At 49.7% G+C, this 140,000-nt stretch overlaps 1 protein-coding gene across 7 annotated transcripts; it reads left to right on the top strand.

Annotated features, from left to right (window-relative positions):
• The first annotated feature begins 10,064 nt into the window (after positions 1–10,064).
• On the top strand, positions 10,065–79,957 carry LOC144609044 (transducin-like enhancer protein 3). Of its 7 annotated transcripts, none has more exons than XM_078427380.1 (21): positions 10,065–11,098; positions 11,540–11,637; positions 11,996–12,059; positions 12,601–12,645; positions 35,611–35,673; positions 38,589–38,693; positions 51,386–51,415; positions 53,418–53,619; positions 55,184–55,200; positions 61,723–61,842; positions 62,765–62,815; positions 63,933–64,085; positions 65,412–65,544; positions 66,512–66,684; positions 66,799–66,875; positions 68,826–69,075; positions 70,801–71,048; positions 72,492–72,639; positions 75,237–75,387; positions 76,196–76,272; positions 77,380–79,957. In XM_078427380.1, the coding sequence occupies exons 1-21, from the start codon at positions 11,075–11,077 to the stop codon at positions 77,485–77,487; spliced, it is 2,337 nt and encodes a 778-aa protein (XP_078283506.1). In that variant the 5' UTR covers positions 10,065–11,074; the 3' UTR covers positions 77,488–79,957. The 7 variants fall into 7 exon arrangements, with proteins under 7 accessions (XP_078283506.1, XP_078283508.1, XP_078283507.1 ...); XM_078427382.1 differs by having other exon boundaries at positions 66,512–66,669; XM_078427381.1 differs by having other exon boundaries at positions 51,389–51,415.
• The last annotated feature ends 60,043 nt before the right edge of the window (positions 79,958–140,000 follow it).

The raw sequence follows: 140,000 nt of genomic DNA on the forward strand, positions 1-140,000 counted from the left end.
CAACACCAGTGACCCAAGCTTTGTACGTAGAAACATTGCCAGTCTAAACCCACTTGGTAATGTTAGAACAAAGCAGAGCGACTGATCAATAAATGATGAAGTGTATGCATTTATTTCAATCAGTTATGCTAAAATAAAATCAATGGATGCCGAGACCAAGTTTTATAGCCTTTTAAGAGGAGAATTCTTGATTACTGTGTTGGGCCATTTACTGAACCTTGTCCGAATTGTTAGTGATGTACATTCTTTGTAAGCTGCCATATGTGGAGTCAGGGCAGCCGTCTGTCTGGTACAGTCACTGCCGGAGATGGGACTGAGTGGCACCAAACACAACAACATAACGGTCATCCACAAAGCTATTGCCCAGGTGGGCACATCCTCTAGTTCCCCAGTCCAGCCCATGGCGGCACGGTGGACGCAGCAGTACAGTTGCTGCCTTACAGCGCCAGAAACCCATGGTTCGATCTTGACTCCGGGTGCTGCCTGTACGGAGTTTGTACCTTCTCCCCGTAACCGCGTGGGTTTTCCCCGGGTGCTCCGGTTTCCTCCCACATTCCAAAGACGTGCAGGCTTGTAGGCTAATTGGCTTCAGTATAATAGTAAATTGTCTCTAGTGTGTGTAGCATAGCGTTAGTGTGCGGGGTGATCGCTGGTCGGCGCCGAGTCGGTGGGCCGAAGGGCCTGTTTTCGTGCTGTATCTCTAATCTAAACCAAACTAGACTAAAGCTTTGCTCAGACCTTTGCCCCAGAGCTTTGAGCCCCCAGGAACTAGTTCAAAACTCCCACTTCCACCAGCTAGGCAATGCTTCACTGCGATGGTATCTTTCAAAGTGGGGTAAGTTGGGGACATGCCTGCTGTATTCTTTGGATGGGAGTGACTCCACAGCAACTATTTTAAAGAGAGCTCGTGGTTTGACAGAGGTAGCATCTATTTCTCGATCAAATCATTGTTAAAAAATGACCCTGACTGTTATTTCATTGCTGTTAGAGCGAGCTTGCTGAGTGTGAACTGATTATCACATTACATAGAGACGTACACACATGGAAACAGCCCCATCGGCTCACCAAGTCCGCACCAGCCTTCAAACATTAATTTTACACTAATCCCATTTTATTCTCCCCACATTCCCATCACCTCCCCCTGGATTCTACCACGCGCCTTTACACTGGGAGCAATTTACACAGGGAACAGGTTGCACTGGTCAGTTTTCACAAAATGCTGGAGTAACTCAGCGGGTCAGGCAGCATCTAGGAGAGAAGGAATGGGTGACGTTTCGGGCCGAGACCCTTCTTCAGACTGATGTCAGGGGGGCGGGACAAAGAAAGGATATAGGTGGAGACAGGAAGACAGTGGGAGAACTGGGAAGGGGGAGGGGAAGGGAGGGACAGAGGAACTATCTAAAGTTAGAGGTCAATGTTCATACCACTGGGCTGCAAGCTGCCCAAGCGAAATATGAGGTGCTGTTCCTCCAATTTCCGGTGGGCCTCATTATGGCACTGGAGGAGGTCCATGACAGAAAGGTCAGACTGGGAGTGGGAGGGGAAGTTGAAGTGCTCAGCCACCGGGAGATCAGGTTGGTTAAGGCGAACTGAGCGAAGGTGTTGAGCGAAACGATCGGCGAGCCTGCGTTTGGTCTCGCCGATGTAGAGAAGTTGACACCTGGAACAGCGGATACAATAGACAAGGTTTCCTGCATTGGTCAGTTAATCACAGGGAGAACATGACCAGCAGCCGAGGGCAGGATCAAGCCTGGGTCTGTGGAACCACGAGGCAGAAACTCCACTCTTCCCGTTTAACAACGGTGATGACACTTCAATGAAAGTGCTTCATGAGTTGCTAGCTGCTTTGGAATGGCTTGAAAGGCACCACATAAACATGATATTCTTTCAGACCATCTTGTGTCAACAATAAATACTGCCACGTCACCACCATAAAGAACACTGAACAAATAAGAAAGAGCAGTTTAGGGAAATCAGCTCTACAACCTACAGGTATGTAGGTTAATTGGCTGGGTAAATGTAAAAATTGTCCCTAGTGGGTATAGGATAGTGTTAATGTACGGGGATCGCTGGGCGGCACGGACTTGGAGGGCCGAAAAGGCCTGTTTCCGGCTGTATATATATGATATGATATGAACACGTAATCAACGGACTCTGCAGTTTGATGAAAGTTCAACAACCTGGAACATTAACCGTTCTCTCCCCACAGTTGCTGCCCGACCTGAGTGCTTGCCACATTTGCTGAGTGCTTGCCACATTTTCTATCTTTATTTCACATCTCCAATATTTAGCTTCCACCAGAATCAGACTCTACTGGACTTACCTCGCACTAAATGCTATGCCCTTTATCCTGTAACTGTACTGAGGATGGCTTGATTGTAATCATGAAAAGTCATTTCGCTGATAGGAGAGAATGCAACAAAAAGCTTTACATTGTACCTTGGTAAACGCAACAATAATAAACTCAACTAAACTAAGCATGTCAGTAGATTGTTTTTGCCTTACAGGAGACCAATGCAGCCGGTGAGAAACAACTATAATTGTGCATTGCAATGTCGGCAGTGGGTAATTATGTCAGGGTGGCAATGATGAATGATATCTCGTTCATGCAGCTGGTTTGAACAGTGCGTTGTGCATTCCGTGGTCTATCGCTGATGGCACTGTCACACACCGCAGAGCCTTTGATTTGTACATCATGAATACATCTGCCGTGTCTGTGCACATGGCCAGACCTTCAGACAAGATGTAGTGTTATAGCTCCCACCAGCTGATACCTTGAGAGGAGACTGACACTGGTGCACTTAACCCTTCAGTGGATTTGGAGGGTTTGTTCCAAAACATCATTGGTGGCTTCTTTCTGGTCCTTTGAGGTGCTTGCTTGATGTCGTCTCAGGTCCATGAGCTTTTCCAAAATCTATCAGAGCCTGGAAGGGAAGGGTAGAGAAGGGGATGTGTTCACCATTCTATCTTTCCCTGCCAAACCCCATTCTCCTGCCTTCTCCCCAGAACACCTGACATGTGTGTTGAGGTGATTCCTAACCACATTCCAGATCCTAGTTCTATTTATTATCTTTTCCTCCAATTGATACTCCTTCATCTAAACCCCTCTCTTGTCCTACCTCCCCTTCAATGTATCTACACTACTCACTTTGACATTCCCTGTGGGAGTGGGTCCCACATTCCCACCACTCCCTGGATAAAGAGGTTTATTTTGAATCCCCCACTGGATTTATTGGTGACCGTCTTGTACTGACAGCCACTGACTGTGCCCTTCCTCACATTTGGAAACATCGCTTCCTCTCTGCACCCACTCCAACCTTTCATCGTGTTGGAGGTAAGGTCCCTTCTGTTCCCAAGGGCAACGCAACCCAACCTGTTCATCAGGGAGCAGGCTCACTCTTTGAAGATTAGCAGGCAGAGCCCAGAGCAGTTGGTTAGAGTGGAGTTGCTTCGCTCTTTGTCATTGCCGATGGTCACCTGAAGGATGCCTTTGAAAATCCATGGTTCAGGGGATAGACAGCTGAAGTCAAGGCCCTCGATGTCTACTAGGGATGCACAAGAGAGCAGAATCATTGGGCTGCAGAGAGGATTGTAGGTTGAGGAGAGCAATAGAAGATACAAGGACAGGATTAAGCCTGAATGATACTGCAGCGTTCAGTAAGCAAGACTGATCTGATCTGATCTCAGGTTCACTCTACCGCTTTCTCCCCAAAACGTGCCTCCCATTTGGTTTAAACATCCCTCCTTCCTCAACTTCTATAACGGTGCAAAACGGAACAGGCTGGCAGGTCAATGTGGGCGCTTTGCAGACTGAGAGAGGAGATGTCATGTTGGGGCAATAAGGAAATAGCAGAGTAATTAAACACATTTTGTTAATGGCTTTCACAGAGGTTGATGGTGGGGTTGTCATAGGAGGAGAGATTAAACCAGTACTAGCATTTAGGAGAACAAGAGGCGATCTTATTGAAACATCTTCTGGGGCTTGACAATATGGATGCAGGGATGGCACATCTACAACTGGAATATCTACAACTGTACGTCACAAACTCAAAGTAAGAGAGCAGCCGATCATCGATTATAAAAGAGCAACTGGGAGCAGGATTAGGCTATCTGGCTCTTCCAGTTTGATCTGACTTTCATCACGATCTAGCCTGTTAACCCGAGAGCCCTTTATTCCCATTGTTTGCATTCTGTCTCATGGCCAAAGCTCAGCCATGAACATCTTCTTTCGACGAAACCAAGCGCAGGCTCGGCGATCGCTTCGCTCAACACCTGCGCTCGGTCCGCGTTGGCCAAACTGATCTCCTGGTGGCCGAGCACTTCAACTCCCCCTCCCATTCCCAGTCTGACCTTTCTGTCATGGGCCTCCTCCAGTGCCATAGTGAGGCCCACCGGAAATTTGAGGAACAGCACCTCATATTTCGCCTGGGCAGCTTGCAGCCCAGTGGTATGAACATCGACTTCTCCAACTTTAGATAATTCCTCTGTCCCTCTCTCCCCCTCCTCCTTCCCAGATCTCGCTCTATCTTCCTGTCTCCACCTATATCCTTCCTTTGACCCGCCCCCCTGACATCAGTCTGAAGAAGGGTCTCGAACCGAAACGTCACCCATTCCTTCTCTCCTGAGATGCTGCCTGACCTGCTGAGTTACTCCAGCATTTTGAGAATAAATATCTTCTTTAAACCTTCTCCCTCTATATAGGAAAGGTTTAGAGGGATATGGGCCAAATGTGGGTAGGTTGGACTAGTGTAGATGGGGGGCATCAAGGTTGGCATAGGAACTTTGAGTCAATGGCGCTGTTTCATGCTGTATGACTCTAAGGGTCTCACTGTTAACCTATGCCCTCTGGTATTTGGCTGTTCAACCCAGGCAATAAAAAAACTTTGGCTATCTATCCTATCTATGCCTCTCACCATTTTGTATACTTCTATCAGATCTCCCTCCCTACCTCCAACATTCAGGTCTCCCCCCCTACCTCCAACGTTCCAGAGAAAACAATCCAAGTATGTCCTACCTCACCTTACAGCTCACACCCTCCAACCCAGGCAGCATTCTGGTAAGATGTGTAACATACCTTGAGGAGAATTCACAGTGGAGCGGCAAGATGTCTGAAGAAGGGTCTTGATCCGAAACGTCACCCATTCCTTCTCTCCAGAGATGCTGCCTGACCCACTGAGTTACTCCAGCATTTTGCGTCTCCCAGCATTCTGGTAAACCTCTTTTGCAAAGCCCCCACATCCTTCCTGTAATGCAAACCAGAGCAGCACACAATGCTCCAAATCACTTGTTCTCTAACCTTGTTGGCCAATTTCCTGGGCGAGACTTTATCAAAGGCCTTGTGAAAATCTAAATGCACCGCATCCACGAGTTCCCCTTTATCTTTTTGATGAGTCACATCCTCAAAAATGAGCTATAGATTCCATCTTCTGCATGACAATACTAAACCTAAACATTGTCTCTCAAAAGAAGTTCAATAGATTGGTCCACCACGCGACCCCCTTCATAAAGGGAAGAGATGTGAGGAGGTTTCTTCACCCAAAGGGCAGTGAATCCTTGGAATTCTCTACCAAGGAAGGCTGTCGAGGCACAGTCAGCAAATATATGCAAGACAATTTGATGGGTTTCTAGATGCTACAACCAATGTACTCCAACCACGGAATATGGAGATAGTGCAGGAAAGTGGAGATCAATTGCAGATCATATTGAATAACAGAGCACACACAAAGGGTGAATGGTCAACTTCTGCCTCTTTTTCTTCTGCTCATGTTATAGTGGATGTGTTCTAATCACTCAGCATGCTTAACTCTATAATTCTACCTTGCCCGCTTAGAGTTGTACGTACAACAGCATCAACTGCCAGGCTAGCTCAGTCGGTAGAGCATAGGACTCTTAATCCCACGGTTTTGGATTCGAGCCCCCCGTTGCATGTCAGTTTGTGGGTGGCACGGTGGCACAGCGGTAGAGTTGCTACCTTACAGCGCCAGAGACCCGGATTCGATCCTAACTACGGGTGCTGTCTGTACGGAATTTGTACATTCTCCCCGTGATCTGCGTAGGTTTTCTCCAGGATCTCCAGTTTCCTCCCACGCTCCAAAGATATACAGATTTGTCGGTTAATTGGCTTGGCATAGGCACGGACTCGGTGGGCTGAAAGGCCTGTTTCCGTGCTGTATCTCTAAACTAAACTCAACTCAACTAACTGCATCTCATACGATAAACCTACCCTCTCAGGAATGATGTAAAGAAGCTTCAATAGATATGAACACGTTGAATGAGCGGATAAGAACATGGCTGGTGAATATAGCGTGGAAAATGTAGAGAAGTCCACTAATTCCAAACCTCATGAGAAGAAATGTTTTCACTCAGTGGGTAGTCAGTATCTGGAATGAGCTGCCAGAGGAAACGAGAGAAGCAGATATAATTACAATTTCCAGAAGGCAGATACATGGATGGAGAGGGTTTAGAGAGTTATAGAGCAAATGGGACTAGTCCAGTATGGCACCATAGTCAGTTTGGACAAAGTGGGCCGAAGGCCTCGTTTCCATGCTGCATAGCTCTATGACAACATCTTTCCTCATTTCAACATTAAATGGGCAATTATTTAACTTGGGACAATAGCCCTGAATGAATTGAAGATTCCATCAAGATGAAAACCATCCATCTGAAGAAGGGTCTCGACCCGAAACGTCACCCATTCCTTCTCTCCTGAGATGCTGCCTGACCCGTTGAGTTACTCCAGCATCTTGTGTCTACCATCAAGATGAAACGTCTTTGCAGTATCTATGCTGAGAAAGGGAGGGGCAAAGTCCACTGAGATTTGAAGAGCAAGGTGGCATTTCATGGAAATCTAGAGTCATGTAAATGTTACAGAACAGAAGGGCAGCCATTCGGCCCATTGCCAGGTTATACTAGAGCAAACCCACCACTTTCACTCCCCCACCCTTTTCGCATAGTACTGCAAATAATCTACGCTCAAGTTACTTATGAAGATACTCCTTGCAGGCATTGATGGTTCTGCTGCCTCAGCTCCAGCAACCCAGGTTCAATCCTGGGCTTGGGTGGTGCCCCGTGTTTTTGGGTGGTGCCTCGTGAATTTACTTCCTTCGACCGTGTGGGATTCCTCCAGTTTCCTCCTGCATCCCAAAAGCTATGCAGATTGGTAGTTTAATTGGCCATTGTTAATTATCCCAGGTGTGGATGGCAGGAGAATCAGGTGGAGGTAATGTCACAGGGAAAATAAATGGAGGATGGCATTTGATGGGACTGTTCTGAGAACAGGGGTAGACCTGGGATAGAGGCCATTCAATGGACCGAATGGCCTCAAACTCCAACGTAAGAGCAGCACAAAAGACTGCAGATGATGGAATCTGGAGCACAAATCAAAGTGCGGGTCAGGCTGCATCTGTGGAGGGAGATGTCTGTGTTTTGGGTCGAGACCCTTCATCTGGACTGGAGGGATATGATCCTATTTTCACCACATTTACAGGCAGTGAATTTCAAATTGTAACAGGATTCTTGTGTGAAAGCAAGTGCCCCTTATGTTTTTTGCCTTAATATTAAGCCCGTGTCTGCTGCTCCTTGGGTCATCTGTCAATGGGAACACTAGATCTCTGTGAATTCACTCTGTGGCAAATTGTTTCACGCAAACCAACCTCCCTTCTATTGACTCCATCTACACCTCACGCTGCCTCAGCAAGGACAGCAGCACAATCAAGGACCAGTCGCACCCTGGCCACTCCCTCCTCTCCCCTGTCCCATCGGGTAAGAGGTATAGAAGTGTGAAAACGCACACCTCCAGATTCAGGGACAGTTTCTTCCCAGCTGTTATCAGGCAACTGGACCATCCCACCACAACCAGAGAGCAGCGCTGAACTACTATCGACCCCTTTGGTGATATCCTTGTGTAAGAAAATAACTGCAGATGCTGGTAGAAATCGAAGGTGTTTATTCACAAAATGCTGGAGTAACTCAGCAGGTCAGGCAGCATCTCAGGAGGGAAGGAATGGGTGATGTTTCGGGTCGAGAGTCTCGACCCGAAACATCACCCATTCCTTCTCTCCTGAGATGCTGCCTGACCTGCTGAGTTACTCCAGCATTTTGCGAATAAATACCTCGGAATATCCTTGATCGGACTATGCTGGCTTTACCTTGCACTGAACGTTATTCCCTTATCGTGTCTCTGTACACTGTAAAGGGCTCGATTGTAATCAGGGTGTTGTCTTTCTGCTGCAACACAACAGAGGCTTTTCACTGTACCTCTCTGTACACGTGACAGTAGATGAAACTAGACCGAACTGAACTGAACTGTGTTCAGATGAGGGGGTTTCTGCTCCAGCAGAGCTGTGAACTCCATCCCTGGGTTTCTCTCCGCCCGTCATGTTTCAGCCAAGCTGTTGCCAGTCAGTCTCAGTCCCACGTGGGATGTTTCCAGCGTTCTCAATTAACCGGCCAATGAAAACTAATCTTTCAGTAGCAAATGACCCTGACACTTCATGTAATATAAACAGTTGAAACGTATCCAATTAGGACTCGAACAGACATTGAACACTTTAAAAATAATTGTCAAGCGCTTGAGATTTATACACTAAGGTCATAATTTATAGGATGGAACAGATCGCGACAAGATGCAAAACAAAATAAGATATTCTTCTTTGTTTTGCTTAAGAACGCACTTGCAGTGACAGAGGAGTTTGCAGTGAAATTGAACAATCTCAGGAGAAGGGGGAAGCGGTTTACTGGAGCAAAGCGGACCGTTCGGCCTAAACAGAGAGCACTGGCTCTTATACTTCTTCCTTTCCTCCTGTCTTGCTCGATAAATATAACCCTCCACTCTTTTAGACTTGGCCTTCCTTAAATGCCCCAATTCCCCCCACTGGGACAAGAGGTGCCTTCTGAAATTCCTGCTGGATTTGTCTGGTGGCTGGTTCTGGATCCCCACCCTTCCGATTTGAAGCAGCTCTTACAGAACAAAACATATTTGTTGCAAATTATCCTACCCACCCCTACACCCCCCCCCAAAAAAAACGTGTTTAATATTTTTTTCCGGTTTTATTTTGTTTCAATAAATAATTTTATTTTTTCCAAGTCAAGTCAAGTTTATTTGTCACATACACATACATGCACGATGTGCAGTGAAATAAAATTGGCAATGCCTGCGGATTGTGCAAACAAAAAGAATTACAAATATTCAAAATAAATAGAATAATTGCACGGTAATTTTAGATAAAAGCTGGCCCAAGTTGGCTGGTTGTCGTTAAGGAATAATTTATTTAGGTTTGGATATTATGGAAGGGGCGGAGTACTTAAGTTACCAAAATATGTAAATATATAAATATTAAATTCGAAGAATAGATATCAACTTCAAAAAACAATTAACGTGGGGAAAATACCAGTTCACATCCTCATGTAGGCGAGTGTTTAAATTGGTTATGCTCCTTTTAAAAGACATCTTATGATTAACATTTGCTAAGTATGGAGTGCCACCAGAGTTGATGGGATTTGAAGTGATGTGATCATCAGTTTTTATTAATGCTTATTTTTTTTTAAATGTGGCTGCTTCGGCTTTTCTGCTTTTATCCCTCTTCTTTTTTTTTGCACACAGATCCTTTTACCACACGGTACTGACAGATTGTTTGAGCTGCTCGGCAAAAGACATTCAAAACTAATTAAGCAGCATTCCAGTGGTTATTTGCAAGCACTTGGTGGAATCGAAGGCATTTGTCAGCGCTCCAGGCCCCTCGTGGGTTTGATTGACGGCGCCGGGTGACCCCGCCCCCCTCCCCCCGCGTGATTGACAGTCGTCGGCGCCGCGGACCAATCGCGTCCGAGATGACGCTGGGGAGAGCGCCGATTGGCCGGCGGAGTCCACCAATGGCGTCACCCGCGTTCACGCCCCACGTGGGGTTCCCGGCTCGCCCATTGGCCGGGAGGCCCGGCGGAGCCTTGGTTACTTTCCACCCAAATATGGTCAGGCTCCAGCGCCAGCCTGGGAGGGGGGGGGGAGCACAGCCGGAGCCGGAGCGGGAGTGGGAGCGGAGCAGAGTCGCGGCCGGTGCGGAGGGGGAGCGAAACTGAAACAGACACACACACAAGAGGAGGAGGGGGGAGAGAGAGAGAGAGAGCAAGCAAGCAAGCCGCGTGGAGCGTCTCTGTGTGTGGCATTCTCGCTGCGATCGCCTGCATTATTTTGTAGCAACACCTTCCCAACAAAAACAACGCTCGATCATTGCAAATATATCGGGGAGGCGGAGAGAGGATCGGATGCAAACGCCGCCTTGGTGGTGAACTTGGTCGAAGATTAGTGCAATTGCACACACACACACACACATATATATATATATTCCGGTTGTTGTTGTTGTTGTTGTTGGTCCAGTGTCGTCTGGGAGGAAGAGCCCGATCTGCGACCACTGCCTGGCTTTGGCAGAATGTGTGCGTGTGGGGTGTTTGCTGCTGCTGCTGCTGCTGCTGCTGCTGCTGCCGTTGCCGCTGTTGTTGTTGCCGCTTTGGGACCTGGAGACACTCGCCCTCGCTACTGAACGCTCTCCCCGGGACCGGCCGACGTCCCCAACCCCCCCGGACCCACCCGCTCTCTGGGTTCCACACCCCGGGGCAACAACGTTCCCAACTCCACTCTTGTTTATCTTTCTGCACAGAGAGAGAGAGAGAGAGAGAGAGAGAGCACAAACTGTAAAGCTACTTTTCTTGCAATACGTGAGGTTTCCCCCCCCCCCCCCCACCACCACCCTCTACAACCACCACCACCACCCCTCCCTTTATTATTCCAAGGGCCCCGTGAGGCCGAGCGAGACTGTGTGATGATCATTTGCGAGCCGGAGCGTGGAGCGCTGTCCGCACAAAGGGACTTGTAAAACCTCGCCTCCGCCGGAGAGAGAGAGAGAGAGAGAGGTCTTATTGCTTTGTTCTGTAGCACTGGGAGTGGTTCCGATCCGGAGCGGCGTGGCGGTGGACTTCTTTACAGCTCTGTGTGTGTGCGTTGTTTTATGTGATATCGCTGCATTTAGCCCACGACTTATCCACCTCGAGTGTCCCAGGTCGGGGATACATTGTTCAAGAGATGTATCCACAAAGCAGGCACCCGGTAAGTGTGTTTCAATCTGTTGTAGCGACCGCAGCCTTTTTAACTTTGAATGTCGTGAGTTTGTTGTTTCATGTTCAAAGCAGCGATGATCATGGGCTGTCACTAACTAGCCGTGTGTGTGTTTTGTATGTGTGTGTGTGTGTGTGTGTGTGTGTGTGTTTTGTTTGTGTTTGTGTGTCTGTGTATATGTGTTTTGTGTCTGAGTTTTGTCTGTGTTTTGTATGTGTGTTTTGTGTGTGTGTGTATATGTGTTTTGTTTTTGTGTGTGTGTGTGTGTGTGTGTCTGTCTGTGTGTGTCTGTGTGTGTGTGTCTGTGTGTGTGTGTGTGTGTGTGTGTGTCTGTGTGTGTGTGTGTGTTTTGTATGTGTGTGTTTTGTGTGTCTGTGTGAGAGAGCGATGTGTTTGCCACCCTTCTGTTTTGAAATTCCGCTTGTGTTTCAGGCCCCGCACCAACCCTCTCAGCCGTTTAAATTCACCGTGGCCGAATCGTGCGACCGGATCAAAGAGGAGTTTCAGTTTTTACAAGCACAATATCACAGGTGGGGAAAGCGAGTGGGCGCCCGGCGCTGCTCTGATTCCGGCTCAGGAGTTTGCAAGGGGGATCGAACCCCTGGCACCAGTTCGTCTGCCCCCCTTTCACCTCCCCATGTCGGCCTTCCCATCGCGTGTGCTCCCAATCCATCAGATAATACGACTGTGTATTTAAAGTGATAATATTGAGCAATCAGCCATTAATTTGCCTTGTGTAGTAGGCTAGTACATTCCATGTAAACAGTCTTTGAATTATTCAGGCTGTGTGATGTAAGCTCATTGTTTGGATAATGTGTTGACATAGTCTCGGTTCCCCGACCACCACCTCTCATCGGTAACTGACACCTTTTCCATTCCTCTTTTCAGTTTAAAGATGGAATGCGATAAACTCGCGAACGAGAAAACGGAGATGCAGCGTCACTATGTGATGGTGAGTGCGTGTGTCTTCTCTCTTCATGCTATTTCGAACAATCCATATTCACATTGTTTCACTTCATTTAGCCCGTTGCTGTGAGGAGTCGATTAAAAATGGGGCATGACGTGGATATTGTCACACGCACCAACTCCTGTGAAGAATTTCTAGAGACTCTGAAACAGTTTATACGCTAGCTGCCATTAAAAGTTAATGTACATGTTTGTAAATGCATTAAGTTTCAATGTGGTGGCTAATAAGTTGATTTTCGTTCTGGTGGCTGTACTGGCTAATCGTTGCTAATAATCAGCACCCTTTTTTCCCCTCTGTGGGTGGCGACCAGTATTTGGATCAATATTTCATAAAGTAATTTCAGAGAGTAAACAGTTTGTATATGGGGATTGGGGATTATCGTGCAACTCTCAGAGGGCGAGTTGGAAAGCAGACAGCGGGAACACATTGTATTGATTTGGGCAACGTTATTGCAGGGCGACTTTGTTATTGAATTTTAAAAAAAGAAACGCAGAATGTACATTAATGCATCTGCTTTATATTTCAGTATTACGAGATGTCTTATGGGCTGAACATTGAAATGCACAAGCAGGTAAGGATGCAGTGGGAGGGGTGGGGGGGTACACCTGATTCTTTACTGCCGCGTGTTTTAAAGGGATGTTGCCGCTAAAAGTCCCAACAAATCCAAAGTCTTTTCGCAGGCTGGGGATGTATGTGTAAGTAGTTCTAGTTGTGCATGATGGTCGGAGGCACTACTGTGTGATGCCACTAGTTGGCACTGCTGCCTCTGCCTTGAAGTGCTGGCAGTGTTGCCTCCACTGCTCCTGTTCAAACATCTGCCAGAGTCCTGTTCCCAGATATCTGTGTTACTAATTAGAGGTAATGTGAAACTTGGGTTATCTAATGTCAGCAGCTTAAAGGGACAGGGCTCCTTTTGTTGTCTCTCACGAGCAGGCTTTCGAACGGATCCGCCCTACTCCCTGCGCACTTTTCCCCTTCACTAAAGGACCAGACCTCCTCCTGAGGTAAAAGGAATTTAAAATTAATGAGTGGCTGTTCCCTGGATAGTAGGATAAATAAGTCCTATTTTTTTTAAAGCAACGATCGTCGTTCTCCCCGAAAAAGGAAAAACGTATAGTTTGTGCGTGTTGAATGTTTTAATAAAACATGGTTTCAATGGCTGTGCCCGAGGAGAGCAGTTCCTTCTCTCCTGAGATGCTGCCTGACCTGCTGAGTTACTCCAGCATTTTGAAAATAAATACCTTCGATTTGTACCAGCATCTGCAGTTAATTTCTTACAGTTCAGGAGTGCTGGGAGACACGAACTGCTGGAGTGACTCAGAGGACAGGCAGCATCTCTGGAGAGAAGGAATGGGTGACGTTTCAGGTCGACCTGAAACGTCACCCATTCCTTCTCTCCAGAGATGCTGCCTGTCCCGCTGAGGCACTCCAGCATTTTGTGTCGATCTTCGGTTCAAACCAGCACCTGCAGTTCCTTCCTACTCGAGAGTGTTGGTGGGAGGATGAGGGGGCAGCGAGTATGTTGGCTGCAGGATGCAAGGGAGGAGATGTTGAGACAAATGTGTGTGGGCTCGCTCGACCTCTGGTGAGGCAGAGTTGAGTGGAAACGGGGCGACACTTGTCCTGTTTCACAGGAGGGTAGTTGGACTGAGGTTGCCGATGTTGGCGTGCCGAGAGCACAGCCGACTGACGGGCTCGGCTGGCGACTGCACCAGGCGGTGAAACAGGCCACGCTGGAGCTGTGGTGTAGACCAGTCTGGACAGGGACGGCAGGTCTGTCTGTCCTTCCCAACCCGTCGCTCAGCCAGGCATGGTTTAATGGCCACACTGAGCACCAACATTAGTTATTCAGTCCAGGGTTACTTGGTTAATTAACTGAACCTAAATTCCTCTGCTGCTGTTGCCGTTTACATTTATATTAATCTCATTTTATAGACACACAAAGCTGGAGTAACTCAGTGGGACAGGCAACATCTCTGGAGAGAAGGAATGGGTGACGTTTTGGTTCCAAAACATCCCTCTCCTGAGATGCTCCCTGTATCGCTGAGTTACTGCAGCGTTTTTGTGTCTGTCTTCAGTTTAAACCAACGTCTGCAGTTCCTTCCTGCACAATCTCATTTTATATTTGGGAAAGGAACGGGTGGGTGGGGGGAAAGGAAAGCAAGCATCAATAGCAGCATCGGTGAAGCTGGTGCATCGTTGTAAGACCCCCATCCGTTGACCCTTGGGAAGGAGAGCCTTGCCTTGGCCGGCCGACACCAGACCCCTTGTCGGAGTCGACCCTAACCCTCCGGCTCTGTTCAAGGGTGGACGGTCAATGTTGGCCTCGCCAGTCCTGTGGACCGACCAGGGAGGTGAGGCGTTGTGTGTGCTGTGGACATTTGGCCAAGGAGCAGAACCATAATTCAGCGGGTCTGGAGAAAAGGAATGGGTGACGTTTCGGGTCATGTTCCTTTCTAGTGCAGCGGGTAATTGTAAAGGGAGTGGGGGTGGGTTGCAGGAACACGGCTCTGGTGAGTGTGAAAGAGAACGGCAGATGTGACCTGAACTAGATGCTGACTGATGGGGATTTTGGAGTTGTCAGACTGTGGATTGTTGGAGGTTTGCTATATGTGGCGCACGCCCATCCAGAACAATTGCCTGTGTTTGCTGGGGCATGTTGGTCCGATTTACTGCAGAGCTGTGCCCAGGATGTACCGAGCCAACAGGGAGTGGGTGAGGATTGGTTCCAAGGCAGAGGAGCTGAAGAAATGGCAAATCCTCGGGTGCAAGTTGTTTCTGAATCAGTTCTGCCGCTGGAAGGATTTGATGGCCTTTCTGTTCGCAATGCTGACGGCCTCGACTTAACCCGCTGTCGGCAGCTTGTGGCTGTGATCCTCGTGCTGCGCTCCTGAAGGTTTGCCTGCGGCCGCACAGTGACTCTAGGAGGCCCAGACACCCCGCTTTATGTGGCCACGCAAAAACACTGCAGGTGCTGAGAGCCTGCAAACTCTGGAAACACCCAGCGGGTCGGGCAGCATCTGTGGAGAGAGAAGCAAAGTTAGGCTTTTGGGTCAAACATTTGTTTCTTTCTTTACTTCCATGGGTGTTGAATATTAGTTTAGTTTAGAGATACAGTGTGGGAGCAGGCCCTTCGGCCTACCAAGTCCAAATCGACCATCGGTCACCCGTTGGCACCAGTTCTGTTATCCCACCTTCTCACCCACTCCACACACGCTAGGAGCAGTTTAGAGGCCGATTAACCTACAAATCCTTTGGGATATAGGAGGAAACCCGCATGGTCAACGGGAGAATGTGCAAACTCCACACAGACAGACACACGAGGTCAGGTTTGAACCCGGGTCCCTGGCGATAAGAGGCGGCGGCTCTACCAGCTGTATCGCTGCGATGCCCATTCCTTTATTGTGGTGTTCGTGCAGTGTTACCTCAATGTCCAGCTGTTTGTGTGTTGTACCAGTAAGGTGTTAATGATGTGAAGTTGTCATCGCACCATGGGAAATCTACAGGCACAGAGCACAGGAAGCTCCCAGAGGCAACAATCATGATCAAAGCATGGCAGCCATTTTGTGGAGTCATTGTCGGGTAGTGTCATACCCCTTGTACGAGGTGCTGTGGCTGTGGCACAGTAGCCGTTGTGCAGTCCACATTGTGCTAGGACAGCATATGGTGCAGTGGTGGAGTAGCTACCGAAAGGCTTGCATGGCCTGGGTTCAATCCTGACCTGGGCTGCTGACTATGTGAAGTTTGCACGTTCTCCCTGTGACTGCATGGGTTTCCTGGAGGTCTCCGGTTTCCCCCCGCATCCCAGAAATGTGTGTGCGGGTGGGTGAACAGGCAGCTGTAAATGCGCCTCATGTTTTGCTGAGCAGTGGAGATTGGGGAGAGGTGGTGAGCATGCAGGGAGACTAAAATAGGACTAATGTAACTAGGGGCCTATCTTGCTGTTGTGCGACTCTGACGTATCTTGCACTAAACGTTATTCTCTTTACCCTGTATCTGTACACTGGACGGATTGATTGTAATCATGTATAGCTTTTCTGCTGACTGGTTAACATGCAATAAAAAGCTTTTCGCTGTACCTTGATGCACGTGACAAACTAAGGCAAACACATGCTGGTGAGAGCAGACATGTACTTGAGTTGAATGTCACAAGCTGCCTGGGTTTGGTACTTGGCTTGGTCTGACACTCGATTGTCAGGCAGGGTTTATTTCCACGCTAAGTTTGTCGGTCTGGGACTTAAACCCATGACCTTCTCATTCAAAGGTAGGAGGCTGCAGTCGGCGATTTCAAGCGATGGCAGTCGATCTCGGCTCCTGCCCCTTCTGCTCTTGTCGCCAGTGCTGCCTGACCGATGTGGAGATTACGTTGTTCTCTCTGGCCCATTGAGCTGTGTTGAGCTGTTTGGGTAAAGTCGTGTTAAGTGGAGGGGTGGCCGATGGACTTGGCGGGGCTGTGCCTTGCGACCAGCGGCTGCTCGCGTGTTGGGCGGAGTGTGGACTGGGCACGATGTGAGAGAGTGCTGCACGGCCTCAGGTGCTGCTTAACCGCTCCCAGGCTGAGCCACGACCTCCCTGCCCTGGTGGGCTGATGTAGGTCCACTGGCAATTGATTGTAGCCTGTCCACCAGTCATTCCATGTCCAACATTGATACAAAGGGCCAAGTTATCGTGGTGCTGGTTTTTACTGATCTCAGCTGCCGATTTCACCGTCTGACTCGAGTGTTCATAAATAGGCTCAGTAATAGGCCATTCGGCCCATCAAGTCTACTCATGGCTGATCTATCTTTCCCTCTTAACCCCATTCTCCTGCCTTCTCCCCATAACCCCTGACACCCGTACTAATCAAGAATCTATCTATCTCTGCCTTAAAAATATCCACTGACTTGTCCAGTCACTTTAGTGTGTGTGTGTGTGTGTGTGACTGATTGTAGAATATGAGACGTCTGCTTCAGTGAGCATTCTGGGAGGGGTCAAGGGTGGTGGAGATCAGCTCTTGCCCTTCCCCTGACTGGGCATTCCCTGGGTAGGGCCAGTGCTTTACGAGCACAGTGACAACACCAGCTTCTGTCGGATTGCTTTCAGAATGGATCAATCCATTAAACTCTTATACCTGTTCAAATTGAGGCTGGATTGGTCTGGTGTTGCATTGTGAATTGGGAAGTTATGTTAGGGCATTGCTGTGTGCCCTAGGTTCGATCCTGACTCTGGGCTCTGTCTGTGTGGAGTTTGCAGGCTCCCCCTGTGGTCGGGCGAGTTCCCTCCGGGTGTTCTGATTTCCTCCCACATCCCAAAGACATTCGGGTTTGTAGCTTAATTGACTTCTGTAAAGTGTCCCTAGTGTGTGGGATAGAACTAGTGTACAGGAGATCGTTGGTCAGCGTGGGCCGCAGGGCCTATATCCATGCTGTATCTCTAAGCTCAATGGTAGTTATTGTATCCTCTACCATGGAGGCTGTGAAGCGTCCGGTTGTTCTGCTTTACACTGAGCTTTGAGGTGAGCAGCTGTTGTCTGCTTGGGCGCGAGTCGGTCACGTTAGAGACGTAACGCGACGCGCCTGCCATGAGGTGTCTTGGCCCTTCACTGACTGTCACAGTTCAGTGTCACAAGCACCAAGGCTAGGAGGATGTTTTCAAGTTTTCTTCCAATCTCTCTATGGCCCCTGCCTTCCCGGTCTGTACTGCTGCCCCTGTGCTCTAACCAGGGGGCGTGCGTGTGGTCCATCGCACTGGTGTAAACATTTCTATGATCTTGAGAAATGCCTTGGGATGTGTTGCAATGTAAAGGCTGGTTATATAAACAGACTGAAGTCGGTATTAGTTTTCCTTCCTACCCTGAGACGAGTAGTGTCCCTGCTGTTCCTTAAAAGTTTGGTAGAAGTGTTATGGAGAGTTTAGTTTTGGAGTCAGTTCACTGAAGCTGGTGAGAGGCAGAGTATGTGCGTTTGTCTAGTCTAAGCATTACAATGGGAGCCTTCTTCCTAAAGGAAAGGAAGCAATAATACAACTTTAATGACTCTCTTGCCATTCTTGTGTCGGCCTTTACTGCAGGGAGTTGGAGGGTTTCCTTCTGCACATCAATCAAAGTTGTACAGTATTTTGACGCTTACAAGGGGCCCTCTTTGGAGCAATATCCTGCACTAGTGAGCAGAATAACAGAGCTAAATCAGCCGCCGATCTGACTGCGTCCCCCCTACCTCTGGCCTGCCTTGTTTATGCAGCGCGGCGTCGCCATGGTTACGTAAGGAGTGCCTCTCGTTGGTGCCATGCGTAGCAGCGTATTGACGAGCAGGGTCGGGCAGACGTGATACCCCCGCCACTGTTTGCACCGGCACTCTGGCCTGGGTGCCCTGGGCCAGGGAAGGGGCCACAGACTCTGAACGCGACGGCTGTCCATTGGAGCCTGGCCCAGTCCAGATACTGGGAAAGAACAAAGTTGCTCGCTGCCTTCTGACGTGTCAAAGCCCCACCGCACTGGGAGTTGGCAGAGATTTTCCCAGTCTGTTTAAATGCATCTGAAGTGCAGTCACTGACGTGTGAAAGTCGACAGTGCGGGAGCCAGTTTGTGCACAGCAAACTCCCAATGATGCCAGTGATGATCCCCAAGGACACTGTGGAAACGTCGTGGCCCATCAGCATTCTACTGCAGGAGCTTTGCATCCACCTGAGTGGATAGGTGGGATTTTATATTGACGTCCCTTCTGTGACGGTGCCTCCCAACGATGGCGCACTTCCTCAGCAGCCCGCTCCCAGCCCAGCGGAGGTCTCCATCTCTGGTCTCTGGAGCTTCGAGATGCAGCGAGGGAACTGGCCCTTCCACCCACCGTCGACCATCGATCTCCTGTGCAGTAGTTCCACGTTACCCCACTTTCACATCCTGAGCACTGGGGAGAATTTGCCGGAGCCCGTTAACCTTCAAACTTGCGCGTCTTTGGATGGTGGGAGGAAATCGGAGAACCCAGCGGTCACAGGGAGAACGTACAAACTCCACTCGGACAGCGGCCGTAGTCGGGGTCAAACGCGGGTGTCTGGCGCTGTCAGGCAGCGGCTCGACTGCTGCACCACCACGTCGCCCTGAACTTGAAACTTGGAAGCGTGAAAGTAGCAGCCAGGGCCCAATCTAACGTAAATAACATGAAGAGGTATGAACTGATGAAACTGCCGACTGCAGTAATCATTTTGGAGTGGGGTTCAGCTTTGTAAATGTTGCGCACTTTCCTTAGATTGGTTCTCACAAAGTGATTTAATTAACAGCGAGTTTCGGGAGATGCGGCAGTCAGCTTTTCCGCAGAGGGATGTTGCCACCAACTGGGCTTATCGAGGGGAAGGTATAATTTGGACTTGAATTGGCTTCATTTCAGAGTAAATCTTCAAATTATACTCTTGTGCCTCCACCAATCCTCGGATCGAGGAGCTTCTCTTCAGAGTTTGTGCTCTCCAAGGTGTCGCTGTGAGCGTTTGTGGACGTCTTGAGGGAGAGCAGGTTGCTAGGCAACCGTTCCAAGAATGCTCCTGCAGACCTCTAACACGGAAAAAGACCCTTCGGCCCAACTGGACCAAGATGCCGCCATCGAAGCTCGTCTCATTTGGCCCGTATCCCTCTACATCGTTCCTATACATGTATCTTTTAAATGCTGTCATTGTGTTTGCCTCAGCTACCTCGTGCAGCGGCAGTAGTAGAGAGCCGAGCCTCGAGCTTCAGATGCCAGCCCATGGGACATGATGCTGAGACATGATGCCCTGGGTGGTTGTGATTTGCGCAGGGCTCTTGTGTGGAATTACTTGGTGATGGGATGCGGGCAGAGCTGGCGATGCTGCTGTTTATTAGTGACAACGTCCTCCACCAGCCTGCCAATGCATCCAGTGACAGAGCTCTATGGCTCCTGTCTCTTCCTGGCCCCCTCTTTGACGGCTCTCCAGATGTGCCACAGATGTTTAGGCGCCGCCTGTAGTTTGGTGGCCTCGTCTTCACTTTCCCTCGGATGCCCTTTTTTGCCGGGGCTCGTGGATAGGTGACAATTCCGGTTTGCACCCTTCTTCAGACTGATTGTGGTTTTGGGGGGGGGTGGGGGTGTTTGGTGATAAAGCTGCAAGAAAGGAGGGGCAAGACAAAGCCTGTTGAGTAATTAGTGATTACACATGACCAAGGTATCCACTTATCACTTGCCAGGTTTTATCAGCCCTTCCTCCCCACAACGCCCCTAACGAAGCCAGTCTGAAGAAGGTTCCCGACACGAAACATCACCTTTCCGTGTTCTCCATAGATGCTGCCTAACCCGCTGAGCTACTCCAGCACTTTGTCCTTTTTCGTTAATCAATATTTGTAGTTCCCTGTGTCTCCCACTTTTATCACTGGTCTGTAAAGGTGTTGGCTCTGGCACCAGGTACACGGCAGACTCATCCCCGCTCTCCACTGGGACAGGGACAGGTAGATGGTGCTCATATCCTCTCCGCTGGCCTGGGTTTGGGCAGGATGTTTCTGAGGCAGGTGACGTGTTGTCATTTCCCAGTACCACAGGCATGTGGCTCTCACACATGATGTTGGCCTCAGTGCTGTTGTGTGTGTGTGTGTGTGTGTGTGTCGTTGTTCAGGCTTTAGTGACGCTCTTACTTGTGTCCCGGGCTCTGTGCTCCACCGTGCTGGCAGCATGTGGAGCTCACAGCATTTTGTAGAGCGTGGTCCTCTCTGTGACGGCCGGCTTCAATACCATGACGCCTGCTTTGGTGCAGTTGCACATCAGTCCAATTTTCCAGCTGAATGTATTGTGTTGGGTTGTTTATTTTGCCTGGTCTTCCAGAGGTGAGGAGAGGATGTGATGCCTCTCAGCAGGTTCTACACATACTTTACCAGTGGACGGTAGCTTTGATGGGGAATTTTTAGATTTAGATTTAGAGATACAGCGCGGAAAGAGGCCCTTCGGCCCACCGAGTCCACGCCGCCCAGCGATCCCCGCACATTAACACTATCCTACACACACTAGGGACAATTTTTACATTTACCCAGTCAATTAACCTACATACCTGCATGTCATTGGAGTGTGGGAGGAAACCGAAGATCTCGGAGAAAACCCACTCAGGTCACGGGGAGAACGTACAAACTCCGTACAGACGCGCCTGTAGTCAGGATCGAACCTGAGTCTCCGGCACTGCATTCGCTGTAAGGCAGCAACTCTACCGCTGCGCCACCATGCCAGGGTTGAAGAAAACCCACATCTTTGCTACAGTTGTGACTTCTGCACTAAATGTGCTGTGATCATCCCTGCAGGTAAACTACAGCTGCAGCTTCTGTTGATTATACAGAGTGAGTTGACACGGCTACAGAACTGCACCTGCCAGGGCTGTCAATTACATTCTTAAGTTTGCGAAGTTTCAATAATAGACAATAGGTGCAGGAGGAGGCCATTCAGCCCTTCGAGCCAGCACTGCCATTCAATGTGATCATGGCTGATCATTCTCAATCAGTACCCCGTTCCTGCCTTCTCCCCATACCCCCTGACTCCGCTATCCTTAAGAGCTCTATCTAGCTCTCTCTTGAATGCATTCAGAGAATTGGCCTCCACTGCCTTCTGAGGCAGAGAATTCCACAGATTCACAACTCTCTGACTGAAAAAGTTTTCCCTCATTTCAGTTCTAAATGGCCTACCCCTTATTCTTAAACTGTGGCCCCTTGTTCTGGACTCCCCCAACATTGGGAACATGTTTCCTGCCTCTAACGTGTCCAACCCCTTTCTTATTTTAAAAAAAAACTTGAAGTCTGAAGAAGGATCCCCACCTGAAACGTTGCCTTTCTGTATTTTCCAGAGATACTGCCTAACCCGCTGAGTTACTCCAGCACTTTGTCTTTTTCTTTTTGTGGTAAACCAGCATCTGCAGTTCCTTGTGGTCAAAGTTTCTTGTCAAATTGTCCTTGACGTTCTGAAAACCGGATGATTGAATTTCATAAAGATTCTGGACTTTGGATCAACACTGCTTCCAGGAAACTGGTGTGCTCATTCTGAGAACAGTTGACTGTCTCTGATAAACACTCCCTCGTGATCTGACAGCACGCCCTTGCTTGCCACAGACAAGTGCAATACCACAGTGGGTATTGTAGTCGGGGAGTTCTGCTTTGCAGAGTTGCTCCACTCATCCAGTACTCACCGACTCCCAGGATAGGCTAACGGTAACGCCAGCAGATTCAATCGGACGGGCCGGTCCAAAGGCGGATCCCCCGATGCATTATTCACGCTCGCTCTACCTTGCTCCTCTCAGCTTGGGGGTTGGATTGTTCCAAAGAGCGGGTGGGATTTGCAACAGAGGCGAGCACATTGTTTTTCATTCAATCCTGTGGATTGGAGGCAAAGTGAGTGGATCACCAATGCATCGAGCAGAGTCGGTGTTGCAACCCTTGGCGATGACTGTGAACGGAGCTGTGTTGGGTTGCCGTGTGGGTGACAAGGGGCAGCTTGTCTACCTGGTTCAACACCTGCCCTCTCCAAGTTTATTTTTATTGTAATTATTATAAATTTAAAAAAACGCACAACAATCTGGATTTAAAAAAAATGCTGCTTGGGGATGAAATACTGCAAGTGTGGCGATGTGGTGAATGTATTTGATAATGTTCCATTAGAGCACATGGTATTGGGGGTAGGGTATTGCCATGGATAGAGAACTGGTTGGCAGACAGGAAGCAAAGAGTAGGAATTAACGGGTCCTTTTCAGAATGGTAGGCAGTGACTAGTGGGGTGCCGCAAGGCTCGGTGCTGGGACCCCAGATTTTTTTTACAATATATATTACCAATTTAGACAAGGAATTTAAGTGTAATATCTCTAAGTTTGTGGATGACACAAAGCTGGGTGGCAGTGTGAGCTGCAAGAAGGAGGCCATGAGGCTGCAGGGTGACTTGGATAGGTTGGGCGACTGGGCAGATGCAGTATAATGTGGATAAATGTGAGGTTATCCACTTTGGTGGCAAGAACAGGAAGGCAGATTATTTTCTGAAAGGTGTCATATTAGGAGAAGGGGAGGTGCAACGAGACCTGGGTGTGCTCGTACATCAGTCACTGAAAGTAAGCATGCAGGTACAGCAGGCAGTGAAGAAAGCCAATGGCATGTTGGCCTTCATTACGAGAGGATTTGAGTTTAGGAGCATGGAGGTCCTACTGCAGTTGTACAGGGCCCAGGTGAGACCTGGAGTATTGTGTGCAAATTTGGTCTCCTAATTTGAGGAAGGAAGGGAGCCACCCCCTCCCCTGACATCAGTCCGAAGGGTCTCGACCCGCAACGTCGCCCATTCCTTCTCTCTGGAGATGCTGCCTGACCTGCTGAGTTACTGCAGCAATTTGTGTCTACCTTCGATTTAAACCAGCATCTGCAGTTATTTTCCTGTACAAGTTTGACCATGTCAGCTTGGCTTCCCAGCATGCTCAACGACTGTTTGATCTCATGAGTAGTGTCTGTATTACCCTGACCTGTGAAGCCATGCCTCTACATCGTGGATTGCCTCTCCATTTGCAATGGTCAACGTTTGAGCTGTGTGGCTGAGCGATCATGTATGAAGCTTGAAATGATTGCCCTTGAATTCTCCGTCGATGCTGTGTTGTGTGGAAGGTGCCCTGTTGTGTATTGACCAGCGTCTGCAGTTCTTTGCTTCTACTGACTAACTGTGGCATTGGGTTGGGGCTTTGACACTGAGTAAACTAGTGGAGTGGGGACACCACGCCTGACTCTATGACATGGAACGCACTTGAGTGGGGAGGGAGGGGCTGAACAAACTCGGGCAGCAATGTGTTCATGAAATAGTCATAGGACTGCTCGAGTAATTTGTTATTCACATGCCTGATGTTTTCAGTGTGAATGGATATCTTTATTGAGCAATTAAGGCTTGGATTGAAAGTGCTTTTTATACATTAATTTGCGGAATATTGGCATCGCTAGCAAAGCTAATTGCCCCTTGAACTGAGTGGCTTCATCATCGAATCAACCTCTGTTATGAGAGTGGACACGTGAGGATGGCTGCTTTGGGCTTGTTGGTCGTTTGTGAACTGGACGGGTGGTTATACTGAATTATACCGAGTTATAATTTACCGAATTATAAAAGGCTTGGATAGAGTGGATGTGGAGAGGATGTTTCCACTAGTGGGAGAGTCTAGGACCAGAGTCTAGAGCCTTGGAATAAAAGGATGTACCTTTAGAAAAGAGATGAGGAGGAATTTCTTTGGCCAGAGGGTGGTGAGTCTGTGGAATTCATTGCCACAGACGACTGAGGTGGCCATTGATGGATATTTTTAAGGTGGAGATTGACAAATTCTTGATTAGTACGGGTGTCAAGGGTTATGGAGAGAAGGCAGGAGAATGGGGTTGGGAGGGAAAAATAGATCAGCCATGATTGAATGGCGGAGTAGACTTGATGGGTCGAGTGGCCTAATTCTGTCTATAACATATGAACCTTTGACAATTTGGTAGCTTCACGGATACTGTTACTGATGCTGGTTTTAAAATTCTGCCATTTAAGTGGATTTAAATTCTTTTTGCGTCTGTACTGGGATTGGAATGTCATACCTGCTGTGTTCCTTCCCCGTAACCCCTTTCACTCGTGCACCTCCTCCAGCGTCACCCCTGCATTCGGGAGCTGTTCACGTGCGTGGGGGGCTGTGCTTTCGCCAAACGTCTGCTCCCTCCCCCTCCCACCCACTCTCCTCTCCCTGCCGTACCACCGACGGAGCCTGCGCAAACGGCTTTCCGCTTGCTTCTGACGGTAGCGGTAGCGCAGCGGTAGAGTTGCTGCTTTACAGCGAATGCAGCGCCGGAGACTTGGGTTCGATCCTGACTACGGGTGCTGCACTGTAAGGAGTTTGTACGTTCTCCCCGTGACCTGCGTGGGTTTTCTCCGAGATCTTCGGTTTCCTCCCACACTCCAAAGACGTACAGGTATGTAGGTTAATTGGCTGGGTAAATGTAAAAATTGTCCCTAGTGGGTGTAGGATAGTGTTAATGTGTGGGGATCGCTGGGTGGCACGGACTTGGAGGGCCGAAAAGGCCTGTTTCCGGCTGTATATATATGATATGATGATGATGATGATGACGGATGATGGAGTGTGCACTTGAAACGATGCTGGGTGACTGACTGCAGCAGATTGTGAAGCAGAGAGGGGTCACTCTGCTCCTGGCCTGTGTTTCCATTCTCTTAATTGTGTATGGATGTATACTGTGCGGAAACAGGTCCTTCGGCCCACTGTGTCTGCACTGACCAGCGGTCCCCGCACATTAACGCTATCCTACACGCATTAGGGAGAATTTACACTTGCACCAAGCCAATTAACCTACAGTTCAGTAAATGTCTTGCTATCCACAGGCACAATCAAGCATATATACGAGTGCAAGAATAGTATTTTCGACTGGGGCAATGCATAACAGCCGTCATGTTTCCACCGCCAACTTGTACCCTTCAAGTTTAGAGTTGTTAGAAATGTCAGTTTTGGCTGTAAAGGTCTGTGGAGCTGGGGGATACACTGGGTTGTGTTTGCAAGGGGCGGTGTAGTCAATGCCCTTCACCGCTGCCGCTCCGATCCACGAGCTTGACCTTTGAAGTGGTGCCTGATCTAATTGAGGCCCAGGCTGTTGCAGGACTCCAGCGGCCTACACCACCGACACCTCGGTCCAGACACGTCGACCGCGAACATTCCCGGTGCCAGTGAGAACGCACAAACTCTTGTACAGACAGCGGCCACGGTCAGGATCAAACCCGGGTATCTGGCGCTGTTAGGCAGCACCTCTACCGCTGCGCCACTGTGCTTATTGGGATCCACTGGATAGTTTGGATTACCTGGGATATACAACTTGTGCGATTTGGCAGCAGGTCCCAGTCTGGTGCAGGTTTATGGGGCTCTTGCTGGGAATCTGCTCCTCCAGGTTGTGGCTGAACAGTCTGCCATGATCACATTGAATGGCGGTGCTGGCTCGAAGGGCTGAATGGCCTACTCCTGCACCTATTGTCTATTGTCTGGTGGGTTGCCTGTGCCCTGAATGGGCATCGAGTGAAAGGTGTGGTGTGCCCCAGTAACTCCTGCCTGAAGTGACTCTGCCTTGATTAGACTTGGCTTTGTGGCAGAAGAAAGCCAAACTCCAAAAGACAACAGTGAAGGCCTAATCATTACAGATCTGTGGTGCTGAGAGAGCTCCCTGAATGTATCTGGCCCCTTCAATCTTGTTTCAATTAAACTTTGAATCATTGTGCTCACAGTGTGGAAAATGTTTAGTTTAAAGAACTTAACCCAATGCAGATGCTAGCCATGGTGAAAACAAAATTAATTGTCGAGTGGGGGTTTTGCTCTGTGAGCAGTGACCAAGGTTTTGGTTTAGTTCTGTTCAGCCTCTGGCTGTGGCTAATTCTGGTAATTGTTGGCCTTTGCCAAGATGGTCTTCAGGGGGAAGGGTGGGCTGCTGCCTTGAACAGCCGGCTGGTTTCCAGGGGATTCGGTGCAGGCGGAAGGGTTGTGTGGCTGCAACAGGGGCCGGTGGGCATTAACACCACACAGTCACTGTTGTGGGGGCATTTGGACAGGCACTTGAATGACCACAGCATGGAGGTATGGAATGAATGCAGGCAGGTGGGGCTAGTACAGTCGACATAGATACGGTGGGCCGCGGCCTGTTACCGTGCTCTCTGTACACCCCTGATATTGAAGTGTGGTCCCCAGGGACAACATTCCTTTCCTGTTGCATCCCTGCAGGTGGGACTAGTGTAGGTGGGACACGTTGGCCAGAAGGGCCTGTTTTCCTTGCTTTGTGACTGACTCTATTTAGGACACCGGGCATTCAGTGGAGGAAGTGCGTGCGTTTCCCCAGTGTAGGTCCCTCACTTTCAGGCCGTTTCAAAGCGTTGCAGCCAATGGACTTATTTTTACCTGTTGATGTTTGGAGAAGTTGGCTTGTTCCTGGTTCTTGTGCAGTCATGGTAATTGCAAGGGAGATGAAAATAACGTGAGGCTAAAGATTCTCCGTTGGTTTACTGAGGCTGGCCCTGATGGAAGGATCTCACTGAGAGGCACATCATCGATTCCTTCCCCCTCCACAGATGCTGCCTGACCTGCTGAGTTCCTCCAGCAGTTTGTTTTTGGTTGCTCCAGGTTCCAGCCTCTGTGGTGTCTTGCCTCTAAGTTTCCAAGGGGTTTGAAGGGTTAGATATTAGGATCCAGTTACCTGGCTGTCAGTATGAAGAGTTCAATAGTCAATAGTCGTTTATTTGTCACATACACATAAATGTGTAGTGAAATGAAACATTACTCGCAGTTGAACAATAAGACCAATAAGAATAATCAATAAAAATGCAATAACACATACAATCACAACTAACACCAAACAAAAAGAAACATCCATCACAGTGAGTCTCCTCCAGCCCCTCCTCACTGTGATGGAAGGCCAAAATGTATTTTTCTCTTCCCTGCCGTCTTCTCCCGCGGTCAGGCTGTTGGAGTTGCCACGTCGGGGCGGTCGGGGCTCCCGATATTGAAGCCCCCGCTGGACAGTGAAAGGTCCACGGCCTATTTCAGGCCGCGCCGGACGGTGAAAGGTCCGCGGCGGGCCGACCCAAGCCCCGCGATTCGGGGCGGGCGAACACGCTGCCTCTGCCGGAGCTCCCGATGTCGGCCCCCATCCAGGGGCCTGCGGGCTTCCGACGTCCACGCGGCCCGCGCCGGAGCCTCCGGAGACGAGTCGCAGCCGCTCACGCAGCATCCGCAGGCAGCCAGCGCCGCAGGTGGTGAGTCCGGGCCGTGGGCTCTGCGAACCAGAGCCCCAGGTGCATGGCCGATGGTAGGCCGCAACGGGAACGGAGACACGACACAGAAACAAAGGTCGCTTCTCCGTTCGGGAGAGAGAATTTTACAGTTCCCGTACCGTCCCCCCCCCCCCCCCCCCCCCAAACATAACATACAAACACTACACCATATTAAAAAAACTACAATTCAGACAAAAACAACAAAAAACACAAAAGACAGACGGACTGCAGGCAAGCCGCAGCTGCGATGGCAGAGTTGACCAGTTAGCACTGAGATGAGGAGTTTGCACCCTGGTCACTCTCTCCCCTCTCCCATCGGGCAATAGTAAAGTGTGACAACGCACACACCTCCACATTCAGGGACAGTTTCTTCCCTTGTTATCAGGCAATTGAACCACCCTACCAACACGAGAGAGAGCAGCCCTGAGCTACTATCTACCTCTTTGGAGACCCTCGGACTATCTTTGATCGGGCATTACTGGACGTTATCATTCACGTTATTCACTTTATCTTATATCTGTACACAGTGGATGGCTCGATTGTAAATATGTAGTCTTTCCGCTGACTGGTTGGCACGCAACAAAAGCTTTTCACTGTACCTCGTGGCAATAAAAAAACTCATGTCACCTGACCCGTGAGGAGACTTCCAAAGAAAAACTGAGGGCTGTGGAGTCTGGTGTCAGATATTCAAGATGGATGGGTTCATTCCCATGAGTAAGACAGCTGGTTTGAGTGGGACAGTGAGGGTCAAGATGGCCGCCAGCAACTCAAATGGTTCAATGTTCTTTATTACTGCGTGCACCAAGGTTCAGTGAAATTCTTATTTTTCTGACAGATCAACGAGATTATTGCCATACGTCTATACAATCCCCGGTGAAGTCCGGGATGCAGAGAGACCCAAGTGTCGTTTGATTTTGGTGCTATTTGGTGTCCCAGCTGCAGCGGGCCATAAAGGGCCATTGCAGCTATTGCCTCCATCCAGTCTCCCCGTGAAACGTCGTCCCGTTCATCGCCCGGCTAACTCAGTCTTTCTGCCCCAGAGGCGCCTCCCGCAGCCAACCCTGAAGGCGTGGATGATAAGATCCCCAACCCTTTGTCCAGTATCCACCGCCATTGCCGACTCTCCACTTCCTCTCCGGTTGCTGGTATTTGGGGGTGAGCAGGGGCCGGGCTCGGAGGTTCTGCTGCGGCCTGCTGTACGGGTATGGCTGAGGCTCGCCGGGACCTCCTGCTGCCCGCGGATCACCGGGAGCTGGTGGAGTTCCCAGTGAGTTTCTCACTGCTGCCCCCACCCCTGGTGGTTCTTGTCATCCAGCGGTTCCTGTGATCCATGCACTCGGTTGCTTTGCAAACTTGCTCCGTCAGTTTATCGGGCATCATCAACAAATACGTGGACAGGACAAGTTTGGAGTGATATGGGCCAAATGTAGGCAGGTGGGATGAGTGTGGCTGGGACATGTTGGCCGGTGTGGGCAAGGGTAATAGTTTTGTGTTCTCCCTGTGACTGCGTGGGTTTTCTCTGCTTTCCTCCACATTCCAAAGATGTATGGGTCTGCAGATTAATTGGCTCCAGTAAAGATAGTAAATTGTCCCTCGTGTGTAGGATGGTGCTAGTGTGTGGGGATCACTGGTCGGTCCGGATTCGGTGGGCTGTGGGGACTGTTTCCATGCTATATCTCTGAAGTCTAAAGGTGACAATTTCTTCAGAAGCCTTCAGTGAATCGCTCGTGATTAGCACCTTTATTGACCGTTTACTACTCTCATGGTGGGACGTGTGTGTGGGTGTGCTTGTGTGTGTGTGCGCATTGGGTCAGATTGTGCTGCGGGGAAGTTAAACTGGTGCCTTTATCTGCTGAGGATGTGGTGATGGTTCCTTGTTTCATTGTGTGACTGAAGACCACAGTTGTTTGCAGTGCTTTCGTTTTTCGTTCTGGAGAGATACGTCAGGTGGGCAAAGCTCTTCTCCATTGCTAGTGTCTGTTGCCTTACCTCTGCTGCTGATCCACTGGAACTCAGAGATTGTTGACTACCTACTGGAGGTGGGATATTAAACCCAGGCGCCATCTATTCTCCCAAATGGATGCAAAAGACACCCGAAACTAGATGTCTACGCTAATCCCAATTGCCTGCCCATATCTATATACTAAAACTCTTGTTTGTTTGTTCCTGAACTACAGCCAAAACGGTTCACGATAGCGTGACAATGTTAGGCCCACCTTACTCACCGTCATCCCTTTGGTGCTAATGGAAGAAGTTTCATTGAAATCGGTGTTATATTTTTTAAGTTATTCACATTTTAAAGTTTAAATCTATCTCCTAGGGAGTGAGGGAGGGGGGGGGGAGGATAAGGGGGAGGGAGGGGAGTGGGGAAGGAGAGAGTGCTGCACCAATGCAGGAGAGGTTTGGGCCCAAGGGGTCCACTTGGTCTAGTCCCTCCTAAACCTTTCCCCCTCACCATGTACCAGACCCAATGTATTTTAAACGCTATTGTGGAACCTGCCTCCATCATCCTTCTGGTACTTTCTTCCATACACCCTTTGCGGCCTGTGTGTGGAAATCGTGACCCTGAGATTCCCTTTAAATCTCTTCCTAAGCCAATGGCCTCCAAATAGATTTGACCCGAAAAGGTGCACCTGATTGTTCTCGCGTTGCTGTGTGTTTTGGGACCTTGCTACGTACAAACAGTTGCTGGTTTTTCCGACAGATCTTCAGTGTGTGAACCTGGTGCTGTGTTACTGCAAAGCCTTCACTGCCCTGAGATCATGGGAAAAATATAGAAGCAAGTCTTTGCCTGTAAATGTTTAATGGGGAATATTAGCTACAAGGAGAGGTTGGATGAACTTGGATTGTTTTCACTGGAACTTCGGAGGCTGAGGGGATGACCTGATAAACGTTTGTAAATGATGAGGGGCATCGAGCCATTGAGGCATCGTCCTCTTTCACGGTGGAACGGTCAAAGACTAGAGGTCATGGGTATAAAGTGAGAGGGAGGAGTATTCGTTTACATACCGAGTACCTAGAACATGCTGCCGAGTGAGGTGGGAGAGGTGGAAACGACAACGAACATTTAAGAGGCATCTTATCTTTAATCAGACTTTATCTTGCACTATGCGGCACGTGTACACAGAGAGCATGTACAAGCTTTATACAGGGTCAGGATTGAACCCAGGTCACGGGAGCTGTGGGGCGGCAGCTCTGCCCGCTGTGCGGTGGCATTTACGACATCTGACACTGGTGGGCTTTGCCAGCATCTCGGCATTTGCAGATGCGTGCAGAGTCACTGCAAGCTGCACTGCAGCAGTTCCACCTGCTGCTCATTCCGCACGGCACCAAGGTTAATGGTTTAGGGCCGTTGTCCGGGAGCGTGCTGAACAAGAGACTACAACCGATTTATTCACAAAATGCTGGAGTAACTCAGCAGGTCAGGCAGCATCTCGGGAGAGAAGGAATGGGTGACGTTTCGGGTCGAGACCCTTCTTCAGTCTGAAGAAGGGTCTCGACCCGAAACGTCACCCATTCCTTCTCTCCCGAGATGCTGCCTGACCTGCTGAGTTACTCCAGCATTTTGTGAATAAATCGATTTGTACCAGCATCTGCAGTTATTTTCTTATAATAAGAGACTACAACCCTTGGAAATCAGAGCTGAGCTGCTCTGTGATGTATACATGCAACAATTTAGTAAAGCTGCTATGTGATGTATACATGCAACAATATGGTAAAGCTGCCCTGCGCATTGCGAAAATACACAGAGTTAAAATGGCGATCTTGTGTCCAGATGTGTCCTGTTTTGGTCTCCGACGTATTGCGTGCTTTTGAGAATGATGCTGAGTAGAACATATCATTAATTGGCGACGAGGATAAACTTGTTTTGAAGTTTTGCCTGGTGACTTGCTGTTGTCGCTACCATGGCTACTTTTAGCTCAATAGGGGAGTTTGATGTTGCACAGGGCGACTGGGTGCAGTACGCCGAGCGCATTGAACATTACTTCCTAGCCAACGACATTACAGATGCGGGAAAGAAGAAGGCCATCTTGCTTTCCGTGTGTGGAGGACCAACGTACAGACTCATCTCAAGTTTACTGGCTCCACAGAAACCTGGGCAAGTTGAATATTCTGAGATTGTGTCAACAGTCACGAATCACGAGGTCCCAAAACCGTCGGTCATCGTCCAGCGTTACAAATTCAACTCTCGTCATCGTCAATCGGGAGAGTCAGTTGCTGATTATGTGGCCGAGTTATGTCACCTCGCTGAACATTGTGCTTATGGTTCGACGCTCAATGAAATGTTACGTGATCATTTGGTGTGTGGGATTGAAGATGACCGCGTTCAGCGTCGATTATTGTCGGAAGCCACGCTGGATTTCGACAAGGCACTCGGTATCGCCACCGCTATGGAGACGGCAGACCGCGACACGGCTGATCTCCGTGACGGGAAACAAAAGCCAAGCCAAGCGATAAACAAAATCACGAAATCAAGGGGGCCTCACAGTAGTCAGCCCAAGCGGGGAACCGTAAGAGGATCTTGGTGTTATCGCTGTGGTGGCTCTCCCCACGCTGACCCGAACGACTGTCCAGCGAAACAGGTGGATTGTTTCAACTGCGGGAACAAAGGGCATTTCTCACGGATGTGCAAGTCGAGTGGGAATAATGCTCAGCGTGGAAAGAAAAACTGCAGAAAAAGCAGTCGGCCGGAAAAACGGCAAAAAGCCACCAACTGACCGAGGAAGGTGATGTGTATGGTCTTTATCATACTAAAAGTGAGAAGAAGTAAGTTACTCCTTTCACTGTGGACATGTGTGTGGGGGGGAAGACTATCCCCATGCAAATTGACACCGGAGCTGGAGTTACGCTTATCAGTGAAGAGACGTGGAAGGACCAGTGGCGAAAAGGTGAAAGGTAACGCCTTCGCGCTAGCACCGTGGTTCTCCGTACTTACACTGGAGAGGAAGTAGAATTGTTGGGAGAATGTTCGGTGCCCGTCTCTCACAACCAGCAAACAGCGACGCTCAAGCTGCTGGTAGCGAAGGGGGCGGGACCAAGCCTACTTGGCCGTGAGTGGTTGAAAGTTCTGCGTCACAACTGGCAGGAGTTGAACCAGGTCAATGTGAACGACCGCCTGCAGAGCCTCCTCTCCAAATACGGTGACCTCTTCAAAGCGGAACTCGGGACGCTCAAGGGCTTCGAAGTCGACATCTACATCGACCCGGATGTACCACCGAAATTCAGCAAGGCTCGACCAGTGCCGCTGGCCCGTCACGTCGATCGCGAATTAGATCGCCTACAGGAGGAGAAAATCATAGAACCCGTTCAACACTCGAAATGGGCGGCACAGATTGTCTCCATTGACAAGGCAGACGGTAGCGTGAGAATCTGCGTAGACTATAGGTTAATGGTGAATACAGCAGCTCGATCTGATACGTATCCGATACCTCGGATTGATGTGCTGTTTACGAAGCTGGTGAAGGGGACTCAGTTCACCAAACATGACCTGTTGCAAAGTGGAGCTGAGCGTTCACGAGGGTTGTCTTCTCTGGGGCAGTCGTGTTGTACTACCACCCCAATGTCGCTCGCAAATGATCGAGGATGTGCATGATGCCCATCCGGGAATTGTGAAGATGAAAGCAATCGCTAGAGGTTGTGTGTGGTGGCCTGGAATCGATAAGGACTTAGAGCACAAAGTCCGAGCGTGTTCAGAATGCCAAATGCATCAGCGGGATCCGCCCAAAGCACCATTGCATTCATGGGAGCATCCTAGTCAACCGTGGTTGCGAGCTCACGTCGATTATGCCGGCCCGGTACAGGGACAGATGTTGCTTGTTCTCATCGACGCATATTCAAAGTGGATTGAAGTGCATATCACACGTGAATCAACCAGTGACGTCACTATCGACAAGCTTCGCTTCGTGTTGGCGACACATGGCCTTCCGCATACACTGGTTTCTGACAACGGCCCATGTTTCGCTAGCGAAAAGTTCGCAAAGTTCATGAAAGCGAATGGCATTCGTCATGTCAAAAGTGCTCCAAACCATCCAGCAACCAATGGTCTCGCAGAGCGCGAACGCCGTGCAGACGGTGAAGGCAGCGCTCCGCAAGATGTCGGGACCGCTGCAAACGCGTGTCGCTCGATTCCTCATCTCGTATAGTTCAACGTCGCAAACTTCTACAACGCAAACGCCGGCTGAAATGCTGATGAAAAGGAAAATTCGCACGCGTTTCCATATCGCGGTGCCAGATGAAAGAGCGACCATTGGTGACAAAACAACTCTCGCAAAAGTTGCACCACGATTCGCACCCAGCTCGAGAATTTGAGGAGGGTGAGAGCGTGCTCGTGCGCAACTACGCGAGAGGGGAGAAATGGGTACCAGGACGCATCGCAAAGAAGCTAGTTCCTGTCTCGTACCAGGTCGAGGTTCACATCAACGGTGTAGAAATCTGGAAACGTCACGCAGACCAGATTCTGAAACGCAAATTCGACTCTCCCGCAACCAACCGATCACGTCACCGGAACCAGGAGCACATTATCTACTCCCTTCACTTCCCCAAAACCTCAACCACTGCACACAAACGTCTTGTGTTTGTGGAGTGTGACCAATTGTTTGCCATTTGAAATCCATCGGCTTATAGTTCAGAGAGGATGGTTGGAGGTGGGATGAGTTGGCCATGATAGCCAGGCTTATTGAGAATTTAGACACACAGTTCTGGAGTAACTCAGAGGGCCAGGCAGCCTCTCTGGTGAAAAAGATGGGTGACGTTTCGGGTTGGAACCCTTCAGAATTCTTGAGCCCAAAGAAGGTTTCCAACCTGAAATGTTACCCATCCTTTTTCTCCAGGGATACTACCTGACCCGCTGCGTTACACCAGCACTTTGTGGCCAGTCTTGGGATTCGGTTCTATTTTGGGAACATGGACCATAGAACATAGCAGCGTACAGGAGCAGGCCCATTGGCCCACGATGTCTGTGCTGAACGCAATGCCAAGACCAACTCTTATCTGCCAGCAAATAATATAAATGTCTGCGATCTTTGTCACACTGGGAATGCCCTGGAGAACCTAATTCACCTCATTTTGAAAAAAAAAAGAAAAGACAATGCTGGAGTAACTCAGCAGGTCAGGCAGCATCTCTGGAGAACATGGATAGGTGCCAATTTAGGTCTTGACCCTTCTTCAGACTGATTGTGGTGGTGGGGAGGGGGGAAGACAGCTGGGGCAGAAGCAGGGCAGGACAAAGGCTGGCAAGTGATAGGTGGAGACAGGTAGGCTTGTATTCCATCCTTCCAGAAGGCCCTTCTACCTGACTGTTGCCATTGTCCTTGGAGGTCATTTATTGGAACTGCTTTCCCTATCCATAAAATACATACTGTGCAAGCATTAATCAGGTGTTTGTATATTTAGACTTTAGAGATACAGCGCGGAAACAGGCATTTCAGCCTTCGTGTCCGCGCCGACCAGTGGTCACCTCGTACACTAGCACTATCCTATACACTAGGGACAATTTACAATTTTACTGGCCAAATTAACTTATAAACCTGTATGTCTTTGGAGTGTGGGAGTAAATCAGAGCACCCTGAGAAAACCCACGTGGACACAGGGAGAACAGACAAACTCCGTACGGACAACACCCATGGTCAGGATTGAACTCTATCACTGTGCTGCCCCTTATCCGATCTCAGTTCCATTTGTTGTCTGCACCAGACTTTGTGTTTCGTCATCTTCAATCTTGTGTGAAGAGACTTCTCTCAAATACTAATCAACCTATTCCTTTTGTTCTCCTCCCTATTCAGACGGAGATCGCAAAAAGATTAAACACCATCTTGGCACAGATCATGCCTTTTCTTTCACAAGAGGTAAGTAAGTGTCCATGCTCGGTTCTTGGGTTATAGCCATGTTGTACGGCACAGTAGCTGTTTGGTTTGGGCTTGCCTTCTGCAGCTGGCCACCTGCACTGAGCAACATCTTGCCCCTGTACTGTGGTGGTCTGAGGTTGAAGAAGGATCTTGGCAGTGGTGTTGAGGAGGGTGCGATAGGCAATGAATGCTTAGAGAGAACAATTAGAGTTTGGGTAGGGCTTGATGATTTCCTGAAGGGACAATTACTCGTCCATGATTGAGACCTCATAACAGGTATAACAGAGCTTTATTTGTCGTTCGGTACCGAAGTACCGAACGAAACTACATAGCAGTCATAGAAAAAAAAAAGAACACAAGACACATAACCCCAACACAAACGTCCATCACAGTGACTCCAAACACCCCCTCACTGTGATGGAGGCAACAAAACTTCCACTCTCTTCCCCACGCCCACGGACAGACAGCTCGTCCCCGACCGACCCGCACAGTCCCCGCACCGGGCGCTGAAACGTCTCGCGGCCGAACCGGGCGATGAAAGGCCCGCGACCAAGCCTTGCGCAGCTAAGTCCCGTGGTCGAGCCGCACCGGGCGATGTCAAGTCCGCAGCCGAGCCACACCAGCGATGTTAAGTCCCGTGGTCGAGCCGCACCAGCGATGAAAAGCCCCGCAGCCGAGCTGCACCGGGCGATGTTAAGTCCAGCGGCCAAGCCGCACCGGGATGTAAAGTCCAGCGGCCAAGCCACACCGGGATGTAAAGTCCAGCGGCCAAGCCGCACCGGGTGATGTAAAGTCCAGCGGCCGAGCCGCAGCGGGCGATGTTAGGCCCCGCAGCCGAGCCGCACCCCGCGTCGTGAGGAAGAGAAAAGTTCCCCCCCCCACCCACACCACCACCCCCTCCCACACATACACAACCAAAAAAAATAAAATAAATATATATATATAAAAACCATCCCAACAAAAACCATCCCAACAAAAACACACAACAAAAAAAGGGGAAAAAAAGACGGACAGACTGCTAGTCAGCCGCTGCCGTTAGGCGCCGCTGCCGTTAGGCGCCGCCACTAAGTCCAATTATGAGGGGCGTGGATAATCTATTGCAGTGTAAACTAGAAGGCCATTGGTTTAATGTGAGAGGGGAAGGGCTTGGAGGAGATCAAAGAGGCATGCTTTTAACATAAAGTATAGGTAAATGGAACAAACTGTCAGAGACGGGTAGAGGTGGGTACAGTTACAATGTTTAAAAGACATTTGGGCAGGTACATGGATAGGGACAGTTGAGAGGGGTATGAAAATGCAAATAGGATGGGCATAGATAGGCTTGTTGGTCGGCACAGGTGAGTTGGAAGGGAGGGTCTGTTTTCATGCTGTGTAGCTCTATGAAACATAAGGTGAGCTCGACAAGTGAGGGCCATTGAAGGAGCTTGACTATTGTGACCAGTGGGGGTGGTGGGCTGGTGGCTTCTTTATGTAACCCAACATCGCCCAATATCAGCACCGGGTAGTTGCTTCTCCCATAGTGAGCTGTGAGGTTAAAAGGAAATCGGCCTGCCTCTGTTTAGACACGCATAAAGAGGCCATTTAGTCCAACTCGCCCTTGCCAACTATTGATTCCTATCTGTGCTCACCCCAGTTACATTCTCAAACCCCTCTAAATCTTTCCTATCCATGTAACTGCCCAAATGTCCTTTAAACATTGTAATTATACCTATCTCTGCCCCCCTCTGACAACTTGTTCCATCTACCCAGCTTTGCATGGACAAACCTGCCTCTTCATAAGTTTTCGGAGCAGAATTAGGCCATTCGACCCATCTAGTCTACTCCACCATTCAATCGTGGCTGATCTATCTTTCCCTCTCAACTCCATTCTGCCTCCATAACCCCTGACACCCGTACTAATCAAGACCCTGTCATTCTCTGCCTTAAACATATCCTTGACTTGGCCTCCACAGCCTTCTGTGGAAATCAATTTCACCGATTCATCACCTTCTGACTAAAGAATTTCCTCCTCGTCTCCTTTCTGAAGGTACGTCCATTTATTCTGAGGCTGCGGCCTCTTAGATCTTGTTTAAATCTTTCCCCTCTCTCCTTGAACCTCTGCTCTTTAGTTCATGCTGCACTGTTGTCCATCCCCTTGACAGTGAGGGTGAGCAGAGATGACTCCCTCCTCCAGTAGGGCGTTTGTGGCGTGTTTGGAATTGCGTTGACTGCCTCCTTCATTTCCACAGCTAGTGGCCCTGATCCAGTGCCCCCTCCAGCCCTCATTGTTTACTGTGGATTGCATGTTACTGTTGTTGCTGGGGGATGAATACGTGTGGATTTGACTCCCAGTGTACCCGCTGAGAAATCTCAATGTAGATTGTGGGCAGCACGGTGGCGCAGCGGTAGAGTTGCTGCCTTACAGCGCCAGAGACCCGGGTTCGATCCTGACCACGGCCGCTGTCTGTGCGGAGTTTGTACCTTCTCCCTGTGAACATGTGGGTTTTCTCCGGTCTCCTCCCACATTCCAAAGACGTCCAGGTTTTTAGGTTAATTGGCTACTGTATATTTTTTTTAAAATCTCTCTAATGTGTAGGATATTGCTAGTGTACAGATGGTCGCTGGTCGGTGCGGACTCAGTGGACTGAAAGTCTTCTTTCCACACTGTATTACCTAGTCATTTCTGTTGTGGCCCGATCTTGTGATACCATTTGACAAATAAAGGCTTATCAGTTATAAGAGCTACACAGCATGGAAATAGAGTCTTCAGCCTGACACATCCATTCTGAACCAGTTGCCTAACCAAGTCAGGCCCCTTGCGTGTGCCCTGGGCTGCAATGTTATCTTTGAACTGAAAGCAATTGTTGAAACGTTTTTCGGGTTGTCATGGAACTCTCTGAATGCAAAGATAAGTTCATCCTCTCCCCTTCTCCCAGCATCAGCAACAAGTAGCTCAAGCGGTCGAACGTGCCAAGCAAGTGACGATGACGGAGCTGAACTCCATCATCGGGGTACGTGGAGTTCCCAATCTGCCTCTCACAGTGTGTACACCTTCTTATTACTTAGCACTAAGTACGAGCCAACGTTGCAGTCGCCCTTTTGAAAGGATGGTGGTGCTTAGTAATGTTTCGCAAAGGTGGTCTTTGAGGAGTTAGGCCAGTGGTGATGTTGGTGATGCAGCGTATTGCCAAACGCGACCCAGTCACGCCTTCCATTCATTTACCTGTGAAGAGGTGGAACCTTTCAGTGGCAGGTAGTGTGCTTGGCCTTGGATACCAGGGCGGCACGGTGGCGCAGCGGTAGAGTTGCTGCCTTACAGCGCCAGAGACCCGGGTTTGATCCTGGCTACGGGTGCTGTCTGTGCGGAGTTTGTACGTTCTCCCCGTGACTGCGTGGGTTTTCCCCCCCGTGTACTCCCGATTTCCTCCCACACTCCAAAGACGTACATGTTTGCAGGTTAATTGGCTTCGGTAAAGATTGTGAATTGTCCCTAGTGGAGGATGGTGCTAGTGTACAGGGTGACCGCTGGTTGGTGTGGACCCAGTGGGCCGATGGCCGGTTTCTGCGCTGTATCTCTAAACTACTTTCAGCAAGAAAGTTTAGATGCGTGTTAACTAACGCGGGGTGCCTCGACAGCTCGGAGTTGCACATAGTGCCATTAAAAGATCCTCCCCTTCCGACAGTTCCAGATCACCCTTCTCTTCCCCGGGGAAGAGGCAGCAGCTGGAAACTGTGAAGCAAATCTTTCATTCCTTAAGCCCCCCTTCTCAAAAACCCTCAACTTGCAACAGCTCTGTTCCATACATGGGCATTTCCATTAAATCGGATGTGCTATGAAGTGTCCCACCAACAAGTGCGTGCCCGTCAACTGTGCTTACAGTGCACAAGATCGTGGTGGGGGAAAGGACGGGCTCTAACCCATAAACATCCAAAGTAATGAGGTACAACTTGAGGTCACGGGTGTATTTTGTACGTCTGCTGAAGATGTAGGTGTGTGGCCCTCTGAAGGTGGCAAGTTTAGCTTCCCAGTTGCCCCTGCTCACGGGAGTTTAAGCAATGTTCCCTGAAAATAGGTGCAGGCCATCCATCCCCTCTTCCCTGGAGCGGAGAATGACTTAAATCCCCCAACTCCAAACCGATCGTCCATCTGTTTCTCTGAAGATGACCTGGGCGATTGGAGGGCTCCAATATTTTGGCCGCGTCATCGAGCGACGGTGAGACTTCATTTTTACATTGGTCCCAGTAACTCTGAGGGAGTGCAGACCAGAGCAACGTTACACTCACAACCTGTGCATCTTTATAATCTTGGAGGAATTGAATGTTTTGTCACTTCCAAGGCAACTTGGTGGTGAAGCTGCTGGAGCTGCCTTGCCTCACAGCGTCAGAGACCCAAGTTCCATCCCGACTTGGGGTGGTGTCATAGAAACATAGAAAATAGGTGCAGGAGTAGGCCATTTGGCCCTTCGAGCCTGCACCGCCATTCAATATGATCATGGCTGATCATCCAACTCAGTATCCCGTACCTGCCTTCTCTCCATACCCCCTGATCCCTTTAGCCACAAGGGCCACATCTAACTCCCTCTTAAATATAGCCAATGAACTGGCCTCAACTATCTTCTGTGGCAGAGAATTCCACAGATTTAAGCCGAGTCTATCCAGTCTTTCTTCATATGAAAGTCCTGCCATCCCAGGAATCAATCTGGTGAACCTTCTCTGTACTCTCTCTATGGCAAGAATGTCTTTCCTCAGATTAGGAGACCAAAAATGTACGCAACACTCCAGGTGTGGTCTCACCAATGCCCTGTACAACTGCAGCAGAACCTCCCTGCTCCTATACTCAAATCCCCTCGCTATGAATGCACGTTCTCCCTCTATACTTCCTCCTGGTGCTGCCGTTTCCTCTCGAATCCCAAAGGCGCCCGGGTTTGTTGGTTATTTGGCCTCTGTAAAATTGCCCCTAACGTGCAGGACGTGGATGCAAAAGTGGGATAACATCGAACTAGTGACAGCGTGGACACGGTGGGCCGAAGGGCCTGTTTCCATTTAGTGAATTGAAAACAACACGAGAACAAAGGCGATTTCAGAGAGACCATCAATGTGATTGCTGCTATGCTCTCCACATTGAAGGGCAATAATGAGGGAGCTTTGCATCTGCAATCATTGGCACTAAATTCGAGAGCACCACATCAGGTGGCAAACCTGAAGCTGACTTCACCACTGGCACTGTCTTGAAGACCCAGAAATTTGTACAAGGCTAACCAGCCGGATTTGTGAAAGATGTATGCAAAAAAACCTGCAGATGCTGGTACAAACCGAAGGTTGGCACAAAATGCTGGAGTAACTCGGTGGGTCAGGCAGCATCTCGGGAGAGAAGGAATGGGTGACGTTTCGGGTCGAGACCCGTCTTCAGGCTGATGTCGGGGAGGGGGCGGGGTCCCGCATCAGTCTGAAGAAGGGTCTGGACACGAAACGTCACCCATTCCCTTTGTCCCGAGATGCTGCCTGTCCCGCTGAGTTACTCCAGCATTTTGTGCCTTACCTTCGGCCTTGTGAAGGAAGTTCCCCCCCCATTCACCCTCCTTTCAGGCAGTGGCTGCACGTTCGGCTCCAGCAAAGTTGTGGTTTGATGCGAGTCGCAACAGGGAATAATTGGGTTAAGTTACCGTCGAGCAGGTCCGGTTACCAGCGTGTGGATGTTGTGTGACACAGCCATTTGGCACGCGGGGACTTTTGTGTGTGTGTGTGTCTCTCTCCGAGCGGGTTGAGATAGGAAAAGGAACAGTTTTCAGAATTTAAAAAACAACAGTATCCATTGGAGATTCACACAAGTACAGAGACAGAGTTGAAAGCCTCATGACAAATGTGTTCTGTGTTACCCTTCTGCCCTGTGTATGAATTGATCAGCTGTCTCGGATTCTTTCTCTGATACTGAAGATATAGAATCAATATTTCCAGCCCTTTCTCGAGAGCGCTCAATGCGTTTTAAAGGTTTATTTCCCCTGTTGCAGTGAGATGTGTAGGAGGCTGCAGAATAAAGTCGTGGTTTGATTAGCCTTTTTTTAAAAGCCTGCTTTATAGGCCGGGTTACAGGTCACGGCAGCTGGAGGGAGATATTGGGATTCAATTAAAGCAAATGAGTTAGGCCTGTGACCCCCATTTCAGAGGTAATCGCTTCCTCGAATCTGCCTGAATAGGATTGTCGGGCTGTCATTAACTAGCCAGCCATTCAATCAGCCTGCCTGATAAACGATCGCTGGGCTGGAATTACGGGCAATCACGGGGGCACCTCTGCTGGGGTTGTCCGCTTGGCTGCCCTTTGCAGAGTGGATGGAGTGTGAGCGTATTGTCTTTCAAAGAGCAGCTTTGAATGCTGAGGGGAGGTGGTGTATAACACGGTTATTCCCTTCCAACCCCCCCCCCCACTAGAGGCTGTCTCTGGTGGTCCCTGTACAACGTCCCAGCATTAATCATGCCAATGCACTTAGTCAGGCCTTGAGGGAGGGCTTTGTCCTTGCTCTGATGCTAACGACCAGCGGGTGGGGCGATCGAGGCCCACCTTAAATTCTCTCCAGTGAAGCCGTTGATTTGTGAGAATTTAAGTCCTGCTCTTAGAACCTGGCGGTTGGGATTAAAATACCTGGCATCTGTTTCTGGTTGTGGGCCCTTCCAGCGAAGCCCCTTCAGCCGAGACTGTGTAAAACGCCGCCGTGCCTGGGGGGGGGGGGGGTTGGGTTATTTTTACCCACCCGACACTCGCGAATTTGGGGATACATGATGCTTTTTGGAATTCCTCTCCTTTCCCCCTCTCTGGGTCCTGCCATCCACGACTTTTGCTTGTGTGAAACAGGCAAAACGCCTCGGGCCTTTTGCATAATCTGCTTTGTAACACGCATTCCCAGTCGTAACCAGCTGAGTGCCGTCCGTCCGTGTAAGACAATCTTTTTAAAATGTGCGGCAGCTGTGCTGGGGAATGTGTGGAAAGGTATTTTGTGGCGGTGGGTATTTGTTCCTCTTCCCCCCCTTCTCTCCAAGGCCAAGCTGTGTGAATGTAATTACCTTTTAAAAATATTTGTAGAGCTCGGAGCCGTTTGTGTCTCTGGGTTAGTAATGCTGTCTGTCTCGTAGGCAGGGCCGAGGTATGTGTGTGTGTGTGTGTGTCTCTCTGCCCACGGTACTGAGCAACAGAGGCTCGAGTTTTGTTTCTGAAACTTGCCAAAGAGGTTTTTTTTTTTATTGTTAAGGATTTGTAATTTGTGCAGCTGATAACTCACCAGCCTTGCAGACATAAACAGTCTGGACATGTCGTTCTCCCCGCAGGTCGTGCGACTCCACAAATTTAATCTTTAACCAGGGAGATTCTCGGTGCGATTTTTTTTTTTTTTTCTGCTGGAACAAGCGGGTGGATTTCTTGTTTCTTTGTCCCCCCTTGCGGTTCAAAGGTTTGCTGATCCTCACTGACCTTCCAATCAGGCCTGCATTGTTCCCTCGCCTTTCATCCCATCTATTCCAGGGATGCATTGCTGACTCGTCGTGGAAATGGGAGGGGAGGGGAGGGGGGGGAATTTAGGAGGCAGAAGGCGGCCATTTGGCCCATTGTTTTGCGCTGGTTCCTCACCGTACTCCCAACACCGACTGGGACTAGAACTACTGAAGACATTTGAATTGCTCTGCCTCCTGGGACCATGCCTTGCTCCCATCTCACTGCTGAGTGGCACCCAGTACGGGGTGAGGAGAAAACGTTGCTGCCCAGACATTGAGGAGACAAAAGAAAATCGTGGACATCTTTTGCAATCTCTCCAGATCTGGCACCTGGCTTCCTCCCTGTGTGGATCTCTCTACCTTCGGTCACCGTGTCTCCAGCTCTGGAATTCTCTCCTTAAACCCTCTGTGCTTTTTTTTCTTTTCCTTTTAAGATGCTCCTTTCAAACTTATTGGTAGGCCGGGTGACCAGCAGCTTGGTTAATGATTTCATGAGACTTCATCACTTCACCAGTAAATGTTCCATGAGTTCAGTTGTTCCACTGTTCGCATCCCTTCCTTATCACCTCTTCACCAGCCAACAATGGGCCGTTGTGGGCTCCACCCTTCCTTGGTCATCTGTTGCCGGCCCTGCTTTGCTCTGGCCTTTCCTTACCTCCAGTTCCCTCCCCTCACCGACATCAGAGTCTGAAGAAGGGTCCCAACCTGAAACGTCACCTGCCCTTTTTCTCCAGAGATGCCTCCTGTCCTGCTGAGTTACTCCAGCACTTTGTGTCTCTCTTCTGTACAAACCAGCATCTGCAGTTCCTTTCTATCCCCGTTCATGTGTTCAGGTACATTGAAGTTGGTATGTAAATCTAGACATTGTTCGTATTGTATTTAGGGTGATCAGCAGATGTGGACTTGATGGGGAAATTGGATGAGATTGTGTGGGAGAAATATGAGGGCAGGAAGATATTGTGGTACCACATGCCGGTCGGTGCACTGCAGAGTTAGGGCAAGATGGATAGAAATGGTTTAGAATATGGGCCAAGCATGGACAACTGGGACTAGCTTTGATGGGGCATCATGGGGGAGTTGGGCCCAAGGTCCTGTTTCCGTGCTTTACAGCTCTGAAATCCGCCTTGTTATTGGCCTCGCACGTCAGTATGAAGCCTCCTGACCTCTGGAAACCTAAGGCCCCACAGCTTGATCCTTCGCTGTTGGTCAAGCTGATGAAGAGTTAGTGAAGAGTGGGCGGACGCATGGCAGATGTAGTTTAATGTGGATAAGTGTGAGGTTATCCACTTTGGTGGTAAGAATAGGAAGGCAGAGTATTATCTGAATGGTGTCAAGTTAGGAAAAGGGGACGTACAACGAGATCTGGGTGTCCTAGTGCATCAGTCACTGAAAGGAAGCATGCAGGTACAGCAGGCAGTGAAGAAAGCCAATGGAATGTTGGCCTTCATAACAAGAGGAGTTGAGTATAGGAGCAAAGAGGTCCTTCTGCAGTTGTACAGGGCCCAAGTGAGACCGCACCTGGAGTACTGTGTGCAGTTTTGATCTCCAAATTTGAGGAAGGATATTCTTGCTATTGAGGGCGTGCAGCGTAGGTTTACTAGGTTAATTCCCGGAATGGCGGGACTGTCATATGTTGAAAGACTGGAGCGACTAGGCTTGTGTACACTGGAATTTGGAAGGATGAGAGGAGATCTTATCGAAACGTATAAGATTATTAAGGGGTTGGACACATTAGAGGCAGGAAACATGTTCCCAATGTTGGGGGAGTCCAGAACAAGGGGCCACAGTTTAATAATAAGGAGTAGGCCATTTAGAACTGAGATGAGGAAAAACGTTTTCAGTCAGAGAGTTGTGAATCTGTGGAATTCTCTGCCTCAGAAGGCAGTGGAGGCCAATTCTCTGAATGCATTCACGAGAGAGCTAGATAGAGCTCTTAAGGATAGCGGAGTCAGGGGGTATGGGGAGAAGGCAGGAACGGGGTACTGATTGAGAATGATCAGCCATGATCACATTGAATGGCGGTGCTGGCTCGAAGGGCCGAATGGCCTCCTCCTGCACCTATTGTCTATTGTCTAAGAACGTCACCCCCCATGGCCTGTACCTGGGGGGCGGTTCCTCCTGTTTCAAGGGGCGTGAATGCTGCTGATTGCCCCTGGGCGGAGGAGACGTGGGCACTGGGTGGGGCTGGCAGGTTCCCCTCCCTTGGTGGACGTTAGTGAACCTGACGGCTTTATGGATCAACTCAGCAGCCTGATGCTGGTGGTTGCGGATGGCAGCTTTCTATTCCAGATGCACTTAATTACAGCAGCTTAAATTCCCAGCTTTCCTGGTGGAATAGGCTTCTGGTCGTCAGTACAGTAACTGAGCCACTGTCGATCGCTTTCAAAGCACTGCTGGGGAGGCTGATCGTTGATTCCTGCTGCCTGCAGGGCATCTCTGGAGGGGTGGCCTGGGTCTGCTCCCAGCGCGAGGAGCCGTGTCCGAGGCGTGCATCCTCCGCGCGCTCTGCGGTGCCTCCCTGGGTTGCCGTTGGTAACTTGGAGCCTGTTCCCCATCTGACAGGAAACCCCCTGTGGGTTAACATCCTCCCAACACATTGCTGCTCAACGAGAAACAGTTGAAGTGGGTGGCAAAAGATCAGAGGCTTTGCGTTTGTGGGGAACTGCGTGCAAATCCTGGGCAAAGTGAATGCAGATGCCTGTAATACTGAGCAGCAACTGCTCGGGACGGGGGGCGCAGCGGTAGAGTTGCTGCCTCACAGCGCCAGAGACCCGGGTTCGATCCCGACTACGGGTGCTGTCTGTACGGAGTTTGTCCGTTCTCCCCGTGACCTGCGTGGGTTTTCTCCAGGATCTCGAGTTTCCTCCCACACTCTAATCGCTGTATGTTAATTAGCTTTGGTAAAATGCAAATTGCCCCTTGTGTTTAGGATAGTGCTAGTGTACGGAGTGGTCACTGGTTGGCGTGGGTTTGATGGGCCGAAGGGCATGTTTCTGCGCTGTATCTCTAAACTAAACTATAAATTGTTCCGTTGAAGGGACTGCTCTTGACTAGTGAAGGTCCCTGGGCTAGTTGGAGCACGTATCAGTAGGTTAAACTACCGCTACGCTACACGAAACCGTGAGTGAAGTCTGTTGTAGAGAGCCGGTCGCCCTGGGTGCTAAAGCTGTGCTGGAGTGATTTGGTCCACGTGTTAGACTTTAGAGAAACAGCGTGGAAACAGGCCCTTCGGCCCTCTGAGTCTGTTCCGACCAGCGACCATCCCGTTCTCTAGCACTATCCTAAACGCTAGGGACAATTTACAATGTTTAACCCAGGCCGGTTAACCGACAAACCTGGAGTGTGGGAGGAACCCAGAGCACCTGGGGAAATCCAGGTTGTCGCAGGGAGAACATACAGACTGTGTATAGACGGCACCCGTAGTCAGGATCAAACCCAGGTCTCTGGAGCAGTGAGGCAGCAACTCTACCGTTACCCCATTGAGCCGCCCGAACAAAGTTAATTTCTTGTAGGAAGGAACTGCAGATGCTGGTTTAAACCAAAGATAGACACAAAATGCTGGAGTAACTCAGCTGGACAGGCAGCATCTCTGGAGAGAAGGAATGGGTGACGTTTTGGGTCGAGACCCTTCTTCAGACCGAGTCTATGTGAATTGCTTGTTGGTGTGTGTTTTGAATAGGATTTATTGTTAGAGCCTCGGCCTGTACCATTTTCCTTGGCTCAGCACAGGGCCCAGTTGACACTAGTTATGATTCCATTGCTTTGCACTGCAGATGACCCGAGACTGTGGCGAGATTTCCTCAGGACAGGCCGCGAGATTCAACTATTTAATTCCGGGATAGTTGGCGACATTTTTTCCTCGTCTCCTGCTGCAGTTTATTTTTGGAAAGTACGTAATGTTGTGGGGAGGCTTCCGTTGCCCTCCTGCCCCTTTCGGTCGCCCTCCGTCCTCCCCTGACTCCTCTGGCTCGACTCTCCTCCGAAGCAGATCACAACTTTGGCGTGAAATAAGTCGCGGGCTGCTTTGGGTGGTGGGCTTCCTGGAATGTGGAACCGTGGCCACGGAGTGCAGGCCCATCGACAACAACACCGAGTCACGTGACACCTCACACACGGCAGATTAACGAGCCACTTGTCTGCGCCTCACTTGAGTAAACAATCACATGACCGTGCTCTCACTGATGTGTTGCCATTGCCACTCGAGCGGGCTACGTTATTAGATTAACGTGTGCCAAAGTTCCGCAGATTCCTGGGCTCGGGTATTTAAACCAGTACTTCCCACTATTCCCCCCCCCCCCCCCCCCGCCTGCCTCCCTGGTTGATACTTTTCCTTCCTATCTGGGGAGCTGGGATATGCTGTTCCTGGGCTTCCATCTGTGTGAGGAAGGGTTCCGACCCGAAACGTCTCCTGTCCATTGCTGATACTGCCTGACCCACTGTGTTGCTCCGGCGCTATGTTTCACTCAAGGTTCGAGCTCCCGTAAGTCTCTTGTATCGCCCTTCCAACACACTTTGCCCAGCTTGCCTTCTGACTAAAGAAATTTACTTTTCTCTCCATCCTGCAGGAATGTCCTTCAATTCTGAGGCTATGACCTCTCGTCCTAGACTCTCCCACCAGTGGAAACATCCTCTCCACATCCACTCTGTCCAAGCCTTTCACTATTCAGTACGTTTCAATGAGGTCCCCCCCCCCCCTCATTCTTCTAAACTCCAGCGAGTGCAGGCCCAGTGCCGACAAAGGCTCATCGTAAGTTAACCCACTCATTCCTGACATCATTCTTGTAAACCTCCTCTGGACCCTCTCCAGGGCCAGCACATCCTTCCTCAGATATGGTGCTCACTATACTCCAAATGCAGCCTGACCAGTGCCTTATAGAGCCTCACCATTACATCTGTATTTTTTAAATATTCTAGCCCTCTTGAAATAAATTGTGTTTGCCTTCTTTACTACTGATTCGACTTGCAGGTTGACTTTTTGGGAAACCTGCATCAGCACTCCCAAGTCCCTTTGCACCTCCGATTCTTGGATTCTCTCCTCTTTTAGAAAATAGTCTACGTCTTTATTGCTACTACCGAGATGCACGACTCCACACTTTGCTACGCTATATTCCATCTCATGGAAGTCACCAGTGTGATTTAAAAGAAAAAACACAGTTGAGTATCTATTTGCATGAACAGAAATGTGGAACTCAGTCCCACAGTTGATGGGGCAATTAGCGCTGATGGTCTTGAGGGACAATCAGGTAGAGGCCAGGGAGCAAGGAGGAGGAATTGGAGGAAGAGCTTGTGACTCCTGGGGCATACACTGACGTTGCATCAGATCATTTTCCAGTGAAACACCGTTGGGATCTGTGTGTTTAGTCCCACGCGGGGAGGTTGGGATGAAAGGCTCATTTCCTGACCTGATGCCTACTCTCTGCTTCCTAGACTCCGGGAGGCTTCAGGATGGCTCTACATTGTCGAATGACCTACATTTGTGTTACATAGAAACATAGAAAATAGGTGCAGGAGTAGGCCATTCGGCCCTTCGAGCCTGCACCGCCATTCAATATGATCATGGCTGATCATCCATCTCAGTATCCCGTACCTGCCTTCTCTCGATACCCCCTGATCCCTTTAGCCACAAGGGCCACATCTAACTCCTTCTTAAATATAGCCAATGAACTGGCCTCAACTACCTTCTGTGGCAGAGAATTCCACAGATTCACCACTCTCTGTGTGAAAAAAAACGTTCTCATCTCGGTCCTAAAAGACTTCCCCCTTATCCTTAAACTGTGACCCCTTGTTCTGGACATCCCCAACATCGGGAACATTCTAGCATCTGCATCTAGCCTGTCCAACCCCTTAAGAATTTTGTACGTTTCTATAAGATCCCCCCTCAATCTTCTAAATTCCAGCGAGTACAAGCCGAGTCTATCCAGTCTTTCTTCTATCAGAATGTAAACCAGGAGTTAGCCATTCGTCCCCTTGAGACTGTTCAGCCATTCCTGGTTAACCTACTACCCTCAGTGCCATTTTCCTGCACTTTATTTCTACCCCTTGATGCCCCCAATATCTAAAAAGCTATTGAGCTATCTTGACTGTACTGGATGCCTGATCTCCACAGCTCTCTTGGGTAGAGTACTCCAAAGATACCCACCCACTGGCTCAAGAAAGGTCTTCATCTCTCCTGCTTGGCTGACCACGTCTCGACCCGAAACGTCACCCATTCCTTCTCTCCAGAGATGCTGCCTGTCCCGCTGAGTTCCCCCCAGTTTTATCTTCGTTTTAAACCAGCATCTGCAGTTCCTTTCTACAAAAAGATACTAGAGGAGCAAGATGAACCACTCCGTTGAAATCGCCTGTACTGAAGTGTAGCACGCAACGGAGCGTGACGTCCGCCATTTTAGTAAGCAAAACCCGCCGTCCGCTCTGCCTCTCGCAGTGTCATCAGTGTTTTGGGGGAACAGCATGTGTGATGATACCATAAAAATGCAGAATATATCTCATCTGTCAATTCACAGATTTTTATTATTTTTCTTTTAAAATGTTTCTGCAAGTTTCTGCCAGCTAAAATGGCGCCGTGACGTACTACGGTTTCTGGGGTCGAGTGGTCTATCTTGCTCTGCTCTGTTATCTTTGCTTCCGATGCAGACACTGTGTCCCTGGTTCCGGACACTCCACCCATCGCCCTCAGCCCCGTTTGTATATCTCAATAGGACATCCGCTGGTTCTTTTGGACGTGCAGAGGCTGGGTTAGTTTTCTACGTCGCTGGGTGGTGGAGAGGAGAGGAGGCTGGCATGATGTGACGGTCACTTGGTCGGTGCATTGGGGGCCTGAGAGCCCGGCTTGTTTGCATGTGTTTGGCTGCTCCGGGCTACTGGAGCCTGGCTGGTCCATGCTGTTCGTCGAGCCTGACATGGTCACCACCTGGTTGTTGGAGGGGAGCAAGCTCCTGCTGTGGGGATGACACTCCAAGTGCCATGCCCTGTTAGACATGCTGTCCTCCAGGTATGCATGAAACCAAAGCCTCTTAATACGTGGTGTAGTATTTCAAAGAGGAGCAATTCCATGCCATGGCCAATATTTATCTGTCAAACCACTACTATTGAGAAACAGTTGCTGTCTTTACTGGTGTTTTAATTAGAGTATACTGTGCAGAAAGAAAATGTGTTGGAAGGAACTGCAGATGCTGGTTTACACCGAAGATAGACACAAAATGCTGGAGTAACTCAGTGGGTCGGGTAGGCATAGATGACGTTTTGGGTTCAGACCCTACTGGTATGAAGAAGGTTCTTGCCCCGAAACGTCACCTATTCCTTTTCTCCAGAGGTGCTGCCTGACCTGTGTTACTCCAGCATTTTGTTTATCTGGTTTACTGTGCAGAGATTGGTTCTGTGCTCCCCACTCTATCAATGTCAGCAAATATTTCCCAATGAATAAGGCAATGATAACGTCCTTCAGATTAAGCGTGGCACCGAGCTTTCCCCAAGCCCCTGATGCCTGGGGCTCTGAGTGGTTGTGCGGGCCGTTTGAATGATCGGATGGAGAAATGACCCATCGTCCAGTGGCCTGGCACCTCGAGGTGCCGTCATCTGGGGCGGAATGGTCACCCGCTTGCACATTGACCCAGGGGCCTCTGATCTGGAGGCGCCATTTTGGGGAAAGTTCTCTTGTGGGCTGCTTTGGGTGCTGAGTCCATGGGGAGGGTGGTCTCGCAGGGTCTGGTCCTGAGTGCAGCTTGCAGGGACCATCTTGTGGCCACTGGACCAAGAGCGACAGACAAGGACAATGCGCGAGTGCTGGAGATGGAAGTGAAGTGATGCAGGAGATGAATCACCAGGGTGGTGAAGCCGTGGAATTCACTGGCACAGACGGCCGATTCTTGATTCGTACGGGTGTCAGGGGTTATGGGGAGAAGGCAGGAAGATGGGGTTGAGAGGGAAAGAGAAGTCAGCCACGGTTGAATGGGTTCGATGGGCCGAATGGCCTAATTCTGCTCCTGTAACTAATGGACATGAATGGAAGGAACCCTTTGGAGTCCCGTGTCTCCATTGCTGTTCCATCGAGTGTTGGACCTCCCCCCCCCCCCCCCCCCCCGTGTCTGAGGGAGAAATTAAATTGAACGCTTTGATTTTTCAATGATTACGTGTTAAGTGTCTCACTAGTCTTTGTTTTAATGGGTCAAGTATTTTTAATTGGGGGGGCAAGGGGATGGTGGGAGTGGAGTTTTAATAATGTAACATCTGAAATCTTTTCTCTTTTCATTCCCAGCAGCATCACGCTATCTACCCACCTCTCATGGTTAGTCCCTCCCTCCTGAACTCTCTACCTCTCTCTCTCTCTCTCTCTCACTGCCGTGTGTCCAGCATGCCACCCGTGCGATCCACTGCTTCTGTGCACCAGGCGAGCATGCGTGCCCGTCTCACCGCTTACGCTAAAGACCCCCGGCCAACACTCCCACACTCCTGCCCTGGACCCCAGACAACTTCCCGCCCCCCCGTGCCCCGTGAATCGAGGATGCCTTCCGTCACTCTTACCCTGAACACCGAGCAGTTTGGGCTTTGACCCTTTTCCTCTCCCCCCCCCCCCCCCTCCCCTCACTGCCCCGCCCACACGCTTCCTGATTTAATCGGCCAAAGGACAAAACAAACGGGAAGATCTCGGCTCCCATCCCATTCCCTGTCCTTGTATCGGGACAGAGTCCGTGCCCTGGGATTGTGCCCTCAGGTTTAGTGCTCTTGTTCTCCAAGCCGGGATGTTAGAGGAGCGTGTGTGAGCGTGCTGCTCTGGGGGTCGCTGTCGAAGCAGCGGGCCTGGGGTGTGAGTGATGAGTGTATATCTCCTCCTGTCCATGGTCCCTGCTCTTCTCCAGTCTGCTTCCTGGTTTGCTTCCTGTCATGTGTCTCTACATCTTGTGTCTATTTTGGTCTGCGATGTTTTGGAGAGGGTCCCTAATCCTGGGTCAGGCTGAGGAGAGCTTCATCACCTACGTTAGCCCAACTGTCTTTGGCCATTTGCTTATTAATGGGATTGCATGTGAACTGATGGGTCAGTAGCGACACCGTGCTGCACAGTAACCATGTGCCTGCTGTAATAAAGCAGTCAAACACACTGTGACTGACAGCAACAGCCCAATATCCCACAGCACACGAATCCCATAAGCCTTCCTGGACCCACGAGATCTCAGTGTTCAAGTCAATGTGACCAGGGGCGGCACGGTAGCGTTGCTGCCTCACAGCACCAGAGACCCGGGTTCGATCCTGACTACGGGTGCTGTCTTTACCGAGTTTCTACATTCTCCGTGTGACCGTGTGGGTTTTCCCCAGGTGCTCCAGTTTCCCCCCACGCTCCAGAGGTGCAGATTTGTAGGTTAATTGGCTTGGGTGAGAGTTGTAAATTGTTCCTCGTGTGTGGGATAGCGTTAGTGTGTGATCGCGGGTCGGCACGGACTCGTTGGGCCGAAGGGCCTGTTTCCACGCTGTATCTGTAAACTAAACTAAATTTGCACGACTGCAATAATCCCAGTGAATGCCTCGATGCCCAGCCTTGGCTGCTGGTGCATCAGCTCAACCTCGCCGGCTAAATCAGGACCTTATTCTTTTTCTTATGGTGGCTGGAGCTGTGTTGCAGTGAATCCCGTGTCAATGTCGGCTCGTTGTGCCTTTAATCCAGTCTCTGCTTTGAAATTTTATTTTGCCAGTGTTGTGTGCGTGTCTGAATCCTGTTAGACATCGGTGTAACATCAGGCCGACCACGGGGGGGCCTTGGAGCTGGGGTGTGGGTCAGTGGGGAAGGTCCATGTGGGACGCAGAGCTGGTTAGGTTCCAGTGCGTCCTTCCCCCAATCCTTCCCTCAATTGCACCATTCCCATCCAATTACCAGCAGCCCTCAGTTTCCCCCCTCCCTCCCACCTTCCTCTCCCCCCACCTTGATCAAAGAATGTCCCCAGCTCTCAGGCCGAGGGGTGGGGAGGAGCCCAACTCTTCAGTGTTGTGTGTTTGTATGAGCTGTTCTCTGCTATACGATTCCAAGTTTGATCTATGAATCTGAGCTGAATAATTAACCTTTCCTTCTGGGATTTTCGCTCTTCTCTAGCAGGGCACTACTGCGAGATCTGTTTCCACGTTAACGATCCTCTGCAAATTTCTCAGTTTTCTTGTTTTCTCTCTCTCCTCCCCACCCCCCCACCCCCCCCCCCATCGTCCTACCTCTCACCTCCATCGCTCTTGATGCCCTGCATTTCCCCTGATTTTTCTCTCCTGGTTTTTCCTTCCCATCACATGTGGCGTTGGTCTTTCCACAGCAGCAGCAACTCCAGGCCCAGCACCTCTCCCACGCCCACGCTCCCGTCCAAATGCCGCCCCACCCCTCGGGCCTGCAGCCGCCCGGGATCGCCCCCGTCTCCGGCAGCGCCGCGGGGCTGCTGGCTCTCTCCAGTGCCCTGGGCGGACAGGCCCAGCTGTCAGTGAAGGACGAGAAGAACCATCACGAGCTGGACCACCGAGGTGAGCAGGGCCGTGGGCAATGGGTGAGGGTGTGGGTCCTGCCAGTGAGGTCTACCCTCTCTCTGGTCAGAGGCCATCACACCCGCCTGCTCTGTGGGTAATGCAGCAAAGGAAAGGCACCTGTTATGCAGGAAGGAACTGCAGATTCTGGTTTGCACTGAAGATAGACACAAATTACTGGAGTAACCGATCGGGACAGGCGGCATCTCTGGATAAAAGGGATAGGTGACGTTTCGGGTCGAGGCCCTTCAGACAGACTGAGAGTCAGGGGAGGGGGAGACTAGAGGCATGGAAAGGCTTGTTTCCTGCCCCTATCCCAAAGGCACATTCAACAGATGTGCTGGTGCCTGCCATAGCTAACTGTCAGGTGTGGAGAGAATAGAATTGTGGGAAGAAAGGAGAGGGGGGCCTGGAATCAATGGTTTTTCTTCCTTGGTGGCTTGCATGGACTTAAGGTGCTGAATGGCCTCCTGGGTTATCAATTGCCAATCTCCAAATTGGCTTGGAGTTTCTAGGAATTAAAAATTAAACTACGAGACTTTAAGAACAAAAGCCCAGGGAGAAGATCGTAGTGGAACGATTATTCTTCCATTGTTAGTTGGTTTTCAAAAGCAAAATTGAAGAGTGGTGCAAGACGTTCGGTAGTAAAGAAAGCAAACTCAATGCCAGCATTTATTTCAAGAGGGCTTGTATACAAAAACAGGGATGTAATGCTGAGGCGCTATAAGGCGCTGGTAAGGTCACATTTGGAATATTGTGAGCAGTTTTGGGCACCATATCAGAGGAAGGATGTGCTGGATCTGGAGAGGGTCCAGAGGAGGTTTACAAGAATGATCCCAGGTTAACGTATGATGAGCGTTTGTCGGCACTGGGCCTGTACTCGCTGGAGTTTAGAAGGATGACCTCAATGAAACATACAGAATAGTGAAAGGCTTGGATAGAGTGGATGTGGAGAGGATGTTTCCACTAGTGGGAGAGTCTAGGACTAGAGGTCATAGCCTCGGACTTAAAGGACGTTCTTTTAGGAAGGAGATGAGGAGAAATATCTTTAGCAGGAGGATGGTGAATCTGTGGAATTCTTTGCCACAGAAGGCTGTGGAGGTCTGGTCAGTGGATAGTTTTGTGTCAGAGATAGACAGATTTTTGATTAGTACGGGTGTCAGAGGCTATGGGGAGAAGGCAGGAGAATGGGGTTAGGAGGGAGAGTTAGATCAGCTATGATTGAATGGCGGAGTAGACTTGATGGGCCGAATGGCCTAGATCTACTTCAATCACTTATGATCTTATGATCTTCTCCCCCTGCCCGTGAAGAATTTTCCAATTGGATAGTCATTTTCTGATAGGCTGAGGGGTGTGAGTCCACTGGAAGGATGAGCCAATGACGGGCCGTGTGGTCTCCTCCGTGAATGCTGATTGGAGTTGGCAGCACCAATCACTGGGCCGGTTATTGGTTGCGTGACATGATGTGTTTTGTTTTGGACGACTCTAACTGCCGCTTTCTTTGTCCCTTTCTCCTGCCGTTGACTGATGCTGCCACACCCGTCTCACTCACCTGCTCTTCCAGAGGGGGACTCCAGTGTGGTAAGTGTTAATCCCCTCCTCGTCTCGTGATCGTGATCATTGGCATTGTCGTGCATGTCTCGGCGTGGACTCATCTCCTGGTCTCCTCGCTGCACCCTCCCCCCTAGCAACTCATTGTCACCAAAATAACAGCAAACGCACACAGGCCCAGAGACACACCCTTTAGCTTTGTAAAGATTACCCAACTGCATCTCAAAACTCCCAAGATCCAACAAAGTGTCCTGTTCATAGTGCCAGAATAACTCAGCAGATCAAGCAACATCTCTGAAGAACATGCTTGGGTAACGTTTCCATTCAGGACTCTTCCTCAGACTGCTGTCCGAGTTACTCCAGCACATTGTGTCTTTTATTTGTAAACCACCTGAAGTTCCTTGTTTCGATAGGGTCAATAGACCCTTGGTGTCCCTGGCCTAGGAGCCATAGACCACTTGTTTCTGTGCAGAGGAGATTGGTTTAGTTTTGACATGCCGCTGGTTTTGGTAATGACGAATGAAGCTCGACAAAACATGACTGTTGTGGTGAGCCTGGGTTAGTAGACGTGCAGTGGTCCAAACCAATCCAGTTGAAGATTGTGTTGGAATTGGCATTTTGTTCTGTGGTGGTGGTTTGTGCTGGACGGTGTTGAAGTTTGTTACAGGGAGCCGTGTTGTTGTGAGTGGGGATGGCGCTGAGTGAGTGGTGTACTATACGTGTGGTCAGCTAGCTTGGCCAGCGCCCATCATCAGTTGATGAGTGCATTGATGGGCTGTGGCAGGAGCACCTGCACTGAACTGCAGCCACTCTATAGAAACCACAGATGCCTGCTTGTGGCATCCAGCACTGTTTTGGGTAATACGCCACCCCCCTCCTGTGCCCCAGCTGGACTGGCATCCATTTCTCTCCCCCCTGCTCCTACATTCCTTCCTCTTGCTTCACAGTTTGCGCCTCTTCAATCCCCCGTCCTGTTTTTTATCTCCGACCTTTGTTCCAACCATCTGCCTTTCAAAAACGCCCCTGCCTGTGTTCACCTATTTCTACCATGCTTTGTCCTGCCCATCCTCTCTCCAAGCTTTCTTACCCCTCCCCCCCCCCCCCCCCCAACACCTACGATCAAACTGAGGAAGGGTCTGGATCCAAACGTCACGTATCCATGCTCTCCAGGGATGTTGTCGAAAGAAGGGTTCCAACCCAAAACGTCACCTATTCCTTTTCTCCGGAGAACCCAAAACGTCACCTATTCCTTTTCTCCGGAGATGCTGCCTTTTGTGTCGATGTTGTCTGACCTGCTGAGTTACTCCAGCACTTTGTGTCCTTTTGTGGTAACCAGCATCTGCAGTTCCTTGTTTCTACTGTTTGGGGCTTGCTGGGTTATCTGGAAGGCCTGCTTTTATCCAGACCAGTCCAGGTCAGGGTTGGCACAGGCGCCTTTAGCTGAGTGGATTGTGGGCGATTCTTCGATCAGAGCCAATGGTGGACGTGTAAAGGCAAAAAGAGAGGGGGGACGAATTGGCTGGTGTCCAATGGGTCAGACACTGACTGCGGGAACAGGAAGGTGAAGGAATCTCTTTGGGCCACTCGCACCTCAGAGTAAGGCCCAACGCATTGACCTAACCTTCCCTTTGTCCCCTATTCTCTGGATGGGACCTCAGCCTGCAGAGGAATTTCCTCGTTTGGTGCTTTAGAGAAGGGGTGTTGTGCTGGACCTCAGCCATGCTTAACAGCAGCCTCCGGGCTAAATAGATGTTTCCATTGTAAGTAAAAACTTTCTTCATTGGGTATTGACAACTGGACCGTGATTCAAGCAAACGAGATTTGTGTCTAAAATCCATGGGGTGCCTGTATCAAACACATGGATTTCCACCTTTCTGCTTTCTTTCCCCTTTCATACGTCACGTGCCTCTATCCTCGCCACCTTGGCCCCAGCGCTGCTTTTCTGCGCTCTGCCCAGACGTGATGGCTTGGAGATTAGTGCTGCCCTAATTTTATTAGAGCGAGCTGCAGCCAGTCTCCAGCGATGGGGGCCTTCAGCAACTGAGGAGTTCCCTGCTCCTCGGCTGAGGCCATTCCATGAACACAAGCGATGGATTCATGCTTGCCTGCTCCTTTGCCGGCTGCCTAAGCCATTTATAAGGGAGGCTTACAGCGCTCAGCTGCCTTGTACTGCCAGTGTGGGCTTGTGTTTCATGTGAGCGGGTTCTCTGAATACAAGCAGTCAAGTCTGAAGAAATGAAAATCTCCCCTGTGATTAAGAAGCCATTTTATCCCTGATCAGACGTTGCTATTATCCAGAGGCAACTGGCCGTGTACATTTGTCCCGTGTTATTGCAGTGTGATGTGGGCATTTAACTCCTGGGGAGGGTTTCTTTTTAAGCCGATCAATTTTTCTCCAATTTTCCCCTCTAAAACCAGCTCCTTAATGTAGTGTAGCTGCCCTGTTGACAACTCATCCACACTTTGCAGGAGCTGGGCTCAATCCTGACCTCCGATGCTGTCGATGTGGGGATTGCCCACTCTCCCTTTAACCCAGTGGGTTTGTGTGGGCCACTTTGGTTCTCTTCCCCCCCCCCTCGCTCCCCCAGCCTCATCCCAAAGACCTGTGGGTCAACAGGTGAATTGTCCAGCGTGTGGACAAGTGGAAGAACCTGGGGGGAGACGCGAGAACATGGGGACAATTGTTTGGAATTGGTGTAAATAGATGGCTAATGGTTGAGGTGAACTCGGGCTGAAGGGCAGGATTCTGTGCGGTGCGACTCGGTAATTTGATATCGGCCGAATAGGAAGTCGTCGGGATGTTAATCCAAAGGCTTGATTAAAAGAGACGGTTTTATGCAGCATCTTGAAGCAGGGCAGTATTGAGGGTGATTCTCAGCCCTTGGCGTATTGGCCGTCAGAAGAAGGGTTCCGGCCCAAAGCGTCACCCGCCCCTGTTCTCCAGAGATGCTGATTTACCCCAGCGCTTCCTGCCTATCTTCAGCGACAACCTAGACGTTTGCAGGTCCCTCGAGCAACTGGTCGATCAGGAGTAGTGAACCATCACTGGGTGGTCTCGAAGCTTCAGTCGGGTCAGCAGAGGAATGACGAGAGACCTCCGTACCTGTTCCACACATCGTTGCTATCCTTGCGTCTGAGAAGGTCACTCAAGCCACTGTACATGGGGAGTAGCGGTCGAGCTTCACAGCGATGCCCACATTCCACCCCTGTTCACCACTCGCTGCCTGTGTGAATGGTGTAAGTGGTGGATGGGTGGAAGGGTGCAGTGGGGAAGGCCACGCAATGAGGTCTTGCCTGGAGCACTGGTTCATCCATTGGGACTGGTGGGAACGGGCGTGGAATGGATGAAGGCAAGGGGAGGAACTGCAGATGCTGGTTTACATGGAAGATAGAGACAAAGTGCTGGAGTAACTCAGCGGGGTCAGGGGGGAAAAAAAAAAGGAATAGGTGACGTTTCGGGTCAAGAGGAGTCTCGACCTGAAACGTTGCGTATTCTTTTTCTCCAGTGAAGCTGCCTGACCCGCTGAGTGTACTGTTCCAACACTGACCAACGGCGAAATGGGAGGCGCTGCCTGGCAGGTGCGGGGAACATTTTAACTTTGAGCAGCAAGCCCCAAACATTTGGTGGCTTTTTTGTTTTAAACTTGCATGAGGGAATGGGAAAGGGGAAGGGGCTGCTCGTTTGTCTGCTTTCAGTCCCAATTGTTTACCTATCTTTTTCTCACTCCCTTGTTTTCTCTCCCTCCCTCCCTCCCTCCCTCCCTCCCTCTCTCTCTCGGCCTCTCTTTGTGCACAAGCCATGCTTGGGTGCGGACGGATTTTGGCTATTGTTCGTGTGGGGCTGGGACAGCAGCCTTTGTGTGGCTTTTCCGAGAGTTGTTGGTGGGAGGTTGACATTCCAATCAGCTGTGCCCCTGGTTCATATTGATTTCCCGATGTCACGTTGAACAAAGGGTCTTGTTGCGGATCAGTGGAGGGAGGGGGGGGGGTGGAGCGGGCGGGGGGGGGGGGGGGGGGGGAAAACAAGGAAGCCGACAGCCCTTTAGAACAACAACCGCTGAACAAAGTCTGCCTCCGCTGCAAGACCAGTCACCAAACAATATTCCCTTCCCGACAACATCAAAAAAGAAAATCTCGTCAGAGTTTGAGGGAAAGCCTGCAAAAGGCCACGGGTCTCAATTCATTCATAAAAATGAAAACATTTTTCTTGAGCGTTTTTCTCGAGGAGAGTTCATCGTAGCATCAATAATATTTAGTGAGCTGGCCGTGTGCCCAGGGGGAAGCTGAGTGATCGATTCCTCTCGACGCTTGACATACACTCTGCTATTCTCAGCTTCACTGGCTGGGAAGAAAGGTTTCATTTGACTCGATTGGCACTGAAGAAATAAGAACGGCCCGCAGTGACCCCCGGCCACAGGAGGCTGACATGGCCCCTGAAGTACGCTATGATTATTCCCACTTGGTCCCGCCAGGCTGCTATGTTTTGGGAAGTGCAGATGGGACACTTTTTGTGTGTGTGTGCGTGCGTGTGTGTGTGCGTGTGCGCACCTATCTCTGTGCACACCTGTGTGTGTGTGTGTGTGTGTGTCTCTCCCCGTGTGCATCTCTCTCCCCCGTGTATTTGTGTGTGTCTCTCTCTCTCTCTCTCTCTCCTTATGTATCTCTCTGTGCATCTCTCCTGTCTGTGCACCACTCCCTGTCTCTCTCTTTCTGAGTCTCTGTCTCTCTCTGCTTGTGTCTCTCTCTCTGCTTGTGTCTCTCCCTCTCTTTGTCTGTGGCTCTCTCTGTCTTTTGATGTCTGCCCTTTGTGCATGTTTCTGTGTGTGTCTCTCTCACTTTGTGTGTGTGTCTCTCTCTCTCTCTCTCTCTCTCTCTCTCTCTCTCTCTCTCTCTCTCTCTCTCTCTCTCTCTCTCTCTCTCTCTCTCTCTCTCTCTCTCTCTCTCTCTCTCGCGCTCTCTCGCTCTCTCGCTCTCTCGCTCTCTCTCTCTCTCTTGCTCTCTGCCGCCCGGGATATCAGGCTGCCAAATTCTTTTCACGCCTTTCAGCAGGCCGCCTCGTTGTTCCTGCTGAGAGCTCCTTTCAGCACGCTGCCTTGGAGCCTCTGATTCTCTGCCTGTGGCAGTTTGGAAAGAAACGAGCCCGTGTGTGTTTCGTGTAAAGCATTGACTGATTAGCAAGTTGTTGGCTTGTGTTCAGCCCCCAGGCTAAAGCCGTCTCTTTTGTGTAGCCGGCTGAGCCATTTTTTCTGGGAAGAGTTGAGTAGATGCTGAATGTTGTTGGTTTCAGTACGTCCCCACACCCCTTCACATCTTGGCCCCACGTCCATTGATGGGCATGGGGAAGGGCTTGTGTGTGTCGTGGTTGGCAGATTGAAGCTAGCTTTGAATCTCTGGCTGGCTCGCAACTTTCCACAAGGGGGGGCTGGTGGGGGCAGCAATTTCAAATTCTTATTCATAGCAACGTGGGAATATTCTCCTCAGGATACACTTCTGCCCACTCCACTGGCCTCCCTCCGGCTGCTTTCTCAAGAGCTTATTCACATGCGCAGCCTGTTTGAAGCTCTGCTCTAACTAGCCCAGGCCCGAGACTGCATCCTCCTTAACAAACTGCTGGGCACCTTGCGGGCTCTTGCCTGTGCCTTTCTCTCCTTCCCTCCTCTCTGGCCCAGCTGACTCCAGAGGGAGCGGCTTTTCCTCGGACACACGTACCTCTGATCTAACCGGCTTCCGGTGATGGAAATCCTAAACAAACTCTCGGCTGGTCTGTCAGCAGCTGAGGGGAGAGAGATGGGTTGCGTTCCGGGTCATTGGCCTTTCATCAGGACACTACAATAGACATCTGGTCAGACCTACGGATGGGAAAGGTTTGGAGGGATGCATTTAAATGGGCACAAAGTGCTGGAGTAACTCAGCGGGTCAGGCAGCATTTGTGGAGAACGTGGATGGGTGACGCCCTCTTCAGACTCGAGTTCTCGTTTTGCCTAGTTTCTGAATTCACTGATAATTAATATTTAGTTTCAATGAGCTCCAGGTGTCTACTGGAGAACATGTGATCCTGATGGAGACCATGTGGTCCTGATGGAGACCATGTGATCCTGATGGAGACCATGTGATCCTGTTGGAGACCATGTGGTCCTGATGGAGACCATGTGGTCCTGATGGAGACCATGTGATCCTGATGGAGACCATGTGATCCTGATGGAGACCATGTGATCCTGATGGAGACCATGTGATCCTGATGGAGACCATGTGGTCCTGATGGAGACCATGTGATCCTGATGGAGACCATGTGGTCCTGATGGAGACCATGTGATCCTGATGGAGACCATGTGATCCTGATGGAGACCATGTGATCCTGATGGAGACCATGTGATGCACGCACTGCCCATGGCCCTTTGACAGCTGGATGGATGTGTTGTCCCTTTGCCAATATTATTTCCCAAAGGGTGGGTTCACTGATTTCCGGGCAACCTGGTTCTCCCTCCCCGGGTCGATTGGACCGTGATCACGTGCCTTACCTGCCCCCTCATGAGAACTCTTCTTTCTCCGCAGAACAATTCTGTCTCGCCATCAGACAGCCTACGGCCAAACGAAAGAAACAGCAGGAGTTCCTCTGACTACCTAGACGCAAAAAAACGAAAGGTGGAGGAGAAAGACTCGATGAACAGATATGTAAGTCCTGTAGGAAGATCACTGCAGATGCTGGTTCAAATCGAAGGTAGACACAAAATGCTAGAGTAACTCAGCGGGTCAGGCAGCATCTCAGGAGGGAAGGAATGGGTGACGTTTCGGGTCGAGACCCTTCTTCAGACTGATGTCAGGGAAGGGGGCAGGTCCCGCAACATCACCCATTCCTTCTCTCCTGAGATGCTGCCTGACCCGCTGAGTTACTCCAGCATTTTGTGTCTACCTTAGATATGTAAGTCCTGCTGTCTCCAATCTCTCTGCATGCTTGTGATATGCAAGTCCTGCTCTCCCCAATCTCTCTGCATGCTTGTCTTTTGAAGTGAGACTAGGTAGATCAGTGTGCCACGGATTATTTAAAAAGACCAATCGAAGTTCTCCAACCGTTGGCCGAGCCTCGGTGGGCAATGGCCGCTTGTCTGAGAGGTCAGAAGGTCCTGGGTGCTCATCCCATTCCAGGTGCGGGAGTGCATTAGCCCCGGCAAATGCTTCCGTCTAAAACTCGGAGCGCCAGTGTGAAGCCAAGGCCCATTCTGCACATGGGTGGACGAGAAGAGTCACCACCGTGAGAGTGTGCGTGTGTTGAAGAGTTGGGGGGGCACCCCTGGTTGTCCTCCGTGCGTGTGTTGAAGAGTTGGGGGGGCACCCCTGGTTGTCCTCCGTTCACCCTTCAGCCAGAAGCACCTCACTGTTTTGTTGCCGTTGCTGCCTCAATGTTTTGGTGCAGTGTACGGAGGCTCGTGGTGCGTGTGTACTGCCGACAGTGAGATGGTGAGCCCACCAAACCTTTATTGGCTGCAAAGCCCTTCGTGTGGGTAAACCCGTCTCCAGTTGTGAGCCACTCTGCGCTGTGGCGTTAGGTGAGGGAGGATCTGTTGAGAAGGCCGTTGACTACTACTCTCCTTTCTAGGACAGTGATGGCGACAAGAGTGATGACCTGGTTGTGGATGTTTCCAACGAGGTAAGACAGCGTGCTTGACCACGTCTGCCCAACTTGGGAAAGGCTCGCAGAGAGAGGGGCGCTGGAAGCGCTGATGTGACCCATCCAGTTCCCCTCTGAGGAGGTTTGGGTTGAGATCAGTGACTGGTCTCATCCAGTGAATTCCTCTGGAATCCCACTTGATCTTCCCGTCCCATCCATCCCAAACCATTCCCACCTTCCCAGAACCAAAACCAACCAGCGATTTGCCAAAGGGTGATGTGGCTTCCAAAGTCCACCCCAAGGCACGGCTGATATTGAGGTGCTGCGATGAGGGGGGTTGTCGTTTGTTAGAGGTGGCTGTTGTCGGGTGGGTTGTTATGTCGAGGCTCCAACCAGTCGTCGTGGTTTCCTCAGCCGCCACTCCCAAACTCGTGGAAGCAAGTTTCCCTCGAGTCACGCACAATCCCACGTCCCCTCCCTCGCTCTCTGGGTGATCTGGGCCCGTTCACCAGCAACTTTACAGGAACAACGTGGAGCGTGGCAGTTTGAGGTCGGCTTGTCGCCCTCCTGAGGTAATTAGTGGTGGACCTCAGAAGCTGGCCTTGTCAGCAGTGCCCACCACCCGTTAGTGAAACAGAACCAAGTCCCAGGTCCCAACCAGCAGCTTTTCCCCACGAGGAAAACCAGTGCACGTTACTGTAACGCTGAAAGCCCCCTCCCCCCCCCCCCCCCCCCAGCCAGGCGGCACGGTGGCGCAGCGGTAGAGTTGCTGCCTCACAGCGCCGGAGACCCGGGTTCTATCCTGACTACGGGTGCTGTCTGTGCAGAGTTTGTTGTTTCTCCCCATGACCTGCGTGGGTTTTCTCGGGGAGCTCCGGTTTCCTCCCAAGCTCCAGAGATGTACAGGTTTGCAGGTTCATTGGCGAAGGTAAGATTGTAAATCGTTCCTCGTGTGTCGGATGGCGTTAGTGTGCGGGGATCGCTGGTCGGTGTGGACTCGGTGGGTCTGCACTGTTATCTCTATAAACTAAAACTAAATCTAAAAACAATGTGTTGGGTTGACTAGGGAATGATACGCTGGGTGTACACTGCGTGCGTGCCCACCTGTTAACCCTTTCGTTGCCGCCGCTGTTGAGACTTGCCTTTAAACGTTCAGGATCCAGCCACGCCGAGGGTCAGCCCCGCCCACTCTCCCCGGGAGAACGGCCTGGACAAGCCTCGCGGCATCAAGAAGGACGCGCCCAACAGCCCCGCCTCCGTCGCCTCGTCCAGCAGCACGCCTTCCTCAAAGACCAAGGAGATGAGCCACGTGAGTAGCCCCGCGGTACAGAGCCATCCGTTTCCACCCACCCCGAGCAGCGCAGGGAACGCACGCCGCGCGCTCACACGCACGGGCAGACGCACGCACAGACACGCACGCTCACACACACGGGCAGACGCACGCACGCAGGGACACACACGGATGGACACACACACGCACACGCACGCACACACAGACAGCCATTGGGAAGGCAAATGGTCACAGGCTTTAATGGGAAGAGGGTGGAGGATGAGCACAGTGGAGTGTTGCTACAACATGGAGCACCCACTACAGTGCTGGTTTATTTCAGGAGGGATATTCTTGCATTGGAGGCAGCTCAGAAGGTTTACCAGGGAGATTCATGGAGCAAAGGGGATAATCAGCTGAATTGTTCAGTGTAAATTGGTTTCCATCTTGTACTCTGCCCCTCTCCGTCTCTGCCCCTCTCCGTCTCTGCCCCTCTCCGTCTCTGCCCCTCTCCGTCTCTGCCCCTCTCCGTCTCTGCCCCTCTCCGTCTCTGCCCCTCTCCGTCTCTGCCCCTCTCCGTCTCTGCCCCTCTCCGTCTCTGCCCCTCTCCGTCCCTGCCCCTCTCCGTCCCTGCCCCTCTCCGTCCCTGCCCCTCTCCGTCCCTGCCCCTCTCCGTCCCTGCCCCTCTCCGTCCCTGCCCCTCTCCGTCTCTGCCCCTCTCCGTCTCTGCCCCTCTCCGTCTCTGCCCCTCTCCGTCTCTGCCCCTCTCCGTCTCTGCCCCCCTCCGTCTCTGCCCCCCTCCGTCTCTGCCCCCCTCCGTCTCTGCCCCCCTCCGTCTCTGCCCCCCTCCGTCTCTGCCCCCCTCCGTCTCTGCCCCCCTCCGTCTCTGCCCCCCTCCGTCTCTGCCCCCCTCCGTCTCTGCCCCCCTCCGTCTCTGCCCCCCTCCGTCTCTGCCCCCCTCCGTCTCTGCCCCTCTCCGTCTCTGCCCCCCTCCGTCTCTGCCCCCCTCCGTCTCTGCCCCCCTCCGTCCCTGCCCCTCTCCGTCCCTGCCCCTCTCCGTCCCTGCCCCTCTCCGTCCCTGCCCCTCTCCGTCCCTGCCCCTCTCCGTCCCTGCCCCTCTCCGTCCCTGCCCCTCTCCGTCCCTGCCCCTCTCCGTCCCTGCCCCTCTCCGTCCCTGCCCCTCTCCGTCCCTGCCCCTCTCCGTCTCTGCCCCTCTCCGTCCCTGCCCCTCTCCGTCTCTGCCCCTCTCCGTCTCTGCCCCTCTCCGTCTCTGCCCCTCTCCGTCTCTGCCCCTCTCCGTCTCTGCCCCTCTCCGTCTCTGCCCCTCTCCCTGCACTTCCCGTCGTTAAAGATTTCTCTGTTTTCCAGAACGACAAGTCGTCAACGCCCGGTCTGAAGTCCAACACTCCAACCCCACGTAACGAGGCTCCCACTCCGGGCACCAGCTCCACTCCGGGCCTGCGAGTCATCGCCGGAAAACCACCCGGCATCGACTCGCTAGGTAACTACCCCCAGCCCTGGACACACGTCCCAACTCTCCGACACACTCTTGGGTCTCGAGTGGGGTCCCGGGGGGGGAATAGACAATAGGTGCAGGAGGAGGCCATTCGGCCCTTCGAGCCAGCACCGCCATTCAATGTGATCATGACTGATCATCCGCAATCAGTACCCCCTTCCTGCCCTCTCCCCATACCCCCAGACTCCACTATCATTAAGAGCTCTATCTACCTCTGTCTTGAAAGCATCTAGAGAATTGGCCTCCACTGCCTTCTGAGGCAGAGAATTCCACAGATTTGCAACTCTCCTGTGTGAAAAAGCTTTTCCTCATCTCCGTTCTAAATGGCCTACCCCTTATTCTTAAACTGTGGCCCCTGGTTCTGGACTCGCCCAACATTGGGAACATGTTTCCTGCCTCTAGCGTGCCCGATCTCTTAATAATGCTGGACTGTTGGAGGAGACCTTTCCCTCAGGACATTAAACTGAGATGGTGTCCGTCCCACAGGAGGATGCACTGAGTTACTCCAACATTTTGTGAATAAATACCTTTGATTTGTCCCAGCACCTGCAGTTATTTTCTTATACTACCTGTCCCACAGGAGGATGCACTGCGGTTAGATTTTGAAGTAGAGGGAGATCAACCCCCCTCCCCTCCCCCCTTCCCCTCATTGCTCCCAAGGTTCCCCCTTCCCGCCACCTCGTGCTGAGGCTTGGGACTATGGGGCTGGGCTTGAGAGATGTTGCTAGCGGAATCAAGGGATATGGGGAGCAGGCAGGCACGGGTTACTGATTGTTGGTGATCAGCCACGATCACAATGAATGACGGTCGGTGTTGGCTCGAAGGGCCGAATGGCCTCCTCCAGTGCCTATTTTCCACGCTGCCTGCCCCGCTGAATTCTACTCTGGCGATTTGTGCCGTACCTTCGGTGGAGGTCACGTTTCACCCACCCGGTTTCCTGCCTCTCTTGCAGCTCCAGCTCTCCGAGCGCCCATCTCGTTGGCCGGCTCCTATGGCCCGTTCGCAATGATGCCTCACCACGACATGAACGGCGCTCTGACCAGCCCGGGCCCGTACTCCAGCCTTCACATCTCACCGCAGATCAGCGCGGCCGCCTACCGGTCCCCCATGGTGAGCTTTGGCAGTGTACGTACTCAATCTCTTCCTCCTTACAATTTCTCAGTTGGATTTGCGCGCGGCTCCTGCCAAGCAGTGCCCCTGGCTGTCAACTCACCGTTTGCTCTGCCTTTCTCCGCCCAGGTTGGCTTTGACCCCCACTCCCACCTGCGAGGGCCCGGGCTCTCTGCCAGCATGGCCTCCATACCCGGAGGAAAGCCGTAAGTCTTCCGTGTTGCCTGTCGTCTGTTCAAGCCCCCATCCCTCCCCTCCCCTCCCCTCCCCCCAGGGTGGACAGAGAGTTGGGGCGCTCCAGGAGGGGAGGGGATGTGGGGCCAGATTAAGTCCTCAGGCAGTTTCCCCTCCGTCTCTGATGCTCAGTGCGGTACTGAACCCTGAAGAGTGTGACACCCCATTTAGTTTAGAGATACAGCGCGGAAACAGGCCCTTCAGCCCACTGAGTCCGTACCGACCAGCGATCCCCACACATTAAAACCATCCTACACTGGGGACGATTTTCTACATATATATATATATATATATATACACCAAGCCAATTAACCTACAAACCTGTACTTCTTTGGAGTGTGGGAGGAAACCGAAGTTCTCGGAGAAAGGTCACGGGGAGAACGTACAAACTCTACAGACAGCACCAGCGGCCAGGATTAAACACTGATCTCTGGTGCGGTAAGATCTGTGAGGCAGCAACTCTATTGCTGCGCCCTTTGCCTCTGCATCAGTAAAGTTGAGGGTGAGGAGCTGCCGGCCCTGCAGCAGAGCCAGCTCGGGGAAGGTGTGCGTTACATCGCCCCGTGGTTATATAATGCGTGCGTAGTGACAGGAGAGCCTGCAAGGGCTTCGGCCTGCACAGTAGCAAAGCCAAGGACTGCTCTTCCATTCAACACTGATGTAGTTTCCACTTCTGTACAACCAAAGAGAGCAGACACAGTGAGAGCCACATTGGGGCAGTTGTGAGGCTAGTAGAGAACGCAGCCTCGTGGCCCCAGGCACCCGGCTTCAGACCTACCCCCGGGTGTTCTCTGCGCGGAGTTTGCACGCTCTCCCTGCAAACTCTGCGCGATTCCTGTGGGTGCTGTAAATGAACCCAGCCGCGGGCTGGTGGGGGGAAGAGCAGGGGAATGGGAACAGCATTGACACAGAGGGCTGATTGGCCTCGTGTCACAAGATTATATATATATATAAATACTCCAGTGAAAGAGCAGGAGGAAAACTCTGGGAGAGCAGGACTGATTGGAGGGTCCTTCAAAGACCTGGGATCCACCCCCTGGTTGCACCCCATGCCTGTAGTCTACTGTACCCCATGCCTGTACCCCATGTCTGTGGTCTACTGTACCCCCTGTGTTTGTACCCCATGTCTGTGGTCTACTGTACCCCATGTCTGGTCTACTGTACCCCATGTCTGTGGTCTACTGTACCCCATGTCTGTGGTCTACTGTACCCCATGTCTGGTCTACTGTACCCCATGTCTGGTCTACTGTACCTCATGTCTGGTCTACTGTACCCCATGTCTGTGGTCTACTGTACCCCATGTCTGGTCTACTGTGCCCCATGTCTGTGGTCTACTGTACCCCATGTCTGTGGTCTACTGTACCCCATGTCTGTGGTCTACTGTACCCCATGTCTGGTCTACTGTACCCCATGTCTGGTCTACTGTACCTCATGTCTGGTCTACTGTACCCCATGTCTGTGGTCTACTGTACCCCATGTCTGTGGTCTACTGTACCCCATGTCTGTGGTCTACTGTACCCCATGTCTGTGGTCTACTGTACCCCATGTCTGGTCTACTGTACCCCCTGTGTTTGTACCCCATGTCTGGTCTACTGTGCCCCATGTCTGTGGTCTACTGTACCCCATGTCTGTGGTCTACTGTACCCCCTGTGTTTGTACCCCATGTCTGTGGTCTACTGTACCCCATGTCTGTGGTCTACTGTACCCCATGTCTGTGGTCTACTGTACCCCCTGTCTGTGGTCTACTGTACCCCCTGTCTGTGGTCTACTGTACCCCCTGTGTTTGTACCCCATGTCTGGTGGTTCACTGACCTCTCGGGGCTTTGGGAAGGCCGGTTCCACCTGGGGGGTAGGTGTGGGCATGAGTTGGTTTCTGTCGGGGACGTTCAGTGAGGGTGACGTGACCGCTCTCTCCCCGCCAGCGCCTACTCCTTCCACGTGAGTGCGGACGGGCAGATGCAGCCGGTGCCTTTCCCGCCCGACGCGCTGATCGGCTCGGGGATCCCCCGGCACGCCCGGCAGATCAACACCCTGAACCACGGCGAGGTGGTGTGTGCAGTCACCATCAGCAACCCCACCCGCCACATGTACACCGGGGGCAAGGGGTGCGTGAAGATCTGGGACATCAGCCAGCCGGGCAGCAAGAGCCCTGTCTCCCAGCTCGACTGCCTGGTAAGTGAAGCCCCCACTGCAGCCCGCCCTCCACCGCGGCCTGCCCTCCACTGCAGCCCCGCCCTCCGCTGCAGCCCCGCCCTCTGCTGCAACCCCGCCCTCCGCTGCAGCCCGCCCTCCGCTGCAGCCCGCCCTCCGCTGCAGCCCCGCCCTCCGCTGCAGCCCGCCCTCCGCTGCAGCCCGCCCTCCGCTGCAGCCCGCCCTCCGCTGCAGCCCGCCCTCCGCTGCAGCCCCGCCCTCCGCTGCAGCCCCGCCCTCCGCTGCAGCCCCGCCCTCCGCTGCAGCCCCGCCCTCCGCTGCAGCCCCGCCCTCCGCTGCAGCCCCGCCCTCCGCTGCAGTTGGCCGGATGGTCACAACGACCGCAATACCGTGAGAAACCTTTGCACAGTGTCCAAGCAAAACCGTCCCATCTGTACATCAGGTAGTGCAAGGGAGAAAGAAATAGAAGATAGACATAAAACGCTGGAGTAACTCAGCGGGACAGGCAGCATCTCCGCAGAGGATGAATGGGTGACGTTTGGGATCAAGATCCTTCTTCAGACTGAGAGTCGGGAGAATGCAGGATCCAATCCTTGAGCGACAGGGCAAGTTTGGTCAAAGGTTCACGCCTTTAAAACGATTGACCTACTGATTCTGGGTTATGTGGGTGGCCAAATGTGCCAGAGGGAACCCGACAATGCACTGGTCATCAGGACAGCCTGGACAACTGTCCGTATCTGACCTAGATAGACAATAGGTGCAGGAGGAACCCTTTCGGCCCTTCGAGCAAGCACCACAATTCAACGTGATCATGGCTGATCATTCTCAATCTGTACCCCGTTCCTGCCTTCTCCCCATACCCCCTGACTCCGCTATCCTTAAGAGCTCTATCCAGCTCTCTCTTGAATGCATTCAGAGAATTGGCCTCCTGCCTTCTGAGGCAGAGAATTCCACACCTTCACAACTCTCTGACTGAAAAAGTTTTTCCTCATCTCTGTTCTAAATGGCCTACCTCTTATTCTTAAACTGTGGCCCCTTGTTCTGGACTCCCCCAACATTGGGAACATGTTTCCTGCCTCTAACGTGTCCAACCCCTTAATAATCTTATAGATGCTCGTATTCACTGAATAGCTCTGGCAACCTCTGTCCTGACCAGGTGAGTGTGGTGCCTCTCTCAGCATCGCACCGTAGTGTCAGACTAGCACTGGCAGCTCACGTGCCGTGCCCGGTGTGGGACAAGAACCCCTGAACTTTAGCTTTGTTTTATCACGTGTGTGGAGGAACAGGGAAAAGTTGTTGTTTTTGTTGCCTGCTATTCTGTCAGCAGAAAAACTATACATGATTACCATCGAGCAGTCCACAGATACAGGATAAAGGGAATAACATTTAGTGCAAGATGAAGTCCAAATGCTGCTGTTGGAATAGAGATTTATAAGAGTGGAGCAGTTGTAATGAGTGCTTCCAAATCCACTACTGGGGCCAGCACCCAGAGTGAGCGCCATCTTGGAATCTTCTTGTAGACGGTGAGATCCAGCATGGAAACGGGCCCTTCGGCCCGCTGAGTCCATGATCCCCCTTTCGCACTAGTTCATTGTTATCCCACTTTCCCACTCCCTCCACACCGGGGATAGTTTAGAAGCCAGTTAACCTGCAAACTGTGTGTTGTGTCGTACCGATGAGTTGTGCTGTGCCTGCCTTTGTCTAACTCCACTCTACCACCTCGTCTCCTCCCTCCCCCTCGGCCAGAACCGGGACAATTACATCCGTTCCTGCAAGCTGCTTCACGACGGGCGGACCCTGATCGTGGGAGGGGAGGCGAGCACATTGACGATATGGGACCTGGCCTCGCCCACACCGCGGATCAAAGCCGAGCTCACGTCCTCCGCGCCGGCCTGCTACGCGCTGGCCATCAGCCCCGACGCCAAGGTCTGCTTCTCCTGCTGTAGCGACGGCAACATCGCCGTGTGGGACCTGCACAATCAGACACTCGTCAGGTGAGACTTCTCCTCCATGCGCTCAACCCGTCTCCTACACGTTCTGCAGAAGGCGACTCCTCGCCAGCTGGAGCGTGGGGTGCTGGTGGAATCGGCCTCCACCCATGCGCTCAACCCGTCTCCTACACGTTCTGCAGAACGCGACTCCTCGCCAGGTGGAGCGCGGGGTGCTGGTGGAATCGGCCTCCACCCATGGTCTACGTTCATCAGTGATAGGGGCAGAATGAAGCCATTCAGCCCATTGAGTTTGTGCCATTCAATCATATCTCTCCCTCCTAACCCCATTCTCCTGCCTTCTCCCCATAACCCCTGACACCCATACTAATCAACAATCTAACTCTGCCTTAAAAATTTCCACTGACTTGTCCTCCACAGCCTTCTGTGGCAATGAATTCCTCAGCTTCACCACCCTCTGATTAAAGAGATTCCTCCTCATCTCCTTCCTAAAGAAACGTCCTTTAATTCTGAGGCTGTGACCTCTGGTCCTAGACTCTCCCACTAGTGGAAACATCCACTCTATCCAGGCCTTTCACTATTCGGTAATTTTCAATGAGGTCCCCCTCATCCTTCTAAACTCCAGCGAGTAGAGGCCAGTGCTGTCAAACGTCTACAGGGAGTCATCATATGTCTACAGGTACTGACTACCTGTTCCTCACAACTCGCTTCAGATGAGAATAAAAATGGCCTCAGCTGTTCCTTCTGACTTAAATAATTCATAGATTTATTCATAGATTCAGAGTTATGCATCTCTCCCATGCTGACCAAACTGCCTATCTAAGCTAATCCCACTCGCCAACTGTGCATCTTGACGTTTCCTGTCCATGTACCCGGCCAAATGTTTTTTCAGGTTCGTAAATGTATCCACCTCGCTAGAGTTTAGAAAAATGAGGGGGTTATCTTACTTCGAGCCAGCACCGCCATTCAAAGTGATCATGGCTGATCATTCTCAATCAGTACCCCGTTCCTGCCTTCTCCCCATACCCCCTGACTCCGCTATCCTTAAGAACTCTATCTAGCTCTCTCTTGAATGCATTCAGAGAATTGGCCTCCACTGCCTTCTGAGGCAGAGAATTCCACAGATTCACAACTCTCTGACTGAAAAAGTTTTTCCTCATCTCCTGCAATCCTGATTACCTGCATGAGGATTTTTAAATGTTAAGCTAAATCAGTAAACAGTTACATCGTAGCTGTTTGGTCTCATAGATTCCCCTCAATTGACACCCGGTTGTACAGGGCCTCCACTGATCAACTGGTGGTCTGGCACATCCGGACACAATTATGAAAGCGCACTTGAAATTCCCCCCCGATGTCGTCGTCCCCCCCCAAAACATGCAGCGCTGAGAGGGGGTGAGGGGCCGATCTCGACCTCAGCGGGACTTCAGCGGACCCAAAGTGACAACAGCAGTTCACTTGAACGAGAAATGTCTTGTTGTTTTTCTCCAGGCAGTTCCAAGGGCACACAGATGGTGCAAGTTGCATAGACATCTCTCACGATGGCACCAAACTATGGACAGGGGGCTTGGACAACACTGTGAGATCCTGGGATCTGCGAGAAGGAAGGCAACTCCAGCAGCATGACTTCACCTCGCAGGTGGGTGGTTGCCGGGGCAGAAACGGCACCAAACTGCCCTGGTCTTTGGCCACTCCTGGCGTGCTCTGGCCATTCCAATACTTGAATTTTACACCTCATGGTGGGTTTGGCTTCACTCGATCTGAATGGTCTCTTGACTTGTATTCCTACTGAAACTGTATTAACCTGCTCAGTGTCACCTCCGATTATACTTGTGTCAGAGTTAGGGGATTGCCAACTTTCCCTCTCCCAAATAAGGGACAAAAGATGATGTCACCACCCTGCCCCCATGTGACCTCACCCAGCCAGCGGCCACGTGCTCCCACTCCACCAATGGCAGCCGCCCGGGCCGGGAGGCGGCTTGCTACGCAACCTCCGTTAGGCTGGGCCTCCGGGCCTACAGTGTCCGGGCCTACAGTGTCCGGGCCTACAGTGTCCGGGCCTACAGTGTCCGGGCCTACAGCGTCCGGGCCTACAGCGTCCGGGCCTACAGTGTCCGGACCTACAGCGGGCCCCGGGCTTACAGCGGGCCCCGCACCTACCTGAATGGCGGTGTAGACTTGATGGGCCGAATGGCCTAATTCCACTCCTATCCCTCATGACCTTATGTACAAAGCAAGTTATTTTTAAATCAGAGGGCAGTGGTGCCTGGACGGTGCTGCTGGGGGTGGTGGTTGAAGCAGATACATTAGAAGACATTTGGATCGTTGTCTGAATGTGCAGAGAACGCAGGAAGATAGATTATGTGCAGGTAGATGAGTAAGTGATGGTCTTGGCATCATGTTTGGGGCAGACACTGCGGGCTGAAGAACCTGTTCTTATAATGAAAGTAGACACAAAATGCTGGAGTAACTCAGTGGGTCTCCCGAGAAGCTGCCTGACCCACTGAGTTACTCCAGCATTTTGTGTCCACCTTTGATTTAAACCAGCAATCGGCAGTTTTTCTTCCTACACTGTTCTTATAATGTTCTATGTTAAGATGCTGAAACTGGTTCTTCCTTTAGTTCTTCCTTCTCTTTTTCTGCATCTTAAACCCAGTCTATCCTCGACTGTTTTAATTCCAATGGAGGCCAGTGTTTCACCTAACACTCATTTCCTTCTCTAAGGATGCGACCTTATCTACCGAGTACATAAATACAATTCATCCTTCAATTTCATCACTTTAGAAATAAATCCCAGTGATTTACTTGCTGTTGTTGATGGTATTATTAGTCTGTCTCTGTCTCTGTCTCTGTGTCTGTCTCTGTCTCTGTCTCTGTCTCTGTCTCTGTGTCTGTCTCTGTCTCTGTGTCTGTCTCTGTGTCTGTCTCTGTCTCTGTCTCTGTCTCTGTCTCTGTGTCTGTCTCTGTCTCTGTCTCTGTGTCTGTCTCTGTCTCTGTCTGTCTCTGTGTCTGTCTCTGTGTTTGTCTCTGTCTCTGCCTCTCTCTCTGCCTCTCTCTCTGCCTCTCTCTCTGCCTCTCTCTCTGCCTCTCTCTCTGCCTCTCCCTCTGCCTCTCTCTCTGCCTCTCTCTCTGCCTCTCTCTCTGCCTCTCTCTCTGCCTCTCTCTCTGCCTCTCTCTCTGCCTCTCTCTCTGCCTCTCTCTCTGCCTCTCTCTCTGCCTCTCTCTCTGCCTCTCTCTCTGCCTCTCTCTCTGCCTCTCTCTCTGCCTCTCTCTCTGCCTCTCTCTCTGCCTCTCTCTCTGCCTCTCCCTCTGCCTCTCCCTCTGCCTCTCCCTCTGCCTCTCTCTCTGCCTCTCTCTCTGCCTCTCTCTCTGCCTCTCTCTCTGCCTCTCTCTCTGCCTCTCTCTCTGCCTCTCTCTCTGCCTCTCTCTCTGCCTCTCTCTCTGCCTCTCTCTCTGCCTCTCTCTGCCTCTCTCTCTGCCTCTCTCTCTGCCTCTCTCTCTGCCTCTCTCTCTGCCTCTCTCTCTGCCTCTCTCTCTCTGCCTCTCTCTCTGCCTCTCTCTCTCTGCCTCTCTCTCTGCCTCTCTCTCTGCCTCTCTCTCTGCCTCTCTCTCTGCCTCTCTCTCTGCCTCTCTCTCTGCCTCTCTCTCTCTGCCTCTCTCTCTGCCTCTCTCTCTGCCTCTCTCTCTGCCTCTCTCTCTGCCTCTCTCTCTGCCTCTCCTCTGCCTCTCTCTCTGCCTCTCTCTCTCTGCGCCTCTCTCTCTGCCTCTCCCTCTGCCTCTCCCTCTGCCTCTCTCTCTGCCTCTCTCTCTGCCTCTCTCTCTGCCTCTCTCTCTGCCTCTCTCTCTGCCTCTCTCTGCCTCTCTCTCTGCCTCTCTCTCTGCCTCTCTCTCTGCCTCTCTCTCTGCCTCTCTCTCTGCCTCTCTCTCTGCCTCTCTCTCTGCCTCTCTCTCTCTGCCTCTCTCTCTCTGCCTCTCTCTCTCTGCCTCTCTCTCTGCCTCTCTCTCTGCCTCTCTCTCTGCCTCTCTCTCTGCCTCTCTCTCTGCCTCTCTCTCTGCCTCTCTCTCTGCCTCTCTCTCTCTGCCTCTCTCTCTGCCTCTCTCTCTGCCTCTCTCTCTGCCTCTCTCTCTGCCTCTCTCTCTGCCTCTCTCTCTGCCTCTCTCTCTCTGCCTCTCTCTCTGCCTCTCCCACTGACTTGGTTATTCCACCACTGACTTACTGCTTCCTCTCTGGTGCAGATCTTCTCGCTGGGCTATTGCCCCACTGGGGAGTGGTTAGCGGTGGGAATGGAGAGCAGCAACGTTGAAGTCTTGCATCACACTAAACCAGACAAGTATCAGCTACACTTGCACGAGAGCTGTGTCCTGTCGCTCAAGTTTGCCTACTGTGGTAAGTAGCTACATTCCTCCTTCTATGGCAATGAAAAGTTACATCAGTTGAATATTTGCATGGACCTGTTTTACATTTACTATTTAAATTGTAGCATTATGTAATGAAGGACATTCAGACATGGCGGAAGAGGCCTGCTGACGAGCGGCTGCAGATGCCGGAATCTGTAACAATAGAAATGAGAGCAGTCTGAGGAACCCAGTGGGTCAGGCGGCATCCATGGAGGGAAATGGACAGTCGATGTTTTGCATTGAGACCCTTCATCGAGCCTGGCCGCTGAGTTCCTCCAGCCGTTCTCCTTTCTTTTTGCCACACAAAAGCCTGGGCCTGTGACCAAAGGTAATAGAGGAACAAGATAGACCACTCGACCCTAAAAAACGTATGTCATGGTGCCATTTCAGTAGGCAGAAACTTGCAGAAACATTTAAAAAGAAAAATAACAAAAATCTGTGAATTGATAGATGAGATATATTCTGCATTTTAATGGTATCACCACATACTGTTGCCCCCAAAACACTGATTACACTGCGAGAGGCAGAGTGAACGGCGGGTTTTGCTTACTAAAATGGCGGACGTTACGCTCCTTTGCGTACTGCGCTTCAGTACAGGCGATTGTCGACGGGCCGGTTCGTCTTGCTCCTCTAGTATCTTTGCCCGTGAGTGAGCTTGCACCTCCTGAGGGAACAGTCTTCGGCCTGTGGAACGGCCTCTGTTGTTGGTCTGTCATATACCAGATGAAGGAAGTACAACTGTGAACATTGGTTGTGCTGATGACAAGCTGGCTCATTTGCTTATTGTTTTGTTTTAGGCAAGTGGTTTGTCAGCACTGGTAAGGACAACCTGCTGAATGCGTGGAGGACGCCCTATGGTGCCAGTATATTCCAGGTAAGAAGCTTCACTTGGCAAAGCTTTCCAGTTTAGTTTAGCTACACAGTGTGGATACGGGCCCTTCGGCCTTCCAAATCCGTGCTGACCAGCGATCCCCGTACACTAGTGCAATACTACACAGGCGAGGGACAATTTACAATCTTTATCATATCATATATCATATACATACAGCCGGAAACAGGCCTTTTCGGCCCTCCAAGTCCGTGCCGCCCAGCGATCCCCGTACATTAACACTATCCTACACCCACTAGGGACAATTTTTTTTATATTTACCCAGCCAATTAACCTACATACTGAAGCCAATTAACCTACAAGCCTGTACGTCTTTGGAATGTGGGAGGAAACTGCAGCACCCGGAGAAAACCCACGTGGTCACGCAGAGAACATACAAACTCCGTACAGACACCACCCGTAGTCAAGATTGAACCCGGGTCTCTGGCGCTGTAAGGCAGCAACTCTACCGCTGCCATTGAGCAGCCCCTCATGATCATGAATCTTCTCCACCAAATAAAGCTTGTCACCATTTTGAGTTTGAATATTTACTTTAATCGGTCTCGATAGCCTAAAGTCCCCAAGTTATCTCCACACACCCCATTGCAGCCACCCTGTGTCTGTGGAGGGAGCTTACCTCAAATCGAGGACCTGGGCTTCCAAAGCAACTCTGCTTCCAATCAGAAGCCCTGTTCCTCCATTTGAGATGAACCCATTCCACATATCAAGTAAATGTGTCCAATTGACCCCCGACTTTGTCCCTCGTGTGTGAGATCGTGCTAGTGTACGGGGTAATCGCTAGGCAGCACAGGGCCTGTGGCTGACTGTATCTCTGGTCTTAAAGTCTACACCTCACACAATTTATAACCTTCCATCAGTGTTAACCTCAATCTTATCTAAAACAATGCATTTCATAGAATGTAGATCAAAACAGCACAGGAGTAGGCCCTTTGGCCCACAATGTTTGTACCCAACATATTGCCAATTTAGAATAACCCATTTGCCTACATGTGGTCCGTATCTCTCCATTTCCTGCCTGTTCAAGCACCTGTCCAAATGCCTCCTAATATTGTTGCTACCATGTTTATTTTTCTCTCTTTCTGCCTTCTCCAGTCAAAGGAATCGTCATCCGTGTTAAGCTGCGATATCTCGACTGATGACAAGTATATCATCACTGGGTCTGGTGACAAGAAAGCCACAGTCTACGAGGTAATCTACTGAGGAGAGAGGAACCACAGTGGCACTTTAGACTGCAGCATTCAGGAATGGCTCGAAGTCCAGCTTTTATACCGAGAGGGAATCCATTGTACGTTACAGTCGACCGAATGAGAACTGGTTTACGAAAGACTGTCTGGGATATTCGAGGCTTGCTTTAAGTCTTGAGAGTCGATGGCTCTCCTTGCAGCTGTGCGGAAGGCTTGAGGTTGTGCCCTGTTTGAGATTTATCGAAGGCCTGACACCGACCGGGCCTCCTTCCTCTGAACCTTTCCACGGTGAATCTGGAGGACAAGTGGCCTGGAATGTGCGTGTGGATGTCATGTACTCCCAGCGTGAAGCGGTGCCTGGCCCGTGAGCCCATTACAACTGTGCTGTAAATATTGGGTGAAGCTGGGGTTCTGCCCAGTTCTTTCGGGATGTTTCTGCATCGTGCCCCCCCCGAGACCACGGCGCCAGTTTTTCGGGGTGCCACCCAAGGGAGGTGGAACAGTCTCTGAGGAGGATAAAAACGAGGTTCTGACATGAGAAGAGAATTTGCCGGTTTGGGAGAGGATGGGGTAAGTGTCGAGGAAGAGGGCCAGTGATGGCCTCGACAGGATTACACCTTCCTACCGATGGACATGGCATCTCCAACCTTGCCTCAAGGCTGCCATTCCCGTGCGGGGACTGTGACGCGATGCTGGAGACATAGCTCAGGGAGTCTGCGGAACAGATTTGAGTGTTTTCTTTTCATTTTACCTCCGTGTGCACATCGAACCAGAAGGGAGAGCGAAGTTTGTTGCAGCTGCTGATGGGGAATTTGGACTTTTCCGAAGAGATTTATTTTTTAAGAATTCCCCGCTCCCTCTGTCCACGAGTTTCTCGGCTTCAAGTGATTGAATTGGTCTCAGTTCAGCTGTAGTCTGACCTGTTTTATGTGTATATATATGTTCAAATCCAAGAGAGCTAGTGGTGCAGCGTTCCTGCTAAGAAAAGTCTTGATTTATTTTTACTTTTTAACATTTCAGCTGTAAGAGTAAAGTACATAACAATAGTGTCTTACAAAATATCGCGGTCTTGTTTTCCCTTCTCTACATTTGGCTGCTGGCTGCGTTAATTGAACCCAGTCTATTGTTTCAAGAGGCAGTGAGGATTGGGCCTGGGGGTGCGGTTATTAATGTACCCCCTCCTCAGAAGTTTGACCTGTTAGCCCCTCCACCTGCCCATTCACTTCACCTGAGCCTCCAATCTCCCAGTTCCCCTTCCCTTAGCAGTCGAAATTTTTAAACTCTTTATAATATTGGATTGGGAAGGATTAAACCCTGAGGGATCTTGACAGGGTGGGATATTCCCAATTTGGGGAAGAACTACCGCACAAGGGGTCTCTACACAACCAAGGAGTTACCTATTATAGAGATGAAGCAAACCTTTTATTTTTTTTGCAACTCTCATCCTCGAGACGGTAGGAGAGTCTTTGCAGAGGAGGCAGAATGATCGTCGATGAGCGGGATCAACTGCATCCAGGCCGGTGGGAGTGTGGAGCCGAGCTTGCTTCAGGCCAGCCAGGATCGCATTGAAAGGGAGAGCAGGCTCGGAGGGCCGAGTGGCCTCCTCCTGCTGGCAGATTGAACGCTCTCCCCGTTCACTGAGGAGAGCGAGCCTTTCCCTGCGCAGTGTTTGAGACTGCTTGACATTGTGCCTCTTATAATCCTAATGGGGGAACAGCATAGGCCATTCAGCCCGAGAGCCTTTCTGCTGTCCCAGAGGCTGGTGGCTGAAGTATGGGGTGTGCAGCACACACTTGGTACTTCACTCGGGTTTGGTGTTGAACCCTACGTGATCTGCACAGTGCTCGCTCGCCCTGAAGCACAGAGGACACTTTTAAAGATGGGCTCCTGGCTCTGGCCTTGTGGTGGACTCTCTCCCTGCATGTGGCTGTGCTGCAAAAACCATGCTGAGCGGGGCTTGGAAGGGAGGTGATTGTTTGAGGCAAAGTTACATGTCTTGAGGTTTTGTTTCTCCCCACCCTCTCTTGTTCAGCCCATCGCCTACTGGCAGCCATTTCAGACATGGTCCACTTGTATTTTGCTTCGGCAAAATCGAGGTCACTTCCCTGCACCCAGTCCGGACAGACCACCCCTGTGATGGCTCGAACATTCTCCATACATCAACAACTTGACTTCCCAGTGACATTCGAGCCACCAATCACCTCCCCTGAGGGAATTTAAAAAAAAGGCAGGATTTGTTTTTGGGTTTAATTTTTTTAAATTACTTGTGTCTGGATTATCTCTTTATGAAAAATAAATTCTCAAGGAGGCAGGAATGTACATGGCTCACACTCTTGACACCAAACTTGTTCAGAAACCACTCGTTAGGTCATGGGGTTTCTGTCCTTGAGATCTCTGACACCAGATTTGTAGCAACTTAACTTTGTGATCGCAGAAGAAGATGTACAGTTGTTAATAATTCAATAAAAGTTTTTTTTTAAACGCTGCATTAGAGTGTCACAGTGTGCACCCCAGCACTTTGTGTTCTCCTCCTGTAGTTTGGTTTTTGCTCCAAATTCTGGTCTTTGCTCCAAATTCCAGCATCTGCTGTTTCTTCAATCGTCCTGTTGTTGATATAGAGGGGCGGCACGGTGGCGCAGCGGTAGAGTTGCTGCCTTACAGCGCCAGAGACCCGGGTTTGATCCTGACTATGGGCGCTGAATGCACGCAGCTTGTACGTTCTCCCGGTGGGCTGTGTGGGTTTTCCCCAGGATCTCCAGTTTCCTCCCACACTCCAAATACGTACAGGTTTGTAGGTTAATTGGCTTGGTAAAATTGCAAATTGTCCGTAACGTGTGTAGGATGGTGTTAATGTGCGGGGGATTGCTGGTCGGCGCGGACTCGGTGGGCTGAAGGGCCTGTTTCCGCGCTGGATCTCTCAACTAAACTAAATAAAGATGCTGGGACATGGTAGGATCAGAGTCGATGCTGGTTGATCATGAAGTGTTTCAAGCTGGATGTGTCAGCTGTGATTCTCCCGTTTGCTCTGGTGTCACTTGAAACCTCTCCAACGTGTTAATCTTGCACAACAATTCTGGACATCTTGCACATTGTGCTGGTAACAGCCAACACTTGAAATGGAGTGTCAGATTCTTTTCTACATTGATGGATGAAAACAAAACTTGAGCACTGCATTTCAAACAATAAATGGAATGAGTTTATGTGGTGGCTTTCCGACTCCTGACATTGATGTGCTTCTGAAGCGTTGTGATGCAGGAAACAGCAGCCAATTTGCAATGAGCAAGATCCCACAGCCAGCCATGTGTTGTGGGCCATTTAGACCTGCATTGGTGCTGTTTAAAAGGTAAAAGCCATAGCACATGACATGAGCTTTATCAGCTCAGCGGAATGGGAATCACACCGGGTCTGTAAGGGACACACATTCCCTGAATTATTTGCAGAATGGTCCCGACCCAAAACGTCGCCTGTCCATTTGCCCCACAGGTGCTGCCTGACCTGCTGAGTTCTTCCACCACTTTCTGTTTTGCCCCTGATTTTCATCGCTCTGCTGTGAACAGTCAGGGCTTCAGACGGTCAGTTTCTTGGGACATGAATTCTCTCCCTCCCTGTCTTTTTTAACACCACCCTCACCCATTCTCCACGCAGGTGGTCACTGCTGAAAGATCACCTTGCATAGCTCATCAACTTTGTACCTGCAGAATCCTGTTGTGCTGTGAAGTAAAAGGTGGCTGAGTGATTTAAAAAAAAATATCAGGTAAAGGAACTTTTAATGGGAATGAATGTTGTGACATTTACTCTGGATTTCAGGAAGGCATGTTAGTGTTGATGCTGGGAAATACATGTGCATTTGACTCCCAGTGTACCTGCTGAGATATGTACAGTAAATATATTGAGTGGCACGGTGGTAGAGTTGCTGCCTTGCAGCGCCAGAGGCCTGTGTTTGATCCTGACTACGGGTGATCACACTATGGACTTTCTGCATTCTCCCTGTGACTGGGTTTCCCCCCCCCCCCGGGTGCTCCGGTTTCCTCCCAGACTCCAACGATGTACAAGCTTGTAGGTTAATTGGCTTTGGTAAAGATTGTACATTGAGGCTGGCGTGTAGGATAGTGCTAGTGTACGGGGATCGTTGGTCAGCATGCACTCGGCGGGCCGAAGGGCCTGTTTCTGCATTGTTGTGTCTCTCAACTACACAGCCAAAGCAGGACTCTTAAAAGAACCCCATTAATGACGGTGCCTGTGGAACTTCCAGAGTGGTGTAAAACCCCATCTGCTTCACTGACTGGAAAACCTCAGCTATCCTTACCCAGTCAGACCTGTTTGCGTGAATCACAAAGCCCTTGGCTTCAGTGGGCTGTTGGAGGCAGGCGAAAGGTTAGAGCTACAACTACCACATCCAGCGTGTGATTTAAAAAAAAATGTCGTGTTCTGTAAAGAAAATGCAGAACGTATCAGCCGACCCTCAGTTTTGCAGCCAATTCTTGATGGTGAACCTCACTGCATCTCCCCTGATTAGAAGGGCCATGTTTCTAGGGCACATTGCTGAGTTTAATCAAGAGAAACTCAGCTGAGATTGCAGGCAATCTTAATCAGTCACTGGGACCACTCGCTGTCAGAATGAACGAGTTGCCCAACACACAACTCTGGACACTGTCTTAAACACACTCCTCTGGACACTGTCTTAAACACACTCCTCTGGACACTGTCTTAAACACACTCCTCTGGACTGTCTTAAACACACTCCTCTGGACTGTCTTAAACGCACTCCTCTGGATACTGTCTTAAACACACTCCTCTGGATACTGTCTTAAACACACTCCTCTGGACACTGTCTAGATTTGTTTTTACACTATTGATTTTGATGGATTTAAACTCCCTACCTTTCTGTCCCTTCTGTAAAAAGGCCTTGTAGGCACTAAGTGGCAGTTTCCACAGCATTTGTGGAATGTAAGGGCATGTAATGAGCTTGAAGCAGCAGGGATCTGGCAGCGCATCTGAGGCATTTCCCCAGCAAAGACATATGTAATGTCCTACAGGCTTTTGCTCGCGATAAATTGAATGTGACAAAGCCCGCTTCTGCCGCGGATTCGGAGGAGCCCCGAGCCCGGTGTTCAGGAAATTATTCAGACTCAAATATTTTTTAAATAGTCCCCTGCAAATGTGTGCAAGTGGCCTACCTCTAACGCCACTGAAAATCCCACAGGCGGAAATCTCAGCGTGTTCCAAGAACGGGCCTGTCTGTGTTTTGAGTTGTGGGTTAACTTGAGAGTGTGCATTCTGAATCAGAGAGTAAGCAGCTGTCAGAAAACGTCTTATCACTACTTGCACTAAGTCGGTCGGACGCGCCAGAGCCACTGAAATCCTCCCAAGTCTGAACATTGTTGAAACAGAACAGTGCAGCACGGCAACACAGGCCCTTCAGCCCAAAATGGAGGGAACACCATCACCTGTCCACACACAGCAAGCACCCATCAACAGCAAAGAGATATGACCCCAACAAGCAGGATTTATACTGTTGAGTATAAGTTGTGTTTATAATGTTGATAACAATTGGCAGGGGATCTGGGACACTTTATTTCTATTGATTAAAAACCCATCTATACAAGGGGCTCCCTTAGTTAAGGAATGCCTCGACCATGGAAATCTGATACAATGCAAATTCTCTGAAGCATTTTTGAAACATTTCTCAAGTTAGTGGTAAGAATACATTAATGACTGGTATACAGGGTATATTCTCATGCTATACATTAATGACTGGATACAAGGTATATTCTAATAGTTTAATTACGGGCTGTGTTGGGGTGAATATTTGATAAAATTGAAGAATTGGAATGAGTGTGTGTACAGCAAAACTCTATGGATGACTGTAGAAAACAGACCTTTCAGACCTTGCAGGGAAATCAGTGTATGGATCGTTCTCAGTAAGAATTCTGAAGCAGGGTCCCGCCCCAACACGTCACCGACCCATGTTACACCAGAGATGCTGCCTGACCCGCTGAGTAAAGCCAGCTCTCCGTGCCCACTCGGCAACGGAACCTTTGCAAAACCTGTGGGTTGCCCGTACTGAGGTGCTTTGGAAACGAGCGTAGACAAGGAGAATGGTGTCTGTTCAGAGGCGTGGAGATGGTGGCTCTTGCTGGAAGCGGGTCCTGAAGGGTGTTGGAGGGAGGGGGGAAATAAAACTCCAGTGATTCCAAGCCTCTGGCAGGTGGCAGTGAAGGAGAAGCTGCAGCAGTAAAGTGTGGTGGCGTGAGGCCGCCATTGCATCTTGATCCCATTACTAGCTGCAAATTAGAACCAGGCCTTTTGGGCTGAAGTTAGAAAACACATCCCTGTACACGGAGTGCTGAAAGGTTGAACCTCTGCAAATGGAGGCTGAGTTTAAAACTCTGGGTGAGAGATTCCATTAACGGCATTTGTTGGGGGAGTACGAGCAAAGGGCAGGGTTGTGGGGTTAAGTCTCAGAGCAGTGGACATGGCTCAAGTGGTTAACTAGCCTCCTGCTCCCATATTCTCATATGACAGAGAAAGAGGCCATTCAGCCCATCGTCTTTGCCAGCTCTCTGTACATTCGCATGAGTACTATTCCCCGCTTGATTCCCTGTAACCCTGCACGATTAGTAAGTTTGCAAATAACATGAAAAAAAAATTGTTATCATAGACAATGAAGAGGTTCACCAAGATTACACACAATGCTGGAGTAACTCAACAGGTCTCTGGAGATGTGGCCTGACGTGCTGAGTTACTCCAGCAGTTTGTGCCTATCTTCGGTGTAAACAGCTTCTGCAGTTCCTTCCTACACGTACCAAGAGTGAGCGTTGGGTAAGAGGGCAGAGGAATGGCAAATGGAGTTTAATTTGGATAAATACAAGGTGTTGGATTTTGCAAAGTCAAACCAGGGTAGGAACAGTGTACGACAGTATTGCATTCCTGCAGCACTCCACATTTTTCACTTAACTCTCTGGAACGGGGCGAGATCTTGTGATTATCTGGCTCACAGACAAGAGTGCTAATCAACAAGCCATCGTCAACACCATGATGGAAATGTCTCGAAGATCTATGGAAGGATTAACGGGAAACATACTTGACTGATCTGTCATGCTGCTGAGTAAATCCTGGCATAATCCGGTCTACGTTCTTGCCAAGTGTTGAAGGCCGTTGTAACTATCTCTGTCCCAAGGACTTGGGTGGGTCCTTTCTCTGGTTTCCCCTCAACTGTACTGACAATGGTCTGGAGAGATCATCGAGCATAGAACAGTACAGTATGTGCAGAAAAGAACTGCAGATGCTGGTTTAAATCGAAGGCAGACACAAAATGCTGGAGTAACTCAGCGGGACAGGCAGCATCTCCGGAGAGAAGGAATGGGTGACGTTTCGGGTCGAGACGTTTCAGGTCTGAAGAAGGGTCTCGACCCGAAACGTCACCCATTCCTTCTTTCCAGAGGTGCTGCCTGTCCTGCTGAGTTACTCCAGCATTTTGTGTCTACTATAGAACAGTGCGGCACAGGAATGGGCCCATTGGCCCACCATGTTTGTGCCAAACATGATGCCAAGGTCAACTGATCTCATCTGCCTGTACATGATCCATATCCCTCTTTTCCCTGCACTTCCATGTACAAGTCATGAACCTGTCCAAATGTCTTTCAAATGTTGACTTGTTCAGAAGGCTGTGGAGACCAAGCCAATGGCTATTTATAAGGCAGTGATAGATAGATAGATTCTTGATTACTACGGGTGTCGGGGGTTATGGGGAGAAAGCAGGAGAATGGGGTTGGGAGGAAGAGATAGACCAGCCATGATTGAATGGTGGAGTAGACTTGATGGGCCAAATGGCCTAATTCTGCTCCTATTGCTTATGAACTTATGCTGTAATTGTACCCACCTCTACAACTTCCTCTGGCAGCTGGTCTACCTTTTGTGTATAAAAAGTTGCCCCTCGGGTACCTATTAAATCTTTCCCCCTCACCTTAAAGCCATGCCCTCCAGGTTTTGACTGCCCGGCCCTTGGAAAAAGACCGACCATTCACCTTCATGACACCCCTCCAGGATTTTGTAAACTTCTATATGGTCTCCCCTCAGCCTCCTACACTCCAGGGGGAACAATTTGCAGCCTATCCAACCTCCCCTTATAATTCAAGCCCACCAGACCTGGCAACATCCTCCTGAATCTTTTCTGCACAAGTTCCAACTTAATGACGTCCATCTACAGTACCGTAACCAGAACGGCACACAATATTCCAGGTGCGGTCTCACCAATGTCCTGTGCAGCTGTAACATGACGTCCCATCTCTTGTACTCAGTCTGAAGAAGGGTCTCGACCCGAAACATCACCCATTCCTTCTCTCCCGAGATGCTGCCTGACCTGCTGAGTTACTCCAGCATTTTGTGAATAAATACCTTTGATTTGTACCAGCATCTGCAGTTATTTTCTTATACTCAGAGCCTCGTTCGATGAAGCCCTGCATAACGCAAGCCTTCTTCACCACTTCGTCTACATGTGGCACCACTTTCTGAGAATTATATACTTTTTCCTCTCGGTCTCTCTTTTCTCCAGATCTCCACAGGGCCCTGGCATTTACTCTGCATGTCCCGCCCTGGTTTAACTTTCCCAAAATGTAACATTTTGCATTTGTCTGATCTCCTCTGGTTTAATTGCCTCTCTTCATTTTTCCTTCGCTTGGAATGCACAGTGCTTTTTGCGTGTTAAATTTCATTGAGGAGTTACACAGTGTAGCTATGAATCTTTTACTTCCATTTAGACCGGCTGATGAGCCTTGCTTAATGTCCAACCCACACTGCTTTACACCTGCACTGTAAATCCCAAAATACCCTGTTGACCACATGGTGCTTATTGAGCTGAACTCTCCTGAGGAACCAAATGCCTTCCAGCTTTCGACACACCTACCAGGGAAAACAGACATTGACCTTCTGCTGTGTCTACACCGGCCAGAATTTAATGCACATCTTTCATCTCAACTCTCAGCTTTATTCATAAAGTCATACAGCATGGAAACAGGCCCTTCAGCCCAACTTGTCCACGCCAACCAACTAGCCCCATCTTGGCTAGTCCCATTTGGTCCATGTCCCTCTAAGACCTTCCAATCCGTGTACCTGTCCAAGTGTCTTTTAAATGTTGTTATTGGAGCTACCTCAACCACCTCTGGCAGCTCATTCCATCTACCCACCACACTTGAGTGGAAAAAGCTGCCCCTTTAAATTAAATCCTATTAAATTGTTTTCTTCTCACATTAAACCGATGTCCTCTGGTTCTTGGTTGCCGTACCCTGGGTACAAGACTGCATTCATCCCAACAATTCCCTCTATAAGATCACCTCTTAGCCTCCTGCCCTCCTAGCCTGGAGTCTTAACTTGTCCAATCTCTCCCCCTCAAGCCCTGACAACAGCCCCTCAAGCCCCGACAACATCCTTGTTGATCTTCTCTGCACTCTTTCCAGCTTAATGACACCCAGCCTCCCCAACATCTTATACAACTGTAACAGGACCTCCCAACTTCTGTACTCAATATTCTGACTGATGAAGGCCAATGTACCAAAAGGCCTTATTTACTACCCTATCTACCTGTAACACCACTTTCAGGCCAATGTGCACCTGTACTACTAGATCCCTCTCCTCCTGCTTGTTTTATTGCGTTATTGGACTGTGGGTGACTGAATTTCGTCCAAAAAAATTGTTTTTTTGGATGACAAATAAAGATATCTTGAATCTATAACACTGCCCAGGGCCCCACCATTCAATGTGAAGGTCCTGCCCTGTTTGACTTCTCAGAGTGCAACAGCTCGCACTTATCCGAATTAAACTCCATGAACCATCCCGCAGCCCACTTGCCCAGCTGGTCAAGACCCTGTTGTAATTTTGATAACCCTTCCCTCCAGATAAAACAGATCAGTCCCATTGGCAAATGTTTGGCACAAATCCCTCCAAACCATTCCTATCCATGAACCTGTCCAAATGTTTTTTAAACGTTGCAAATAGTCCCTGCCTCAACTACTTCCAACGTAGTTGGTTCCATCCACCCACCACCCTTTGTGTGAAAAAGTTACACCTCGGGTCCCTAATAAATCTTTCCCCCCTTCTCACCTTAAACCTATGTCCTCTGGTTCTCGATTCCCCCTACTCCGGGCAAGAGACTGTGCGTGTCTCCCCGATCTATTCCTCTCATGATTTTGTACACAAGGTGAAGGTGCTCCAACACAATATGTAAAACTGTTTTTGTTGTTTGAACATTGTACTTGTACTCATTTCTCCCACTTCCTCTGGCAGCTCGTTCCCTATTTCCCACAACCCTGTGTGTGTAAAACATGCCTCTCAGATGCCCTTTGAACCTTGTCCCTCTCACCTTGAATCAATGCCCTCGAGTGTTGGACCTCTCTACCCTGTGACCATCCGCTCTGTGTGTGTGTCCTCTCAGATGCCCTTTGAACCTTGTCCCTCTCACCTTGAATCAATGCCCTCGAGTGTTGGACCTCTCTACCCTGTGACCATCCGCTCTGTGTGTGCGGAATGAAGGAATAAACTTCCCTTCGTTGCTAATCGGTGAGATTTATTTACAACCTCCTCGAGGACAAAAGCAAAAGGCGCCAGGAGTTCCCTCATTGCTCTCAGGACCTTGAGATGCTGAAACAAAACCAGTCAAGTGATTGTGAGACGTTGCCCTGTAAACAACATGATAGACTAAATTACACAGAGCAAGCCCCCATAAACAGCCATAATAATCAGGTCACTATGGAATGGGCAACATTTTGGGTTGAGATCCCTTTGTCAGATCCAGCCTGAAGAAGGGTCTCGACCCACAACGTCACCTATTCCTTCTCTCTAGAGACGCTGCCGGTCCCGCGGTTACTCCAGCATTTTGTCTCTCTTCATTGTAAATGGGCATCTGCAGTTCCTTCCTAAACCTGCTTTAGATGCTGATTGAAGGGTAAGTATTGGCCAGGACACCTACCCCTCACAATACTGCCATGGAATCATTCATGTCCACCAAGGAGAGGAGACAGGGTCTCATTATTAATGTCTCGTCTGCAAGACAAGCTCGTTCACGGTGCTCCATTCCCTCAGTACTGGCACCAGGAGGACCAGCCAGGTCCTGATGCAAACCACACAGTAACTGAGCTGGAGACAGAGATCCACAGCAGACTCAGTGCATCCGTTCCATCCTCAGTCTGTGCCAGCTCTCCAGTGGAGTCTCAGCTCGGTTGCACAATGGCACCAGTTTGCAGTAATCATTATCAAAATGACCAGTGGAGAATTAGCCGAAGCTCGCGATAAACCTGTCAAAGGCACAATTCTCTACATTCATATTAAAATTTTATATTTAGACTTGTAAATTCATAGAGTTGTACAGCACGGAAACAGACCCTTCTACTCAAAACATCAATGCCTATCTACGCTAATCCCGTTCTCCCGCGTTTGAACCATGTCCCTCTCTTTCCAATCCATGAAGCAATACAAATTATTTTTAAAGGCTGTGATTGCACAAACCTTTATCACCTCCTTTGGCGGCTGCTTCTGTAGGCCCATCGCCCATCTGCAAGAAAAATGTTGCTGTTCAAATGCCATTTAAAGATTTTCCCTCTTACTTTAAAACAACGTCCTCGAGTTTTGGACTCCCCTTCCCAGGGAAAAAGATCATTGTGACTATCTATATCGTCCGTACCTCGCACTATCTTAAACCTCTGAAAGGGTATCCCCTCAGCCTCCTGTGCTCCAATGGAAAAATATCTCAACCTATCCAACCTCGGCATTTTTGTTTCGTTGGAGCACCAAACCTGAAACATCACCCATCCTTTTTCTCCAGAGATGCTGCTGAGTTTCCCCAGCACTTTGTGTTTGTCTTTGATGTAAACCAGCATCTGTAGTTCTTTGTTTCTGAAGAAAAGATTGTACATGATTACAATCTAGCCGTTCACACTGTACAGATAGATGACCTGTATTTATTCTATTCACATTATTTCCTATTCACTTATGTTACCATTTCATGGAGCTTTGAACTTCCACCCCACACCATTGCTCCTGAGGTCCCTGATGTCTACTGCGTATGTCCCTGATGTCCACTGTGTATGTCCCTGATGTCTACTGCGTATGTTTGCTCAGCATCAGATGATCCACGAGGGCATTACCTCACACTTGTCTGGGTGGAATTCCATCTTCCACTGCTCCGCCCAGCTTTCCTGTTGATCCATGTCCCTCTGTATTCTTGGGCAACCATCCTCACTTTCTACAACTCTGCCAATCTTTGTGTCATCAGCAAATTGTTCACCAGGCTACAGACATCCTCATCAGAGCCACATATCAGTGACCAACAACAAAGCTTCCAGCACCAATCCCTGATTGATGAAGAGGCTGTAATACACATGTCTAGTTTCTCTGACATCCACCTTGTCCCAGCTCTGCTGGTCACCAATGCACTCATCTAATTGTTTCCATGCATATGGAAAGAGGCCATTCAGCCCATCGACTCTGTGCTGGCATACAGATCAACCCCATTCACCACTAATGCCACGTGGCGGCACGGTGGCGCAGCGGTAGAGTTGCTGCCTTACAGCAAATGCAGCGCCGGAGACTCAGGTTCGATCCTGACTACGGGCGCCGTCTGTATGGAGTTTGTACGTTCTCCCTGTGACCTGCGTGGGTTTTCTCCGAGAGCTTCGGTTTCCTCCCACGCTCCATACAGGTATGTAGGTTAATTGACTAGGTAAATGTAAAAATTGTCCTTCGTGTGTGTAGGATAGTGTTAGTGTGCGGGGATCGCTGGGTGGCGCGGACCCGGCGGGCCGAAGGGCCTATTTCCGCGCTGTATCTCAAAAAATATATATATTCCCTGTAACCTCAGAATTAAAGGGCGCTCTTTTAAAAAGGTGAGGAGGAACTTCTTTAGTCAGAGGGTGGTTAATCTGTGAAACTCATTGCCACTGAGGCAGAGAATTCCACACCTTCACCACCCTCTGACTGAAAAAGTTCTTCCTCATCTCCGTTCTAAATGGCCTACCCCTTATTCTTAAACTGTGGCCCCTTGTTCTGGACTCCCCCAACATTGGGAACATGTTATCTGCCTCTAATGTGTCCAATCCCCTAATTATCTTATATGTTTCAATAAGATCCCCCCTCATCCTTCTAAATTCCAGTGTATACAAGCCCAATCGCTCCAGCCTTTCAACATACGACAGTCCCGCCATTCCGGGAATTAACCTAGTGAACCTACGCTGCACGCCCTCCATAGCAAGAATATCCTTCCTCAAATTTGGAGACCAAAACTGCACACAGTACTCCAGGTGCGGTCTCACCAGGGCCCGGTACAACTGTAGAAGGGCCTCTTTGCTCCTATACTCAACTCCTCTTGTTACGAAGGCCAACATTCCATTGGCTTTCTTCACTGCCTGCTGTACCTGCATGCTTCCTTTCATTGACTGATGCACTAGGACACCCAGATCTCGTTGAACTCCCCCTCCTCCTAACTTGACACCATTCAGATAATAATCTGCCTTTCTATTCTTGCTTCCAAAGTGAATAACCTCACACTTATCTACATTAAACTGCATCTGCCATGTATCCGCCCACTCACACAACCTGTCCAAGTCACCCTGCAGCCTTATTGCATCTTCCTCACAATTCACACTACCCCCCAACTTAGTATCATCTGCAAATTTGCTAATGGTACTTTTAATCCCCCAACTTAGTATCATCTGCAAATTTGCTAATGGTACTTTTAATCCCTTCGTCTAAGTCATTAATGTATATCGTAAATAGCTGGGGTCCCAGCACCGAACCTTGCGGTACCCCACTGGTCACTGCCTGCCATTCCGAAAGGGACCCATTTATCCCCACTCTTTGCTTTCTGTCTGTCAACCAATTTTCTATCCATGTCAGTACCCTACCCCCAATACCATGTGCCCTAATTTTGCCCACTAATCTCCTATGTGGGACCTTGTCGAAGGCTTTCTGAAAGTCGAGGTACACCACGTCCACTGACTCTCCCTTGTCAATTTTCCTAGTTACATCCTCAAAAAATTCCAGTAGATTTGTCAAGCATGATTTCCCCTTCGTAAATCCATGCTGACTCGGAATGATCCCGTTACTGCTATCCAAATGCTCAGCAATTTCGTCTTTTATAATTGACTCCAGCATCTTCCCCACCACTGATGTCAGACTAACTGGTCTATAATTACCCGTTTTCTCTCTCCCTCCTTTCTTAAAAAGTGGGATAACATTTGCTATCCTCCAATCCACAGGAACTGATCCTGAATCTATAGAACATTAAAAAATGATCTCCAATGCTTCCACTATTTCTAGAGCAGCCACAGACCCTGGAAAAACCAGCTGTGTGGGAAGGAACTGCAGATGCTGGTTTACACTGAAGATGCTGGAGTAACCCAGTGGGACAGGACAGGCAGCATCTCTGGATAGGACCTTTGGGGTGTGAAGAAGGGGCTCGACCCTGAAAGGTCACCCATCCATCCCTTCTCTCCAGGTACGCTGCCTGTGCTGCTGTGTCACCCCAGCATTCAGTGTCTGGTCCAGGACAGCGTGAGCGCTCAGTGAGGCATGACAGGGCCCTAGTGAGACCGCACCTGGAGTACTGTGTGCAGTTGTACAGGGCCCTAGTGAGACCGCACCTGGATTACTGTGTGCAGTTGTACAGGGCCCTAGTGAGACCGCACCTGGAGTACTGTGTGCAGTTGTACAGGGCCCTAGTAAGACCGCACCTGGAGTACTGTGTGCAGTTGTACAGGGCCCTAGTGAGACCGCACCTGGAGTACTGTGTGCAGTTTTGGTCTCCAAATTTGAGGAAGGATATTCTTGCTATTGAGGGCGTGCAGCGTGGGTTTACTAGGTTAATTCCCGGAATGGCGGGACTGTCATATGTTGAAAGACTGGAGCGGCTAGGCTTGTATACACTGGAATTTAGAAGGATGAGAGGAGATCTTATCGAAACGTATAAGATTATTAAGGGGTTGGACACGTTAGAGGCAGGAAACATGTTCCCAATGTTGGGGGAGTCCAGAACAAGGGGCCACAGTTTAAGAATAAGGGGTAGGCCATTTAGAACTGAGATGAGGAAAAACTTTTTCAGTCAGAGAGTTGTGAATCTGTGGAATTCTCTGCCTCAGAAGACAGTGGAGGCCAATTCTCTGAATGCATTCAAGAGAGAGCTAGATAGAGCTCTTAAGGATAGCGGAGTCAGGGGGTATGGGGAGAAGGCAGGAACGGGGTACTGATTGAGAATGATCAGCCATGATCACATTGAATGGCAGTGCTGGCTCGAAGGGCCGAATGGCCTCCTCCTGCACCTATTGTCGATAAAAACTGGGAGCATCCCAGCATGGTGAAGCCAGGCATTCTTTGAAGGCTGCTGTAATTCGCTGCGTGCAGTTGCAATGACACTTCCCACATCCTGCCTGCAGTCTCTCACATAGCGTGGCCTCCGTCGGAAGGTGGTGAGCATAACGAATCCACCAGCGGCAGCTGAGCAAGGTTTACTGGCTGCCCTGGTTGTCTTGCAGCCGCTCTGTGACTGGCACCCACTCGCCTTGCTGCAGAGCTGGCGTGAAGGAGCAGATGGCAGGAGGAGTTTAGCGGCTTCATCATCATCTGCTGCTCTCAGTGTCTGAAGCCTCCCTGTGCAAATCACATTGGCGCGGCTCCTGTTCATCTGTTCTATTACCATGTCCCACCAGTTTTAATTACCACAATTAAGTTATAATGAATGAGAGGTTGCCTGTTTGCATTGAGCGCACTGTAACAGGAAGCATCTTTCCCGATGCCAACAACCTTGGTCCCCTGTCGCATCCGCGGCGAGGCTGGAGCGTTGCCCGAGCGCCACTTGGAAGCCCCCTCTCCCTTGTTCTGCTCCTCTCCCATTCTGCTCTCCAATCCCCCCCCCCCGGACAGCCTGGCAAGCTGGCAGACGGCTTGCTTGTCCTCCGGAGTGCATTGACTGCCTTCAAGTGCTGGCAGCTGTTCGCTCTCCACGTCGTGTTTCATTGCCACAGCCCCCCCCTTGCACGGGACTACCCCGCGCCCCGGTCCAAAAGCAGCACACCCTCCCTCTTCTGGACTCTCCATGATCTCATTAGGGAAATGTGCAAAACCTGAAAGCCCCCACCACCAGACTCAGGAACAGCTCCCTCCCCTCTGCTGTGTCAGAAGGAACTACAGATCTGAAGAAGGGTCTCCAGAGATGCTGCCTGTCCCGTTGAGTTCCTCCAGCTTTTTGTGTCTACCTTTCCCTCAGGCTTCTGAAGGGTCTTACCAAAAGCTGGGGTGCTGCCCGATTCACCTCTACCCCACAGTGGACATTGGCCTTTGTGGATGGACCTGATGCACTACATTGCTATTCTGCACTACCCCTTCCCTCCATCTATTGGACTTGAGTTTGACTGGCTTGTATCTATGAACCAATGGCCAAGTCCAACACGGGTACTGACCTCCGCACCACCCACAGGATCTGTCTCTAAAAGGACCCACGCCAGCCTGGCCGCACTCTCACTCCTGCCTTCGGGAAGAAGGTACAAGAGCCCGGAAACTGTGAGGTCCAAGTTCAGGAACAGCTTCTCCTCAACAACCATCCAGCTATTGAAGTTAAAGTTGAAGTTGAATAGGTTTATTGGCCATGTATGTACACATACAAGGAATGTGCCTTGCTCGCAAGTAACATCACGGACATACAGTAAACAATTAAGAATAAAGCATAAAACATTAAAACGTTAAGAATACAATATTATAGTTTAAACATGTGAATGAAATAAACCAGAACAAAAGGAGGCCACAGACATTTGGTTATTGAGTTGAGCTCCTACTAGCGGGGAAAAAAGCTGCTTTATGTCTGGCTGTTTTTATGTTTGACAGTCTGGAGTCGCCTTCCAGAGGGAAGTGCTTCGAAGAGTTTGTGGCCAGGGTGAGGGGGGTCAGAGATGATCTTGCCCGCTCGCTTCCTGGCCCTTGCAGTGTACAGTTCGTCAATGGGGGGGAAGGTTGCAGCCAACAACCTTCTCAGCTGATCGAACGATCCGTTGCAGTCTCCGGATGTCGTGCTGAACTCCAGACTAGGAATAGCCTTGGTTGCACTAGGGACCAGGGTTTGTTTTGTTTTTTAAAAATTGTCTTGTTTTAAAAAAAATGATTGTGCTTGTTTTCGTTTGTTCATTGTATTCTGCATTGAGTACTATGTTTGCAAATGTTTGCTGCTGCAGGTATGAATTTCATTGTCTGGTTTCGGTTCATTTGGAATAAAATACTCTTGACCTGACCATGGTATCATATCATCATATCATATCATATCATATCATATCATATCATATCATATATATACAGCCGGAAGCAGGCCTTTTCGGCCCTCCAAGTCCGTGCCGCCCAGTGATCCCCGTACATTAACACTATCCTACACCCACTAGGGACAATTTTTACATTTACCCAGCCAATTAACCTACATACCTGTACGTCTTTGGAGTATATCCGATCTGCTTGGGTATCATGCAAAGCAAAGCTATTCACCGTATCTCTGACACGTGGCAATAATAACCCTGAGTCTGAGCCTAATCTCTTAAAGGCATAGATGGTGTCAAGTCAAGTCAAGTCAATTTTATTTGTATAGCACATTTAAAAACAACCCACGTTGACCAAAGTGCTGTACATCAGTTCAGGTACTAAGAAACAAACATACAATGGTGCCCAAACATAACAGCACATACATAAACAGTTCACAGCGCCCCCTCAGAGGGCCTCAAACGCTAGGGAGTAGTGTGGGCACCGAGACGCTGTGGCCTCCCGCTGGAGTCTGGAATCAAGGGCATCCATTTTGGATTGAGATGGGGAGAACTTTCCTTCCAGAGATTGCTGTGAATCTTTGAAGTTTTCTCCTCATTGAAGGGTTTGGCAGCACAGAGACCATGCTGGTAGCCCCGCCATCTTGTGATGCCAGAAACATGGCCTCAATTTTGACCTTCTGTGGAGTTTGCATGTTCTGTCTGTGACCGCGTGGGGTTTCCCTGGTGCTCCGGTTTCCTCCTACATTGGTTGGTTGATTGGCCTCTACGATCTGCTCCAAGTGTGTAGGTGAGGGTAGGATCTGGGGGAGTGGGGAGAATAAAAAATGGGATTAAGGTCAGATTAGTGTAAACCTCTGGTCGATGGTCAGTATGGGTTTGATGGGCGGAAGGGCAGTAGATGAAGTTATAGGGGGGGCCACCGCAGAAAATGTAACCCCCCCCGCCCTCGCCTCCATTGAGGGACCCCAGCACTGTTTCCAGGTGAGACAGAGGTCCATGTGCGCCTCTGTGGGGGTTAGTTCTGAGTGTGGTTAACTCCGTGCATGCAGTTCTATTGACCTCTCGTTGCTGGACATCAACCTGGTCTTGGAAGTGCCCTCGTTGACCGAGTGTGCCGTTGTTGATGCGCAGTTTATCGTGGCTATAACACTGACCCCTCACCTTGGGCAAATGGACAAATGGCTGCATACTGCGAACACTGGTCAGGTAACTCTTTGTGAAGCTTGCTGCTCTCCCCATCACAATTCCAACTCATTTTACGTACAAAATTAGTATCTGACCATCCTCCACACATTGCATTTCCCAGTGAACTTTCCCGACTTTTATCGAGGGAAGTTGTTGTAGTCGTGGGCCGAAGAGCCTGTTCCCAAGCTGTAATGTTCCATGCCCCATAACCTTAATACATTTCACTTTCAGTTTATATTCTGCTTACGTGCAGTGACACATCTCGGGATGGTTCAAAGTGGTCGAAACCCAGGCAGATCAATCTGACCAAGTCAGAGGAGGAGACCGCAGGAGCAATGAGACACCTGATCAAAGAGATTGGTTTTAAGGATCATTGAAGACCGTTGAGAGGTGGTGAGGCAGTGAGGCTTACTTCTGAACCACCCTAGTGATGGAGTTGGTGAGGCAGGTCAGATGGGAAGGTGTGTGTGAGGCATCTGGGGTAGGTAGAAGCAGAGAGAGGGAGCACGAGATGGTACAGGTTATGTAGAATTGGAGAATTCAGTGTTCGTGCTGAAGATGGACAGAAAATGCTGAAAAAACTCAGCGAGTCACGTCTGAAGAAGGGTCTCGACCCGAAACGTCACCTGTTTCTTTTCTCCAGAGATGCTGCCTGACCCGCTGAGTTACTCCAGCTTTTTGTGCTTATCTTCAGTTTAATCCAGCATCTGCAGTTTCCTCCTACACGTCAGTGTCCCTGCTGTTGGGTTGTAGTCCACCCACGTGGAATACGAGGGAGAAAACATAGAAAACATAGAAAATAGGTGCAGGAGTAGGCCATTCGGCCCTTCGAGCCTGCACCGCCATTCAATATGATCATGGCTGATCATCCAACTCAGTATCCCTTACCTGCCTTCTCTCCATACCCCCTGATCCCTTTAACCACGAGGGCCACATCTAACTCCCTCTTAAATATAGCCAACGAACTGGCCTCAACTACCCTCTGTGGCAGAGAATTCTGTGATGTTCTTCTAGTTTGCATTTGGCATCAAGATGTACCTTCATCCTATTTTCATTGCTGGGATCTTGCAGTGGGGCCTGCCGTCCCTATAAGGTGAGTGATGGCAATTCACTGTTCATGAGTGATTTTGATGAAGGTTGTGATAGCTGCTATAAAAAAGTTATCACCTCTGTGTTTTACCCGCTCCTGTCTGCAGATGCATTGTGTTGGCGTTGGATTTTATTTGGCACGCAAGTTCTGCCAAAGAGTTGGCTTAAAGCGAATGAAAGCATAATATGTGAGGCATAATGAAAATGCCGGTTTAATTAGCTGACTCAGGGAGGAATTATTGGCCCACAAGAGTTTGCATTGTGTAATCTGTGAATGTGGAGGGCCTTTTATTCATGGACAATTGCAGGCAACAGGACATCTGACTGGGAAACTGTCCAACCATTGTGTAGATGGCAGCGGGGACTACCATAGTCAGCTAATACACACTGGCAGCACCCCATCCTCACACAGTGATGTTAATGTGGACAAGTGTTCCACCGGTTAGGGTGAGGGTACGATGAAGTAGAGTTCTAAGCGCATTAGATCATAAGAGATAGGAGTAGAATTAGGCCATTCGGCCCATCAATGCTACTCCGCCATTCAATCATGGCTGATCTATCTCTCCCTCCTAACCCCATTCTCTTGCCTTCTCCCCATAACCTCTGACACCCGTACCAATCAAGAATCTATCTATCTCTGCCTATCTCAGCACACACCTCAGTAATGATGCTCCACGTCTGGACAATGTCACCAAAAGGAACACATGGAAGTAACATAAACATAAAAAGCTGGAGTAACTCAGCGGGTCAGACAGCATCTCTGGAGGAAAGAAGTCTGAGGAAGGGTCTCAACCCAGAACATCACCTATTCCTTTCCTCCGGAGATGCTGTCTGACCCGCTGAGTTACTCCAGCTTTTTGTGTCTATCTATCGGTTTAAACCAGCATCTACAGTTCCTTCCTACACACAGAGGTTAGAAGCAGCTGCAGGCCAAAGGTAGATTCCATAGATGGTCCAAAGTGTTTCACAAAGAGGTTATGAAACAAAATTTGGGTATATAAGTTGATATCAGGAAAAGTGGCAGCATCATCATATCATATCATATCATATATATACAGCCGGAAACAGGCCTTTTCGGCCCACCAAGTCCGTGCCGCCCAGCGATCCCCGCACATTAACACTATCCTACACCCACTAGAGACAATTTTTTACATTTACCCAGCCAATTAACCTACATACCTGTACGTCTTTGGAGTGTGGGAGGAAACCGAAGATCTCGGAGAAAACCCACGCAGGTCAGGGGGAGAACGTACAAACTCCTTACATGAGGCAGCAGATTCCAAAAGGGACTTTGCCAAATGAAGGCAGCACAGTGGTGCAGCATTAGAGTTGCCACCTCACAGCGAGCGCCAAAAACCCAGCTTGGATCCTGATTGCGGGTGCTGTCTGTATGGAGTTTGTACCTTCTCCCCGTGACCCTATGGGTTTCCTCCCACATTCCAAAGATGTACAGGTTTGTGAGTTAATTGGCTTCGGTAAGAGTTATAAATTGTTCCTAGTGTATAGGATAGTGCTAGTGTGTGGGGTGATCGCCGGTCGGCACGGACTCAGTGGGCCAAAGGGCCTGTTTCAGCTCTGTATCTCTAAACAGAACTAAATCTCTAAACTAAACTAAATCAGGTGTCAGTGGTTCTTGATAACGCTGACTGTTTTCAATGCATCTTTCCACATCTTTCTTCCTGCTAAACATATTCGGCAGGCTTCTCCTTAAATGCCTCTTTGTCAGTGACCTCAACCTCTCGGTAATTGGCGTGCTATCAGCCCCATCAAGCTTCCAGTCCAGAAACAAAATGACTCATCTCACGATCAAACATTTTAACATTTTCAAAGGCTGCTTGGGTCAATGAAATAGAGTCCAAAACAAACGGAGAAGCAGGAAATAAAATAATATGCAAGTCCCTTGTTGTTGGATACAAAGGGGATGTATTGTTGAGTGAGCTGGGAGAGGTGGGGTGGGGTTGGGGCCACGTCATTGTGAATCTGCACTCCCAATGTAGGAACCAAGAACTGCAGATGCTGGTTCATACCAAAGATAGACACAAAGTGCTGGAATAACTCAGCGGGTCAGGCAGCAACTCTAGAGGAAAAGGATAGATGACGTTTCGGGTCGGGACTCTTCTTCAGATTGTCTACCTGCTCCAGCAATGATCCGACATGTGTTGACATGACATACAAACATACAAATGAGGGGCAGGAGTTGGACACAAACCTCTCAGGTTTACTCTATTATTTAATCAGATCATGGCTGATCCGGCTGTATCCTGTTACTACATTCCTGTCTGCCTGTGATAACCTTTTCGCCACTTTGGCTATCAAGAACCTGTCCACATCTGAGCCATTCTTAGTCACGTGTGTGACCAAAAAAAATGCGAAAAATGGTGGAATACATCTCTTCTAATTCTGAAAGCATTACAGGTATATGGTTTTGTACTGGATATATGACTTATACATGTCGAAGTTTATCAAGTGAAATTTTTATATGTTATGCTGGCAATGTTTGTTCAGGGTAATAGGTCAAATATGACTGGTCACGTGTGTGACCTCACGTGGCCACACACGTGACTAAGAATGGCTCTTCTACTGAAATAAATGTTCTAAACTCTGCTTCCACTCTTCTTTGAAGTGTAGACCTACTATTCGCTGAGAGAAAAACGAATCAGCTCATCTGTGTTAAATAGGTGATCCGTTCTTTTTATACCCTTTATGTGTGTGTTCATTGAATTCTTTAATTTCAGGTAACCTTGCCCCTTCTCATCCACCCATCTTCAAATCCCACTTACCACCCGCCCACCCGAAACGTCACCTACTCCCTTTCTCCAGAGATGCGGCCTGACCCACGGAGTTGCTCCAGCACTTTGTTCCGGTCCTCAGTACAAACCAGCATCGGCATTTCTTTCCTACACATCCCAATTATCCATGTCTTTCCTCATGTCAGAAGCCCATAGCTGTGCACAACACTCCAGAAGGGATCTCACTAATGACACGAGCTCCAGCCTGGGCCGTTGTTACTCGTCGAGTCTGGAAACGGACAGAGAAGGCAAAACATCACAACAACAACTTGCAGTTTGCTCGGATTGTTAGAGCTTTGATGAGACCTTGTGTGGAGCTTTGTGCATTGCATTGGACTCAGTACCCAATACAAGGATAAACCTGCCTTGGCATCAATGTAGTGTGTGTTCACTAGGCTGGGGGTAGATTGAATAAGACATTGCTGTACTCCTGAGAGTTAAGAGGAACAAGACTTGGTGTCGTTGAAGGCTGGTAGATCCTGGGGGGGGGTTGATAGTTGAGGCTACTGGAGTAATGGCTGGGATCCAGGGACACCATCACTGCGTGGGCCATCCAGCACTGGGACAGCCAGGGATCTCTTCCCTCCCGGTGGAAGGGGAAGGTGGAATTCTGCATCCAGCCACAATTTTGATCATTTGGAAGGAATTGATGTGAATGTGGAGAGAATGAAAATGGGATGGTGCGGGATTGGTGGAAAATGGGTATCTAATAGTCAGTGTGGACTAATTGGGCTGAATGGCCTGTTTCTGTACTGTGCAATTCTGTGACTCTAGAGAAAGTGGCCATTCGGCCCAGTTGGTCCATTCTAGTCTTTGCACATTATGGCAACCTCCACCTGCCCATTAGTCTTCACAGCTTCTCAAGGCATCTTTTGATTGCTTTGTAATAGTCATTGAGTCGTACAGCATGGAAACAGGCCCTTTGGCCCATCTCGTCCATGCCGCCCAAGATGCTCCATCTGCATTAGTCTCACCTGCCCATATCCATCGAAACCTTTCCTATCCGTATACCTGTCCAAATATATTTTAATTTCTCCCTCGTGAAGCCTCCACTAACTACCTCACCCACAGGCTGCTGCGTCCGTGCAGTGCTGATGGTGTGAACCTTCTGGACATTAGGGTGACCAACAGGGTGACCCTTCCGGACATTAAGTCAAAGCCTTGCCCCGCGGTGGACACAGCTGACCCCCTGTCACCCCAGATCCTCCCAGTGTCTCCGCCGATGTTTATTCCCATCATCGCCAACAAAATGAATGTCCTGGTCTTCAAGAGTGGGAACTTGCAGTGCAGGTCTCTGGCAGCGAGGGGCTTTGTGTTCTATTGACCATTAGTGACGTTCTCACAAGTGACAGAGTAAATATCTCAAAGTAAAACAAGGACAGGGTGAGCGAGTGCTGGGTTATCTGAGGAGGTACAAGAACGGGAACCAAAAACTGGACACCTTTGGCACAATGTGTAGGAAGGAACTGCAGATGCTGGCTTCCACTGAAGATAGACACATAGTGCTGGAGTAACTCAGCAGGTCAGGCAGCATCTCTGGGGAAAAGGAACAAGTAACGTTTCGGGTTGGAACCCTTCTTCAGAACTCTTCTTCTGAAGAAGGGTTCCGACCTGAAACGTCATCTGCCAGAAAAAGGCAGTGGAGGCCAATTCACTGGATGTTTTCAAAGAGAGAGTTAGATTAAAGCTCTTTGGGCTAACGGAATCAAGGGATATGGGGAGAAAGCAGCAACAGGGTACTGAATTTGGATGATCAGCCATGAATGGCTGATATTGAATGGCGGTGCTGGCTCGAAGGGCCAAATGGCCTACTCCTGCACCGATTTTCTGTGTTTCTATTCCTTTTCTCCAGAGATGCTGCCTGACTCGCTGAGTTACTTCAGCAATTTGGATCTATCTTCGGACACCTTTGGCAGCCGCCCTGAGAGAGAAACACCCCGTTCTCCAATGCAAAAGAACTCTCCCATTTACGAGAACATTTAGAAAGGAGACAGAGGATCGTCGCATTGCCATTTTTAACTGGAGCACTTGGGATAATTTGCAACTCCACCACATTACCAAGCAGAGCTGTGGATAGTTCCCTGAGCAGAGGTTCTCTTTGCCATCTGCTATGTGCTCAGCTGTGACTCACGTCAAGGCAAACAGTATTGTAGCTTCAGTAAAGAAACACTCCCATGTCTTCCCTCCAATGCAGGCTGAATTTCTACTTTGCCCGCAACCTTCCTGATTAGTGCTAATTATGGCATGTATAAAGTATTGAAATCTATGCTAATATATGTTAATATATGTTAATAATATGATCTTATATGACACAACTAATGTAATTAGAGAGAAGTTGTCATGCATTTAATGCAAGTGATTGTGTAATTTTATGGTCATTAATTCCAAATTAGCTACAAAAAATTCTGTTGTAATCCTTGTGTGTCTTGTTTAGCTCCGTGTGTGGTTTTGCTGTTTTAGACTAATTGCGCGAGAGTGAGCGAGTGAGTGTGCACGCGTGTGTAAAATATTGTTGGCATTTCATTGGGAATTTACTTCCCATTGTTGGTGAGGCCCAGTGTCCTGCTCCCTGTGTGGTAGAGGGTGCGTGCATGGGTACATGAATGCACATGCGTGTGAGAGATATGTGTGCTTGTGTGTGTGCGTGTGTGTATGCACAAGTGTACGTGTGAGAGTGTTGTATGTGCTTTGTGTATGTGTGAGGGATATTGTATGTTGTATGTTGTGAATGTGTGTGTTCTTGAGTATATCTGTGTATGAACGCATGTGTGTGTGAGATACATCTTCACTGTGTATGTATATGCATGCACATGTGTTTGCGTGTGTGTGTGCAAATATATGTGAGTAGGTATTTGCACTGTGCATGTGCGAGAGAGCTATCTGTACTTTGTGTGTGCGTATGTGTGTGCTTGTGTGCATATGTGTGTGTGCATGTGTTTGTGTGTGTGTGTGCATATATGTGTGTGCATGTGTGTTTGCATATGTGTGTGTGCGTGTGTGTATGTGCGCGTGTGTGTGTGCTTATGTGTGTGCGTGCATATGTGTGTGTGTGCGTGTGTGTGTGTGTGTGCGTGTGTATATGTGTGGTCATGTGTATATGTGTGTGCGTATGCCCATGTGTATGTTAGAGTCCACTTGAACCCAACAGTTTTGCCAAACAATTAGATTTTGTTTGTGAAAAGGAATATAAGAGGCTTACGCAATATTTACAAAATCATAACTTCCCCCCAAATCTACTTTGGAGAAAACAATGTGGGGAGACTGAAAGGTGTTGTGTTCAGACAGACCTGGGTGTCCCAGTGCATGAAGATTATTGTGCAGGTGAAGCAAACAATGAGGAAGGTAAGTGCTACATTGGTCTTTATTGCTACATTGCTACATTGGTCTTTATTGCTACATTGCTACATTGCTACATTGGTCTTTATTGCAAGAATTATATAGGCCTAGAGAGAGAGAGAGAGAGAGAGAGAGAGAGAGAGAGAGAGAGAGAGAGAGAGAGAGAGAGAGAGAGAGAGAGAGAGAGAGAGAGAGAGAGAGAGAGAGAGAGAGAGAGAGAGAGAGAGAGAGAGAGAGAGAGAGAGAGAGAGAGAGAGAGAGAGAGACCACATTTGTGTGCAGGTTTGGTGTCGCTACCTAAAAAAGGACATATTTCAGATACACAAAATGGTACATATGTAGATTTGAAGGATGGGGATTTGCCCCCAAGTGAGCAGTAAACAGACAGGGTCCAGATGAACATGATGGGATCTCATTGACAATACCACTCTCCAAGTAGCCCTGCTGTGGATTTATCCAACGTCCCTTGTCCATGCTGTGGCCTTGGTGCTGCTGGATGACAAAGCTTTCCAATTTCACTCCTGTGCAGTTCTCCTTCGACTCTTTAAGGCTAGATGCTCCGTGCAAAAGAAATAGCTTTACTATGCGTACGTATGGAGGAACAGCACCTCATAATTCCAGCCCAACTGTTGATTTCTCTCATTTCCAGTAACTCACACTTCTTTCCCCACCCCTGTCCCCCACCCTAGGTGTCCTCCTAGTTCCACTGTTCATATCCATCGACTCCCTTAAGTCCAGACTAAAAACCTACTTCTATTCCCTAGCGTTTGAGGCCCTCTGAGGGGGCGCTGTGAACTGTTTATGTATGTGTTGTTAGGTTTGTGTGCTATTGTATGTTGTTTTTTAGCACCTGCACTGATGTACAGCACTTTGGTCAGCGTGGGTTGTGTTTAAATGTGCTATACAAATAAAACTGACTTGACTTGACTTGACTTGTATCCCTGTTCCCCAGCCAACAATGGGCCATTATGGACCCCACCCTTCCCACAGTTATCTGCTGCCAGCCCAGCTTTCCTCTGGCCTTCTCTATCTTTCAGTCTGAAGAAGGGTTCTGCCCCGAAACGTCACCTACCCCTTTTCTCCAGAGATGCTGCCTGACCCGCTGAGTTACTCCAGCATTTAGTGCCTCTGTCATGGAGGAGAAGGAAAGAGTTAACTCCGGGCAGCCAGCAGAGAGTGAATGCGTAGACGATTCCCCCTGAACGTGCAGGAGGTCTCTGTTAATTTTTCATCCCAGTTGAGCTACAAGGTGCCATGGTTCTCCGAAGCTACAATGGATTAGGTAGCTGAGAGACTTGCTCCAAGTTACTGATGAGGAGTGCTTACACAACAGTTTAATCACACCACCAATGAAGCATGCAGTGCAATAATCCACCCTGTGTACACAGGCCACCGAGGTCTTGTACAATGTGTTTAGAGCTCAGCCGTGGATGGCTAACTTTACGACAGAGCCTCTCAGACAGCACGTTTAATTACCACCGTCAGTCTGATTGCAGTTTAAACCCAAGCAACCATGTCGACTTTCAGAAACACCAAATAACATCCGGGCTAAATGCGCGGAGTGATTTCTCCAGATACTAGCGAGCCTGTTATCTGCCTGACCCCGATGCCCCATCGCGGAAATGGTTGATTTAAGCAGTGGCGTTGACCAATTCGAAGGGCAAGCGTGCGCTGGGATCCAAAAGCCTGCTCAATTCCTTCACTTCCCTGCAATCCCGGACGAAGTCCTTGGAGAAATGGATGTGTTCAAAACCCCCTCACCTGTATAACTTCTGCCAAGAAATCCCCCTCCCCCCACCTGCACCCTGCTGCTCACCCATTTCTCATCCCATCCCGCCCCTCCCCCTACCTCCACCCCCCCTCCACCCATGTTCCTCCCCCTAACTTTACATTTCACTCCTCTTTCACTCCTCCTCTCTCCTCATGATTCACTCTTTTGTCTCCTTTCCATGTCTAGCTTCTGTCCACCCACCTGCCAATGAAACCCCCCTCATCTGTATCCACCCATCACTTGCCAGACCTCGTCTCTGCCTTACCCACTGAGTTACTCCTGCACTTTCTGTTTTACTCCCTGTCTTACAAATTTGACTATTTCTCTAAAAAGTACTTAACTGGTGTAAGGAGATTTAGTTTAGTTTAATTTAGTTTAGAGATACAGCGCGGAAGCAGGCCCTTCGGCCCACCAGGTCCGTGCTGACCAACGATCCCTGTGCACTTGCACTATCCTTCACACACAGGACAATTTACAATTTTACCAAAGCTGATTAACCTACAAACCTGTACGTCTTTGGAGTGTGGGAGGAAACCGGAGCACCCGGAGAAAACCCACGAGGGTCACAGAGAGAATGTTCTAACTTCGTACAGACAGCACCCATAGGCAGGATGGAACCCGGGTCTCTGGCGCTGCGAGGCAGCAACTCTACCGCTGCGCCACCGTGCCGCGCCTTTTGGAGATTTTGGATACTTTGAGGTAAATAAAGGCAAAAGAAAAATATAAATATATCATAATTGTTTTTTCACTGCCATCTCTACTCTTTTTTTTTAGATTTAGAGATACAGCGCGGAAACAGGCCCTTCGGCCCACCGAGTCCGTGCCGCCCAGCGATCCCCGCACACTAACACTATCCTACACACACTAGGGACAATTTGTACATTTACCCAGTCAATTAACCTACAAACCTGCACGTCTTTGGAGTGTGGGAGGAAACCGAAGATCTCGGAGAAAGCCCACGCAGGTCACGGGGAGAACGTACAAACTCCGTACAGACGGCGCCCGTAGTCAGGATCGAACCTGAGTCTCCGGCGCTGCATTCACTGTAAGGCAGCAACTCTACCGCTGCGCCAACGTGCCGCCACCTCTTCTTTTGTGACCTGCTCAGCTCACCTCCAGCTCCTGCCTCTCTGCATCACCCATAGGTTTAACCACTTCACAGAGGCTTGGCTGTTACCTGTCTCGATCCTGAGATCTGGAATTCTCCTGAAATAAATATTTTTCTTTTTCCCATTTCAAGACTCTTGCAAAAATCTGCCTCGTGTTTCAAACATTCCTTCATCTTCCCTAACACCTCCATGTGTGTCTTTGAGTTGGTTTTGCTTTGATAATGCTCGCTGAAGAACCGAGTGACACCGAGCTTTGTTTAGGAGGCTACACAAACGTAGGTTTTTTTTGAAGTAAAATGTGCCCATCTGAAAGAAATGCAGATTATTGACCCTCAGGGGAGGCATTATAGATCTGCATTCTAAACACGAAACCATCCAGAAGCCCAGGGCTCAATACTAAAACCACCTCAGACTTAAGCATAATAGAATGCAGACAAAAGCCTTATTTGAACACAGTCAAACGATCCGGAAAATTGCCGTTTTGCTTTCTATCTGCCTTTTGTTTCCAAAGTGCTTCTCTATTCCATTCACGCACACTCTGAATCAGGTGATTCCAAGCCAAGGGCCTCAGGAACTCTTGATCCTCCACTGATTATTTGTTCCCTGGTGTGTTGTATGTATGTAATGAACTGCTATTGTGAGCTTGGATTTTAGACAGGCCCTTTGTTTCCCTTCGGACTCCCCGAACTCGCGCATTACCTGCGACCCTGGACTCACACGTTACCTGCTACCCCTGGACTCGCCCGTTACCTGCAGCCCCCCCCACCCCCGCGCTCCCACGCATTACCTGAAACCTGGTCCTCTGCGTTACCCACACCGCGCACCCGTGCCAAATGCCACATGACGCCATCACAATGCAGGGCTTTGTGGCTGCCAGGGGCATTTCTATGATCAGCCGTTTAACAAGAACAAAGGGAATTAGTCGGTGGCTTGGCTCCTAATGAGACTGTGCAAAAATTAGTGACGCTCGTCAACTGAAGCAACCCACAACCTTTGAGCGGACGGCTTTCAACGTCCGGGCACCAAAGTGAACTTGGCGGCAAGTAAAATATAAAACGGTCAACCGCACAAAACAAAAAAAATAGACCATCTGTACTTCTGGAAACAAAAAAACCCCAGAGAAAGGGAGAAGAGAGCAGAGGAAAGTAGAATAATAAAACCCGCTAAGTATTGAAGGGGGGGGGGGGGGGTGAATGACAGGGCAAGCTCTCATTAAGGCAAGAAACTCTCTATTTGATTCAAGCAAAGGCCAGAGTGACATGCGATTTCACCGAGCGCACATAAAGGGTAGAAAATCACTTGCATTAGCATCTGAAAAACCCAAGGCTTTGGGCCCATTCCTTCATAAAACAACAAGTTTGGATTTGAAGGCGCATTTAGCCTCCCATTCACATTGGGAGAAAAGGCTTGACTATGGCAGAGTCTGGTGATTAAGGCCACAGACTAAGGCCACGCTGCTCCATCACAGAGCTCATTTGTTCCTTGTGTTTATTTAAACTGTCCTCTGAATCCCCAGTGGGTACTTGCCTTTCTTGGGGAGATTACTAAAGGCAAAACAGCACTAGCCAGGCAGAGAGTGAAATCAGTCAGATCCCTAATCAAAGCCATTAGAATAATCCTCTTCAGGGTTGAACAGGAGGGTGGTTTTTTCCCCAATGATGTATTATCCCGAGGAGCTGTCTGTTGGCTCAGGTGAATGGAAATAGCCCCATGGCTGAGTTGGGAAGAGGAGATGGGGGGTTTCTCCCGAGTGCCCTCCACCATTAAAACCGACTGACCGGTCCCGACCTGAAACGTCACCTGTCCTTTCCCTCCAGAGATGCTGCCTGACCCGCTGAGTTACTCCAGCACTTTGTGCCTGTCGCTGGATGTTGCTGTTTGTGGTAACTTACCATACACAAATAGCCCAGCATCTTCTCCACATTTGAACAGTGGCTACTCTTCATAAAGTGTTTCCTAGGTTCAAGCGATTTTTACAGCCATTCTTTCCCTGGGGCCCTGCAAGTTTTCCTCTGAAAACTTCTGATTGCCTGTAAAATGCTTTGGGATGACCTGTGGTTCATCAGGCTATTAAACACTACGACCTCCAAATGAACTCTGAACTACAGAGACTTGGAAGCATTGGTCGTGCCTTTCTGCACGATTATTGTTTGTTTGTATGTTTTATGTGTGTACATGTGTGCTTGCATGTATGTGTGTGTATATTTATGTATATATACACACGTACACACACACACACACACACACACACACACACACACACACACACACACACACACACACACACACACACACCCACACACACACACCCACACACACACCCACCCACACACACACCCACCCACACACACACACACACACACACACACACACACACACACACACACACACACACACACACACACACATATATATGCTGGTTTAAATCGATGGTAGACACAAAATGCTGGAGTAATTCAGTGGGACAGGCAGCATCTCTGGAGAGAAGGAATGGGTGACGTTTTGGGCCTCGACCCAAAACGTCACCCATTCCTTCTATCGAGTGATCGAGTGATGCTGCCTCTCCCGCTGAGCTACTCCAGCATTTTTTTGTCTCTCCTCGGTTTAAACCAGCATCTGCAGTTCCTTCATACATCATCATCATCATCGGTGGTTTCTCGAAGCGAGTATGACTGTCCTCTCCTTTATGGAGGGCGCCTGTGTGTGACTTTGTTTAACGTGGGGAGACTGGTGCACAGACAGCCACCACACGGTCCTTGACAGATCTGGGTCAGGATCCAGTGGCATGGAGTCCAAGACGACCGGGGACCCTTTTCTGCTGCAGCCTTCATCCGCCTTCCCAGCCGTTGTGACGCTCCACTAAAGGCAGCCATCATCCTCCGCCTGTTCCACCGTTGAGGTCTTGGTTGGATTGCTCTTTGTCAGGGACCTCCCCCTCGACCTTATGACCAGGAGCGTAGCTCCAGACGGCATCGCTCTCAGGATCTCCGGACCACACAAGCTTCTCCACCACGACAAGGTGACGATCCACAGAGAAGCACTACAACAAGTCCTACAACAAGTAGATAGAAGAGTCAGCCGCTAAGTGTCACGAGCACTAAAACCTCCCAATTCCCCAGTGCCTGTGAGTGAACGCTCAGGGGATCTGCAGTCCAGAGCATGGATGCATGAGGAAGCCCACCCTCCCAGTGTCCCACCCTCCCAGTGTCCCACCCTCCCAGTGTCCCACCCTCCCAGTGTCCCACCCTCCCAGTGTCCCACCCTCCCAGTGTCCCACCCTCCCAGTGTCCCACCCTCCCAGTGTCCCACCCTCCCAGTGTCCCACCCTCCCAGTGTCCCACCATCCCAGTGTCCCACCATCCCAGTGTTGCACGGTGGCGCAGCGGTAGAGTTGCTGCCTTACAGCGAATGCAGCGCCGGAGACTCAGGTTCGATCCTGACTAGGGGCGCCGTCTGTACGGAGTTTGTACGTTCTCCCCGTGACCTGCGTGGGTTTTCTCCGAGATCTTCGGTTTCCTCCCACACTCCAAAGACGTACAGGTTTGTAGGTTAATTGGCTGGGCAAATGTAAAAATTGTCCCTAGTGTGTGTAGGATAGTGTTAGTGTGCGGGGATCGCTGGGCGGCACGGACCCGGTGGGCCGAAGGGCCTGTTTCTGCGCTGTATCTCTAAATCTAAAATCCTGCTCCCCTCACCACCTCCTCCCAACAACGTCCCTGCCTGCACCCCCACTGGTGGCCAAGTGAACAGCGAGACTTGGTGGCGGTTTGCGGCTTGCCCTGTCAAGGCTAGATCAGGAAGCTTTTGATGAGGAAGGGAAGTTCTGGTGCCTAATCTGATGCTGTCAACTTTGCTGACTAGCTGCAGTGTGTCTGCAGGGAGCAATAATTATGCGGGAGGATTAGAGGCCTTAACCCAACATAGATTTTGTTTTCATAAGCACAGATACGCCGAGGGCTTTGCTAAGACAAGATCAGACTCAGCAGTAGATCGCCGTCACTGAAAGGAGTTATCATGCAGCAGAGATGGAAGCCGGGGTCATTTCCTTTGCCCTGATCCCTTGCTTTTTAAATGAAAATCTCAGTAACAGAGCTGCCTTGTTCATTCCCAGGGAAACAAGCGATAAACATTTCCCTCACTACGCCCGTGAATGGCCGCAGTGATTCACAAACCGCGAATGCCCATGTGACCGCTGTCCATACAGTCCTAGCGTTGCAATGTCCCACCGGCACGGTGGGCACTAAAATGCTCGTTGTCTCATCTCCTCGTGTACCCTCTTGCACATCAACCAGGACGTGCCTTCTTCTCGCTGTTACCGTCGGGCAAGAGGCACACAAGCCCGATGTCCCACAACGGCAGGCTCAGGAACAGCTACTGTCCTACAAGCATCGGGCTCTTCAACCGACCCGCACAACCCTAATCCCAGGGTGCAGTGCTGCCGGAGCGCACTGGATCGCCGCTCTGGCTCCTCTGTACAAAAGGCCAAAATAAACAGCGGGGAATTTAACAGTGACTGCTCCGGCCCCAGTGACCGCTCTGGCCCCAGTGACCACTCCGGCACCAGTGACAGCTCTGGCCCCAGTGACCGCTCCGGGCTCCAGCCCCAGTGACCGCTCCGGCCCCAGTGACCACTCCGGCCCCAGTGACCGCTCCGGGCTCCGACCCCAGTGACAGCTCTGGCCCCAGTGACTGCTCCGGCCCCAGTGATCGCTCCGGCCCCAGTGACCGCTCCGGCCCCAGTGACCGCTCCGGCCCCAGTAACCACTCCGGCACCAGTGACAGCTCTGGCCCCAGTGACCGCTCCGGCCCCAGTGACCGCTCCGGCCCCAGTGATCGCTCTGGCCCCAGTGACCGCTCTGGCCCCAGTGACCGCTCTGGCCCCAGTGACCGCTCCAGCCCCAGTGACCGCTCCGGCCCCAGTGACCGCTCCGGCCCCAGTGACTGCTCCGGCCCCAGTGACTGCTCCGGCCCCAGTGACCGCTCTGGCCCCAGTGACCGCTCCGGCCCCAGTGACCGCTCCGGCCCCAGTGACCATTCCGGCCCCAGTGACCGCTCCGGCCCCAGTGACCGCTCTGGCCCCAGTGACTGCTCCAGCCCCAGTGACCGCTCCGGCCCCAGTGACCGCTCCGGGCTCCGACCCCAGTGACAGCTCTGGCCCCAGTGACATCTCTGGCACCAGTGACAGCGGCCCCAGTGACCGCTCCGGCCCCAGTGACCGCTCCAGCCCCAGTGACCGCTCCGGCCCCAGTGACCGCTCCGGCCCCAGTGACCGCTCCGGCCCCAGTGACCGCTCCGGCCCCAGTGACATCTCTGGCACCAGTGACAGCGGCCCCAGTGACCGCACCGGGTTCTGGCCCCAGTGACCGCTCCGGCACCTAAAACATTAGCTCTGCAACACTGCCTAATCCTACCGCTCCATCGGAAAACTACAAACCACCTCTTGCACTAACTACCATGGACCTGTTATCTAACTGTGTTTGCACACGTGTTTAATGTGAAGCCTTTTTCATTGGCTTGTGTAATTTACGTTATGCTATGTTTTTTAATGTATTTGAATATGAAGAAGATTCACGACCTGAAACTATTCCTTTTCTCCAGCCCCGCTGTCCTTAGTATGTAGGCGATCGCTGGTCAGTATGGACTCGGTGGGCCGAAGGGCCTGTTTCCACGCGATATCTCTAAACTAAACTAAACTTAAAATAAAGTTCCTGCTCCATCACTAGACTCTAGTGGTAGTCCATCCAGCAGGGCTTTACCAACTTGTTTGAATTATAATATTTAACATGGAACATAAAACCTAGAACAGTGTTGGACAGTGTTGGACAGGATCAGGCCCTTCAGCCCACAATGTCTGGCCTGAACGTGATGCCGTGTTCAACTATCCTCCTCTGTCTGCACGTGTTCCATATCCCTCCATTCTCTGCAGTGTTGGATCTGCTTCCACCACCATCCCTGGCAGCAGGTTGCAGGCACCCACCACTTGCTGTGCTAAGAACCTTGCCCGCGCATCTCCTTTAAACTTGCAGGAGAGTGGGTGAATGTACTGGCACTCGCAAGGGAAAACGTCAACAGCTTTTGCAGCAGTGTGGGCAAAATGCAGCAAGTTGTATTTTGTAAGGATTGTATTTGGTGCTGCGAGCAAGTTTGAAATTCCCAGGCAGCTAAAGTCCAATGAAAGAGGGAAGGTAATTAAGTCAAGTGGAGCTCACTGCCATGAGCACAGGTACAGTGAGGTCCAGGTACAGTGAGGTCCAGGTACAATGACAATCGAGCTCTGTGCCCTTGCTGGAGTCCATGTGAGACTGCTCATTCTCCTACCTTGAGGGAATGTGCTGCTGAACCTTTGTCTGTGTTAGACCTGCCTCAGAACCTGTGAGGCCACTCATTTGAAGGTAAGTTATTCAGCAGAACAAGATGCACCATTTGAATTATTTAAATTCAGAGAGATATTTATTTTCATTATTTAAGTGTGTTTTGAACTATTTCCAGCTGACTACTAATTTCTTTAAAAATCATTTTAATTTAAAAAAGCGATTGTAGTTCTGAACACTTCAGGGCTTTGCAATGAATTTTTGAGTCAGATACAGAGTCAGGCATTTGACTAGAGATGGCAAGTGGCTCAATCATCAGCTGCTGGATGGCTCGGCTGGTATCTAGATATTAAGGTTGTGGACAATTTCTTGGGCATAATTGGCTGCCTCATTTCCTGCATTACAACATTAACAAAACATCACAAAATGTGCATGATGGAACTGCAGATGCTGGTTTACACCGAAGATAGACACAAAATGCTGGAGTAATGGAGTTAGGGTGGCCACGGTGGCGCAGCGGTAGAGTTGCTGCCTTACAGCACTTGCAGCGCCAGAGACACTGGAATTTAGAAGGATGAGAGGGGATCTTATCGAAACGTATAAGATTATTAAGGGGTTGGACACGATAGAGGCAGGAAACATGTTCCCAATGTTGGGGGAGTCGAGAACCAGGGGCCACAGTTTAAGAATAAGGAGTAGGCCATTTAGAACGGAGATGAGGAAAAACTTTTTTAGTCAGAGAGTTGTGAATCTGTGGAATTCTCTGCCTCAGAAGGCAGTGGAGGCCAATTCTCTGAATACATTCAAGAGAGAGCTAGATAGAGCTCTTAAGGATAGCGGAGTCAGGGGGTATGGGGAGAAAGCAGGAACGGGGTACTGATTGAGAATGATCAGCCATGATCACATTGAATGGCGGTGCTGGCTCGAAGGGCCGAATGGCCTACTCCTGCACCTATTGTCTATTGTCTATTGTCTATTGTCTAGACCCTGGTTCCATCCCGTCTACGGGTGCTGTCTGTACGGAGTTTGTACGTTCTCCCCCTGACCGCGTGGGTTTTCTCTGAGATCTTCGGTTTCCTCCCACACTCCAAAGACGTACAAGTTTGTAGGTTAATTGGCTTGGTGTATACAGTACCTAGTGCATGTAGGGTACTGTTAATGTGCGGGGATCACTGGTTGGTGCAGACTTGGTGGGCCGAAGGGCCTGTTTCCGCGCTGAATCTCTAAACTAAATTAAACTAACTCAATGGGACAGGCAGTATCTCCGGAGAGAGGGAAGGGGTGACGTTTCGGGTGGAGACCCTTCCTTAGACTGTGCACTTACTGTGAAGGATTGCCCTGCATTTATATAGTGCCTTGGTGACCTCTGACGTTCACACAGTGGTTACGTTGCTGGCCCAAATATACAGAAGCCGGTAAAACCTCCAAACCTGCATGTCTCTGGAGTGTGGGAGGAAACCCGAACACCCAGAGAAAACCCACAGGGTCACGGGGAGAACGTGCCAACTCCGTACAGACAGCAGCCATAGTCAGGATTGAACCCGGGTCTCTGGAGTCGGTTTCAGTGATCCAGCAACCTGAGCTTGAATCTTGAGCTTTAATACACAAGGCCCGGCTGTCCCGACCTGCAACGTCACCCATCCTTTTTCTCCAGAAATGCTGCCTGACCCGCCGAGTTACGCCAGCACTTCGGTGTGAGCCAGCAAGTGCATTTCTTTGTCTCCACGTGTAAGTGCAGTTCTTCCTTTCCGCTGCAGGTGTGGGGGGGGGGGGGGTTGGAGATCGATGGTGGCAAGGGCTTTGGAAAGCAGTGAGGAGGGACCCAGTAATGAAACAAGGGGTCAGACTTGCTGTCTGTGGGGAGGGGGGAGGTTGGCAGGGTGTAAGGCCAGGGAGGGGGGAATGTGGAACCTCAAAGAGCTCCAGCTGTTTGAAGCATAATGGCAGGTCGGGAGCTGGCTCCGGTTGGAATGGAGGGAATTACTGGAGGCCTCACTAAAACGACCTCGACGGGCTGCTTTGAAAAGGCCTTGTGCCGCACTAATTCATTACAAAGCATTTAATTGCATCGGCGGTTGCATTTTGATAAAGATTAGTCGAGGAGGCATCTTTCAGAACCTGCTCTGAGCTTACAAAGTGTTATTAAAGGCAGACAGTGAAGAGAGCGCGAGACTGATAGGCTTCCCCTAGAATGTAGCCGCCAGAATATTAGTTGCCATGCCAACCCATCAATAAAAAATAGAGGCTATGGAGGAATACTGGGAGAAGACAGTTTGGAGCCATCAGTCTCAATCATTCAACTAATCACGAGCATAGTGTAAGGATTGCTGGCTTCCTCCTTCATCCATTTCCTTTGATCCTTAGTACGAGGGCACATCCTGTAAACACTGCCTTGTGCTGCATGTGACTGTAAACACTGCCTTGTGCTGCCTATTACACCAAGGACTTGCATTCACACAGCACCTTTCACCCAGTGAAACCTTGGAGGGCACTACAGCGGCGAGATTATCAAACGCAATTTAAAGCTCAGAGATGCAGCTATTAAAGCTGCTGCCTCACAGCTCCACAGACCCAGGCTCCATCCTGACCTTGGGTGCGAAATGAGTGGAGTTTGCACGTTCTCTCTGTGACCGCATGGCTTTACCCTGAGTGCTCAGGCTTCCTCCCACGTCTTTGTTACAAGCATGTTGCCAGGGCACGAGGGCCTGAGCTCTAGAGATAGAGGATGGGCGGGCAAGGACTTTATTCCTTGGAGTGCAGGTGGCTGAGGGGTAGGTTGCCAACTGTCCCCTATTAGCCGGAACATCCCGTATATTGGGCTAAATTGGTTTGTCCCGTACGCGATCGCCCTTGTCCTGAATTAGGCCCGGGGGGGGCGCTGTAGGCCCGGACACTGTAGGCCCGGGGACCGCTGTAGATCCAGACACTGTAGGCCCGGGGGGCGCTGTAGGCCCGGATGGTAGAGGCCCGGAGGCCCGGGCGCCGCCTAACGGAGGTTGCGTAGCAACCAGCCTCCCGGCCCGGGCGGTCGCCATTAGTAGAGAGGGAGCACGTGGCCGTTGGCTGGGTGAGGTCACGTGGGGCGCGGGGTGGTGAGGTCACCTTTTGACCATTATTTGGGAGTGAGAAAGTTGGCAACCCTACTGAGGGGTGATCTTGAGGTATGCAAAATCATGAGGGGAATAGACAGGGTGACTGCACAGAGTTTTTTTTTACCAAAGTAAGGGAATCAAGAACCAGAGGGAGTAAGTTTAAGGTGAGAGGGGAAAGCTTTAATAAGAATCTGAGGGGCAATTTTGTCACACAGATTGTGGTGGGTATTTGGAACGAGCTGCCAGAGGAGATAGTTGAGGCAGTTATTATAACAGCATTTAAAAGACACTTGGACAGGTACATGGATAGGGCGTTTTAGAGGGGTATGGGTCAAACGTGGGCAAATGGGACATCTTGGTCGACTTGGACAAGCTGTTATTATTATTGAAGATTGGACTTGACATCTTCGGCCTTGCTTTGGGTCATCCATCCTAATAGTCTCGACCCGAAATGTCACCTATTGCTTTTCTCCAGGGATGCTGACCGATCCGTTGCGTTACCCCAGCTTTATGTGTCTGACTTCTAGTAGCTCCTCATGTCATTCATGTCAGAGTTGCATTTTGTTAGGTAGCGCTCGGGTGAAGTTCCCAGGGATGTTTTGTATGCGTAAGAAAAGCTATTATTACTGAAGATTGGCGGAGACAAGAGAGGTTGATTGTTTTGCATATGAAATTTGCTCCTGGCCACTCTTTAGTTGAAGTTCTTTGAATATTAAAATAATCCTTTAATCATCTCCACAGATGCAGGATGTTACAAGCTCCCACCTCGGCTGCAGGATCTCGTTTCCATGGGATGCACACTCCCCCATGTATTCTGAGCTCAGTCACCCTAACGCACCGCCACTGACTGTGGTCTCAATGTAAATATTATGGAAACAGAACTGCCAAAGTGGCAAGGCCTCAGAAATTCACTTTGAATATTATTACAAAGGGATGACTTTGGTGCTGTCATGCAAGTCTGTTTGAGGTTAGACAAAGTTGTGCTTAATGTTGTTTTGAATAACTGTCGACAAAAATGGCACATGTTCCTCTCTGGGGAAGTCCACACACCCTGTGTATTTCTCCATTCACTGGATCCCCCTTGCTGTGTCTACATATGTATATGTTTCTTTTTTTTTTAGTTTTAGAGATACAGCGCGGAAACAGGCCATTCGGCCCACCGGCTCCGCGCCGACCAGCGATCTCCGCACACTAACGCTATCCTACACACACATCAGGACAATTCACAATTTTTACCAATTATACCAAGCCAATTAACCTAAAAGCCCGTACGTCTTTGGAGTGTGGGAGGAAACCGGAGCACCCGGAGAAAACCCACGCAGGTCACGGAGAGAACAACAAACCCCGTACAGACAGCGCCCGTGGTCAGGATCGAACCCGGGGCTCTGGCACTGAAAGGCAGCAACTCTACCACTGCGCCCTGTAGAGATACAACATGGAAATAGGCCCTTCCGGCTCACTGGGTCCGCGCCGACCAGCGATCCCCGCATGTGTATACGTATAGAGCCTGTCCTCAAAATGAACATATATTCAGAATGATTAGAATCTGCATGCTGTGTTGCATAAGCAAGGTCACCCAGATCCTTCCAAAACACAGAGCCTCTCTCTGTATAAACAATGCTGTTTCTCAATGCTTTCCTACCAACGCTGATAATCTGACATCTCCTCACATTTCTCTCCATCCCCCATCTTTTTGCCCACTCACCCAACCATTTTCCTTCACAAAATGCTGGAGTAACTCAGCTGGTCAGGCAGCATCTCAGGAGAGAAGGAATGGGTGACGTTTCGGGTCGAGACCCTTCTTCAGACTGATGTCAGGGGGGGCGGGACAAAGGAAGGATATAGGTGGAGACAGGAAGATAGAGGGAGAACCCCACATATCTTTGTGTCGTCGACTGTCCAACTCCACCAGCCCTGGAGCCCTAGAGATGTCTGCTGGCCTCTTACTCTGACCCCTGTGCATCCGAGAGTTTAATCCCCCAGCAACTGTGAACCCACTCTTCACTTTGGGCAGAGAGTGGATCTCAGTCTCCACACATGTCAGTGCGGTTCCATGGGGCTTTATGAAGTAGAGGGAAGAGTTGACTGGGCCCCTGGTTATTGTAGGCAGCTGACACACTCAGCAGCCTATCAGCGGTACCTGGTCGCACAGCACACGGCTGTTTGTGGGCCTCCTGCTGGGGTCCGAGAAGTTCTCTGGAACGTCAGAGTTGAGGGGACACTTGATAAGTTGAAGATAGGCACAAAAATCTGGAGTAACTCAGTGGGACAGGCAGCATCTCTGGAGTGAAGGAATGGTGACGTTTCGGGTCGAGTTCCTTCTTCAGACTGATGAATTGAGTTGAGTGCACCTCCATTCCCTACACTACCGCGTGCCTATCGAAAAGCCTCAAATGCTACTATCATAGCTGCAGGAGGAGGCCATTCGGCCCTTCGAGCCAGCACCACCATTCATTGTGATCATGGCTGATCATCCACAATCAGTAACCCATCCTTCCCTTCTCCCGATATCCCTTGATTCCGCTAGCCCCGAGAGCTGAATCTAACTCTCTCTTAAATTCATCCAGTGAATTGGCCTCCACTGCCTTCTGTGGCAGAGAATTCCACAAATTCACAACTCTCTGGGTGAAAAAGTTCTTCCTCGTCTCAGTTTTAAATGGCCTCCCCTTTATTCTTAGACCGTGGCCCCTGGTTCTGGACTCCCCCAACGTTGGGAATTTTTTTTTCCTGCATCTAGCTCGCCCAGTCCTTTTACAATTTTATACGTTTCTATAAGATAAATCCCCTCTCACCCTTCTAAATTCCAGTGAATAATAAAATAAAATCTGCCGTCAACACAGGAACATGAGGTGGTGTCGAAGGGTAAAGCAGAACAGGAATGCAACGTGAAGGTTGTGTGTGTATTCTGCCTCCACCACCACCCCTGGCAGTGTGTTCCAGGCACCCACTGCTCTGTCTAAAATACGTGCCCCCCACATCTCCATGAAGCATTCCCCCCACTCGCCTTGTAGCTCTGCCTTCTAGTCTTGGACGTTTACACCCTGGCAAAAAAAGGTTCTGATTGTCTACCCTATCTACACACCTGTCATCATTTACTATACTTCTTCTATGCTCAGAGCAGGCACTGTGTTGTTTACCCGCTCTATAATACCTGACAGTGTGGTGCTTTCAAACATCAAACATAGTTTCCCAAAGGCTAGACGAGACAGTCTATAAACACAAGCTGCAAATCTTTGTGTCCAACAATGTCATATCTATTGATTCGAGATAGTGCAGAGGCTGACAGAGTGATTCTCAGCAACAGTAAACAGACTTCAGGGTCAGCTTGTGTCAACTACAGAGACTCTATTGACACCACGACAGTGAATCTCTTGCCTGAGGTGCTGGGGTTTCTTGCTCATTGCCGACCTTGACTCAGTCCGCCTGCCTCTTTTTAAAAAAAATGAGAAAATGATTTATTTACGGTTTTACATTCACTCACGTAGAAGTCTGCGGCATAATTGGCTTCAGCAAAGATTGTAAATCGTCCCTAGTGTGCAGGATGGTGCTAGTGTACGGGGATCGCTGGTCGGCGAGGACTCTGTGGGCTGAAGGGCCTGTTTCCGTACTGCATCTCTAAAACTAAAACTGAAACTAAAGCTCTTCCACCCCCCCTCCCCCCCCCATCACCGCCTCCCCCCCCCCCTCTCCCCCCCCCCCCCCCCCGATCTCCCACAGTGGCCCTCTGCCTCTAGCCTGGGTGTCCAGATTCCTTCCTTGTTCCCCTGTGTCTCAATCCCAAACTGCCCAGCCTCCAGAGGAGGTCACTGGAGGCAGACTTGACCTTGGAGCCTCAGTCCTAAGGGGAGTTCCTAAGTTCATTAGTTGTTGGAGCAGAATTAGGCCATTCGGCCTTTTAGTCTACTTGCAGAATTAGGCAGAATTAGGCCTTCAAGTCTACTTGTCATTCAATCATGGCTGATCTATCTCTCCCTCTCAACCTCACTCTCCTGCCTTCTCCCCGTAACCCCTGACACCCGTACTAATCAAGAATCTTTCAATCACCCCCTAAAAAATATCCTTTGATGCCAATGGCCAGTGAATAGAATGGTCCACATTCCAAAATATTTCATAGAAACATAGTAGGCCATTTGGCCCTTCCAGCCGGCACCGCCCACTCAATATGATCATGGCTGATAATCCAGAATCAGTACCCCATTCCTGCTTTCTCCCCATATCCCTTGATTCCATTAGCCCTAAGAGCTACATCTAACTCTCTCTTGAATACATACAGTGAATTGGCCTCCACTGCCTTCTGTGGCAGAAAATTCCTCAGATTCACAACTCTCTGGCTGAAAAAGTTTTTCCTCATCTCAGTCCTAAATGGTCCACCCCTTATTTTTAAACTATGACCCCCCCTGGTTCTGGACTCCCCCAACATGGGGAACATTTTTCAAGCATCCTGCCTGTCCAATCACTTAAGAATTTTATATCACAAAATGCTGGAGTAACTCAGGGGGTCAGGCAGCATCTCAGGAGAGAAAGAATGGGTGACGTTTCGGGTCAAGACCCTTCATCAGTCTGAAGAAGGGTCTCGACCCGAAACGACTCCCATTCCTTCTCTCCTGAGATGCTGCCTGACCCGCTGAGTTACTCCAGCATTTTGTGATACCTTCGATTTGTACCAGCATCTGCAGTTATTTTCCTGCATAAGAATTGTACATGTTTCTATAAGATCCCCTCTCATCCTTTTAAATTCCAGTGGATATAAACCCAGTTGATCCATTCTCTGTGGCGTTCTAGCGAGCACAACAATTTACACCGCTACCCACAGACATGAGGTGGGAAGAATGTTGTTTTCAGCCAACCCCCCACAGAACAAAGCTTTCAAACTGTTCCGTTGCTCGTAAGCAAGCTGACTTGGTCATTCCACTTACATACCCTGATTTATGCTTCAGTCTAATCTGCCCAATCCTCTTAGTGATTTGCACGGTATAATTTACACCAGACAATGTGTGCCACATTCAAAAAGTACATTAAGTCCTTGTCTTCTCTATGGAAAGCCATTAACTCTTCTTCTGATAAGCTTTTCAAATCATGTTTAATGGAACTCGGGGAAAATCTCCTCCGAAGAGCTCTAATCTGCCTGCAATTTTAAGATACTAATGCTGAAAATATCATTTGTGCTAAACATACTGTAGTTAGTGGATGTTAGTCCAATCAGTTCTACCTCATAGCGTCGTCGCTTTGAAGACAATGTCGTGAACCTTAAGAGGTGGTGAATGACCCTATAACATGTTTGTTTCTGTGTTTGTGTGTGTGCTGGGAATGTGTGTAAGAAGGAACTGCAGATGCTGGTTTAAACTGAAGATAGACACAAAAAGCTGGAGTAACTCAGCGGGACAGGCAGCATCTCTGGAGAGAAGGAATGGGTGGCATTTCGGGTCGAGACCCTTCTTCAGACCCGTGTGATGGGAGCTTCATTCTGTCTAATCTGGGGATTTATTTCACCCGTTTAAATCCTAGGTCCCTATTTTGTTTGGTGTTGTTTCTTTTCTTTCGCTTTAAAATAACTCTCCGTACAACAATAACACCACCACTTAAAATGCTCCCCTCTGTGTTCTGACCATCCAGCCATGTCGTGCCCAAGCAGTCCCTGAAGACCTCCTATTACCTCCAGCATGGAGGTAAGGTTGGTACGGGCAACCCACTGCGAGCACCTGTGAATGGCCACCTTGCCATGACCCAGGACAACGAGGGTTGTTGGTATTTGTACACTGTGGATGGCTCGATTGTAACCATGCATAGCTAGGTTTAGAGATACAGCACGGAAGAAGGCCCTTTGGCCCACTGAGTCCACACCGACCAGCGATCCCCGCACATTAACATCAACTGCCTTACACACGAGGGACAATTTATAATTATACCAAGCCAATTAAACTACAAACCTGTACGTCTTTGGAGTGTAGGAGGAAACCGGAGATGCTGGAGAAAGCCCACGCAGTCACAGGGAGAACGTGCAAACTCCATACAGACAGCACCCGTAGTCAGGATTGAACCCAGGCACTGTAAGGCAGCAACACTACCACTGCACCACCATGCCGCCATTAGTCTTTCCGCTGACTGGATAGCACGCAACAAAAGCTTTTCACTGTACCTCGTTGCACGTGTCAATAAACTAAACACACCCAACCGCATAATACTCCCCCTCTTCCTTCTTCCCCCATATACCCCCTTCCCCATCCCCTGCGCCCCAACTGGACGCATCTATTTCTCCCCTCCCCCTCACCTTCCACCCGTTTATTTTAACTTTCTCACCCCCCCGCCAGGGGCAGACTAAATGAAGAGGGCAGAGGAGGGCAATTAAAATCAGGGTTCTAATTCTATACCCACATGATTTGAAAAGATCATCCCTGATTAGATACCGCAGAACATTAATATCTTGCCAGCACCAATCCCTCGTCTTCCCGATAAACCAATAAAAAAAGTATTAAAGGCCTTCAATATCAGAGCAGACTTATTCTGGTTGTTGTTAAACATCTTCCCTGGTATTTATTCTCTGCGAGCTTTGTGGACTAAGTCTCTTTAATCACTGAAACACATGTTGAGAGAGAATAAAAAACAATTTTCTTTCGGAAAAACTGAAGGCCAAATATAGTGCAGGAAATGAGCTTTCCGTGTAATCTCATCCCTGCTTTGCAACCATATGAAAGGTTTCTGTCTTAAATCCCGCATGTTTCAGTCTCTGAGCTAAGAGTATTACAGAGGCCTGCTTAATCATTAGGCCCAATCCATCTTAAGTCAGCTTTTTATTGATCTTACAGGCAACATGAAAGCAAAGTCCAATTGTGTTGCAGGCCAATAACAAAATGTAGATACCATATTTGATGGAGAATAATCTGCAGGGATTAATTCCCATGGGGATATGGCTGTTACTTAGTTGTCTTTGAAGACTTATTGCCATGGTTTCGGTGGTTCAACTTGCCTTTGTATCCCGCACGGGGTAACACTGACTTCTCCCATTCTGGGCTCAGCAGACATGCAAGCCGCTTCTAATAACCGTTTGCAAATTCTGCCGTGTATTTCAGCCCCCCAAGGACATTGCAGAGAGCTCTCGGTGTCGATGAATTACTTTGTCAACGCGCTCGTTATAGTACAGTAAGCAACTCACGACGGTGGGAGTGCAGCTCGGAGACACCCACACTCCGACGGTGGAGAGGTAAACTATGAAGAATGATAGATTTGGAACCATCATCCTCTTTAGCCCACCGCGTCCGTGCTGGCCATTAAAGCAGCCTCTTGCACAAATCCTGCACCTTTAATCTCCCCACGTTCCCATGACCTCTTCCCGGATTCCACAGCTCACCTACACGAGGGGCAATTTACAGCAGCAAATTAACTCACTGGCTCGCTCCTCTTAGGGATGCGGGAGGAAGCCAAAGCGCGGTGGCGCAGTGGTAGAGTTGCTGCCTTACAGCGAATGCAGCGCCGGAGTCTCAGGTTCGATCCTGACTACGGGCGCCATCTGTACGGAGTTTGTACGTTCTCCCCGCGACCTGCATGGGTTTTCTCCGAGATCTTCGGTTTCCGCGCACTCTCCAAAGACGTACAGGTTTGAGGGTTAATTGACTCGGTTATAAATGTAAAAACATTGGCCTCGTCAGTGCCGGGTAGTGCTAATGTGCGAGGATCGCTGGTCGGTGCGGACTTGGTGGGCCGAAGGGCCTGTTTCTCAAAACTAAACTGGGTAGAAACCCACATGGGTCAGTGGGCCACTACCCGCTATTGGGATGTAGGAGAAGTGGGGAGCAGCACAAAAAACCCATGCGGTCACACGGAGAACATACAAACACCACAAAGACAGCACCAGAGGTCAGGATCGAACCAGGGTCACCGGAGATGTAAAGCACCTGATGAATTGGATTTACATAGCTGCCATTTTGAATGTCCCAAAGAGCAAATGGCTGTGGAGGCCAAGTCAATGGAGATTTTTAAGGCAGAGATTGATAGATTCTTGATTAGTACGGGTGTCAGAGGTGATGGGGAGAAGGAAGGAGAATGGGGTTGAGAGGGAAGGATAGATCAGCCTTGATGGAATGGCAGAGTAGACTTGATGGGCCGAATGGCCTAATTCTGCTCCAATCACTTATGAGCTTACAAACATGAACCAGATTTACAATTGTCCCTCCTTCACCTTGCCCTTCAATCCCCTCCCTCACTGAGTCCACGCTGCTCTCTTTTATTCAAAAGCACAATTCTGCAGATGCTGAAACTCCGAGCAGGACAAGCAACAGGGAGTGGAGGGAACAACAGTTAACGTGTCCAGCAAAGACCTGTCTTCACAACTGAAAGGACTTGTGGAGAGTTATGGAGCATAAGCAACAGGCCCTTCGGCCCAACCTGCCCATGCTGACCATCAAGTAATCATCAGCACTTGCAACCCATTTGTCCACTAACCCAGTCTAATCCAGCTCATGGCCTGTCGCTGGGTCCATAGACGGTGTAACGAGCCGAAGGGGATACCACCCACCACTCTATCTCCAGGTCCCTCAGGTCGGCCAACTTTGGGCTACTCACTATCCCGCGGTCTAGGCTTAAGCTCAGGGTTGCAGCTCCTAGACTGTGGAACAGCATCCCTCTCCCCATCAGAACTGCCCCCTCCATCGACTCCTTTGGATGATCAGCCATGAACGTATTGAATGGCGGTGCAGGCTCGAAGGGCCGAATGGCCTACTCCTGCACCTATTTTATATGTTTCTATGTTTCTATGTTTAAGTCCAGGCTCAAAACCTATTTCTACTCACTAGCGTTTGAGGCCCTCTGAGGGGAGCGCTGTGAACTGTTTATGTATGTGCTGTTATGTCTGTGTGCCATTACATGTTCGTTCTTAGTACCTGAACTGATGTACAGCACTTTGGTCAACGTGGGTTGTTTTTAAATGTGCTATACAAATAAAATTGACTTGACTTGACTTGACTACTGAGAATCTTTTGTGAATGCATCTTTGGCAGATCGACCATTGAAGTGTAATCATGTAATCATTGCAGGAAACAGGGCACTGAAGCTCACACACGATTCCACAAATCCAGGCTCGGAACAACAGATAAAGCAGGTGGCCTGTCTCCCTGCCCAATGCTTGGACGATACTGATTTCCAACACGCGATGTACAGCAAGATCCCAGATCTGGTGTGGATCTGTGGGTTGCTCATCTGCCTCTGAGCAGAGTATGGGACTGTAGGTACGGGTCAACAGACTTAATCAGAATGGGGAAGAAGTTGTTTAATAGCATATTTGATATTGAAGAATATTTGTTTGACTTGCGTTATGGTGGGTGGGTTTTGTTTTGTGTTATTTTGTGGTTGTACATATTATTGTAGATAATTGAATGAATTATTTTTGGTTTAAAACAAAAAGGTACGGGTCAAACTGCAAAGACTAGAGCAAAACAACTCAGGCCCTCCCAGTGCTGGGCTATTGGAGAAACCGCGTTCAAACCCAGTTGGTCACTGGTCCCTCGGATGGAGCGGGTGGGCTAAAGGTCCCAGAAGACCAATGCCCCCCACCAGCCAACCTTCATCCTTCAACTCAAAACGTTATCACGTGGCTGTTTGTGGGATCTAACCCTATGGAACAGGGACTGCCATTCAAGGGTCGATCGTTTGGCCTGAAAAGTGTCCCATTGAAAATCTCCAAAGAGAGAAGAAAACTGCTACAGTTAACATGAGCAGCACAGTGGCGCAGCGGTAGAGTTGCTGCCTTACAGCGGCAGAGATCTGGGTTCGATCCTGGCTACAGGTGCATGTCTGAACGGAGGTTGTACGTTCTCCCCGTGACTGAGAGAGAGTTAGATAGAGCTCTTAATGATAGCGGAGTCAGGGGGTATGGGGAGAAGGCAGGAACGGGGTACTGATTGTGCATGATCAGCCATGATCACGCTAAATGGCAGTGCTGGCTCGAAGGGCCGAATGGCCTACTCCTGCACCTATTGTCTATTGTCTATTGTCTACCTGAAGTACTTATGTACGATATGAGCTGTGTGCATAACAAACTCGATACATGTATCTCTGTTATCAGGCAACTGAACCATCCTACCAACAAGTAGAGAGCAGTCCTGAGCTATTATCTACTGCATTTGAGACCCTTGGACTATCTTTGCTCAGACTTTACTGGACTTCATCGTGCACTAAACGTTATTCCCATTTTCCCCTTTATCATGTATCTGTGCACTGTGGATGGTTCGATTGTAATCATGTTGACTGGTTAGCACGCAACAAATACTTTTCACTGTACCTCTGTACACGTGACTATAAACTGGACTCAAACTTTCAAAGTAAACTCAAATAGAACTATAATAAACCAATACCAATAGTCCAAGTGTATGAGGTGCACACAGGCTAACAGCCCAGTGCACTCGGTGGTCGGGGAGTTGAGGAGTTGGGTCAGTGGGAGATGAGCCTCGGCAGATTCCTGCATTGACGGCAATTCCTTTTGCAATCTGATGTGATTTATTCATGGCTCCACAATGCTTGGAGATTCAGACTCAGCTCCTGTGGATAAAATCCATGCTGACTACTTCTGGACAGCCCCATGAATGTTTAATCAGTCAATCAGTTGCTTGTCTCCTGAACAGTCCTCTCCCTGCAGGTCACAGAGTGCCACAACGTGGGCTGTGGGAGGCCTGGGCGTAGAGGGGACTATGTGCCCAGCACCATTCACTGTAGGTTTTTATCTACTGTAAACGACTGAACTACAGGAGAAAGACAGACTAGAATTTATTTACAACCTCTCACCGCACCAGATACCCTGGATTCCCTCACCGCCCAGGAAAGACTCTGGCAGTGTGATCACGACTGTAAAGAAAGGAGACAAACCCACATCATGGTGGCACCTTGGTGCATCTGTGCAGGGCCGTTTTTACAGCATTATGGGCCCCCGGGCAAAGCAGTGTACTGGGGCCCCTACCGTTACTCTCCCCCACCCCCCTTTCCCTACCAGCCCCCCCCTGTCGTGCCGGCGAAAAGCACTTACCGAAAAGCACTTAGCGATGGACTTAGGGTGCTACATTGTTGCGAAAAGCACTTACAGATCGCTGTGAGAAGCACTTAGGGATGGAAAATGTTGCGAAAAAAGCACTTATTGAACCTACATTTTTAAAGTAGTATTTATTTATTGCAAGTCACTTAACATACACAGATCAGCATGGGGCCCCTATGCTCGTGGGGTCTCGGGCAAGTGCCCATCAGGCCCATGCGTTAAGACAGCCCTGCATCTGTGGAGCTCAGAGTTCCAGTGACCCGTGTTCGATGCTGACCTCCAGTACCATCTCAATGGAGCTTGCATGTTCTCCCTGGGACCGCGTGGGTCTCCTCCAGACGCTCCGCTTTCCTTCCGCATCCCAAAGACGTGCGCGTTGACAGGCTAATTGGCTTCTGTGACTTGTCTCCGGAGAATCTTGGGGGAGTTTAGACTTTAGAGATACAGCGAGGAAACAGGCTCTTCGGCCCACCGAGTCCGCGCCAACCGGCAATTTCCCGTACACTAGCACTGTCCTGCACACTAGGGACAATTGCATTTTTTTTTACCTAAGTCAATTAATCTCTGAGTTGATGAGAATGTGGGGAGAATGACATGGGACTCGTTTAACTGGCCACTCGATGGCCTTCCACTGTGCTATGAGGCTCTATCACTACGTGCTTTGGTGCTTAGGTAGGGTTGTGGTTGCACACTGGGGACAATTTACATTACACCACGCCAATGAACCCACAAACCTGTTCGCCTTTAGAGTGTGGGAGGAAACAGAAGATCTCAGAGAGAAACCACGCGGTCACGGGGACAATGTACAAACTCCGTACAGACAGCACCCGCAGTCGGGTCGAACCTGGGTCTCCGGCGCTGTGAGGGCTGTAAGGCAGAATTCCACCGCTGCCCCACCATGCCGCCTCAAGCTGTTCTTCAACTGCTTTCTCCCTTCTGCCATTGATGATCATTGCGGGTTAATGAACACTCAGCAGTGACACCTACAGCAGATGTCACTGGCTACTCTCCAGGGTCTGGGTCCATACCTTCCTCACAGTTGTGTTACTGTGGGTGCAATCACCCAGGTCTGGGCACTGAATCCAATAGTCAATATCAATAGTCGTTTATTTGTCACATACACATAAATGTGTAGTGAAATGAAAAATTACCCGCAGTTCAACACTAAGACCAATAAGAATAATCAATAAAAATGCAATAACACATACAATCATAAACTAACACCAAACAAAGGAAACATCCATCACCGTGAGTCTCCTCCAGTCACCTCCTCACTGTGATGGAAGGCCAAAATGTATTTTTCTCTTCCCTGCCGTCTTCTCCCGCGGTCAGGCTGTTGGAGTTGCCACGTCGGGGCGATCGGGACTCCCGACATTGAAGCCCCCGCCGGGCGGAGAAAATCCCGCGGCCTATTCCAGGCCACCCCTGACTTGTTTAGGACCAAACGCAGGACTTGAGCTTGTTGATCAGACACTTGTGTGACTGAGGTAGATTCACTGGCCTGGGATATAAATGCTCGAGAGCCCATGTGACCCTCAAGACCATACACTAAAAGCCTGACCAATGGGCCTCCATGGGAAAAAAAACGAGTGGTCATTTACAGTGCCCTCCATAATGTTTGGTACAAAGACCCATCATTTATTTATTTGCCTCTGTACTCCACAATTTGAGATTTGTAATAGAAAATAATCACATGTGGTTAAAGTGCACATTGTCAGATTTTAATAAATAACTTTTTTATACATTTTGGTTTCAGCATGTAGAAATTACAGCAATGTTTATACATGGTCCCCCCATTTCAGGGCACCATAATGTTTGGGACACAGCAATGTCATGTAAATGAAAGTAGTCATGTTTAGTATTTTGATGCATATCCTTTGCATGCAATGACTGCTTGAAGTCTGCGATTCATGGACATCACCAGTTGCTGGGTGTCTTCTCTGGTGATGCTCTGCCAGGCCTGTATTGCAGCCATCTTTAGCTTATGCTTGTTTTAGGGGCTAGTTCCCTTCAGCTTTCTCTTCAGCATATAAAAGGCATGTTCAATTGGGTTCAGATGGGTGTTTGACTTGGCCACTCAAGAACTGACCATTTTTTTGCTTTGAAAAACTCCTTTGTTGCTTTAGCAGTTTGTTTGGGATCATTGCCTTGCTGTAGAATGAATTGCCGGCCAATGAATTTTGAGGCATTTGTTTGAACTTGAGCAGATCGGATGTGTCTATACACTTCAGTATTCATTATGTCACTACCATCAGCAGTTGTATCATCAATGAAGGTAAGTGAGCCAGTACCTTCAGCAGCCATATGTTCCCAGGCCATAACATCCCCACCACTGTATTTCACAGATGAGGTGGTATGCTTTGGATCTTGGGCAGTTCCTTCTCTCCTCCATACTTTGCTCTTGCCATCACTTTGATATAAGTTAATCTTCATCTCATCTGTCCACAAGACCCTTTTCCAGAACTGTGGTTGCTATTTTAAGTACTTCTTGGCAAACTGTAACCTGGCCATCCAATTTTTGAGGCTAACCAGTGGTTTGCATCTTGCAGTGTAGCCTCTGTATTTCTGTTCATGAAGTCTTCTGCGGACAGTGGTCATTGACAAATCCACACCTGACTCCTGAAGAGTGTTTCTGATCTGTCAGACAGGTGTTTAGGGATTTTTCTTTATTTTAGAGAGAATTCTTCTGTCATCAGCTGTGAAGGTCTTCCTTGGCCTGGTCTTTGCGATTAGTAAGCTCACCCGTGCTCTATTTCTTCTTAATGATGTTCCAAAGTTGATTTTGGTAAGCCTCAGGTTTGGTTGATGTCTGTAACAGTTTTATTATTGTTTCTCAGTCTCATAATAGTTTCTTTGACTTTCATTGGCACAACTTTGGTCCTCATGTTGATGAACAGCAATACAAGTTTCCAAAGGTGATGGAAAGACTGGAGGAAAGACTAGGTGCTGAGAGCTCTCTTATACCTGCATTAAGGAGGCAATTAAACACACCAGAGCAATTACAAACACCTGTGAAGCCATGTGTCCCAAACATTATGCTGCCTTGAAATGGGGGGGACTATGTATAAACTGTATTAATGCTGTAATTTCTACATGGTGAAACCAAAATGTATAAAAATGGCCTTTAATAGGGGTGGCACGTTGGCGCAGCGGTAGAGTTGCTGCCTTACAGCGAATGCAGCGCCGGAGACTCAGGTTCGATCCTGACTACGGGCGCCGTCTGTACGGAGTTTGTACGTTTTCCCCGTGACCTGCGTGGGTTTTCTCCGAGATCTTCGGTTTCATCCCACACTCCAAAGACGTACAGGTATGTAGGTTAATTGACTGGGTAAATGTAAAAAAAATTACCCCTAGTGTGTGTAGGATAGTGTTATTGTGCGGGGATCGCTGGGCGGCGCGGACCCGGTGGGCCGAAGGGCCTGTTTCCACGCTGTATCTCTAAATCTGACAATGTGCACTTTAACCACATGTGATTTTTTTTCTATTCTCAAATTGTGGAGTACAGAGGCAAATAAATAAATGATGGGTCTTAGTCCTAAACATTATGGAGGGCGCTGTATGTTTTAACTCTGCCTTTCCACGTGCAATTTGACAACTTTATTCAACAACAGCACCGGCCGCTGTGCTTCAGAGTAATCTGTTGTGCGCCAACCACTTTGCAAGAGCTCTCAGATGCGATAAGGTTCTAGGGAAGTGCCACGCTTAATGGCCTCTTACATTTGTAGATTGTACTTACTCACTGAGACTGCCCCTCCGTGCCCTCCGTGAATTCTGAGGCTCCATCATCGTCTCTGGGTCAGAACAGACCCACGTGAGGTTTTACTATTGATCAGCAAAGAGCTTGTTCAATGTCATTTCAGCATTTGGGGAAGAAATGAAGTGATTCTCCAGAGAGCCGTGAGGTTTGCAATGCAGAGCTATATAGAAAATTAACGATTATCATTGACACAGATCATTATGCCAATAAAATATACACGTATCCTGTTTTGGAGAGGCTTAACAAGAAAGGCCAGTGTTTGTTTTTCACCAGTATCATCTAGTGTAGTAAATGTTGAAACAATCATTTGTCCCTCACCCTCTCCCTCGCTTCCCCATCCCTCTTCCTCCCTCTTCACCCTCTCCTTACCACTTTCCCACTTTCCCCTTTCTTTTCTCTTCTCCCCTCACACCCTCACTTCTTTTCCCACCCTCTCTCCCTCTTCTCTCCCACTCTCATTGTTTCCCCAACTTTCTGTGCCCTTTTCTCTCCCCCCTTTCACTCAGTCTTTCCCCCTTTTCCTCCTCCCTTTCTCTCCCTCTCTCTCTTCCCCTTCCCCTCTCACTCCCCATCTGTCTCCTTATCTCTCTTTCTCTCTTTCACCACTCCCTCTCCCCCCCCCCCCCTCTCTCTCTCTCTCTCCCCCCTCTGCCTTCTCTATCCCCTCCCACTCTTTCCTTCTCCTGAACTACTGTGGTCCATTCTCGACCTTCCAAGACCAGAACAGCATTGGCTTGGACGAAAACCCTTTGCCCTTTGAGTCAACACCTGCCCCGTGTCTGCCCAATCCAGACCGCCTCACTCCCCTGACCTCTGCCCCCGCCCCCGCCCGAACAACACATTGCATTCGGATGTCCGCCCATTTCCTTTTCTTAAAAAAAACGTGGCTGATCTGATGCTGTCCTGATGTTCTGGTCAACATCACATCCACGTCCTGTGTCCTCATAGTTTGCCTCTCACCTCACTGCTCCCTGACACACGATGTCCAACAAAACCTTGAACGTAAAGCTTTCAGGCATTTCTTCAAAGCTCTGAATCCTTTGGCGTGAGAGATCTGGTCTGCCCTTGCCAGATCTCCTCACCTGAAGACCGACCCTTTATCCCCTCACTCTTGGTCATCTGGGCAGCTCCTCTGTAAGCCTGTTTGATTTTGTGGCTGGAGGATGTCGCCAGTGAGATTCCAGAGAGCTCGGCACTCTTCCCTCACCGTCGTAGCCCCAGACAGTGAGATGAGGCTGAGCACGGGGGGGGGGCATGGTGACACAAAGTGCCAGTCAGTCAGAGGGCAAACTGTGAACTGCAGCAGGAAGATGCAGCTGGCCTGGTCAATTGAACAGAAAAGAAGAAAATTGAGTTTAGTGCAGGCAAGTGTGAGGTCAGAGGAGGGGAGTAGTTGGGGCCATTTAATTAGTTAGCCTGAAGAAGGGTCTCGATCCAAAATGTGGGTGTTTCTTTCTCAGGACAACTGCCAAAAGTGTCCTAAGAATCCTAAGTGTCCTTCTTCAGTCTGAAGAAGGGTCTCGACCCGAAACGTCACCCATTCCTTCTCTCCCGAGATGCTGCCTGACCTGCTGAGTTACTCCAGCATTTTGTGAATAAATACCGTCGATTTGTACCAGCATCTGCAGTTATTTTCTTACACTAAGATAGACACAAATTGCCGGAGTAACTCAGCGGGTCAGGCAGCATCTCTGGAGAAAAGAGAAACTCCTTTTCTCCAGAGATGCTACCTGTCCCACTGAGTTACTCCAGCATTGTGTGTCTATCTCCCATGTAAACCGGCATCTGCAGTTCCTTCCGACACATAATTAGCTCGTTAGTTGTTCGTCTATTATTATCGTCACGTGGACTGAGATACGGTAAAAAGCCTTTTGTTGCCTGCTATCCAGTCAACAAAAAAACTGTACAGTACAGGATTACAATCAAGCTGTCCACAGTGTACAGATACAGTATAGAGGGTGTGACATTTAGTGGTCTGATTAGAGAGAGTTCAAAGATCTCCAATGAGGTAGATGGGACATCAATCAGTGTGATCATATTGAATGATGGGACAGGTTGGAGGGGCCGAGTGGCCTGTTCCGATCCCCTGTTCTCATGTTCTTGTGTATTTAGGGAGACACTGAATGGCGGGTAATGAGCAGGTGAAGGAACAAAGGGTCCTTGCAGTTTATGTCCACAGGTCCTTAAAGGTAGCAGGAGGAGAAATCGGGACAAAGGAAGGATATAGGTGGAGACAGGAAGATAGAGGGAGAACTGGGAAGGAGGAGGGGAAGAGAGGGACAGAGGAACTATCTAAAGTTGGAGAAGTCGATGTTCATACCACTGGGCTGCAAGCTGCCCAGGCGAAATATGAGGTGCTGTTCCTCCAATTTCCGCGGGACAAAGGAAGGATATCAGTCTGAAGAAGGGTCTCGACCTGAAACGTCACCCATTCCTTCTCTCCCGAGATGCTGCCTGACCTGCTGAGTTACTCCAGCATTTTGTGAATAAATAAAGGTAGCAGGATGCCACTGGGGGAGATGAAAAGGCATTTGGAATGTGTTCCAATATTAACCAAGGGGCCGGAGGCTAGACTAGAACTGAATACCAACCAGTCAGTCTCCAGATTGATGCATACAGCTCTTGTCACCATGCATGTTTTATTTTTATTTCAGATTTCTGACATCTGCAGGTAATTTTTGCTTCTTTTGCTGGCTTACAGCCATCTCCATCTCCCTCTCTCTCCAATCTCTTCTTTCTGTACTAAAGGGCTTCAGGACTAATGATTTAATGCCACATTGCTAGGTTGTATCTTAAAAAGTAATTTTACTTAATTGAAAGCAGTGAAACATCATTAGTGTGTCATGATGCACATTCAAATTGCCCTCCTGTGTGCCCCACGAAGATTGCTGTGATATTACTTCATGTTCACTCTTTTTATTCTGCCATTTTGGATCTTCATGCAGTGTTAATTAAGCAAAGAGCTACTAAATTATTAAAGACGATCTGCAATCTGTGTCTGGGCTCTTCAATTGTGACCCCCCCCCCCCCCCCCCCTCGCCCCATCCCCATTGAACGTCCTTCCCCTGGACAATTTTACAAATCACTCCCCTCCCTGCAAGGGCTCCTGCATATTTAATAACTTGTTGAGCTTTTAATCAATGTCATTGATGGCGATCCACACACAACAATCACCCGTGTCATGAATAATTAACTCAAAGTTGCCTCGTCACATCTGGCGCCGTGAATCCTCTGAATGTTGGGCAGCAGCAGATCCAGATGTTCGAGTGCCGCCAGGGGGTTGGGGGGTTAGTCGAGGGGGTGGGGGAGGGGGGATTGTGAGAGGAGAGGGGGGGGTGAATGCTGGTGAGTGGTAGATACGGTGGCTGTAATTGAGGGAAGAGGTGGAAACTGATAGGTTCTTGATTAGTACCGGGGGGGGGGGGGGGGCAAGGGTGATGGGGAGAAGGCAGGAGAATGGGGCTGAGAGGGAAAGATAGATCAGTCAGGATCGAATGGCGGTGTGGAGTTGATGGGCCGAACGGCTTAATTCTGCTCCTACAACTTATGGACTTATGAGAGGGAGGGAGGGAGGGGAGGGGAGGGGAGCGGAAAGAGGAGGGAAGAAAAGCCAGAATGAGAGAATAGAGGTAGAGTTTGTGGTGGAGGAGGAACATGTGATGAAGGAGTGGCAGGAAAAGGAGTGGAATGGGACGGGTGGAGGGAAGTAGTAGAGGGAATGGGGAGGAGGTGGAGAGTGTGGAAGAGGGACTGAGTGTGAGTGAGAGAGAGGCAAGGAGGGGGAGAGTGGAGGTGTAGGACCAACCAAGGTGTGATGGAGGGGGTTTGGGAGGAGGTTGAGTGGGTGAATGTGGGGCGCATGGGTGGCAGTGGCAGGAGCGTTTGGGGGGATGTGACGAGGTAGCGATTGGGAATGAATGTGGCTGAGAGGCACTTGAGGGGCAGCTTAGTTTAGTTTAGAGATACAGTGCAGAAACAGGCCCTTCGGCCCACCGAGTCCGTGCCGACCAGCCATCCCCACACACTAGCACGATCACACTAAGGTCATTTCACAATCTTTACCAGAGCCAATTAACCTACAAACCTGCATGCCTTTAGAATGTAGGAGGAAACCGGAGCACCCGGGAAAAACCCACGCAGTCACAGGGCAAACATACAAACTTTATACAGACAGCACCCGTAGTCAGGATCAAACCCAGGACTCTGGCGCTGTAAGGCAGCAACTATACTGCTGTGCCACTGTGCTGCCTTTAAGGGGAAGGGCCAGTGAGGAAAAGGATTCGAGACAGAGACGAGAGGGTCAGAGTTTGGTTATTCAAAGATGGGGCAGGAAACAAGCTGACCTGTGACATTCAATCAATGGCCAGATACTCAGGCCAGAACTGGAAGGGAAGGGAGGACAGATACCAGAAAGGACTGTCGATAATCCAACAGCAAAGCCCTCCCTCACCTTTACCTAATGACGCCATTAACGCAATCAGCTGCTGTCACTTTATGTAATTTAATCAATATTTTTGACATTTTCTTCTCCTTCTGTTATTAGCCTTGAACAGGGTGGCACGGTGGCGCAGCGGTAGAGTTGCTGCCTAACAGCGCTTGCAGCGCCGGAGACCCGGGTTCGATCCCGACTACGGGTGCTGTCTGTACGGAGTTTGTACGTTCTCCCCGTGACCTGCGTGGCTTTTCTCCGAGATCTTCGGTTTTCTCCCACACTCCAAAGACGTCCAGGTTTGTAGGTTAATTGGCTTGGTGTAAGTGTGAATTGTCCCTCGTGTGCGTGGGACAGTGTTGGTGTGCGGGGATCGCTGATTGGAGCGGACTGGGTGGGCCGAAGGACCTGTTTCCGTGCTGTATCTCTAAATTTAACTAAACTAAAAATACGCATGAGTGATGAACTGCCCATAAGCAAATGAGCAGAGTTGATGCCTGGCAGCAATTTGCAAGGGCACACTGAGGTTTAACCTGACCACTCAATTTCCATTCTGCTGCAGGTTGGGAGATATCAGCTACTCACTGCTTGCAAAGAGCAATCACCAGGCACATTTGCATCGTCCACCAAGGCCCACTCTCTTCTCCCACTACCAACCTTCTGTCACGACCAATACAAATGGGCAGCAATGGTTGAGCACGTGTGTTTTGTGGGTCAGGCATCAGGAGAAGGTCATGGAGAGGATGAGACCACGGAGGGAATTGGACATAATAACACAGAAATTCTAACGTCTGCATTCAGACATAGAACAGTACAGCACAGAAACAGCCCCTTCGGCCCGCAATGTCTGTGCTGGTCTGTAGTCTTGTGCACCGGAGAATCTATTGGTTGAACCATACGTAGGGTCTTGACCCGAAACGTCACCCATTCCACTCCAGAGATGCTGCCCGTCCCGCTGAGTTACTCCAGCTTTTTGTGTCTATCTTCGTAGACTTTACTAATCCAGGACCCAGAACTAATGCTCCTGTCCTGAAGTACAGCACCATCTCTTGCATCATCCCAAGGGAGCAACCAATTTAATGTTTTATCCAAGGGCAGGGACCTTATGAACTTCAGAAATGCGTTGGAGTCTAACTTTAGGCTTTTGTTTTCAGGTCTCGGTTCTAGAGTTGAATCTCCACCTGTAAATATAATCTGCCTACGTTTTGATGAGAACTAGAGTTTAGAAGGATGAGAGGTGATCTTATAGAGACGTATAAAATTATGAAAGGACTAGACAAACTAGATGCAGGAAAAATGTTCCCAATGTTGGGGGAGTCCAGAACCAGGGGCCACAGTCTAAGAATAAAGGGGAGGCCATTTAAAACTGAGGTGAGAAGAAACTTTCTCACCCAGAGAGTTGTGAATTTGTGGAATTCTCTGCCACAGAGGGCAGTGGAGGCCAATTCGCTGGATGAATTTAAAAGAGAGTTAGATAGAGCTCCAGGGGCTAGTGGAATCAGGGGGTTATGGGGAGAAGGCAGGCACGGGTTACTGATTGTGGATGATCAGCCATGATCACAATGAATGGTGGTAGTCTGAGTAAGGGTCTCGACCCGAAACGTCACCCATTCCTTCTCTCCTGAGATGCTGCCTGACCTGCTGAGTTACTCCAGCATTTTGTGAATAAATACCTTCGATTTGTACCAGCATCTGCAGTTATTTTCTTATACAATGAATAGTGGTGCTTGCTCGAAGGGCCAAATGGCCTCCTCCTGCACCTATTTTCCATGTTTCTATGTTTCTAACTACTTGTAAAAGGCTTACTCTCTGCAGAGTACCGTCAGTTTTTTGTTTCTTCTCCCTGTGCCAGAGCTGAGTGTCTATACGGCCTTGCTGTTCCAGAACATTCCAGAATCCCTGCTTAACTTGGTCCAAGCATACAAATCCATCCACAGCACCAACTTGCACGTTATCATTGCAAATTAATGCAAATGTCTGAACACAAGTCAAGGGTTTCTGCACCATACCCAAATACTATGCAAAGTCTCCATTGTTAGTAAAAAGGTAGAACAGGTTTACTGTTTAAAGGAGCCTCAATCTTCCCCTCCCCTAAACCTGAGCAGCTGGTACCAGCTTGGAATTCCCCTCTCCCTAGTGAGACTGGCCCACCATCTTGGCCTCCATTCAGACCCCGCGCTGAATTTCTGTGCACAAATCCTCTCCATCACTTCCTTCTTCCAACTTCATCACTTTGCCGCTCCCTCCTGCAGTTCCTGTAGCTGAGACCCTCTTCCGTGCCCTTCGCCGATAGCCCCCACTGTTTGTCCAAGCCCCTGCTCACTGTATTCTCCTGTCCAAAAGCCAAGCGGCAGTATTTAATTGCCCGTCCCTCTTTATCTCGAGAAGGTGGCGATGAGCCGCCATCTTGAACCAACCACAACAACCTGGCCGCGGGAGAAGACAGCAGGAGAAGGGAAAAGACATTGTGGCCTTCCATCACAGTGAGGAGAGGACTGGAGGAGACTCACTGTGATGGATGTTTCTTTGATGGATGTTTCTTTTTTTGTGTGTTTTTGGGGTTGTGTAATTTTAATGCCTATTTAATGCTTTTATTGTTGGACTGTGGGTGACTGAATTTCGTCCAATATTGGATGACAAATAAAGCTATCTTGAATCTCTTGAATCTTGAACCGCTGCAGTCCTCGAGGAATGAGTCCACGCAAAAATGGCGTCAGGGAGCGGGTCCCAGGATTTTGATGCAGTGGCCGTGAAGAAACGGTGGCATATCTCCACGTCGGGCTGGCAGGTGGGTTGGAGGGCAACGTCTAGGCGATGGTTGAAACAAGGAACTGCAGATGCTGCTGTGTACCAGAAATGCTCGAGTAACTCAATGGGTCAGACAGCATCTCTGGAGAAAAAGGATGGGTGACATTTCGGGCCGGGATTCTTCTTCAGACTGAAAGTAGGGGGTTGGGGGAGGGTGGGGTGAAGAACTGTTGGTGAGAAAAGACCAGGACCAATTGAATGAATGAATGAATGAAAGGAAATCTTACAAGTCACAGTGACATTCACCCTAGTGTGTAGGATAGTGGCAGTGTACGGAATGATTGCTGGTCGGCACGGACTCGATGGGCTGAAGGGCTTTTTCCGTCACTGTATCTCTAAACCAAATTAAAATAGGTGACCACCAAGAAATCCACGTGGGAAATCAGAACAAACATCTTGACCCAAAGCGCAGTGAGAATCTGGATCTCCCTCTCGCAGGGACTGACTGCAACAAATGGTCAGGTGCCGTTCCAGGGAGAGGCAAAGAGGGGGACAGCTTTAGACGAGGATATTCGGCAGGAGGTCCAGGTCTCCTCCACATGTAATGGTCCATCCCACTATTCCGACTGTCTGGAATTCCGCCACTTATCGAAACGTATAAGATTATTAAGGGGTTGGACACATTAGGGGCAGGAAACATGTTCCCAATGTTGGGGGAGTCCAGAACCAGGGGCCACAGTTTAAGAATAAGGGGTAGGCCATTTAGAACAGAGATGAGGAAAAACTCTTTCAGTCAGAGAGTTGTGAATCTGTGGAATTCTCTGCCTCAGAGGGCAGTGGAGGTCAATTCTCTGAATACATTCAAGAGAGAGCTAGATAGAGCTCTTAAGGATAGCGGAGTCAGGGGGTATGGGGAGAAAGGGGGTATGGGGAGAAAGCAGGAACGGGGTACTGATTGAGAATGATCAGCCATGATCACATTGAATGGCGGTGCTGGCTCGAGGGGCCGAATGGCCTACTCCTGCACCTATTGTCTATTGTCTATTGTCTATATCCGTAAGAACCCTCAGTCCCCACTGCTGGTTCAAGGATCATTTCCCCGCTTGGGAGGGGGGACTTAGCCGGCTGTTGCTTTTGGCTCCACGCTGTTGAATGGGAAGCCAGTTAAAACAAAAGACCAATAACACCCATCTCAGGAGCCGTGAGATGGGAACCGTTCATCTTTGAGCTGAGCCGGCCCTGTGATGCATCTCATCCTAACGGTCCTCTCTACAGAAATCAAGCTCTGGTTAGTCTCAGAACTGAGCAACGGTGAAACAGCCTGGCTTCCTCCCTTTGAGCGAAGGACGCAAGCCGGCATTTATCTGTTTGCAAATATTCAACACTGCGTCCTTTCACAGAGACACGACAGTCAAAGACTAACCGTCAATCGTCACCGCAAGCCAAAATATTTTTGGATGTGCTCTTAAGATAAATCAAAAGGTTTTTGATGCCAATCTAAGGGGTGTTTTCTAATTTGTTGCTAAGGAGCTTTATCAGTCGATCGTTCCTGCCTGCCACATACCCTGGTCATAACATATTCGGCAGATGTGTGTATTCCAGCTCACAGTGCCTGTGGGGATCGCAGACTCAGGCTCAAAGACTCGGCCCTCTTTATGATCAAAACTGGTTTCTTCGTCCTGATTCCCAAGTGGGAAGCGACCTCAGGGAGTGGCACTGGTAAATAATGTGCCCGTTGGGCTGCTTTTGTCTGAGGCCTGTAGCAGATATCAAAGTTACATCGTACCACAAGTCACAGCGTTCACGGTCGAGGACAACACAGGCAGGCCGTGCGTGTGGAGGGATACGGAACAGAGCTTACCGACACTGGGGGTGCAGGAAGGCACTACAGATGCTGACTTACCTTGAAAATGGACACAGAATGCTGGAGTAACTCAGCGGGACAGGCAGCATCTCTGGAGAAAAGGAATAGGTGATGTTTCGGGTCAAGAGCCTATTAGAGACTCTCATTATACACTCCTGTACTGGGGGCGACCAGAACTGCACACAACATCAAATGCAGCCTCACCAAAGTTTTATAAAACTTCAAGGTAACTTCCGGAGAATGAGATGTATTTATTCAATTTGCTGAAAGTGAAGATTTGTGCAAGTGTGATGCAGGAAACACAAGAGCAGGATCTTCAATGGAAACACGAGACAAGATTTTCAATGGGATAAATGTCCCCAATAAGTCAAGTCAAGTCAAGTCAAGTTTATTTGTCACATACACATACACGATGTGCAGTGAAATGAAAGTGGCAATGCCTGTGGATTGTGCACAAAAAAGACCTGTGTCAGTGATGCTAACATGGGATGGATTACTTCAATCATTTAGAACACATTCTCGTTGTATGTCTGCAGCCAGAAAATAGTGTTCCTGACAGTGTAGCACTCTGATCAGCTTCACATCACTTCCAGAGTGGTCTTTAACATGCAATGTAGGTGCAGGAAACAGAACACTGAGAAACACCCTTTAAGAGAAAGCAGGACTTGGCTTTGAAGATTGGTGAAGAATGTCAACCAGCCAGTTCATCATTAGATCAGGGACTGACTGGCCTGTGGGATCACTATCTGGTTG

Source organism: Rhinoraja longicauda, chromosome 33, assembly GCF_053455715.1.
Source record: "Rhinoraja longicauda isolate Sanriku21f chromosome 33, sRhiLon1.1, whole genome shotgun sequence".
Classification (NCBI taxonomy): domain Eukaryota; kingdom Metazoa; phylum Chordata; class Chondrichthyes; order Rajiformes; family Arhynchobatidae; genus Rhinoraja; species Rhinoraja longicauda.

Excerpts from the sequence above, each read along its gene's own strand:
- LOC144609044 (XM_078427380.1), top strand. The coding sequence starts at position 11,075 with ATGTATCCACAAAGCAGGCACCCG. Across the intron at positions 75,388-76,195 it reads GCTCAAGTTTGCCTACTGTG|GCAAGTGGTTTGTCAGCACT; the intron begins GTAAGTAGCTAC and ends GTTTTGTTTTAG. Across the intron at positions 76,273-77,379 it reads ATGGTGCCAGTATATTCCAG|TCAAAGGAATCGTCATCCGT; the intron begins GTAAGAAGCTTC and ends TGCCTTCTCCAG.